Raw genomic sequence first — 144179 nt, forward strand, 5'->3', positions numbered from 1 at the left:
CATCTGGTATTGACTTCTACTATCTGTAACCTCAGGTCATCTAAAATAGAAATCACTAGCAATTCAATACCCCACTCAGGTTTGAACAATTGTTTGTTGATGGCCAAACAGGGTGTTTGTTTTTCACCAGAATTCTTTGTATTGCGATACAGCTATGTGATCCGTTGACTGTATTACATGAAGTGCCTTTGAGGAGCACCATCTATAATGCAGATCAAGTTGGCCCAAATGAGGCCTGTGTGGAACTCGCAGAGTTTTGCTACACAGAGTTCTGTGGAGTTCCCATAAACTCAGCGAGAGTCAAACTAACTGTGCGCTGGGCGGAATTTTGCTCGACCGACCATTCACACTGCACCTGGTGCCAGTAGTACATTTGTGCTGCAAAATTAGTGTGAGTTGCACCACGCTGTTGCATGCGTAGGGCCATTTAGTTTTACCTGCTTTTCTCTGTTCTGTGCATAGTTCTAGGACTCCTTTCAATCCACCTTAAATCTTTCTAATCCTACTCCTATCCCACTCATCCACCCTTCTTTTACCTAGATTATATTAGTGTGTGTCTTTGTGGATTTTGCGTTTTTGTCATTTTGTATTTTCTATGACTTTTGAATTTTTTTTGGTTTTCCTCTTACTTCCTTATTTCTTCCTTCATTATTCCTTCCTTTTGCCTATTTCTTTTTTTTGCAACCTAGCACTATAGCAGAGCATGGATGAGGCAGCGCCAGTGTGGCTGGTAACGGCACGCCTTCCGGTCATGGCTTCCCCAACGGTGCATCCCACGCCATTTTTTCAGAGGCAGAGGTGGAAAAGCTCTTTTTTATGTGCTGCCCCACCTGCCTTCCATGCTGGCAGCAGGTGGCAAGCCCAGAGTGGGTACGACCTGTGGGAGTGTCAGTGTTGCTGGTGGAAGGTGCATGCAGAGGAGGACAGGAGTGATGCGCACCCAGCTGCAGTTGATGCACTGCTGGGCCGGCATCCTTGACCAGGAGCAGGACCTGCTCAACCTGCTGGGCTTCCAGGTTGTAGGGCTCGGTGAGTAATTACTTATTTGTTGTGTTCTACAATACTAATAATTTTTTTTCACAGAGTATGCTGCTCACACTCAGAGTTAAGTTGAGCCTACATTACATTGCAAATATTATGTCATCCAATTTGAGTAAACCAGGTGCTTGGTACTACTTAATTGTACTTGTCAGCTCTTGCTTGAGCTGATTATTGAAGAAGTCATACAGACTTCTCTGTCTGTCACTTAGATAATGGTAGTAGTAATATCAGTGACCTAGTGTTCTCTGTGTCTTTCTTTACGTAGGTTGTACAGTCCCAAACAATCTCCCAGTCATGTGTAGTATGCATCTATGCAATGAAAAGGAAAACTGAGTTGGCTCATCAAAGGGAATTGAGAAGCAAAGATCATTCATTACAATGCATTAGTAGTGCCAAATGCAGATCAGGACATATTTAAGAGGGCTTAGGTTTAGGAAATTAGGAATCGATCAACTCAGTACTAGTAAAAAGGCAATCTGATTTAGAAAACTACTATGCCTGTCAAAATATTTTCTGGGAGATTAACTGTGCCACTAATCCATTTTTGTTATCTTCTTTAATTTTCAAATCAGGACCGCAGGGCAAGAAGAGGGCATCAGAGGAGGGGGTCAGGCTGAAGCTGGGGCTGCCAGAACCAGTGCCTCTGCAGGTGAAGGGATAACCGCTTCCACCACCGCCGCCACTGATGGCTCTGCTGGCCCTAGTGAGTCCTTCTGTTAATATAATTTCCCGAACATTTACCTTTCCCCATTAAGAATATTCTTTTCTTTTTTTTCAATGCTGTGACTGTTTTTTAACTCATCTTAACTCTTTTTAATGAGTGTTAATTATTGTTATCCTTGCATTAACCTTTTTTCTATATTTCATGTTTCCGGAGCTGACTTCCTCCTGCCTGTATTAGTTTGTAGCTTTCTTGTGCCTTGTTCATAAGCTTTCCCGCTCCCCTACCATATATATCTTGTGAACTGGTAGATTTTAGGTACTCATCTGTTAAGATAGCAGACCCACGCAAACTATTCTACACGTTTGTTGAGAAATCTTTCTTTTCTTGCTCATGCTCAAACAGTAAAACAAGAGAGTGGACCCTCTAATGTTGTGTTGTATGTAATATTCAGTATACCAGCAGTTTCGATGACAGTGCAGCATGGCAGGAAAGTACTATGAAGATGGTACCATTGCATTTGCCAAACAAAACGAATTGTCCTTCATTGACCAATTTATTCCACCCCTTTGTTGTGCTTCAAATGACTTTCAGTCATCCTACTTCTGCTTTACATTACAAAACATTTTTAGTCAGCTTGACTACCTGACTTTTCTAACATTGTCAGCCAACAAAATGCTCAAAGAAACATTTTACTGCTAACTGATCTGTAGTGATGTATTGCAGTTGTATTTTGTTAACAAAATAATAAGGGTAGGAGTATCTGGCATCTAAACTGTATAATGTGTTTTCAGTCACCCAGACCACGAGTGCCGGGGCCAGTGCCAGTGTGCTAGACGTGGAGGCTGTTGGAGGTGGAGAGCCCCAGCGGTGGCAGGGGCAGGTCTTGCTATGTCACATTGCCTGGTTATTGACAATTATCAGTATACTCACTGTATTTGTTAAGCCAGGCAGATCCAACCCATCATTATTCATCACCACCCTGCCCATGTCATTTTACGACCCATGACCTAACTGCAGCATGGTTCAATTCAGCACTGCAGTGTTGATGTGCAATTTGCATCTGCTTTAGTTCATACAGCATTTACAAAGTTTTCAATGCATTGCAAACCAAAAGGAAAATGAGGTGTGTTTCCATTGCGTTCTAATGCCCACTCAGTCACCTCCTACTACTTCACTCCTTTATTATTTCCTAAGTTGTGTTGCAGCCTACAAAATGTTTTTTAAAAATCAGTTCTTGTCTCAGACTCAGACTCAGAGGTGTTGCAAGAACTTAACGTTTGAGCCAGTAGTGCAGCACACATACTCAGCAGCATTTCCCAAATCAACACACCTTTCTCCATTCCACATAGTTGAGTACCCAGCCTCAAAGTCATCATCATCATCATGGTTTCCCTTTGAAGTTGACAACATCCTTCTTCTGGCTACTGAGCTGGCCCCACCCTGAGTCCTTCCATCCTCCTCCTGAGTAATATGTGTACATTTGTGTTTGTTAACTAAAGTGACTTGTTTTCTCTCTGAAGAACCAGAAAAAATGAGTGGACCACGCAGGTACAGTTTGTTAAGTTGGAAAGGGCCAATCACCTTGTGTGAAAATGACCACCCATCAGGCCCCAAACAAAGCAAATCACAAAAATCAAGATTATGAAATTAGTTAAGCATCTTGCGTCACAGTCTGCCACCACATTAATCATCAATCACTCACAATCACTTAATAACATATCAACACTTATTGGTGCAATAGTTACCTCCCCCAATCCAAGCATAGTGGTAGGTACACAATTGTATCTCATGTTTGATTAAATCTCCACATTGGAATATGGCAGTCTTGTAAATCAAATGTTCTTTGGGGGCAGAACTGCTGGGTGATGAAAAAAGGATAGGCATAGGAGGGAGGGAGGCATTGTCTCCAATGTCCTGAAGTGAATGGGGAAGCTTCTTCACTGCACACTTGTTGAACTCCAATCTGGCCATTCATGTGCCTAACAATTATGGAATTGCATAAGTCAGACACTAACATAATTTTTCACTAGCTATATCCTTTTTTATTCAAAGAAAGAAGTTTGACGATAAACAATTCAAAAGTACTACCGTGGTCTACTTAGTCACAGAAGCAGAGTACGTCCTCAAATTCTGATTGTGCACCCAGAAGTTGGTCAGCTAGCATACTTGAGTATTACAAATCATCTTCCTCCTGTGGTATTTCAGGAACAGTATATTTCTGTGGGATGTAGAGTTGGTTCATTTTGATCATGGTCAATCTCTCCATGTTTTGAGGTGAGAGACTGGTCTTTCTCACTATGACACCTGCAACAGCTGCACTGAACACACACTCATCAGACACCCTTGCTACCGGGCAAGGCATATACTTTATTGCCAGACTACTGAGTTCGGGCCATTGGCGCATCTTGCATACCAATAGACCAGTGGGTTGTGATCCACATAGCCCCCTTTTGGGTCATCTTGATACTCCTGGAGCAACCTCTGAATGTTCATTGCTGTTGCCACTTGCTCCACTTCCATTGCTTCTCCTCAGTAGTAGACCTAAGACCTGCCTTTTGAAACCAAGCCAATGCAGAGGTTGGGGGCAAATCCTTATGTTCCTGTTGTTGTGGTTGTTGCCACTGTTCTTGTTGCTGGTGTTGGCTACTGTGTGACAAGAATGCCTTTTCTGGTAGTTGAAGGCATCACACCAGAATTAAAAAAAATATGGAACCTTAATTTCCAGCCATTCTTCTTTTAGGTCCCTAGCTTGCTCAACAATCCACATCTTATATTTGGAAACATCCCCTTCGGGAAAAGGAATGAAAGTAGCCAGATTTTATTTGTACCATGGATTACATAGTGTGGCACAGAAAGACTCTTTGGACAAAATTAAGTCTATTTGCAGTCTTTTATTAACAGCCAAGCAAAGGATTAAACTGTCATCCGCGGTATGTGCCTCTGCATTTTCGTTCACACCTGCTAACCTTTCAGACACCATTTTTTAACTGGTCCTGTAGCAGATGCAATAACAGGATAGCTTGGCCCACCATTGATCTTGCTGACTTTCCATGTGAAAACTTCAAAAGGAAGTAGCATCCGTGGTAGGCATTTAACTAGGCCTTATTTGTGCGCATCCATGGTCATGCTTTTCCCAATTACTTCCCCTCCTCTTTGAATGTCATAGTGATTGATCTGTCTGTACTGCTCAAATGCATGTTGTAACATGCAATAGGTTGAGTTCTAACATGTCAGCCCCTCCTGTATGAGGGTTTTAACTGGTACTCTACTAGCACACTGAATGCTCCTCAACTGCTTCTGGGTTTAAAAAGAATGGCTGAAATGAGTGCAGATTCTGTTGTAGATGGCCAGTATGTTGCTGAGTATGCCTTCTTTTTTTAGAACATCCTACACAACCAGGTTGATGCAATGCCCCAAATACAGGACCGTAAAATAGCCATCATCTGCCATGGCCTTAACTATGTTAGTGACATTGTCTGTGACAACAAATCCTATTCTGAGATCTGTGGATTGCAGCCATTTACACACCTTGCTGTTAAGATCTTCCTAGATGTTTGCAGCTGTATGGGTTTTCTCCATGACAAACATGGCTACTGTTGCATGCCGCTGAACACCGGTAAAAGTATCCTTAGATCTGTGACCTGTTGATAGCTGTTGCCTAAACCCCACAAAATATATCTTCTTTCCAGTGATACACATGTAATCTGTTGATTGACAACAGGTCCAAATGCCTGTTTTTGAGTGGATAGTGTGAACATCATTCTGCTACAAAGGTTGCCCAACCAATTGCAGCACATTATGATGAAATACTAGAACAGGAACTCTGGCAAAATAGGTCTGCCACAATGGCTGCCATGGCTGCAGATGGCTGCCACAAATGGCTGCCACAAATGATAAAAATCCCACTACTTCCACAAAAGAAAAGGGGAGGCGGTGCAGCACTAAACTTTTAGCCAGCTTCCCATTGTACAAACCTACCATTGAGCAGTTGCAAATTGTAGGACCCCTCCTGCCTAAAACATGCCAGCAATAGTAGCCTGGGTTTTTTCTTTTCTGGGGCCACTAACGCAGGTGACTTCAGAGAAGAAGGAGAAAGTAGACTCAATGTACGTCTTGGGGCATTTACTGTATGCTATGAAGTCTCCATCTGACTCTTGTGCCATTTCAAGGTTGCTGCTTTTTTTATAAACATGTCACCCTCTTCATACTCATCACCTTCAATGCCCACTTTGATCAGAGCTGATTCCCACTCTTTGCTCCTTTACCACCACCACGTGCAGCATTTTTTAGGGGGTTCTTTCCACCAGATTGCGTAATGTTTTTTCATATATGTTGTTTGGCCTCCAGTACTTTAAACTGGCTTACCTCAAAAAACACTTGTGTGGCAAATGGAGCACATTGCAATCTTATCATCATGCTTGCTAATCATGAAAATGTCTCAAAGTGGGGAAGAGAACTTTCTTAGAGTTCCAGTGCCAATGCCTGAAGAAGAACTTGAGGTAGGTAGATGGGTCGTTAATTGCCTCTCTAAAGTCCATACTTCTACTGAGGTAGGGGTAGATGTAGGTCTCAGCTGGGGCCTCACAAACATCAACTGGCATTGATGGTGGTACCAGTGCCACATCCCTTGGAGCAGATTGGGTATGAGGGATAATGTTGGTCCCTTCTGGGCCATCTCTCATTAAAATGACTGGCTTGTCATGCTTCTCATCCCCTTCCATAATTCTAATGCTTTCAGGGACTTTTCTTTCCCCTTGCCTCTCCTGACATGTCTCAGACTCTTCCGGGGTCCAATCCATGTCCAGATCACCAAAAGGGGTGCTTGGAGAAGATGGTAGAGTACTCTTCCTTTTTCTTGTTGGCGATCTGAGAGCCAATGATTCTAAAAGAGGAGGTTCTTGTTCAGTAGGAAGCCCAACCTCCTATTCGGCTCATATTTCAGGAAGATCTATTATTGCTGGCTGTGGCTGTTGTCCACTTTGTTCAGTTTCCTGCAACGATTAGGTACTATTTTGCGAAAAAGAAAAATTTAATTTAACATCACTGCTCGCCCGCATCACCATGATTGCAGTATCTGCCTCACTGCCAGACATGGGCTTGTGCTTAGGCTAAGGTGGTGCAATTGATGCAGGAGAGCAGCTTCCAGCTTGCTCCCTGGAGGCCAATGCGGCAGCCACAAATTTCCAGAAGAAGGTTGTGATCAGCTCTCCAGTGGTGGAAAGCTGCTTCTTATCATTGTCCACTTTCTTAAAAGCCCCATGTGTTGTGTGATGACTTCACTTTGCACATGGCTTCTGTCTGGCAACACTGTGGGTGATGTCTCTTCTCTTGTGCACCTAAGCAAACAAGCAAGAAAACATTTAGTGAAACATGGCACTGTTGCAGTGTGAATTAGTACAGACAAAGACAATATAATTTATTGTGCTTGGTTACTTAAGTTATAATCCTAAATAATTACCAACAACATATCAAACAATTTTAAAGTTTAAACATAACAATAAACTTGATTTCCAATCAGGATAACAACATACGGATGTGCTCTTTGATTTATGTACAAATAATCTAAGAGTGACACCAGTGGCAGTCAGACAAGTGCTTGAGAAAATGGAATACTCTTTAAAAAATGAAGCTTGCTGTGCACCAGTGACGGGCAAGGAAGTCCAGGGGGAAATTGAATAATCCCTAAATAATTAATGATGCTGGTGTGTGCACCTACTATAGCAGGCAAGGCATCCAAGGGGAACATGAAATAATCCTTAAAAAATTAATGCTGTTGTGTGGGTGTGCGCCTATGGCAGGCACGAGGGTGAATAGATGGAGGTAAAATGTAAAAAAAAAAAGAAATTTAAAAACGTAGAATAAAAAAACAAAATAAAACATTAAAATAAAAAATACATTAATTCAAAAAATGAAATAAAAAGATCCAAAAATAAAATAAAAAAACTGAAAATGAATTTCTGGTGTACTACGGGACTACGAGAAACCCATTGGGAGGCAAAGAGGTGCAGGTGAAAAATACAAAAAATGCATGTAATATAAAAAAACTGTTAATCTTAATCATAATTACAACAACAGCAAACAAGGAGGCATGGCCACAACAAAGAGCACATGCAGGCTTATTGTAAAAGCACACTGTCTGGCTACATAAAATGACGACCAGCCACATGGTCAACCAACAAGCAAGGAGGCATGAAAAACAAAGAATACATTAAGGCCTATGGACACTAACTACACAAAATGGCCCCTGGCCACATAGCATGGAGAACAAAGTCAAATGGTGGTCTATGGCAAACACACTAACACACACTGGCCAGACAAGGTAGGCATGGTAATACTAAAGAAAACACTACTATTAATTCAGCAACGCCAAACACAAAAATTAAGTGAACTGTACAAATTTTGCAACAACACACATCCTCCAATGGCATCAAATATTACCCAATCTATACACCTTTTGCAGGAAAAATTTGAAATTAAAAAAATAACCAACATTTTTAAATCAACCCAATGCCATCCCTGTCTTAATTTATGCTTTTTCTTTTAAATTAAAACCACAAATACCACAAAAACAGTTCTTTAATGTGCTGATGACTAGTAAAGGGTCTACTGGCAGGATGTCCCATTGGTAGACTACACCACATAGTAAAATAAATGAGAATTGCAAATGTACTAAACGTGGAGAAAATGTACTGAACTGTGAAACATTTTTCCTTTACAAAATATGAAAAATGAAATGCAAAAAATAACAAGGCCGTCAACCACAATTTAAAAATCAAATACAAATACAAAAAATTACTGGTGCATGCCCTATCAGACAAACAATACCCTTACATAATAGTGTGAGAGGGCTTCCCACTCTGGTGAAGGAGGACTGGGAGATAACACCCAGGAGAGCCCCCCCAGGATGAGGTTAGCTTCATGGTAGCCCTTCACAACCAGACAGTGCTCTACAGGAAACTCACCCAAAAGAACCTAGAAGCTTGCCAGGAGGACATGAAACATTGGTGCGACCACAATGCCCCTTGATGGAGTTTCAGCCTGACCAAAAAAGTGTGGGACATGGAGCCCCGTGCTCTCCAAGTTTGCTGGTCTGGGCCCTATGAGGACAAGGAGCATGAGAGCAATGTCACCTACCTGGTGGCCCTCAAATCTCCTAGGAACCCTTTGAGCCTTCTACGTGTGAACCACCTCAAGCTCACTTTGAGGGGTCTGAGCTTACCATTCTCTTGGTAACTGACGGTGGGGTAGAAGAGGAGAGTCAACCTCTCCCTGGCCTCCTATCTTTCAAAGAGGATGATGGTCAGTAGAGGGTGCCAGCCTGCCCCCTGCACTGATTCTAAATCAACGGAGAAACTAGCACCAGTTGTTGGAACCATTTGCCTCTCTATTCTCCCTTATCCCAGGGCTCACTACATGGTGCACCCATGATATGGACACTGTGAAGAATAGAATTTGCAGGATGTCCCGCAAAGTGAAGGCTAACATTAAAGGGGAGGTCTCAAAGATGGTGGCACTTGGGGCTATTGAACACTCCAAACAGCCCTTGGTCCAGCCCAGTGTTGCCGGTCCCCAAAGCTGCCCCTCCAGGTGTCCTACCTCAACTTCGATACTATATGGACTACCGTGGGCTCAATGCAGTCACTATGACTGAGGCACACCCCACCCCCAGGGCTGATGAGCTCATAGATTGTCTTGGTTCTGAAGCACATTTGACCTAATGTACTGACAGATTGCCTTGACCAATGGGGCAAAATATAGCTCTGCATTCTTTACCCATGAAGGGCTCTTCCAATACTGGGTCATGCCTTTTGAGTTAAAGAATGCCTCTGCCCCCTTACAGAGGTTGGTAAGTCAGGTCCTAGCTGGACTGGAGAACTTCAGTGCTGCCTCCCTAGATGACATTGTGGTCTTCAGTTTTATCTTTCAGGACCACCTGAGAGAAGTGCTCCAGGTTCTGCAGAGGGCAGGCCTGACTATCAAGGCCAGTAAATGCCAGATAGGGCAGGGTTCTGTGGTCTACTTGGGCCCCCAAAGACTCTGACAGAAATGAAAAGAGAGCCTTCCTAGGCCTAACTGGATATTACAGGAGATTCAGAAAGGGGTATGGCACAGTTGTTCCCCATTGACACAATTGACTTCCAAGATACAGCCACGTCTGGTGATCTTGACAGAGGTGTGGCAGATACTTTTGATACCCAGAAGGAGACCATGTGCACAGCACCCGTCCTCAAGGCTCCTGATTTCTGCAAATAACTTGTTGTTCAGACAGACACAGCAGAGCATGGCAAAGGGGCTGCGCTCTCACAGGGAAATGATATGGGCCTAGCTCAACATGTAGCTTTCACATGTAGGAGGCTACTTCACAGGAAACAGAGGTGGAGTGTGATTGAAAGGGAAGCCTTTGCTGTGTCTTGGCACTGAAGGAGGTAAGGCCATACCTGTTTAACTGGACTCTAAATTCCAGTCTTCCTATGAAGCTGTGCTTTTCTTACTGTTGTCAGTCTTCCAAAGTAACCAATTTGTGGCACTCAGCACTTAACAAAATTCCACATTAAATCAGTAAATTTGTTTGGGACTGAAATATGGCACACAATGTTCATGTCTGGTCTATACTGGGAATCAAATAGCATGGAAGCATTTAATACTGATAGGCGAGCGTTGCCAAGCAGCATCTTTGAAAAATCTTCGAACCAGTGACTAAAATACAAATTGAGTGAACTTTCCTGGGCTGAGCCTAGTGGGCACATTCGCACACTGCATTTTGTAGTACATTTAGTAGTACTACAGTAATACTGCTAAAGTGCTTCAAAATGCTAATCATAAATATACAAATGTAAATCTCCACTTCCTTCTTTTCTATGGTGAGATCCTTGCACATGCAGGTTTACTAGTTAGTGTTAAATGTGGAAGGGACCTGAGAGAGTGGTTGAAAAATGGGACGTAATTACCACAAAATAGGTGGGATTCAAGGAGGAGTAAGAAGGGATTAATGGAGGGCTAAGAGAGGGACAAAAGCCATCCACAGTAATCCCAACAATATTCACATACTCCATTTTTAAAGTTACTTTAGCCAAAAAAGTCCCAAACGAGTAGAATATGTACTCCAACTAAGAGGTTTTGTAAGTCCAGCATAACACAGCCAACCATTGGTACTGCAATAGCCTCCTATAGAAAATGATGAAGGCAGAGACTTTACTGTAAACCCTCCAGAAATAATGTTCAATAAAATTCCATTATTTAAAATAGTTACAAATATAAGTAAATAGTACTTAATGTTAAAAAATATAATTGAACATAATGTTTATTTAAGTATAATATATGTTTACTAACCTCTTTTAATTTGAAAATAAGGTAAGAATATTTTGTATTAAAATATAGTTAATTAACTTTAAATACATTCTATACATAATTTTCAATAATTATTAATGCATAGTATAAAAATATGTTAACTTTAGGTGGGAACTTATTTTTAAACTTGAGAATTGTTTTCATTTAATGAACTACTTATTTTAGTAGTACGTTACACTTGTGAATTTGTCTCTACCCCCCTTGTTAGGGGATGGAGACTTGTAAGTCTGTACTTTTGAGTAACTTTAATTTTCATTTCTATGAATAGCCTAAAAGTAGCGAAGCTAATGGAAAGTGTAAGAGTGAAGTTACACGTGTAAATTAAGTGCTACGTATCTATATGAATATACCATGTAGGTGTTTCCTGCACTTATCTAGCAGAGACATGCCACCATAATCCCAATAAAGTAACTGATGTACAATTGACAGCTTATGGGAAATGTATCTGGCAAGTATTGCACGAGACAAGGCAACGTACAAATGAATAAAGCAAACTCTGGTATCCTAGAGAGTTTGGGCATGGATAGAGTACCAATGGTGTAGGTAGAGATAACTGTATGTCATTTCCCAGAGTAGTTGGAGTGCAACATGTGCTCATTTGATGGACCCAGGCAACATGAAAAATAGACAATGATAGAGGTTTTTTGCCTTGCGTTGACTACCCTGCAATGATTGTGAGATGTTGAGATTTTGTGGCACTCAGCTGGTGATCTATCTCAATACCTGCAGGCATTGGGGTTAGCTTGCCAGTGAGATGCTACGTGGGTTTATTCTGGCCCTCTGAATTGATATAGAAGCCAGGGTGTGGAGTGGAGTGAGTAACTTGACATGGCATGGATAGTATAAGGTAGAGCTATTGGTGAAGTGAGCTCCTGCTCCTATTCATTGAAAATATTAAAGATCAATTGTGAAGGGAAGTAGTTTCTACCCACTATCACTTTTTCATGCATGGCTACAACGTGATCTTCAGTCTGTTGCTCCTCTCTCTCCTTTTCAAGTGGTTTCCCCATCATGATTAGGAGAGGTACAGTAAAAACCTTTACCAACTCTGTGGAAATGTTATTGTGGCTGGAGCTGGCTTGTTTATGGTATTGACTTGCATGAATGTGTTGTTAGTTTGGTGAGGTGCAGCTGGTGAACTCCATTCTGGAGGGATTCTCAATGAGGTCCCACCCACTTGGCTTGACAAATCTGTATATAGTCCCTTTTTCAGATTATTTTTTTGTGACTGTTGCTGTACCAAGTTTTAGAATTCCAGTAGCAGTGTTCATTTTGGTAAACATTTCTTTCACTTTTTATCTTTATTCAGAATGTGTCAATTAATTAGAACTTCTTTGATTTGTGTGTGAATCTGTTTCAATTCCGATAAGTGGCTTGTTGTGATGTGTAACTTTAATTCAATGTTGAGTTGGATAACTTTCAGCCAGACTGGCCTTTAGTATTTCATGATTTGGGCTTACTTATATTTTGATAAGTGTGCTTCTGTATTTCCATTCTTCCCCCCTCCTCCTTGATTTTATCCCTGCCCCTCCCACTTTGTAGTAAATATTCCCCATTTTAGGATCCTTCCTCTGGAGACACTTTAATTTTCACTTGAACAGTACATTTGGATAGCAGAAATGTCCACACTTGTGGCACGTGCTGGGGGCAGGTTTAATCAAAATACACTTTCTACATGGGCCTTTCTGATTAGCAATTACACATTCTCTTAAATGACTTTGTGAGGGTCTCACTAACTGTGATCAAGCATTGAAAAATGCATAATTCATTTATCAATATACTAACAATTCCATAGCTGGGCAATAGACTTTCAGAATGCCTTCCTTAACTAGAATGTGGTCCTGATTCACCAGGGAGGGTTATAGGTCTATCCTTGCACATGGGTGCAGAAGTATAACTGTTGGCTATGCACAAAGATTTGTAGGAGATTATATAAAAAACTTTGGTAGTCATAGATGTTCATTTTTTGGAGGGGCGGTGGAGGTGGTTGGCACTATCCAAATGCAGAAGTTTAAGTGCAGTAAAATTTTGCAATTTAGAAAGGCATTGCAGCTGTGTGATTCAACTGTGTTTATTTTTATAAGGAAAGCTTTTTTCTGCAAGGAAGAGTCATTTCTCTTCACCCTCACAACATTTGGAGTGTCCCCCCCTTCTTTCGCACCCTGCAAAGAAATTTAATTCAATTTGGGACTAGGCCTGGGTGGAGTTCGCATAGTCACACGATGCAAAGCTACGTGAAGTTGGAGCTGCAGGTGATGTTTAACATCACTGTCATCGCATTCTCAACCTGGTAATCTCGCACAAACGGGACCACGCCATTTACATCGGCATGGTCATCTTGATTTTTGCTTTGTTATGGCTCTGGGTCTTACTACTATACCTTTTCAATCTCTTTAATCCTACACTTTTTACATTTATTTTCCCTAATTTTTTTTATATTCTTACCTTTTCTCTTTCTGTTTTTATATTTTATGTTTTTTTTCAAATATTTTGTGTCTGCTGCCTAATCGTACTTGTTGTTGGCGATTGCTTGGGCTGATTATTTAAAAAGTAATGCAGAGACTCCTGCTGTGTCCACTCCTGTCATTAAGATAGTGATAGTTATTAGTATTAGTGAGTTAGCACATTCTTTCACTTCTCTGTGCCTTTACTTTTTGACGCTCGTACAGTGCCAAGCAATTTCCCAGTGAAGTTACGCATGTATCCATCCATCTAAATATTAAAAAATGCATACTGAGTTGGCCTGTCAAAGGGTGTTGAGAGATTGAGAATGAGATGAGGAGTAAAAAATCATTCATCACAATTTATTAGTAATTCCAAAATGTAGTTTAGGAAATTTGGAATAGGGTTAGGAAATTTAGAATAGGATGGTCCACAATAATAGTATTTTGCAGGTGCTTTAATTTTTAAAAGTTCAATGTTACGGTGTTTCCTTTCAAAAAATATTTTTTGAGAGATTTTTATTATTAACTGTGTCACTATTCAGGGGTTGTGGCCAAGATGGAGACCGGAGTGAACGTCTGAATCCGACTCCGCTCTAGGCCCTGAATATAATCTGCATTATTAACGCCAACGCGACCCTCAAATTGAACGATATTAGGGCCCCAACAAAAGAAACCAATTAGCTACCGCTGGTGCAAAAAGCATAATAGGCAAGACAGGAGATGTAACCGCTGCAACAGAAGTGCGGCCGTCTGGGGGAGCGAGACTGCAGCGGGAGCCTGAAGGCTCCACAGTTGGGCCTATTAATAAGGGCCCGGGAAAAGGGGCATCGGACTAGACCCAGCGGTGTGGCGCGCCTCCCGTCCAGGGGTGCGTGATCGAAGTCCGAGGGGAGCCGTGGCATGGAGGTACAGACCAAAGGGGATTCCCTGACCCGATCTACGTAGCTCATACATGGAAATAGAGACTAGAGAATGAATCTAAATTCTGAGTCATAAAGAGTATAACTGAGTTGATGCTCCTCAAACCCACATCACAATATGTACCAATAAACATAATTTTGTATGTCACATAGAAATAGAACTCTTGAATGTACGGTTTAGGCTGAATATTAATCAAAATTCCAAGATAAGGATTATATCAATATGTGATTTTATTTAATTCATTTACAAAAAATTGAAGCATAAAACCTAATACAAAAGTAGACATTCACCTAACTCAATCATTCCTCATTCACACTGAGCTAAGATATCCATTAAATACAATACATAAATCTTAATAATCCTAATAACATACAGTTTAGATAACTGCAAGAATAAATACAGAAAAAGTGCATTCCAATATATATCTCTAAAAGTATTTTGATTGATAAAGATCGAACAATGTTGGTACAGCTATTTTATTCTCCAATGCAATGGGGACCAATAACGAAGTGAGGTGGTAATAATGCCATAATCACGAATCTGATACAATAGGAACCTATAGCCTACGCGCGTTTCGGTAATCCTCTATTATTGAGGCCACCTTCATCAGGGCAGTTCCCAGTGTTTTGATCCGGTACTGTTATAAGCCCAGCAGCCGAACTTCTTGTGCCAAGTTCTGGATATGTATTGCACAAATGCCTGATATCTAATACAAAAAAACATATATAGACACAGCTTACAGTCCGAGAGTCTCTAGTTATGTCTTCTTCAATTTTTTGCCTATACATTTCTATATAGAGACCCAAGATCAGTCTCTACTTGTAGTTTACGGATATTTGATGTGATGACATACATCAATAAAGAACAGACCATGCATGGATGAGACCAGTCTCAAAGAGAGGTGGTGGTGAGGAAAGATTTACTGACATGCGATTAATAGAATATTTAGTAAATGAACAAGTGTGAGTATTTGGAGCCCAAAGACTGAATCAGTTAACAGATGAAGTGAAGTATTACTTTTTAAGGAACAAAACTCCAAAGTGGTTACTCTTCTTTTTCCCAAGTTTTTTTAAAAGAAAAAGGTACACCCATGTGTTCTCTGGAATTAATACTGACCAAACATTATCTTGTATGGTAACTGTTGCAAGGGTCAGTTTTAATCTCTCATATAAATCTTCCACTTCCAGGGTTACAGAAAAAGATGTCTTCTGTTGTTAAGAGAAATTTATAGATCTAATGGAAGGAAATACTGCCATCAATAAGACGAAGGCCAAAGCAAGAATGCTGAAAAGAGGTATACTAGACTTCTGAGCCTTACAAAACTTTCGACAGGCTATAGTGAAAAAAACTTGATATGAAGAAAAAGCTTGTGATCACCTGAGTCTAGAATGTAGATTACTGGAAATGAAGTTCTGTCGCAGAATCCTCTGATTTGCCACATAGTTAATGCGTGAAGATCTTAATAAAAGGGCAGAAGCATATTGACACATAAAAAAGCTAATTAGATGTTAGTTTTTATTGGATTAACCTAAAAGAAGCTCTATACAGAATAACCTACTAAAAAAGAAATCCTAGTGCCGCAAAATAAATACAGCCAATGTATCCGATTTCCTTACCTCAGCGCTCAGTATAGTAGCGTACTTCTTCTAGTGAGACTCGCCGGCTCATGGGCTCCATTTTATCTACATAATTAGATAGAAAAAATGCGGAAGACGCTGGACTGTGCGCAACAATAGAGACGCGCACTCCGTTTATGGCCGCCATATTGGAGTTCCCAATATTTGTAGACTCAGCTAGTAAATTGGGGTGGAGCGATCTGAATTCATAATATTTCCACATCTTTTATTCAACGAATCTTACTGGCTAGATCTTAATCGGCTTGAATGATAGATATTAACTGCCGTCAATTATTAAAAAGAAATAATTGTCTCACGCCTGATTATCCCAATTTAGATTGTTCGGATAAATTTGAATACCAAGTGAGGACCAAAATGGACAATTAATGGTCCCTACCATTGAGTTGAAATGTGGCACGGAGCCACAGTGAAGTACGGGCTCCTAGAGACGCACCTCGGGGCCGCGTGGAGTGTCAGATGGCTGCAGCTGAGACGGAGTGCACCACACGGGGACGGTAGCTGCTCCTGGCGGACCCGCAGCGGGAGGAGGAACTCCTAGCCTGGAGGCACTGCATCGGGGACCGGACGGATGGCTCTCCCGGTGGAAGCAGTCCCCTCTCTGGGCCTGTTGGAGACTGGTGGCGGCTCACTGAGGAAACCGCAAACACCAAAGTAAGGAGTGCCATCAGAAGAGCTGACTGCCTGCAGCCCTCTCTCCCTCCTGCATTCAGTCAATGAGCCATGCTCTTGGTGGTGACCAGAAAGAATATTATGGCTACATGGTGTCAGTAAGGAGGACGATCGGGAGAGGGGGGTGAAGTATCATAATGCGGATAACACTTTGGCACTGCTTAATGCACTGTAACCAGCTACACGGGAAGGAGCAATCTGCTCCTAATAGAGGAAGATTTATTTGGGTGACTCATTGCGTACTAGCCATATTAAATAAACAATAAGGCCCCTTATGAGTCCTGACGGCAATAAACCACAAAACAAAGGCACGAATGACAGAATGGAGATGGGGTGCAATAAAACAGACAAACCTACTGCAAGTGTCTCCGGGTCGCAGGAGGATGATATGCCTCCCTGGCGGCGACACTAGCGGAACACTCCCAAAGATTCAATGAAATACTAAGTCCAGTACTTGACATTAAGACCACACTGGAACCTAAGATTGACGCATTGTGTTTTGATATGGGCCACATGCTAGAAGATCATAAGAAGCTGAAGGAACAAGTTGAAGCCACAGAAGCTACAGTATCCACCTTAAAACCCATGGTTTAGTACGCTACTTCCCATACTAGGGTACTACAGAAAGAGGTGACTCAGTTGAGACAGCGAGTAGAGGACCAGGAGGGAAGATCCTGCCACAACAAAACACTCGTGGCGGGTTTCCTGAAACGCGAGGAGGGTCCCAGCATAGACTTATACATCGAAGATTGGCTCTCCAAAACAGTACTTCAGGGTGAACTCTCATCTTTTTTTCTGTTGAGAGAGCCCATAGGGTCCCGCGCAGATCTCCCCCTTTGAGGTCCCCCACGTCCAGTGGTGGCCCGCCTCTTTAATTACCAGTAGAGAGATCATATACTACAGTTGGCCCGCGCAAGTGGCTCGTGAAGGGTATCAAACTCGCCGGTACATAATTACCCAGACTACACCTTAGAGGTACAACGCAGGCGAACATCTTCCCTCCTTGTCAAATGCACACTCAGAGACCATAATATTAAATATGCCCTGCAATTCCCAGCCACTCTCCGGATCATGCTTGATGGTGTCAACACCTTCTGTTCTACACCGGAAGAGGCATGGACATGGATGGAAAGTAGAGGTATAACTAGCGAGATACCAAAGACATCAGTGCATACAAAAGAGTCCCAGAGACGGGGGACCAGGGCACACGCAGGTGGTGAACAAGGATGGGTCCATCTAAGGAACAAGCAGCTAAAGAAAGAACACAGGTGATGGCAGAGGTGGAATACTGGGCGAGGTCCCCGATCATGGCAATACAGGAGCAAATAGATGATGCCAACCTTGAGATGGATGGCGAACTGCCAAATGCACTGTTGGGCGGCGGCCCGCCCGTGACTCCATAAACTTCAGATGACCTGATATAGGACCTGATATTACTATGGTTATGAACTGGGGTTTCAGGGGGGGCCCATATACATGTTGCCTCCTGTATAATCCAAGAGGTAGGGTTGATGTTCTTATCCTAAGGGCTGAGTATGAATGTTTTACAAGACTTTAAGATATGGGCATTCGATTGGTAGGCCGTGCCCCACCCCACATACACCAAAGGTGTATCCAGAGCTGAACGGTGTGAGAGAACAGGGCTGATTGCAGAGGCCCCCTCACTTTTTGCCCCCATTTCCCACTTTTTGCTGGTGTTTTCCTGACTCTAATGGTGCCCTGGGTACTGCTAACCAGTCCCAGGGACTGTGCCCTGTGTAAAATCAGTATGCAAATTAGGCTAATTATAATTGGCTAAGTCAACTTACCTGTAAGTCCTAAGTATATGGTAGGGCATGTAGGTTTAGGGATCCCAGCATAGGTGGGGCACCCATAGGTGCACTGCTGGGGTGCCCAGTGTCATTTTAAAGGCAGGCCTGCCTTGCTGGCTGCTTTTAAACTAAAGTTATAGGCAAATTCGAATTTGGAATTAAAAGTAGTTCCAAAGTCTTAAACTACCTTATTTGTACACCTCAGCAGATGGTGAGGCAGGAAGGGGGAGGGCTGCCAAACTGGTCTTCAAAGGCAGAGAAGGACATTTGGAGCAACCCAGCAACACCCTCACATCCTGAAAATCCAGACAATTAGGTCAGAGGTGATGCAGCCTGTCCAAAGAAGGTGGTTAGCACTGGGCTGTCCAGTGTAGCCATGGAGAAGGACTCATCACATGATGAAGTCCTCCTAGAATTGGGCTGGGAGACAGGACCAGATGGTAAGCTGGTGATCCCTGAGGGTGGGAGTAGACACTTTCTCCCCATTCAGGTGAATGGGATCCCTACCACTGGCCTGAGAGACACCTGCACCAGTCACACTATAGTAAGTGACCGGTTAGTGACCCCAGACATGTATGTCTCAGGAGAGACCAGGAAAGTCAGGATATCCACAAGGGAGGTCACCTCCAAACCTGTAGCCATAGTGCCCATAGAGAGGGAGGGTATCCTTGGCTGGTTTAGGGTGGTAGTCAGTGCTGACCTCCCCCTAGATTGTATCCTGGGCAATGACCTCCCAGAGGTGAGTCTGGTCTCAGATGGGGCAGTCGCCCAGGGCGCCCCCCCCAACCCAAAGTCCTGGGGAGTCAGTCTGTACAGTTAGGAGACAGGGGTCCCCAAGAAAAGGAAAGAAGAAACGGAAGGGTGGGCCACTCTTAAAGAGAGATCCAGGGAGCCAAAGGCCTTCTGCCCCAGTCGGGGGGAGCCTAGAGTTGGCACTGGTGAGGCCTCATCTGACCCCAAGGAAGTCCTGAGTAGTCAGGCAGCTGTTCAGATGCAGGATGTTGCCCCTGCACTGACAGAAGGGAGAGTGGAAGGAGGGTGTCTGCCACAGGAGGTGGTAGCCCCCCACTCTAGACAGCAAGAGGGGTGTGAGGACCCCACAGTTGCCCCTAAAACAGCTCAGCCTCCTGTCAGTGCAGAGCTTAGGGTATGGTTCTGGGTACTGACAGCTGTCAGTAGCCTCTGCTGGGTGCTAGCCTTCCTGGCAGCACTACACTTGGCCTGGTAGGCAGACCCCAGGGCCATAAGCAAAGTAGGCTGGTTGCTCAAGTGTTGGGTGTCCTCTTTGGGTAAGCTAGGTGTTGCCCTAACAAAGTTAGGGGTAGGGGAGAGAGGGCCCTCACTACCCAAGTTGGCAGAGAGAGAGGAGGAAGACCCCCCTGGAGAGAAGTTTCAGTTTGAGATGGGTCCTTTCACTTTTGAGATGAATTCACTACCCAAAGGGAGTGACCAAGGCAGGAGGATGTAAGGCAGAGTAGGCCTCTTCACCGTCTTCCTCGCCTGACAAGCCAGGAAGGCTGTCCCCGGGTTGGGCTGAGTCTCCTGGGCATGTGGGCTGGAGGGAGGCTTTTGTGAGAGAACAGGGCTGATTGCAGAGGCCCCCTCACTTTTTGCCCCCATTTTCCACGTTTTGCTGGTGTTTTCCTGACTCTGATGGTGCCCTGGGTACTGCTAACCAGTCCCAGGGACCGTGCTCTGTGTAAAATCAGTATGCAAATTAGGCTAATTATAATTGGCTAAATCAACCTACCTATAAGTCCCTAGTATATGGTAGGGCATGTAGGTTTAGGGACACCAGCACAGGTGGTGCACCCATAGGTGCACTGCTGGAGTGCCCAGTGTTATTTTAAAGGCAGGCCTTCCTTGATGGCTGCTTTTAAACTAAAGTTGTAGGCAAAGTCGACTTTGTAATTAAAAGTTCCAAAGTTTTAAACTACCTTATTTGTACATATAAGTCACCCCTAAGATGTGCCCTATGTGCCCCTAGGGCTGGGTGCCATGTAACTATAAGCAGGGACCTTATAAACTAGTTTTATAAGCCCTATTGAAGTAAAACAGCCAAATTTGTTTTTCCCTCATTGTAGTGAATGGCCTCCTTAGGCTAGAATGGGGAGACTTTATTTTAATTTTTAAAGTCCCCTAAAGTAACAGATACAAGAAGTTTGGTATCAGATTAATTGTTATAATAAATCCCACAACTTCCACTTGTTGTATTTAATATAGCTTGTTCAGGTAAAGAGTTTTAAACTTTACCTGAAATGTTGCCAACTTCAGCCCTGCAGTGTTTTTGCTGCTGTGCTCTGATTGGCCAGCCTCTGGCAGCCTGGCCAGGCTGCCTTGATGAGGTGTAAAGTAGCCTGGCTCCACACAAAGAGATGTGCCTGTGGGAGGAGATCTCATCTCAGCAGATGGTGAGGCAGGAAGGGGGAGGGCTGCCAAACTGGTCTTCAAAGGCAGAGAAGGACGTTTGGAGCAACCCAGCAACACTCTCACATCCTGCAAACCCAGACAATTAGGTGCCCCCTTGATTAGTTTAGGAGAGGGCAGGAGAGGGGTGTGTTTATGATTTTTAGCCACACCAGTGGGTGGGCTCAGCCAAATGTAACCTCCAAAAATCACTTCCAGCCATGATGGATTTTTGTGGAATGTTGCTCCCTGGGATTGATTTTTGCCACACTTCCCAGGAAGTGGTCGTCACAGGGGGAAGGACCCTGCCCCTGATTGGAAAACCAGGACCCCCCTGTTTTTCACCCAGGAGCAGGGATAAAACTGGCAGACCTGCACCCACACCTCAGTTCCCTACCAGATCCATACAAGGAAGAACTACAGAAGAAGGACTGCCCTGCTGGACCCCTGACCTGCACCTGGACACTGCACTCTCAAGGACTGCGCCAGCTGCACACTTGGGCTTCACCACAAGAAGGACTTTGCCTGGCTTCAACTGGTTCAAGGATGGACTCCCTGTTTGCTACAGGTGAAAAATTGCTAACCAGAGTCCCCTGCACCAACTCCTGAAGAAACCAACCAGCTGACCACTGTCCAGTGGGCAAAAAGGAGTTTTCGCCAGGCTCATTCTGGGAGTTGTAGTCCACACCCCCAAGGAGCATTTCAGAGCTTCTGGAACCTTGGGGTGAGCTGTGGACCCCAAAAGAACCTTAAAAGAAGATCTGGAAGAAGATCCAGAAGTTTGGAGAACTTTTGGAAAAAAGCTGCGGCAACTCTAGCGGGCTTGCCTCAACCGCAACGCGGCCTGACTTGCAGGTTCGTCCCGGTGAAGAAAATCTCCAAAAAAGAGACTAAGGGCCTGATTACAACTTTGGAGGAGGTGTTAATCCGTCCCAAATGTGACGGATATACCACCAGCCGTATTACAAGTTCCATAGGATATAATGGACTCGTAATACGGCTGGTGGTATATCCGTCACTTTACCACCACTTTTGGGACCAACCTCCTCCAAAGTTGTAATCAGGCCCTAAGTCCGAACGTAGGAAGTTGACCGGGAGCTCCCAGCCAGCGTATCTGAGGAGGGCTCCAAGGGCATCAGATCAAGATCCAGGTTTGCCCCGGTCGAAGGATTTTCACCTCGAAAAAACGACTAAGTCCAAAGGTAAAAATCTACACGAGGGCTCCCACGACACGTATCCCAGGAAGAGTTCCAGGAGGTCGGATTGGACTGGCAGGTTCGTCCCGCTGAAGAAAATCTTCAGAAAAACGACTAAGTCCTAAGGTAAACTTTTGACCGAGGCCTCCGGCGGGCTGTAGCCGAGCCAGGCTCCATCGCGGTCGGCCTTAAACTTTGCCCCGGTCGAGGTGCGACCAGATGGGCATTTTTTGTTTCTAGGCGCTAGAAAACAATAATTCTTTCAAAATTAATATCTCCGGTTCCCCTTATCCGATTTTATTTGTTTTTGTGTCTTTTTAAAGATAAAAATATCATCTATTTTTATAAATTGGTTTTGTTTTCTTAAACTGTTTCCTGTGTTTTATTTAATTACTGTTTTGTGATATTTGAATGCTTTACACTTTGGTGGTCATTACAACCTCGGCGGTCTTTTTACAAGACCGCCGAGGGACCGCGGTGCGGAAGACCGCCATTAGTGGCGGTTTGCCGCTCTGCGTACTGCGTATTATGACTGTTGGCTGCTCTCCGTCCTGTTTACGACGGAGAGCCGCCAACAGCCATACTGGCGGGTGGCGGGGAAGTGGAGGTTGCTCCACCTCCACCGCCACGCCAACAGAACACCGGCCAGCGAATCACGTCCTGTGAATCGGCGTGGTGGTGTTCTGTTGGCGGTGTGGTGTCGGCGGAGCAGCCCCCATGGCTCCCGTCCCCTCCCGGAGGATCGACGGACAAGATAAGTCGATCGTCCGTTAGGGGAGGGGGCGGGGGTGCTGTGTGTTGTGTGGGTGCATGGGGGTGTGCTTCTGTGTATGTAGAGGGGGGTGTGAGTGCGTGTATGTTTGTCTGTATGGATGTGTGCGTGTATGTCTGTATATGGGTGTGCGTGTCTGACTGAGTGTGTGGATGTAGACATGTATGTTGGTGTGTGTGCGTGTATATGTGTTGGTGGTGCCTCCGTGCGTGTCGTGTGTGTGTGAGTTATGTGATTTTGGGGGTCGGGGTGGGGAGGGGGGCCCTGCCACCTTTGGGGGGTGGCAGGGGTGGTGGTGGGTGTAGGGGAGAGAGTCGGGGTGGGGTTGGGGGTGGGAGAGACCCCTATCTGTGCCAGGGAAGGAATTCCCTGGCACTGATAGGGCTTACCGCCATGGATTTCATGCGGTTCCTACCGCTGGAAATCCACGGCGGTAAGCTGGGTCGAAATACCGGCGGCGGTATTGTGACGACCGCCGGGCTGGAGACCCAGGTCTCCAGCCCAGCGGGCGGAACGGTGAAGCGGCGGATGACCATGGCGGTAACCGCCATGGTCATAATACTCCAAAAAAGACCGCCAGCCTGTTGGTGGTCTTACCGCCGCTTTAACACCGTCTGCCAGGGTTGTAATGACCCCCTCTGTCTCCTAAGTTAAGCCTTGTCGCTCGTTGCCAAGCTACCAAGGGTTGAGCTGGGTTTAATTTACTGAGACCTAACTGGACCTAAGTGGAGGTTAGTGGCCTATTGCTAAGTGTAGGTACTTACCTGCCCTTACCAATAACCCATTTTCCAACAAACGGATGGTAATATTGTTAATTGTAAGCATCATAGTGCTAATGGCTGATTGCCAGTTCGTGCCACAGCCTGGGATGGGGAGTTCACTGCCATACCTGTGTTATAACAGAGGGGTTGTTTTCTTTGTTTTTAATAGTTATAGCTGGTTGTGCATATCAGAGTGTGTGATAGGAGGGGACTGGTGCTTTAGTGGGCGTGGGTCAGATGCAAAGGGGCCAGGGCCTTCTGATGGCATCGCCAATGCTTTACAGGGTACATGCGGACCATACTACTTTAGTGAGTTAAAGTCACAATACTTTTTTGACATGGAATATAAGGGGACTGGCGGAGTTCATTAAAAGATACATGGTATATCGGTTTTTACGACGGTGTGAAAATCATGTGGCGCTGTTCCAAGAGACACATTTCACTGCATTAGACTCGGAGAGGGTACGTAAACACTGGCGGGGCACACTGGTGGAGACCACATACTGTAGGTACGCTAGGGGGACCCTTATCTGGGTGGCACCCGGAGTGCCATTAGAGGTATTAAACACCAGAACAGACCTAGAGGGAAGGTATACAGTAATAAAAGGGAACCTAAGTGGGACACCGATATCTATAGTTTCACTATATGCCCCTAACTCTAATCAAGCTATGTTTTTACAATCACTCACCACAGCCCTACTACATAACCCAACAGTGCTGTGCTACTGGGGGGGGGGGGACTACAACAGCATCCCAGATACAGAATTGGACCGGTCATGACCTCCGGTGTCTGGCTCTCAATCTATAGCGATTACACAACATTTGCGCGAGTGGGCAACCCACAACCAACTCCACGACGCATGGAGGAGTCTGTATCCCACCACGTACAGATATTCATACTATTCAAGATTGCATGATTTACACACTAGGTTAGATCTCTTCGATTGTAATTCAGAAGCGCTGTTGAAGATTAACCATGCCAAATATCTTGGTCACGCATGGTCAGACCACTCTCCCCTGCGAATTTCGCTTAAGGTGGAGCCGAAACCCCCCAGTGTGCCCCAGTGGAGGCTGCCTGAGTCGGCCCTGCAGGATGCAGCATACAGGGACTCCATTAGAGAGCACATTAAAACTTATTTTGTGACAAACATGGGTTCAGCATCTGATGCAGGGATTAAGTGGCACGCCTTCAAAGTAGTACTCAGGGGACACGTGATTAAAACAAACTTCGGTGCCAGACTAACCTTACACAGAGAACTTCAGGAACTAGAGTCCAGAATATAACACTACGAGCAACTCTTACCCACAGATGAGACCGCGTCTTCCCCTCTAGCGAACACACACCTTGCATACAAAGGGGCCCTAGATAGACTTGGCCAATTGGACTACAAAGAAAACCAAGTGCGGAAGCGTGTGGAGGGAGATAAAGCAGGCAAACTTTTGGCCTGGCTTTTGAGCTCGGAAACCCCTCATGCCCCAATTGCCGCTATACGGAACGGTGATGGACAGTTGATAAACATGCAGGCAGATATTAATTTCACCTTTAGCATGTACTACTCCCAATTATATCCTGCTCCAGCATCAAACACTGAGGGTGACTAGTTAGGTACATTTCTAGTCGGCCTATGCATACCTTACGTGGCACCAGAGGACCGCAACACTATAGAGACTCCTCTGCAAATATCGGAAATAGAATAGGCAATCAAACACACGGCATGGGGTAAGGCTCCAAGCACACATGGGTGGCCGTTTTACCCCACGTACCAGTCATTATTCCCCACATACTATTAACAACTTGCAACACTGCATACACCAAGGGGATCCTACCTACTTCAATGCGCCAGGCGACACTGGTAGTATTACCCAAAATGGGTAGAGACCCACTAATGATGGGGTCTTATTGCCCATTATCACTACTCAACTTGGACTCTAAAATACTTGTTTGTGTACTTGCTAACAGACTGTCACCCATAATTGCAGGGCTGATCCACCGTGACCTGAATGGATTAATTCTGGACAAGAGTAAGCTTCTTGAACCTCTGGCGTTTGTTCTCACTAATGTGCTGGGTGCAAAGTGGGGGGCTGGGGCCTGGGTGGCATCGCTGTACATAGAAAAAGTATTCAACACACTGGGTGGGGACTACTTGTTGAAGGTGTTAAAAATAATGGGCATTGGTGCTAGCTTCCTTAGGTGGATAGCCCTTCTCCGTAATACACCATTAGCAAGAGTGACAACCTGATTTCCGACCCCATTGTTATTGAGCCTGGACCCCTCAGGGATGCCCCTGTTGCCACTGCTCTTTGCATTGGCGATGAAGTTCCTGGCACATGCCCTCGGAAGCGTGCACCTGAATGGGGCTTATGGGTGGGTGATAGTTGCCACATTATATCAATGTACGCGGATGACGCCCTAGTATACCTTCGCAATAACACTAGGGTGCTGCTGACACTATTACATCATTTTGGCAGGGCATCAGGCATGCAAGTAAACTGGGAGAAATCCTGTCTGTTCCCCTTCACACCCTTGTCAAAAGAACAGCGGGAACAACTGCCCCACCCCCTCTGATGTAGTCATGTGTTACCATCAAATACCTGGGGATCAGAATATACAATGCCTCCTTGGAGTTTTGGACTTCCCTCCCTCTTTCAGCAATGGACAGACTTGCCATCTCCAAGATGTTAGTGCTCCCTAGATTACAATATTACTTCTGAGCCATCCCGGTCTTACTTCCACGTAAATTATTTCCTGAAATGCGATCCCTCCTTATAACATTAATATGGGGTAAGGGAAGACAGCGGGTGTCCATAGATAAATTATACTCACCCATGTCAAGAGGAGGCCTAGGTGCACCAAGTTATGAACATTATTACTCAGCCCCCCGCTTCAATGGCCCATGAGTTGGCTGGCAGCACACAATTTACTTGAGCTGGGTGACAGCTACAGACACAGTCCCCCCACCAAGATACTGAGCTGGATTATGAAATCTGGCCCAGATGTCGCAAGAGACGATACTAATAGTCTACTGGAAACTGCCAAGAAATGCTGGAACACCTACATACTCATTAAATATCAAAAATACCCATATGCCTCTCGTTTGCTACTATGGGTCCTGCCGGGATGCACGGACAAGCATTATGAACTGACGTCGGCCGCCCCGGAGAAAGCAGGCATAACAGAGTGGGAAGACCTATTTGAGGACCAGATTTTGGTCTCATTTGACAGTATAGTCAGCAGCTAGGGAATACCACAGGGCGCTTTCCTGACATATGCTTCGCTAACACGATACATTGCGCATTAATGGAACAGCACGTACGGGGAACCACCTAAGTCTGCATTGCTACAGGTTCTCTTATCCGGGGGGGCAAGAGGTCTGGTCACAAATATATACTTGCGTTAAGTATGGACAGCGAACAGCCCCTCCCTCAGGACACACTCGGAAACTGCTTTCCAAACGTCGCTCACAAATAAACAATGGGCGCAAGCCCTCCTAGTGCGGAAGATCATCTCCACGAAAGCCTGTTACAAATTCACACAATTGAACTACCTGCACCACACTTACCTCACCCCTAAAAGGCTGGCGAGCATGTACCCGGGGATGGAAAGCACATGCCAGAGATGTCAGTCTTGTGACCCTGTCTTTCTACATATGGTGTGGACAAGTATTCCTGTGACTAAGGTCTGGGAATCCATAACTGAGCTGCTAAATAAAATCACAGGAGGGAAATTATGTCCGGAGAGGATACATTACATATTGGGGGTCACAAACCGAACCCCACAGCGAAAGTCTATCAACAAGGTTCTAGCACTGATTCTTGCAAAACGCCACCTAGCAATGTGCTGGAAATCTAGCGCAACACCATCAGTTGCGGGATGGTTATCAGACTTACGGGCAGGGATATGTGCGGAACAGCAACTATTATATATAGCTACCACACGTCCTATCCCCCTGGCCAGACCCCTAGACAGGGAAAACTCACTGGAAGAAGTCGAGGGACTAGCAAACATGCAGGGGGACCAGGCAGACATAGCACACAGGAGACCCAACATAATATGAGTTGACTCTCTTACCGCCCACGAGGTAGAGCACCGCCCCATCCATAATGCTGATTGCTTGCATCCCCTCATACACACACACCCTAGAAGTTTTTAAGTTACACATATTGGTTACATAGAATGTTCAAGGGAAGAGCATATACACAGAGCATTTGACAGCACTATAGCATCCATCAAGAAGTGCGTAATGAAGATATAAGCATAGCCAATGAGATTTACAATTTTGACAACTTAATTGCCGGAAATATTATGATGTGAAGAAATGTCTGCCTTGTATGCATATGCCGAAACTATAAGTGAATGTCGACTTTTATAATATGCACCCCCATTTTGTTACTCACGTTCTTAAAACAAATAAAGAACTATGAAGAAAAAAAACTGTATCACTAATCTTTTTTTATTTATTTTTCTATCTTATTTACATCATTCAGCATTCAGAGGCAAGAAGAGAGCTGATTAGGCGGACGAGGGAGCTGGAGGTGCCTCCTCCACAAATGCTGGTACAGATGGCTCTCCTGGCCCCAGTAAGCTCTCCTATTGGTAATATTAATATTTATTGCCCCAAGTTTTACAGTTCCACATTCAGAATAAATGTGTTCCTTTTTATTGTGCCTGTCTCTTTTTTATTTCCAACTCCTCTTCAATTATCTGTTTCCTAAATTCTTTTTATCCCTGCACTATCCTATCCAATTTACTTATTTTCTATATTTCAACTTTCTGTATTTTACTTCAAATTATCTGTACTAGTTTGTCTGTACTAGCTTCCTTTCTTCTGCTTTGTCAGTAAACCTTTTCTCTCCCCTTATATATCTTGTGGACTGGTGGTATTCTAAGGCTCAGAGAACCCATGTACTCTACTGTGAAGAATCAAGACTGCATGTCTAAGTAAATTATTCTACGCATGTTTGTTGCGAATGCTTTCTTTTTCTTGCTCGAGCTCGATCAATAAAAAAAGAGTTTTTGGATATGATCATGTAATTGTAGGACCCTCCAATGTTGTGTATATATTATATTATTATAGTATACCAGCAGCTGATGACCATGCAAAATGGTTAGAAGTATGAGGAGGCCTGCCCATTTGCATTTGCCAACCAAGACCATATGTCTTTCATTGGCCAATTCTTGCACCATTTTATTGCTCTTCAAAAACTCAGATTCATCAAGAGCTCTGCCCCTCCATTACAAAAAGATTTAGGGGGTCATTACGACAGGCTGGCGGTACGGAGACCCGTATTATGACCGCGGCGGTAGCGCCGTGGTTGCACCGCCAGGGCCGGTGGTTTCCCGCCGTTTTAGACCCGGCGGGGATTATCCGCCAGGGCAGCGCTGCAAGCAGCGCTGCCCTGGGGATTATGACTTCCCTACCGCCAGCCTGTTTCAGGCGGTTTGCACCGCCAGGAAGAGGCTGGCAGTAAGGGGAGTCCTGGGGCCCCCTAACAGGGCCCCGTGCAGCTTTTCACTGTCTGCATAGCAGACAGTGAAAAGTGCGACGGGTGCAACTGCACCCGTCGCACGGCCGCAACACCGCCAGCTCCATTAGGAGCCGGCTCCTATGTTGCGGCCGCATCCCCGCTTGGCCGACAGGCGTAAACTAGGTTTGCGCCCGCCGGCCCAGCGGGGATGTTGTAGTGGGGACTGCGGGAGTGCGGCTGCACGGCGGTTACTGCTTGGCTGCCGGCGTTAGCCACCCGCCAATGTTGTAATGACCCCCTTAGTTTGGTTTGGGTTTTCAAAAATTGCCAACCAACAAAATGGCCACCAAATATTTTGAGATAAGATAAGCCTGTAACTGAATTGTAGGGATGTATTGAGGCTGTATTTTTTTTCCATAAAGAACAATAGGGGAGGCTTATCGGGTGTTTAAAATGTGTAGTGTTTTTTTTCTGGCCACACGGACTAGCAGTGCTGGCACCAGCAGTGCTAGCACAGACACGGCAGCAGTTGAAGGGGGAGTCTCTGCAGCGGCAGTGGTGGGTGGTGGTAAGTCATATTGCTTGCTTACTGACAATTAGTAATATACTCACTGAAAGGGTGTACTGGACTGTTGTTGTTGACACAGCAGAAACAGTGGGAGTTAAGTATTAATAGCCTCTTCTATTTGCAACTCAGCAGACAAATGTTCACAATTAACTTTAACTATGATGGGTTTATGGAAAGTTGAAAGAAGGATAGAAGGACAAAGGATAGGTGAAATATATGAATGTAAAGATGTGTAGGAGAAAATGGTGCATAGTAACCATATAGGTAGGTGGTAGGATGAATGGATGGGTGTGAAAGGATGAATGAAACAATATACATGTGAAAGGGTACCTGCCCAGGTGGGTGAAAGGGTGTGGGTAAAAGGATGTCGGCCTGGATGGGTGAAAGGAATACCCGAGTGGGTTGAATCTTGGATGGGTGAATGGGTGAAAGGATGCATGGGTGGGTATTGGGTAAATGGATGTTGGTGAAAGGTTTCTTGAGAGCCATGTTTGGAATATGGATGGTTTTCAATGGTAAAAGACTGGATGAGAGAATTTAAGCTTAAGTCGTGTGTATCATATCCAAGGGTGAAGAATAAGGATACTAGAAAAGCAATGCAATGATGAATGAATAAATGCTTCAAATTAAGAGACAAGGGAGCTCTTATGAATAGGTCCGTTCTTCTCAGCTATTTTACTTGCTTGGAATGGTTTTATCAAAACATTGATTCAAAAGGCTGGGGTGGTATTTCTGACTTTTCCCTTGACTCACTGTATTTTTTCAAGTGCTGGAGATAATAATATGTATCCCGTCATCATTAATCATCAGCTCCTTCCCTACCTATGGCATTTTCACCAGTGCTACCCAGGATCACCTAATAGATGCATGGTTTAATTCTCCAGAATCAGCACTGCAATGTTGGTTGTGCAATGTGCGCCTGCTTAAGTTAATTTAATGTGTCATTTATGTTCAATGTTTTCAATGCATGGCAAAGCAAAACAAGGAGTGTTTCCATTCCCTCCCAGTGCCCACTCACTCAGTCACTTCCTAGTACTTCACTCGTTTAATATTTCTTAAGTTCTGTACCAAAACAAAAACGTTGTAATATCCATTATTTGCTTGCACCACATTTTTCTAGTCAAGTGCTGTATTTCATTATATCTTCCATAACAGATTTACGTCTGTTCAAAGTTTTCCCTTTCAACATTTGCCAACCACACACAACAGTGACTCACACTACTACCCAAACCTTAGGCACATGATGATGATGAATTGATCAATAAAGCACCAACTCTACTTACCCAGCCGAATACCCTTTAACTTACTCTGCAGTAGACTAAGTCAGGATTCCTTTCCTTACTGCAAAGCAAATGTATTTTTTTGGAAAAAAGTAATTATCATTTCAAAGTGTAGTGAAGGACAGTGATGAGGAGGGTTCACGGAGTACAGTGGGACTAAGTAAGTGACGTGACTTTTGGGGATCGGATAGTCTGTGTGACAAACATGCCAATACAATCTATATATCATATTCATTAATTTGATTCCTTTCACTGTACTGCAGTACATCGCTTTTCCCACTGTTTACCTAGGGCATACACGATGTCTGAATAATTGATTTTATTATATTACGTAGCGTGTATCATTCTTAGTATTCATCTGCCCTAAGGTCAGTGTAAAATTGAAAGGCATTTTGGAGAAGAGCAGGGCCATTGGAATAAGATAATTGTCTATTACAACTGCCCCACCTTCTGACAGTAACGAGTACGACTAGGGCCGTGGGTACCAGCTGAGCTAACATGCCTCCATTAATTTGGCATACCAGGAGAGAGAAGAATACTTGTACTCCACAGTGCATAATGGCTGTGACTCTAATCACATCAAAATCAAATGGCCTGAGATAACCAGCAAATGGTACTATGCCACCACTACATGATTTTAACACTCAAACAAGTGTTACACAGTAAACACAGTAAACACAGTAAACACAGAGCATTGTTTACAATTCTCTTTTTCTTTCTTGATATAGCTATTCTAGCTGGTCCACCATCACAGAAGGAAATAGTAGCTGAGCTGCGGCAACAGAAGCTGGAGCCCATCAGGGCTGAATGCCGGCAGCTGGTAGTCCTGGAAGAGGAGGAGGGGGAGATAGCAGCAGCTGTTGTCAATGTCCAGTTCCCCCAGCCAGCTCCCAACTCCTCCAGTCTCTCAACACCCACGGGACAGTTCTCTGGCAGCCACCCACTGCCATTCTATCATTGCTGCCCGCCTTAGACACCAGTTTTCAATGCTGCATCCTTAGAAGGCAGCACAAATGGAAGCCAGGCAGGCACGCATGGGGGAGCTCCTCAAATTATTCCTGGCCTGCTGTTAATGCCCTCTTCTGCCCCTTTTTAAACATTTGTTTTGGTGGGTGGGACTTGTTCTGAGTAGAGAGGGCGTGAACGGGTTTTTTGGGACTGGGTTCGGGTCAGTTGAACTTTTTTTTTCTTTTCTTCATGGACAATACAGTTGTTTTGGGATTTTGGTTGAGCAAAGGGACATTTGTTTGAGGAGAAGGGTTGACCAGTTGCCAGAGGAAGGGGTGGGTTTATACTTTGTATTCTTCTTGTTAGGGTGAATACACATGTATATAATGTTATTTATGCCTCAAAGGTGTTTGTTTTACTTCACACTGCTGCATTTGAGGCCAGCATGTTTTTAAAATCTGCTGATAGTGTATAACAATAAGTTATGTGTTTAGGTGCCTTTGTCCTACTAATCCCCTTGTCTCTGCATGTACTCTGCAACTATATTTGACCCATAAGGGGGGGGGGGGGAGATTTGCCATTGGCTATTACACTGCTTAAGGCTAAAAGTACAACAATGCTCCATAGTTCTCTTATCTGAATAGCTGAAGCGAGGACTGCATGGTTTCACAAGGTGCCATGGTGTTTGTAGTAGTAGTAGTAGTAGCATGCCTAGCACACTAGGGGTGAAGGCATGAGAAGTAAGGTCCCACTCCCACCTAGATTAACTCAAATCAAGATCCTGCACACTGAGTTGGTGTTGCTTTGACCACATCCACCCCAAGTGTGTGCTCAATTAATGGTGTAAATTATTAAGTCACACCTCAATAAATCACACAGCCCGGAGGAAGAGTGTTAGGGATTTGATGAAAGGATGGGAAAGAGGATTTAGGGAAGGGTGTGAAAAAAGATGAACACTAGACAAACACTATATTTATCTGGGCAATGATCAGCGGCCTGTTGTGGGAGGAATAGAAATAAATGAGTATGACACAGTTAACTTAAATGGATTGCAAAAATTATGTCAGCCCCAGAGAGACCCACGTTATTTTAATATATATCTAAATGTTCTGTCACCTAGGTTTGCAAATTTGTGAATATAAATAATGTTGTACTGAAGCTAACTCACAGAGTTCTAAAACAATATATTAAAAGAAAAATTACACTAGTGTGTATTGCCAAATTGGGTGGTGCATCTGCATTCTTTGTGGATTGCTTGTCAGTCTTGAGTGCCTGCCTGGTTGAAGCAGTCCAACAAGGTAAGCATGAGTATTATGGTGCTTTTGCCTTTAGTGTAGGAGAAGAGGAGGCCTGTGGATTGTAAAAGTAAACAGAAATTATTAATTTGTACTATCAAGAAGGGTAGAATGGAAGGTAAGCGTCATGAGGAGTATTGTACCAACAAGACTCAGAGGAGGCAGAGCAAGAGCATAGTCCTTTGCAATCATTTTTGACCATGGTTAACCTCTTGATGTTTTGAGGTGAGAGACTGGTCCTTCTCACTGTGCCAACTGCACCAGTTGCACTGAACACACGTTCAGCAGACACCCAGGCTGCAGAGCAAGCTAGATACTTTGTTGCCAGCCTGCTGAGCACTGGCCATTGGCGTCTCTTCCCATACCAATACACCAATGGGTTTTGATCCAGGTAGACCTTCATTGGGTCATCCAGGTAGATCTGGACCATCCTCTCAATAGACAGTGGTGCTCCACATTGACTGACCACTTTTGCCTTTGCCTCTGCAGTGGACGTAAGGCCTGTCTTTAGAAACCAATAAAATGCTAATTTTGGGGCTGCTGCACCTGTTGTTGTTGCTGGTGCGACTGCACTGTCTGCAGGCTCTATGGAAGTTGTAGGCTCCACCCAAAACTTCTGAGTTGCCCTCTAATTCCAAGCCATTATTTTTCTAGGTTGCTGGCATGCTCGGCAATCCACAAACTGTAGGTTGAATCATCCCCATCTGAAAAAGGAATAAAAGTGGCCCGTAATTGTTTGTACCATGGGTTAAGAACTGTGGAACAGATGTAATGTTTGGATGACACAATCTTTCATTACAGCCTTGTATTGATAAATAAACAAAGGATTAAGCTCTCCACCAACTCCTGCACTTCTGTTTTTTTCACCCACACCTGCATATGTTATATGCACCTCCATTAGCTCTTTCTGCCGCATCTGCATCATTGGAATCATTGCTGACTTCCCATATGAAAATTTCAAAAGAAAGCACCATCTCTGTCAGGCATTTGACCAGGCCCCATTGGTTCATCTCAATGATCATGCCTTTCACAGTTGCATCCCATCTTTATATGACATATACATTGTTCAGTCTGTATTGCTCAAACCGACATTGCAACATGTAATAGGTTGAATTCCAACATTCTGGCACCTCCTGTATAAGTGATTTAATTGGCATTTTATTATCATGATGGATAATCCTCAATAGATTCCAGGATTTAAAAGAATGGCCGAAATGAGTGCAGATTCTTCTGCATGTGGACAATAAGTTGCTAACTCAGGATTCTTTTTCGAGAAAGGCCTGCACAATGATCCCGATGCAGTGTGCCAAACACAGGACCCTGAAATAGCCACCATCTAACATGGTCTTAACAATATTACTGCCATGGTCTGTGGCAAAACATCCAATGTTAAGCCCTCTTGGGTGCAGCCATTCAAAGATCTTGTTGTTAAATTCATCCAAGAGATTTGGAGCTGTATAGGATTCGCCCATGGCAAACATAGCTACTGTTGCATGCTTCCGAGCACCATTACAAATTTCAGCAGTGTCAACGCCTGTAGACAACCTTTCTATAATGCCAACAAAAGAGATCCAGTGTGCAGTGATGCACATGTAATCAGTAGCTTGGCAACTGGTCCACATGTCTGTTATCAGGTGGATTGTGTGGACAGCACTCTGCTGCAAAGCTTGTCCAACCATTTCCAGCAAATTGTGATGTAGTGCTGGAACTGCAACTCTAGCAAGTTAGGTTCAACTCGTGACCTTCTATTTCAGGCACAAAAGAAAAAGGGAAGAGGTCCAGCACTAACATTTTGGCTAGCTTCTGTTTGTAGAAACATGCCTTCGGCTGGTTGCGTTCATACTGCCCCTCGTGCCTAAACACGCCAGATTTAGTAGCCTAGATTTTCTTCACTGGTGTCACTAATGCAGGCAACTTCCTGAAAGCAGAAGGTGGTGGTAGGCTTAACGTGCATTTCAGTGGGGCAGCCACTGTATGTTCTTGCCTTGCTGTCTGAACCTGACTCTGAGTCTTCTTGTGCCATTGCAATGTTGTTGATGTGGAGGACAATACTACTGCACTGCTGGGGACAGGGCTGATTTGTGTGACAGAAATGTTACCCTCTTCTTCACCTTCACCTTCAGCTTCCACCATGATCGGATCAGATTACCTCCTCTTACCACCGTGACCAACACCACTTGCAGGTTTTTGGCTGCTAAGGTGTGAATCCCAGAGTATTTCGTGTGTTTTCTCAAAAGGATTGTTTGGCTTCCGGTAGCATAGTTTATACCAAGCTTACCCCGACTAACACTTGCTCGGCAAATGGAGCATATAGCAATGTTCGGCTCTTTTTCACTAACCATGAAGAAGCCATAAACTGGGGAGGTCAAGTTTCTAACACTGGTGCCACAGTCAATGTCGGAATAAGTGGCAGTAGGTGGGTGTTTTCATTACATTTGCCTCTCTGCAGTGCCTAATTCTACTGAGATGGCTGTGGATGTACTTCTAACCCGGGCCTTGTTGTAAATATAGAAGCTGGAGGTGGTGGTGGTGGTATCTGTGCTACATCCCTCAGAGCAGGTGGGGAAGATGGGGTAAGGTAGGACTCCACTGGAGCTGAGCTAACATCCATGATGACAGGCTCGTCCTCAGACTCATCATCCTCTTCTTCTTCATCCATAAGCCTTATACTTTCAGGAAACTTCATTGTCGCTCCATGCCTCTCCTGGCATGTCCCAGACAGAGGTGGCATCCAAGTGGAGTCTTGATCATCAGAAGGGGAGCTTGAAAAAGGAGGAGATCTGAAAGACAGCAAATCTTGTGAAAGAGGGGGTTCTTCAACTTCCTCAGCATGAAGCTCAATATTCTCCTGATGTGCTCCTACTTCAGGAGGAACTATTAGAGCTGACTGTGGCTGTTATTGTCCACTGAGCTGAGTTTCTGCCAACAATAGGGTACTACTTTGAGAAACAGATAAGTCCAATTCAACATCACTGCTTGTCGGCATTGCTATGATTAGAGAGGCTGCTTCTGTGCCAGACATGGACTTGGGCCTAATTTGGAGTGGGGTGACTGATGCGGGAGTGCTGCTCCGAGCTTGCTCCCCAGAGGCCGGCTCGCAGGCACATGTTTTTGCATGAAAAAAGTCTGCAGCAACATACCAGTGATGGGGAGCTCCTTCTTATCACTGGCCACTTTCTTGGTAGCACCTTTTTTTGGGGCTATTTTGAAGCTGTCAGTTGGCAGTAGCACTTAGCTTCAGAAGCTGAAGAGATGTCCATGTCATGAGTGTGGTCACAGGCCTTCTGTTTGGCAGTACTGTGGATGATGTAATTTTCTCTTTGTGCACCTAAAATCAAACATGCTAGAAGAACATTAGTGAAACGTGGCATTGTTGCAGTTGAATTAGTAGTAGAAACAATATCATCTAGTGGCTACTTTAATTAAAAATAATTAACAAAACTGTGTATCTATTTATAAACCACACCAACACTAGCTTTCATAATCATGTACACAACATACAGAATGTAACTGTTAGCTTTATGTGCATCAAGTTGGCATGTGGCACTGGTGACAAGTGGAATAATCCTTGAAAAATGTTGTGCAGCTCTGCGGCTATGGCAGTCATGGGGCTGATGGTAAAAATGGGAAAAAATAAATAAAAATAATAAGACAATGACATTTATTTTTTGTTAAATATCTAACATTAAAAAATAAAATAATAAAAAGGTTAATTATTAAATATCATTATTAAATGAAATTAAATAAAGTTTGTGAAACAAATTATTTACAAAAAAATACAATAGGTGATGTATTCTGGTAAGGGAACTGCCATGAAAAAAAACGGGGATTTGCAGGCAAGGAGTGGGGTAGGTAAAAAAACGCAAAACACTGTTCATACACTACGTTTAGTAATGAGCATTGACCTACTAGTCCTCATGCATCACACACAAAATGGCCACGACCACATGGTCAAACAACAACAACCAGCATGGAGTCATGGCCACCACAACAAAGAAGAACACATGCAGGCCCACTGACTACCTACACAAAATGGCCACCAGCCACATGGTAAACAACAACAACCAGCAAGGAGGCATGGCTACCACAGCCTAGAAGAACACATGCAGGCCCATTGGCGGCCTACAGAATGGCTGCCAGCCAAATGGTCAAACAACAACAACCAGCAAAGAGGCATGGCCACTACTACAAAGAAGAACATATGCAGGCCCACTGGCTGCCTACACAAAATGACTGCCAGCCACATGGTCCAGTTAAAACCATCAAGGAGGCATGGCCACAACAAAGAACACCTGCAGGCCTAAAAGCACACTGGCTGCCTACACAAAATGGCCATCAGCCACATGGTGAAACAGCAACAACCAGCAAGGAAGCATTGCTACAATAAATAATACATATAGGCCCAAAAGCACACTGGCTGCCTACACAAAAATATCCACCAGACACATGGTCAAACAACAAGCAGGATGAATAGAAGAAAACAGAAAAACACATATTGGACTATAATTGACTATACAAAAAGGGCCCCTGGCCAAATGACATGGGGAACAGATGGTGGCCTATGACAAACACTCTCACACTGTAGCCAGATAAAGGAGGCATTGATACAGGAGAAAAAACAGCATTAAGTCAGCAATTCCAAAAGAAAATTAAATGGCCTAAAAAAGTACAATTTACAGCAACAAAACACAAATACAAAGGCATAAAATATATTACCCCCACCGCACACTGTTTGCAGAAAACAAAATGAAATCTGGTCAAAATATATTTTGTAATTATTTAATCCAATGCTATCCATGGTCTAAATGATTTTTCAGTTCAACAGACACCAGAGACAGATATTTCATAATGAACGTATGACTAGTACTAGCCTAGGCTTACAGCTGGAAGGCCTATTCCAGTAGCAGGCTAGGCCACATAACAAAGTGAATTAAATGAATATTGAAATTTACAAAACATGGAGGAAATGTACTGAAAAAGTGAAACATTTTTCCTTTAACCCCTTCTGTGCCGCGGACGTAGTGGTTACGTCCTGCGGCACAGTGCTGCTGTGCCGAGGACGTAACCACTACGTCCTCGGCACACAGCCCAGAGGGAGCGCTCTCGCTCCCTCTGTGGGGTTCCCCCCCACCCCCCCAAGTCAGGGATGGAAGGGGAAGCCCTTCCCCTCCCACCCCCGACCCCCCCCAGCCCCCCCTGTGACGTCAGCGCGCGAGCGCGCGCTGATTAGTCACAGGGTCTCCCCCATCGCGCTGGAAGCAGAGCTTCCAGCGCGATTGAAAAAGAAATGCTTTTGCATTTCTTTTTCAATCCCATGGGGGAGGCCCCGAGAGGCTTCAAAGGGAAGGAAATGTATTTCCTTCCCTTTGAAGTCTCTCACAGGTTTCAAAAGCTGGATTGCTTGCAATCCGGCTTTTGAAACCCCACTAGACACCAGGGATTTTTTTTTTTTTCTTGAAATTGGCAAAAGGGAGCGACCCCTTGGGCAAGGGTCGCTCCCAGGGGGGCATTTTTTTAGGAAGGCCTTTTCTGCCCCCCCTGGGGGCAGATTGGCCTATTATTAGGCCGATCTGCCCCCAGGGGGGGCAGAAACCTCTAGGCACCAGGGACCATTTTTTTTTTTTTTTTTTTGGTGATGAATTCTTTTTTTTTAGGTGGGGAGCGATCCCTTAGGCAAGGGTCGCTCCCCTACGGGGCAATATATATTTAGGCCATTTCTGCCACCCTTGGGGGCAGATTGGCCTATTTTGATAAGGCCAATCTGCCCCCAAGGGGGGCAGAAACCATTAGACACCAGGGAGTTTGTTTTTGCGCGCGAATGTCACGCAACAAAGCGACCCCTTTGGCAAGGGTCGCTCCCAGGGGGGGCAATTTTTTGGGAAGGCCTTTTCTGCCCCCCCTGGGGGCAGATCGGCCTATTATTAGGCCGATCTGCCCCCAGGGGGGGAAGAAACCTCTAGGCGCCAGGGCAATTTTTTTTTTTGTGTTTTTTTTTTTTGTTCTTTTTTTTTTTTTAGAGATGGGGAGCGACCCATCAGGCAAGGGTTGCTCCCCTGGGGGGCAAATTGTATTTAGACCATTTCTTCCCCCCCTGGGGGCAGATTGGCCGATTTTAGGTCAATCTGCCCCCAAGGGGGCAGAAACCACTAGGCACCGGGGATTTGTTTTTTGGCGCCAATGTCACGCAGGGGTAGCGACCCCGTAGGCAAGGGTCGCTCCCGGGGGGGGGGGGTGGGGGGGCAAATTTATTTTAGGCCATTTCTGCCCCCCCGGGGGACAGATCGGCCTATTATTAGGCCGAACTGCCCCCGGGGGGGGGGCAGAACACTCTAGGCGCCAGGGCAATTTTTTTTTTGTGTTTTTTTTTTTTGTTGTTTCTTTTTTTAGAGATGGGGAGCGACCCATCAGGCAAAGGTCGCTCCCTTGGGGGGGCAAATTGTATTTAGACCATTTCTGCACCCCTGGGGGCAGATTGGCCAATTTTAGGTCAATCTGCCCCCAAGGGGGCAGAAACCACAAGGCACCGGGGATTTGTTTTTTGGCGCCAATGTCACGCAGGGGGAGCGACCCCGTAGGCAAGGGTCGCTCCCGGGGGGGGGGTGTGGGGGTTGGGGGGGGGCAAATTTATTTTAGGCCATTTCTGCCCCCCCGGGGGACAGATCGGCCTATTATTAGGCCGAACTGCCCCCGGGGGGGGGGGCAGAACACTCTAGGCGCCAGGGCAATTTTTTTTTTTGTGTTTTTTTTTTTTGTTGTTTCTTTTTTTAGAGATGGGGAGCGACCCATCAGGCAAGGGTCGCTCCCCTGGGGGGGCAAATTGTATTTAGACCATTTCTGCCCCCCTGGGGGCAGATTGGCCAATTTTGGGTCAATCTGCCCCCAAGGGGGCAGAAACCACAAGGCACCGGGGATTTGTTTTTTGGCGCCAATGTCACGCAGGGGGAGCGACCCCGTAGGCAAGGGTCGCTCCCGGGGGGGGGGTGGAGGTTGGGGGGGGCAAATTTATTTTAGGCCATTTCTGCCCCCCCGGGGGACAGATCGGCCTATTATTAGGCCGAACTGCCCCCATGGGGGGGGCAGAACACTCTAGGCGCCAGGGCAATTTTTTTTTTGTGTTTTTTTTTTTTGTTGTTTCTTTTTTTAGAGATGGGGAGCGACCCATCAGGCAAGGGTCGCTCCCCTGGGGGGGCAAATTGTATTTAGACCATTTCTGCCCCCCTGGGGGCAGATTGGCCAATTTTAGGTCAATCTGCCCCCAAGGGGGCAGAAACCACTAGGCACCGGGGATTTGTTTTTTGGCGCCAATGTCACGCAGGGGGAGCGACCCCGTAGGCAAGGGTCGCTCCCGGGGGGGCGGTGGGGGTTGGGGGGCAAATTTATTTTAGGCCATTTCTGCCCCCCCGGGGGACAGATCAGCCTATTTTTAGGCCGAACTGCCCCCGGGGGGGGGGCAGAACACTCTAGGCGCCAGGGCAATTTTTTTTTTGTGTTTTTTTTTTGTTGTTTCTTTTTTTAGAGATGGGGAGCGACCCATCAGGCAAGGGTCGCTCCCCTGGGGGGGGCAAATTGTATTTAGACCATTTCTGCCCCCCTGGGGGCAGATTGGCCAATTTTAGGTCAATCTTCCCCCTAGGGGGCAGAAACCACTAGGCACCGGGGATTTGTTTTTTGGCGCCAATGTCACGCAGGGGGAGCGACCCCGTATGCAAGGGTCGCTCCCGGGGGGGGGGTGGAGGTTGGGGGGGCAAATTTATTTTAGGCCATTTCTGCCCCCCCGGGGGACAGATCGGCCTATTATTAGGCCGAACTGCCCCCGGGGGGGGGGCAGAACACTCTAGGCGCCAGGGCAATTTTTTATTTGTGTTTTTTTTTTTTTTTTGTTTCTTTTTTTAGAGATGGGGAGCGACCCATCAGGCAAGGGTCGCTCCCCTGGGGGGGGGCAAATTGTATTTAGACCATTTCTGCCCCCCTGGGGGCAGATTGGCCAATTTTAAGTCAATCTGCCCCCAAGGGGGCAGAAACTACTAGGCACCGGGGATTTGTTTTTTGGCGCCAATGTCACGCAGGGGGAGCGACCCCGTAGGCAAGGGTCGCTCCCGGGGGGGGGTGGGGGTTGGGGGGGCAAATTTATTTTAGGCCATTTCTGCCCCCCCGGGGGACAGATCGGCCTATTATTAGGCCGAACTGCCCCCGGGGGGGGGCAGAACACTCTAGGCGCCAGGGCAATTTTTTTTTTGTGTTTTTTTTTTTGTTGTTTCTTTTTTTAGAGATGGGGAGCGACCCATCAGGCAAGGGTCGCTCCCCTGGGGGGGGCAAATTGTATTTAGACCATTTCTGCCCCCCTGGGGGCAGATTGGCCAATTTTAGGTCAATCTTCCCCCTAGGGGGCAGAAACCACTAGGCACCGGGGATTTGTTTTTTGGCGCCAATGTCACGCAGGGGGAGCGACCCCGTAGGCAAGGGTCGCTCCCGGGGGGGGGTGGAGGTTGGGGGGGCAAATTTATTTTAGGCCATTTCTGCCCCCCCGGGGGACAGATCGGCCTATTATTAGGCCGAACTGCCCCCGGGGGGGGGCAGAACACTCTAGGCGCCAGGGCAATTTTTTTTTTGTGTTTTTTTTTTTTGTTGTTTCTTTTTTTAGAGATGGGGAGCGACCCATCAGGCAAGGGTCGCTCCCCTGGGGGGGCAAATTGTATTTAGACCATTTCTGCCCCCCTGGGGGCAGATTGGCCAATTTTAGGTCAATCTGCCCCCAAGGGGGCAGAAACCACTAGGCACCGGGGATTTGTTTTTTAGCGCCAATGTCACGCAGGGGGAGCGACCCCGTAGGCAAGGGTTGCTCCCGGGGGGGGGGGTGGGGGGTCAAATTTATTTTAGGCCATTTCTGCCCCCCGGGGGACAGATCGGCCTATTATTAGGCCGAACTGCCCCCCGGGGGGGGCAGAACACTCTAGGCACCAGGGCAATTTTTTTTTTGTGTGTTTTTTTTTTTGTTGTTTCTTTTTTTAGAGATGGGGAGCGACCCATCAGGCAAGGGTCGCTCCCCTGGGGGGGCAAATTGTATTTAGACCATTTCTGCCCCCCTGGGGGCAGATTGGCCAATTTTAGGTCAATCTGCCCCCAAGGGGGCAGAAACCACTAGGCACCGGGGATTTGTTTTTTGGCGCCAATGTCACGCAGGGGGAGCGACCCCGTAGGCAAGGGTCGCTCCCGGGGGGGGGATGGGGGTTGGGGGGGCAAATTTATTTTAGGCCATTTCTGCCCCCCCGGGGGACAGATCGGCCTATTATTAGGCCGAACTGCCCCCGGGGGGGGGGGCAGAACACTCTAGGCACCAGGGCAATTTTTTTTTTGTGTTTTTTTTTTTTTGTTGTTTCTTTTTTTAGAGATGGGGAGCGACCCATCAGGCAAGGGTCGCTCCCCTGGGGGGGCAAATTGTATTTAGACCATTTCTGCCCCCCTGGGGGCAGATTGGCAAGCTTTAGGTCAATCTGCCCCCAAGGGGGCAGAAACCACTAGGCACCGGGGATTTGTTTTTTGGCGCCAATGTCACGCAGGGGGAGCGACCCCGTAGGCAAGGGTCGCTCCCGGGGGGGAGGTGGGGGTTGGGGGGGCAAATTTATTTTAGGCCATTTCTGCCCCCCCGGGGGACAGATCGGCCTATTATTAGGCCGAACTGCCCCCGGGGGGGGGGGGGCAGAAACCTCTAGGCGCCAGGGGAATTTTTCTTTTTTTTTTTCTTTGTTTTTTTTTTTTAGAGATGGGGAGCGACCCATCAGGCAAAAGTCGCTCCCCTGGGGGACAAATTGTATTTAGGCCATTTCTGCCCCCCTTGGGGGCAGATTGGCTGAGTTTAGGTCAACCTGCCCCCAAGGGGGCAGAAACCACTAGGCACCGGGGATTTGTTTTTTGGTGCCAATGTCACGCAGGGGGAGCGACCCCGTAGGCAAGGGTCGCTCCCGGCGGGGGAGGGTGGGGGTTGGGGGGGCAAATTTATTTTAGGGCATTTCTGCCCCCCCCCCCCTGGGGCCGGCTGAGCTACAGGCCAAACACCACAGGTAGGCACCTTGCAAAAAACACCTCTGTTTTCTGTGAAAAAATATGTTGTGTCCACGTTGTGTTTTGGGCCATTTCCTTTTGTGGGCGCTAGGCCTACCCACAGAAGTGATGTACCATTTTTATCGAGAGACTTAGGGGAACGCTGGGTGGAAGGAAATTTGTGGCTCCTCTCAGATTCCAGAACTTTCTGTCACCGAAATGAGAGGAAAAAGTGTTTTTTGGGCCAAATTTTGATGTTTGCAAAGGATTCTGGGTAACATAACCTGGTCAGAGCCCCGCAAGTCACCCCATCTTGGATTCCCCTGGGTTTCTAGTTTTCAAAAATGCACTGGTTTGGTAGGTTTCCTCAGGTGTCGGCTGAGCTACAGGCCAAAATCCACAGGTAGGCACTGCTTTTTATAAAAAAATGTGATGTGTCCACGTTGTGTTTTGGGCCCTTTCCTTTCGTGGGCGCTAGTCCTACCCACACAAGTGAGGTATCATTTTTATCGGGAGACTTGGGGGAACGCTGGGTAGAAGGAAATTTGTGGCTCCTCTCAGATTCCAGAACTTTCTGCCATAGAAATGTGAGTAACATGTGTATTTTTAGCCAAATTTTGAGGTTTGCAAAGGATTCTGGGTAACAGAACCTGGTCCGAGCCCCGCAAGTCACCCCTCCTTGGATTCCCCTAGGTCTCTAGTTTTCAGAAATGCACAGGTTTGGTAGGTTTCCCTAGGTGCCGGCTGAGCTAGAGGCCAAAATCTACAGGTAGGCACTTCGCAAAAAACACCTCTGTTTTTTTCCAAAATTTAGGATGTGTCCACGTTGCGCTTTGGGGTGTTTCCTGTCGCCGGCGCTAGGCCTACCCACGCAAGTGAGGTATCATTTTTATCGGGAGACTTGGGGGAACGCTGGGTAGAAGGAAATTTGTCGCTCCTCTCAGATTCCAGAACTTTCTGCCACAGAAATGTGAGTAACATGTGTATTTTTAGCCAAATTTTGAGGTTTGCAAAGGATTCTGGGTAACAGAACCTGGTCCGAGCCCCGCAAGTCACCCCTCCTTGGATTCCCCTAGGTCTCTAGTTTTCAGAAATGCACAGGTTTGGTAGGTTTCCCTAGGTGCCGGCTGAGCTAGAGGCCAAAATCTACAGGTAGGCACTTTGCAAAAAACACCTCTGTTTTTTTCCAAAATTTAGGATGTGTCCACGTTGCGCTTTGGGGTGTTTCCTGTCGCCGGCGCTAGGCCTACCCACGCAAGTGAGGTATCATTTTTATCGGGAGACTTGGGGGAACGCTGGGTGGAAGGAAATTTGTAGCTCCTCTCAGATTCCAGAACTTTCTGCCACAGAAATGTGAGGGACATGTGTTTTTTTAGCCAAATTTTGAGGTTTGCAAAGGATTCTGGGTAACAGAACCTGGTCCGAGCCACACAAGTCACCCCTCCTTGGATTCCCCTAGGTCTCTAGTTTTCAGAAATGTACAGGTTTGGTAGGTTTCCCTAGGTGGCGGCTGAGCTAGAGGCCAAAATCTCCAGGTAGTCACTTTGCTAAAAACAGCTCTGTTTTCTGTGATGTGTCCACGTTGTGTTTTGGGGCATATCCTGTCGCGGGCGCTAGGCCTACCCACACAAGTGAGGTATCATTTTTATCGGGAGACGTGGGGGAACGCTGGGTGGAAGGAAATTTGTGGCTCCTCTCAGATTCCAGAACTTTCTGCCACAGAAATGTGAGGAACATGTGTTTTTTTAGCCAAATTTTGAGGTTTGCAAAGGATTCTGGGTAACAGAACCTGGTCCGAGCCCCACAAGTCACCCCTCCTTGGATTCCCCTAGGTCTCTAGTTTTCAGAAATGCACAGGTTTGGTAGGTTTCCCTAGGTGGCGGCTGAGCTAGAGGCCAAAATCTATAGGTAGTCACTTTGCTAAAAACAGCTCTGTTTTCTGTGATATGTCCACGTTGTGTTTTGGGGCATATCCTGTCGCGGGCGCTAGGCCTACCCACACAAGTGAGGTATAATTTTTATCGGGAGACGTGGGGGAACGCTGGGTGGAAGGAAATTTGTGGCTCCTCTCAGATTCCAGAACTTTCTGCCACAGAAATGTGAGGAACATGTGTTTTTTTAGCCAAATTTTGAGGTTTGCAAAGGATTCTGGGTAACAGAACCTGGTCCGAGCCCCGCAAGTCACCCCTCCTTGGATTCCCCTAGGTCTCTAGTTTTCAGAAATGCACAGGTTTGGTAGGTTTCCCTAGGTGGCGGCTGAGCTAGTGGCCAAAATCTACAGGTAGTCACTTTGCTAAAAACAGCTCTGTTTTCTGTGATATGTCCACGTTGTGTTTTGGGGCATATGCTGTCGCGGGCGCTAGGCCTACCCACACAAGTGAGGTATCATTTTTATCGGGAGACGTGGGGGAACGCTGGGTGGAAGGAAATTTGTGGCTCCTCTCAGATTCCAGAACTTTCTGCCACAGAAATGTGAGGAACATGTGTTTTTTTAGCCAAATTTTGAGATTTGCAAAGGATTCTGGGTAACAGAACCTGGTCCGAGCCCCGCAAGTCACCCCTCCTTGGATTCCCCTAGGTCTCTAGTTTTCAGAAATGCACAGGTTTGGTAGGTTTCCCTAGGTGGCGGCTGAGCTAGAGGCCAAAATCTACAGGTAGTCACTTTGCTAAAAACAGCTCTGTTTTCTGTGATATGTCCACGTTGTGTTTTGGGGCATATCCTGTCGCGGGCGCTAGGCCTACCCACACAAGTGAGGTATCATTTTTATCGGGAGACATGGGGGAACGCTGGGTGGAAGGAAATTTGTGTCTCCTCTCAGATTCCAGAACTTTCTGCCACAGAAATGTGAGGAACATGTGTTTTTTTAGCCAAATTTTGAGGTTTGCAAAGGATTCTGGGTAACAGAACCTGGTCCGAGCCCCACAAGTCACCCCTCCTTGGATTCCCCTAGGTCTCTAGTTTTCAGAAATGCACAGGTTTGGTAGGTTTCCCTAGGTGGCGGCTGAGCTAGAGGCCAAAATCTATAGGTAGTCACTTTGCTAAAAACAGCTCTGTTTTCTGTGATATGTCCACGTTGTGTTTTGGGGCATATCCTGTCGCGGGCGCTAGGCCTACCCACACAAGTGAGGTATCATTTTTATCGGGAGACGTGGGGGAACGCTGGGTGGAAGGAAATTTGTGGCTCCTCTCAGATTCCAGAACTTTCTGCCACAGAAATGTGAGGAACATGTGTTTTTTTAGCCAAATTTTGAGATTTGCAAAGGATTCTGGGTAACAGAACCTGGTCCGAGCCCCGCAAGTCACCCCTCCTTGGATTCCCCTAGGTCTCTAGTTTTCAGAAATGCACAGGTTTGGTAGGTTTCCCTAGGTGGCGGCTGAGCTAGAGGCCAAAATCTACAGGTAGTCACTTTGCTAAAAACAGCTCTGTTTTCTGTGATATGTCCACGTTGTGTTTTGGGGCATATCCTGTCGCGGGCGCTAGGCCTACCCACACAAGTGAGGTATCATTTTTATCGGGAGACATGGGGGAACACTGGGTGGAAGGAAATTTGTGGCTCCTCTCAGATTCCAGAACTTTCTGCCACAGAAATGTGAGGAACATGTGTTTTTTTAGCCAAATTTTGAGGTTTGCAAAGGATTCTGGGTAACAGAACCTGGTCCGAGCCCCGCAAGTCACCCCTCCTTGGATTCCCCTAGGTCTCTAGTTTTCAGAAATGCACAGGTTTGGTAGGTTTCCCTAGGTGGCGGCTGAGCTAGAGGCCAAAATCTACAGGTAGTCACTTTGCTAAAAACAGCTCTGTTTTCTGTGATATGTCCACGTTGTGTTTTGGGGCATATCCTGTCGCGGGCGCTAGGCCTACCCACACAAGTGAGGTATCATTTTTATCGGGAGACGTGGGGGAACGCTGGGTGGAAGGAAATTTGTGGCTCCTCTCAGATTCCAGAACTTTCTGCCACAGAAATGTGAGGAACATGTGTTTTTTTAGCGAAATTTTGAGGTTTGCAAAGGATTCTGGGTAACAGAACCTGGTCCGAGCCCCGCAAGTCACCCCTCCTTGGATTCCCCTAGGTCTCTAGTTTTCAGAAATGCACAGGTTTGGTAGGTTTCCCTAGGTGGCGGCTGAGCTAGAGGCCAAAATCTACAGGTAGTCACTTTGCTAAAAACAGCTCTGTTTTCTGTGATATGTCCACGTTGTGTTTTGGGGCATATCCTGTCGCGGGCGCTAGGCCTACCCACACAAGTGAGGTATCATTTTTATCGGGAGACGTGGGGGAACGCTGGGTGGAAGGAAATTTGTGGCTCCTCTCAGATTCCAGAACTTTCTGCCACAGAAATGTGAGGAACATGTGTTTTTTTAGCCAAATTTTGAGGTTTGCAAAGGATTCTGGGTAACAGAACCTGGTCCGAGCCCAGCAAGTCACCCCTCCTTGGATTCCCCTAGGTCTCTAGTTTTCAGAAATGCACAGGTTTGGTAGGTTTCCCTAGGTGGCGGCTGAGCTAGAGGCCAAAATCTACAGGTAGTCACTTTGCTAAAAACAGCTCTGTTTTCTGTGATATGTCCACATTGTGTTTTGGGGCATATCCTGTCGCGGGCGCTAGGCCTACCCACACAAGTGAGGTATCATTTTTATCGGGAGACGTGGGGGAACGCTGGGTGGAAGGAAATTTGTGGCTCCTCTCAGATTGCAGAACTTTCTGCCACAGAAATGTGAGGAACATGTGTTTTTTTAGCCAAATTTTGAGATTTGCAAAGGATTCTGGGTAACAGAACCTGGTCCGAGCCCCGCAAGTCACCCCTCCTTGGATTCCCCTAGGTCTCTAGTTTTCAGAAATGCACAGGTTTGGTAGGTTTCCCTAGGTGGCGGCTGAGCTAGAGGCCAAAATCTACAGGTAGTCACTTTGCTAAAAACAGCTCTGTTTTCTGTGATATGTCCACGTTGTGTTTTGGGGCATATCCTGTCGCGGGCGCTAGGCCTACCCACACAAGTGAGGTATCATTTTTATCGGGAGACATGGGGGAACGCTGGGTGGAAGGAAATTTGTGGCTCCTCTCAGATTCCAGAACTTTCTGCCACAGAAATGTGAGGAACATGTGTTTTTTTAGCCAAATTTTGAGGTTTGCAAAGGATTCTGGGTAACAGAACCTGGTCCGAGCCCCGCAAGTCACCCCTCCTTGGATTCCCCTAGGTCTCTAGTTTTCAGAAATGCACAGGTTTGGTAGGTTTCCCTAGGTGGCAGCTGAGCTAGAGGCCAAAATCTACAGGTAGTCACTTTGCTAAAAACAGCTCTGTTTTCTGTGATATGTCCACGTTGTGTTTTGGGGCATATCCTGTCGCGGGCGCTAGGCCTACCCACACAAGTGAGGTATCATTTTTATCGGGAGACGTGGGGGAACGCTGGGTGGAAGGAAATTTGTGGCTCCTCTCAGATTCCAGAACTTTCTCGTGCATGCCCTTTATCAAACAAACAAGTTCTACAACTCCCTTGTGCAAGTGTTTTTGAACCTACTTGTGAAATCTCAACTACAACAAAGTCCTTCAATCCAATGATACATCCAGGACACAAAAAATGCGATAATTCCAGCTCAAAATCCAAGTGAAAAGTGACCACGAGATGGAAAAAGCACTGGAAGGAGCCTGCTAGACAGGAACAGGAAGTTGCTTCACGGTGCAAGGATGCCTGTGTTGGTGCTAGGCAGCCAATAGTGCACCAGCACAAGGAAAGGACTGTATAATGTTAAATACAGCATATTCCTGCCCTTTCCCTTTCACACAGCGTGGTGCAGCAAGGTGGCTTGCTGCACCGAGCTGTGTGAAAGTTGGATAAATCTGCTCCTCACTTGTTTGTGGGGATTCGCAAGTTTTAATGCAAATCACACCTTTCTCACATTTTCAATGAGATTTACTCCAGCATACTATTAAACTTACATTCACAAATGCTAGGTCATTTTTGTGGATACCTAGAATTCCTTAAACATACTTTTACAGTCAAAATTGACTTTGTGAATTGTGCTCACAATAGTTTAGTTGCAGTCCAGACAGGTGACAATGGTTTCTGCACTTATTAAGTTACCTGTGTCTTTGATCCTATGTTTTGCATGTTGCCCACGATGCTCAATGACTCACAATGATTCAATGAGAATAACAGCTGGTCTCTTGTGAGTATTCTGTTATGCACTTACCACCTCCGAAGGCAATTGGCGAGGCGTTTGATTGTAGTCTATTAAGTTTGTCATATTTCAATTACGAACAAGAGGAGTGATATTTAAGTCACCAAATAAACTCTTCTGCTGTCAGTGGAGACATTCATCAGTCTGTCATACATAAACAGGGGGCTAACACTGGTTCACTGCAAGATAATATTATTTGGTTGTTTCACAGGTGGTTAATCATATTTTACCATTGGGAGCATATAATGTTCTTACAAAATGTGGTTAATTACCATAAGAATATAATGGGGAGTTACAGAATAAACATTGAAAATATTAAAATCAAATGTGGCCTATTCCTTCCTTCCTACCTCCTTCCCTCCCTACCTCCCTCTCCCAATTAAATCTCTTTATCAACCTGATTTGACTCCGTTTTTGCATCAATCAAAAGCCCAAGCTGTGCCTTCAAACCCAAGCCCTACTAGGCTATTCAAATCTCCTAATGATTTAATATGCTTCTCATGTAAGCATAAATTCCATTGTTGTTTCTCTTTAATCACTTGGAATCTGTTCGAACTCCATGACATCAGTAATTTCCAGCAGTTCATATCAGTCGACATCCAGTCCAGCACAGAATTAGGTTTGTGGTGAATTACATATATACACATTTCAGAGTAGCGGTAACCACTCTGTAGTTATAGTTAGGATTTCCAGAGATAGGAACTTCTAAGATTTTTGAAGTCATTTTATTTCCTAATAAAGCATAGCAGACAGTGAAATACGCGACGGGTGCAGTAGCACCCGTCGCACCTTCCCACTCCGCCGGCTCGATTACGAGCCGGCTTCGTGGTGGGAAGGTCGTTTTCCCCTGGGCTGGCGGGCGGCCTTTCGGCGGCCGCCCGCCAGCCCAGGGGAAAAGTCAAAATACCCGCCGCGGTCTTGCGACCGCGGTACGGTATTTTGATGGCGGGACTTTGGCGGGCGGCCTCCGCCGCCCGCCAAGGTCCGAATGAGGGCCAAAATGTGTTGAAAGCGACATAGCAGTCTTTTACCTTTAGTAAACACATCCATAAACCAATGACAATCTGCCTTATAATGCGCATTTAACGTGGTATACCGCAAACTCACCACGGTATACTGCAGCACAATCTATAACTAAGCATTTTAAAAATTATAAATTTAAAACGATTTACACTATTCACACATATTACTAAAATTACCATTTACAACACATACTATATTTTGTTGCTAAATTACGTCTACTTATTTTAATACACTTTCCCGCTACATCGGTTATAACTACGACACTCTTCTGTATGCCATTTTTGCATGCAGTTTCTGAGTGTGTCTGTGAGGGAGTGCATGAGTCTGCGAGAGCGTCTGTGAGTGGGTGTGTGAGCCTGAGTGTGACTTTGAGTGGGTGCATGAATGTCTGAGAGGATCTGTGAATGGGTGCGTGAATGTCTGAAAGGGTCTGTGAGTGGGTGCGTGAATGTCTGACTGGGTCTGTGACTGTATGCATGAGTGTCTGAGTGCATATGTGAGTGGGTGTCTGTTTGGGTGTGTCAGTACCTGTGTGAGTGAGTGACTCAGCCCCAAAGGAACCTCACCTGCCCTTTTATCCAACATATGTCCACAGTTTTGTGCAAAATAACTACCCAAGTGAAGTTCTTTCTGTCTCCTTGGGTAAATGTCCAGTACGTATCCTACACTATAGCTGCTTAATGGAGCACAAGAAACCTTGTGTGCGTTTTGGCAATATGATCGTTCCTGATGTGTCTTTATCCAGAAATATGTGATAACATGAATCCTCCTATAGTGAGGCCAACAAGACTATAAAGGCATAAATCGCCACCAACCCTGAGTCCTTCGTGTTATCTATATGACGTAAGTGCTTCTTTGTTTTGTGGAGATGTCCTCATATTCATTGGATTTAAGAATGTGCCACTGTCTTTCCTGTTATCTATATTACGTATGTGCTTCTTTGTTTTGTGGAGATGTCCTCATACTCCTCGGATTTAGGAATGTGACACCATTATCAGCGGGAAGCACACTGGGAGTCTTTTGGTAAACAGTTCATCACCCTGACAAAAGGCATACTTATAGCAATTTAAAAGGAGAACCACTGACTTTGCTCTCACCAAGAGAGGACAAGAAAGGACCCACATACAGATTGCGCACCAATAGATCAATGATGCATTCACGTACATGAAGGATTTCAGAATGTTTTCCAATATGGAATTGCTGAAAAAACACAACCATCCCCCGGAGAGCGGGAAAAAACTAATGGGGGAGAAGGCCACATAATCCCCCCTCCACAGGCCAAATTTTGCCCCCGGCCCCACCACTCGGGGTCTGGCCATATCAGTTGGGTTCCCTGGTCACCCAGTGTGCACCATGGGGACTGCAGGGGGAGCCCTTAAGGTCCCCGTGGTCTCAGCCAGTCACTCACCTCCTGCGGGAGCCGGCATTGCTATTTGCCACATCTAACACTATTGCACTCAGGAAGCTGCTAAACATGCTGCTCCCTGTGTGCAAGAGCAATTGTTTCATCTCTTTCCCTGCCCGCATGTCTGCAGGAAGGGAAAGAGATTAAACCTCTGCCTCTAGTGGGCAGGAGGAGCACTTTGAGAACTCTCGCCCGCTGGAACTGGAGTGTTTGCTCTGACTGCGTTGTCAAAATGTCCGCCAAGTCAGAGCAAACAGCTATGTCCTGGGGGTGGGCACCCTCAGACATACAGGAGGGGCCCTGGGGGTGGCAGCCCAGGACCATTATTTGCTCCAGGAGTAGGGCATTCCAGCACTTACAATTTGCACGAGGAAGGTGGTGGTCCCCGGGGCCGGGGGTCCATGACGTATCCCCTCCATATTTTATTTAGCAGCCTCAGGGAGGTGGGCTACCTGGGGGGTCTTCAGGACCCCCTATTATATATATACAGTATTTTGCCCGAGGAGGTGGTGGTTCCAGGGGTGCAGGGAGCTGTGCGACTCACTGCATAATATATACTTTAAGCCCTGGGGAGGAGACGGTCCTCTGGGAATAAATAAGCCCTTGGAAGGGGGCCCAGTGCACCCCCTCTATTTGACCTACTAGCACGGCATGCCCCGTCACCTGGCTCAACTGCGAGACCAAACTCGTTTTGATTTTTTTCAAATTTTGCTGCAAATTCACACATTTCGTAAATTTGTGGCAAAATGTTTTTCAAAAATGCTTTTTCCCTTGGCTAGAGGTTTGGGGTATGTTCGCCCTGCCCCCTTTTCTTTTTTTTTGTTTTTTGTGGGACTCGTCTGATGCCGAGTCCCAAGATGGCTGCCAAAGCTTCCTGGCTGAAGTGCTAATCAGAGCTCTGCATTTCCCTGCACAAGCTTGTTACTCTTGCTGCGGAGGAGCCACGGTGCTATATATACAAATTAGAATTTCCTTAAATTTCTCAACAACTACTGAAGGGATTTACACCCAATACCAAAAAACACAATCTGTGAAACAAAATCTACATTTCTGCCAAATTTGGTGTGATTCTGTCCAGATTTTCGGGCTGTGGTAGTGTTCAAAACACCTATGGGAATTATCATGACAAACAAACTTTTTTTTTACCCCAACTTTTTCTCAGCCCCCCGCTTGACAGATGATCCTGAAACTTTTCATGCACAACAAGAATTACTGGCACACTTTTCATGGTAAATGTCGTGAGGTTCTGTCAAATCAGTCACAAAACACTTTTCCTATGGAACCATGGTCCTAACTCTAACTACATACTGGTGACTGCCACACACACACACATATATTTATATATATATATATATATATATATATATATATATATATAGATATTACTTAAAAAACCAAAGGTTACAGGAACGTTATAGTTAGGCCCTCGCCATTGCACAGTTTTTTAAACAAATATTTTACTGCAAATATTACACTGACAATATCAAAAATGTTTTCAAAGATGTCATTAACGCTGTCATTTGTGGGGTAATTAGCACTGCATGGTGGGGGTGCGAGATTTAGTTACCTTAAGGCACGAGTTATAGTTACTTGAGGTAACTCTAACTATAACTGGTGAATCTGGTGAATTTCTATGGTTTTGTACATTTAAAAGGTGAGCCTAACTATAACGTCCCTACAATTTTTGTTTTTTTAAGTGAATTTCTATGTTTTATCAAATTCTATTTCATAACAATAACGTCCCTGGAACCTTTGTTTTTTTCAGGGAAATTCTATAAAAATATTTTTTAAAAATATTAAAAAACGTATCGTAATTTTCATTGCTGTATGTTAATCAAACCACCAATGTGCACGGCCTTCAACCATGTGTGTCAGCGGTTGGCCACAGGGCCTCAGGCCAACCTCATATAAGCACTTAACCTTGCACAATGCACAGCCTTTGCCAGTGTACAGCGGAGGTTGCCCATAAGACCTGGCCTTCAGCCAGACCCTGCAACCAACTCCCCTAACCACATAATCCCATGTTGTGCACGGCCCTTTGACCGTGCATGGCAGGAGTTGGTCGCAGCCACCCTAGGTGTGAGAATAGGTGGGAGAGGGTGTATCTGGGGGTGAGATTGCATACATCAGTGTGTTAGTAGGTGCGTCAGTGTGTGTGCGTTTCTGTGCGTGGGTGCATGAGGGTGTCAGTGGGTTTGTGAGTGGGTGTGTGAGAGTCTGAGTGGGTCTGTGAGTGGGTGAATAACAGTCTAAGTTGGTCTGTGAGTGGTTGCATGATGGTCTGACTGGGGCTGTGAGTGTGTGCACGAGGGTCTGAGTGGAGCTGTGAGTGGGTCCGTCAGTGTCTGAGTGGGTGTGCGAGTAGGAGAAAAAGATTGAAAGCAAGAGGGAAAGAGTGAAAGGGAGAGAGTTTTCTTAGGATTTGATGTATGATGAGATATTTCTGCACAATTTGAAAAGAAAAATGTAAATGTCATTTTAAACAGTAATATCACCTTTTCAGTATGAGCCTTGAATATTTGCATTTCTAAAAAAATAATAACGGATGGCAATGACTCCAACTGGCCATGAGCCCTCAATGCTCAGTGTGAAGGTCTTGAGCTAATCATTTTTTAATATATATATGTTTAACCCCTTCATGGGCTATCTGGGACTATGGGGGAGTCCTCAAAGCTCCGAATCAGCCTCAGCAGATTTTTGTAACTTTTATAATCTTCCCATTACGGGCTATACAGGACTTCGGGGGAAGCCATAAGGCAACGGATTTCTTTCTGGGCTTTATTATTTCAGGGAGTTCTTCTCATGAAGGAATGCTTATACTCCTATGGATGTGGGCCATCTTGTAGTCGGAAGGAAAAGTCTCGTTTTGTAATTATGTTCAGCATGAATGGAGATGAACTCATATATAAGGACTGTGAACGAGGAAAGCACGGCCTGGCGTACTGTAAATTCCCAGCAAGTAACCGAGCAACACGTTGCCTAGTTAGATGCTGTAAACAGGTGCTTGCCATTGAGCTCATAGACTTCATTTAGGGGCTGCACCTGCGACCCTTATGCTGCAGCTTGCCATCCCTAGCAGGTAACTTGAAACCCCTCTTATTAAAATGAAGAGAGATTTTGTTGAACTTTCTTGTTACCTTCATCACCCTGCAATTTAAAGAAACCCAGCAACATTATGCGGTAATTTTTAATTCACACTAAGACAGTGGAAGACGAAAGTTTACAATTTTTGCATTTTACTGGTGTGTCTAGTCCAGTTTCATTCTCAGGAGACTGCACCGCCGTAAATCAGAGGCCTCACAACCGTGGATCCTGAATCGTACTAATGAAGCCACACTCTCGTGAGGGAACACATACCCAACTAGTGAATTGAAACTTGCTGTTTCCCCAACTTAACTCAAAGCATTGGCGCTCTTTCGCAAACTGCAACGTATAATTAAGAGAGCGTGAGTCCGAAGAACCAAGGGCCATATTTATACTTTTAGATGCAAAACTGCGCCGACTTTTATTTGCACCATGCGGGCGTCAAATTTAAAATTTGACGCACGGCAGCGCAAACCACAGGTGTGAGTAATTTTCTTTTACTCAAACCAATGCGCCACGTCGTAATGAAAAACGACGTTAACGCAGCGAAAATTACTGTGAGCCGGCTTACCACGTCGCAAACACAGCAAGATGTGCTAAGGAGAGCCAAAATGGATCCCAGATGCTTGCACAGACCCCAGGAAGATGACAACAGACCAGGAACCTGCCAGGCCGACCCTCACAAGCCTCAGGACAAGGAGAAGAAGAAAAGAAAGTGTCGCTTCAGTGCAGAGGAGCAGGAAATTCTGGTGAAAGAGGTGACTGAACACCAGCGCCAACTGTTTGTCACCTCAAAGTTGCCAATTAGTATGAGAGAGGCAATATGGCAACAAATTGTTGACAAGATCACCAGTGTTGCAGAAGTAAGGAGAACAGTCATTGAGTGCAAGAAACGTTGGCATGGCTGCAAGCGCAGGACCAAGGAAAAGATGGCTAGGAACAGGAAGGCAGCACTGCAGACTGGAGGTGGGAGTCCAGCACCGCAGGAGGCCCTGGACCACATGGAGGAGATGGTGGCAGCCGTCATCCATGAGGAGATCGTCACAGGGATTCAAGGACAGGACATCGCAGACTACCAGGAAACAACACACATGCATGGTGTTGGACTTGGCCCTTTTAAAGGGTCATTCCCCGGACTTTTTGCTTTTTGCCTCCTTATTTTTCTGACCTTTGTTGGCTGACTCTGAGCACTTTTTCACTTTTTCACTGCTAACCAGTGCTAAAGTGCATGCGCTCTCTCTTACAAATTTGGTATGATTGGATTATACCTGATTGTCATATTTAATTTACCTACAAGTCCCTTGTAAAGTGGTATCCCTATACACAGGGCCTGTAAATTAAATGCTACTAGTAGGCCTGCAGCGCTGCTTGCGCCTCCCACTGAAGTAGACTGTCAAACCTATCTAAGGCCTGCTAGTGCAGAGCCTGTGTGCGCAGTTTACTGCCACAGGGACCTGGCATCTAAATTTACTTGCCAGGTCCAGAACTCCCCTTTTTCTACATATAAGTCACCCCTAAGGTACGTCCTAGCTAGCCCTTGGGGCAGGGTGCCATGTATGTAGAAGGAATGACGTGCCATGTTGCGTGGACTGTCCTGGTAGTGTCAAAAAGCCTAACTTGGTGTCTCACTGCTGTGAGTGCTACCTCCTCATAGGATTGCATTGGAAATGCCCTGCCTCAGGTGTAAGGGATATTATCTGATTTATGAGGGGTAGCGTAGGCATGTTTGGTATGGTTGAGATAGTGGTGAGAAATGCTGCTTACTGGTGTAGGTGTATTTTTTTATTACTATCACAGAAATGCCACTTCAAGAAAGTGCGCATTTATCTGTGCTTATAACTTTGTGTTTTGCAGCTTGTCTCCAATCAACGTCTGGGCAGAATGTCAGTTGCAGCCTGAACACAGGGAGGGTGGAGGTGACACATAGGTGCATCTACATATTGTAAAGCCTTCCTGGGCTGAGAGAAGGGAGAGGCGGGGCACACCTGCATTTGTAAAGGCTGTGCCCTGGCCTCACACAATAGGGTCATTAACCCCCCACTGATGTTTGGAGCCTGTGCTGAAAGGAGAGAGGGGGCACTCCCAGAACCAGTTGTAACTGGCTGGAACCTCCTCTCCCTACCATTGTAAAACACACTGTAACCCTAGTATAAGTACAGGGGAATTTCCCCTACAATTTGAACATTCTTGGACCTTGAACCTGGACACAGAACGCTGACGAATGGACTCACAAGGAAACCACCTTGGACTGCTGCTGCTGTGCTGATCTGTGACCTGCCTGGTCACTTGAAGTAACTGCCACCATCTGCAATCCTTGTGCTGGCCTGTAGCTGGGCCCACCAGCCCTGTGCTTCTTTGTGTCCTGTCTGCTCCCAGGGGCAGGGTGCTGTGGCCCCTGACCCCTGAACCGATCTCTGCAGACTCTGGCTAAGCGCTTGGAAAGAGCACTCTCTTTTACTGCAGAAAAAGATCACCGCCGCAGCCCGGGCTTTAGCTTTGCCCGAGCGCTTTGAAAAGCGCATTATCTCTGCCAAAGCTCATTGCCGCAGCCCGGGTTTATCACAGGGCCGTCGCGCATCCCTAAAAGCGCCCTTAGTTGATTTCTGGACCACAAATCACCGCTGCGACCCGGGCGCCGTATGTTGTCTTGAGCGCGAGGATCGCGCTGTTGTTAGTGCCCCCGGGCATCCAGGAAGAAGGACAGGAGCGAGCGCGCTCCAAACAGTGCCCGCAGAGCGAAGCGCGCTTCTTAAACGTGCCCCTGGGGCACTTGCACGCAGCATCCTCGGTGCCGGCCTCTCACTCCAGCCCCAGTCAGACTGGGAAGCGGCTCGCACACCAAATCGGGTGCGGCCGCTGGCAGAAGCAGGAGGACAGCCTCATCGGAGGCTTCTGCTTCCTTTTACCTCCATTCTTGGGCAGCCGCACCATGGACAAGGGCGTCTGCCTAGCCCTAAGCAGGACAAGGGGAGAAAAGGGACTTCCCTTTTTCCCTGGTCACTGCGCTAGCGGCGCGATCGCCCCTTACTGCCATAATCTATGATGCCTTCGCCCCCCCCCCCCTTCGGAGAGGGCCATTAGAGGCCCAGGTGGCCCCCCAAGAATCATGGGTCCCCGGAGGGGCCCAATCTTTTCATAGTAGAGGGGGTGCAGACCGCCCCTCTCTACCAGGAACCCTCAGAGGCCCCCGTTTTGCGCATGGGAGCGCCGGGGGCCCTAGTGCTCGTCTTTTGGGCACGAGGAGTGCCTCCTCTTCAGAAACAGGTACTCTCTTGGCCTACATGTGTTACCAGTGTTCTGGTTACGGGCATTAGGGATGTGTAGTTTACTGTTCCTACATATATGTGCTAATGTTCCTTTTATGGGTATATCTAGCTGATATGTATTTGTATGACTTGTGATATATTCTCGGATGTTCCTTTTATGGGTATTTAGGAATTGTTCATGACAAGTGCATACATCTTTTGCTATAATTCCTGACTACTGCTTATGTTGCAGAATCCTGAGTACTTACGTGTGATAATGTGACAACTGCATATTCTTGCAGAGTATTAGTAACTTGTGTAACATTCTGACAACTGCTAAGGTAGCAGGGTATTACTCACGTGTAATGTTGGTCTAATTATGTTTTGTGCAATACAGATTATTTTTACATAGCTCAGTGTTGTGTTTATTTTGTGGTGTACATTTGGCGTCACGTGTGTTGTGTGTGTTGTGCAAACGCTTTACACATTGCCTCTGGGATAGGCCTGACTGCTCGTGCCAAGCTACCAAGGGGGTGAGCAGGGGTTATCTTGGACGTGTAACTCCCTAGCCCTGACTAGAGTGGGTAGGTTCTGCCTGGCTGAGGTGCATACCCTAGCCAACCAGAAACCCCATTTCTAACACAGGGTAAGTCGCATGGGGAATTAAAATGCACACATGTTAACTGTAAGCAGGGGGGGTGGACATAACTACTACACAATGCATTTAAGTCATGATATTCAGGGAGTGGCATGGGTAAAGGGGCATGGCACGGGCATGGGCTGTACAGAGGAAACCTGGGGCACAGTACTACACTACACCAACAACTTTTGCATGGGGGTATGCTGCCATGCCAAGGATGTTGGAAAGGTAAAGCCAGGTCAGGAGGGTAGATTACAACGTAAAACTGGCAGCCCGTCACACGTCACCCAGTATTCTCCCTACGAGAACTACCTCTGGCCATATCTGCAAGTGGAATTTAACATTGACAACAGTTGCCACTACAACCTCTGCTGTGTGTGCAGGTCAAGTAGCTAATGGCAGTAATGTCCCCATGGACCAAACACACCCAAATTAGAGGGTTCAGGATGACAACGTTAACAATCCCCTGAAATCAATACAAATGTTCCAAACCTGTCAAATGTAGTTGTCCATAGTTGCTACAAACACCAGCCATTGTCATAAACATTAGGAGGTACACAGCACTAATGTCATACCCATGCTGCATATGTCAGACTCCACCCCATGGCTGGGTTACAATAGCTCCAATGACGCCATGCAACATCCCAAAGGTCATACTGCTCAGACAACAGCATTGAGGGGGAGGCCATATGTAATTGGTTACAGAAATACACCCGCACAGTCAGAGGAACACTGCAGGGACCATCAGTGCAATCCAATGTAGCACACATTTCCCAACATCAGCAGTACACATTACCCATGTTGACATCCGTATCGTGCCATACCAATGCTATACATAATGTAAGCTAGATTACAGCAACATATAGGTGGATGTGAAATATCAGAGACTGGTGCAGTTGCAGAATGTTAAGTGTGGTGCTAATGCCATCAGAACACCCACAGCCAGTGAAAGGCCTCACCATGAGAATGGGAGTAGACGGATGGTTGAGTAGGACAAGAAGGTGGCAAATCACAATTTGGCCACACCCAACACCTAGAGGATGTGATGCTGATAAGTCCACAAACTGACCACAATACATGTGAAATGCAGGTGGGCCATAGGCCTGGGAGAATGCTAATATGAAAGACAGGAACAATGAACAGGAACCCAGATCACAATGTGAAAATAATGGGAAGGCAGGCACGTCACATTACAAATCCCACAACACAAACACACTAATTGTACCATATCTCATTGCAGAGGACGATGGCTCTCCTGCGGATATGCCTGTCCAGCACTACCCTGATGACATGGATGACGAGCTGACAAACATCAGCCAGCAGACCCTCCAAGATGTCCTTGGAAACCTCCAGACTCCACCCTCAGTCACAAGGAGGAGCACAGAACTAGCAGCCATCACAGAGGACCCACCCACCACCCCAATTGTACAACCTGCCAGCTCCAACACAGCTGAGAACTCTGACCACTGCCACCGGCTTTGAGAGAACTGCAGTTGGAGTACAGCGGGAGCTGGCCAAGGAGGTGCGGGTGGGGATGCAAAATATGGCAGCCAGCCTAGAGGGGGTGCGTTCATGCATGATGTCAACTGAAGAACAGGCAGCAGCCATGCAAGGGCGACAACAATCTTGCAGGAACTTGAAAAAAGGTTGAAGGAAATCAGTACAGCTGTAATAGAGTTGACCCAACACCTACATCAACAATCCTGTCAACGCGTGCACAAATGCAATATTGAACCCCTCAGGGCAGCCCTGGCTGCCTACCACAGTGATGTGGCTGCTATTCTTAAGAACCAGCAGCTCCTCCTTGCTGCAGTGCTGCCCTTAATAGCCCCGCAGTTGGCAGTTACCGGGATGTCTGACTCCACGTCTTCAAACACTGAGGTGTGTGTTTCCCCTTAACAACCACCACTACCAAGGGCAGAGGAGACAACACACACATCAGAAGATGAAGATGTGGAACAGATCACCTTCACCCATAAGAGTACCCGGTAGCACTAGTCCCTGCCACATGGCCACCTATTGCCAAGGTATTCTGCTTTGTAACATGCCAGCATTGCAACAACTGTACTCATCACTGATCTTCAGTCCACTGTTTATCTTGTCACCCTGCCCTGTGATTGTCTCTCACTAACTCATTGGCAAATGCGGTCCCTCTGCACTGTCTGACACTTCACCCCAGCATGTCCAATGACATGTCCTTTTGAACTTGTGTAGGATCACAATGGAAGGTGTCACACTAATGGACTCACAATCATGGACAATGTACATATAGCACTACAGCGCTTTAAAATAAATAGCACTTTCACAACAACTTTGTCTCTGTGTAATGCCTCACATCAACCGTGAGTTAGATCAGTGAAGTTTACCTCAGGTCAATGAATATTGATTGTCAATACACCTGACCTGAACGAATGTTGGCTGATAACTATGGTCTGGATTGTACCATCATCTGCCCTTCCTGAGGGTTATTTGAGAGGAAAATATAAACTATACACCATAATGCTGTTTTGCACAGAATAAAGCTTCCTCAAGGGATGGCTAAGCCAGAAAATATTGCCTTCAAATCTTTCTTCAAGACAAAACTTATGTATGTGACATTTGACCCACATTGTACCTAACACACACCATACTGCATGAGGGGATGTGTATGAGTTGACATACAAATATGTCACCGGGCTGAAAATTGTAACAAATGATAGGTGTGAGTTATGTATACCATACTACATGAGAGCATACTACCACTCACCTTATAAGGATTCGCTTGGACATCAGGCTGTAGGCAGACTTAACACAGTGTCCTCAATACCAAATCTGGTAGCAAAGTATGTGACATTGAAAACATACATCTAAAATTAACCACACTTTGGGAACCATAGTAACCATGAGTGGTGGGTTCAATGGATGGCAGAATCTTAGCAAAGTAGCTTTGATGTAGCTGCCAATGTAACAGCTCAGTTGGGATTTGGATGCAGCATGGGACACAAAAGCTAACACAAAAGAGACACTGTTCACTCATGCCAAGACCCTGATCTCCAAGCATGTGACACATACTGTAAAGGGTTACCTAAATATTAATTAAACAGTAAAAAACAGAAGCTAAAACCAGGGGAAACACCTTACCTAACCTAACCTATTCTAACTACACATTACCCACAACTGGCCCTAACTAACCTAAGCTTAACTTACTTAGCACATTTAACGAAATGATCTAAACATCAACCCTCCACCCCCCTTATAAGACGGGACACATGGAGGACAACATATACAAAACTAAACACATACTATCTTATACTAAACAAATATATCTTTTTTTTGTTATTTTTTTTTCTTTTTTGTTTTTAAAACAGCAAAACCCCAACATCATCAACACACATAATAAAAAACAGATATAAAAAGTATCATACCCCACCCCCCACCCACTATTACTAACTAAACTACAGCCTATACTAACCTAACACTAAGCCCCCTAAACCCACTAATTAAAAGAACCAGGAAAGAGGAGGGAGGGGAAGGAATCATGGCAGAGGGTATATTGTCTACAAGTTGGCACTCCTCAGGGTCTTTTTGATGGCACACACCCTCCGATTTACTTGTGCCAGCTCCTGCTGCAGCCTGGTCATTTTCCGCAACATACGGTCCAAGTTCTGTTGCATCTGTTGAAAAGCTGCTGGGTCTATGACTGAAGCAGGGGTGGTCTGGGTGCCAGTGGAGGAAGTATGTGCCCTTGTCGGTGCCATGTCTGTAGGAGGAGGTGCAGGTGGTGCTGTGACAGGTCCTGGAGCAGTGGAGGTTGACGGTCCAGCAAAGGTGCCTGCTAATGTTGGTGCCACCTGGGTGGTAGTGGTGGTGCCGGTGGTGGTGGCTGTGATGGACCCGGAAGGGCCCCCTTGGGCAAATGCCTCTGCACTCCGGAGGCTCTTTCATGTCGATAACGCCTTGCCATGTTGCGGAACCCCGACTCCACATCCAGAATTTGGCGGTAACGCATTGCCCTGCGCAGAAACTCCCAAATCTGGATGGGATTCATATTGGCAGCTGTTAAAAGAAAAAGAAAAAAAACCTTAGGTACTTCATTGTGTGATATGGCTCCAAAAGTAAATCAGACAATACATCTAGGGGCATATTTATACTCCGTTTGCGCCGGAATTGCGTCGTTTTTTTTAACGCAATTCCGACGCAAAACTAACTCCATATTTATACTTTGGCGTTAGACGCGTCTAGCGCCAAAGTCCATGGAGTTAGCGTCATTTTTTTGCGTGGACACCTACTTTGCGTTAATTATATGCAAGGTAGGCGTTCCCGTCTAAAAAATCGACTCCGAGGCATGTGCGTCGGATTTATACTCCCGGGCAAAATTCACGCCCGGGAGTGGACGGGTCAAAAAAAATGACGCACAGCGGCTTTTGTGCCGTTTTTTAGCGCCTGCAAAAGGCAGGCGTTAAGGGACCTGTGGGCTCTGAAGGAGCCCAGAGGTGCCCTCCCATGCCCCCAGGGACACCCCCTGTCACCCTTGCCCACCCCAGGAGGACACCCAAGGCTGGAGGGACCCTTCCCAGGGACATTAAGGTAAGTTCAGGTAAGTGTTTTTTTTAAAAAAAATGGTGGCATAGGGGGGCCTGATTTGTGCCCCCCTACATGCCACTATGCCCAATGACCATGCCCAGGGGACAGAAGTCCCCTGGGCATGGCCATTGGGCAAGGGGGCATGACTCCTGTCTTTGCTAAGACAGGAGTCATTTCTATGGGGGTTGGGAGTGAAAAAAAATTGCGCAAATCGGGTTGAGGCGAAAAAATTGCCTCAACCTGACTTGCCCCATTTCTTGACGCCCAAGCCCCATATCCCCCTACGCCGGCGCTGCCTGGTGTACGTCGTTTTTTTTAACGCACACCAGACGGCACCGGCGGCTAACGCCGGCTAACGTCATTCGATAAATACGGCGCCCGCATGGCGCTTCAGAATGGCGTTAGCCGGCGCTAATTTTTTTAACGCAAAACTGCATTAGTGCAGTTTTGCGTCAAAAAGTATAAATATGGGCCCTCATGTACCAGAAACAGCCCATATCATCATACAGATCACTGATTGTTCCTGAGGAAGTACATGCCAATGCAGCCTACACATGTCCTATCAAACAGCATATCAATACTCTAAAAGATGGGTAACAACTTGAATGACTTATGCATCATTGTTCAGCCATTTGTCAGGTAAAAAAATGCTGCAAGTCCTCCACCACTGACAGGCCAACTAATTACTATGTTCTTGTGTCAAACAAGGGCCACAAGATCTGCGACTTGTAAATGGAATTGGCAGGATAGAATGCAGTTGCTAATCATGAGTGGGTGTCCTAGGTTTGGACAAGTGACTTACAGATTTGCATGTCGGTGTACTAAACTTGGATCATCAGTCCGAGGTACACTTTTCACAACCCTAGGCCTGTGCCAGAGGGGGTGGGGCAGGCAACAAATACTTTCAAACAACAAGGACACCCAGAAAGCTTTTGACAGCTGTACATGGGTTTGGGCAGCCCACCACAGGTAAGGAGGAAGTCCAACTAGGATACACCCAAACCTTGGACAATCCCATCCACACTTATGTTTGGAAATTCAGACCATTGTCAACATCAATTCCTACTAGTAACACATGACTAACAACAAGCAGATAGATGCAGGCACACATCTGGCCATGAGCTGCATGCACACCTAAGCCATTGTACTCCAGTGCCTCATACTTGTAGCACAACATGTGGAGCTACAGGCTGCTAGCAAGTCAAACCTACAGCCAAACATGGTTATTAGTGAATAGGGAAGCTGAAGTCTGTGGGTAAGACTTTGGCATCCCTATTCTGTGAGAATCAGGGTCTGACTTGCTGACTAAATCACAAATATGGTTGTCTGCTACATTTTCTGATTTTAAGTTTTATCCACAAAACTCATCCCTATTCACATGGCCGTGCCTACAGGACTGACCTACAATCCCAAATTATGTCAATATGCTAATGATTGGCCAACTCAAAGATGGGGAAAAAAATGATACTCACTCAAGGAACATATCCGATCATTGACCAGCGCATCACACCTTGCTATGTGTCCAAGACACAGGAGTATATCACACATCATCAGCAAACACAACACAGAACAGTAATATCAACACTTACTTGAGATGTCAGGGTCTGCAAATCGAGCCACCTCCTGGATAGTGTAGGGTGCAGGTCCACCTGTAAGGCATGAAGGGAGAAATGTGCTCAATGTCTGTGCACTGTACAACACTTCCAAATACAATTACTATGTGTAATATTAACTCAGAAAGTCAAGACTCTCAGACATGATGATGCTGCATCCTACATACCGCTGCAAACATGTACAGATCCGGGGACTCCAGTGAGTGATACATACATATCTGAACACATACAGTGGCCCTAACTATCATGTGGTGGCAAACATGCTCCATCATTAGTTAGTAGACTAATTCATGGAGTGTATTCCTCTCATCATGTGTATCCATGAGAGACATGCCAAGCCACTTTCCTGGAGGACTGCAATACCAGTCACCCAGCTATTGTGACTAAGACCAATTTAAAACACACAGGTACTATGTACAGAGGGCCAGGGACAGTTGTTAGCGCTCCGTTTATGTCATTTTCTTCATTTTCTGTGCCACAGCTATGGTAAGTTGCACCAACCAATGAGATATGAACCTGTGTGCATACCTTTTAGCATCCATCCCTAATTTAAATGTGGCACTACAAAGTCCTAATATCAGTCTAAGATGTTACCTGAGGTCAGCTATAACTTGCTACGTATGTGTCACAATCCAGTTCAGACATGTATTTGAAAACATTGAGGAACACAAAATTTATTGTAAAAATCTGGATTTAAAACATGTGTTTCCTGATACACTCACTGACCATGCATGAAGCATATGTTAGAGCCACATTTGTATCATCAATTGACGTGAAGGCAGCATTAATTTACAGGCTTCTGTTGTGTTTTGTAAGTTAGTCTAGCTGTTGCATCAACAAATGACGGTAATGTGTAGGAATTATTGTATATCTCACAGGCAACTGTGGCCCATATTATACTTTTGTTTGCGCCGCATTTGTGAGACTTTTTGAGGCAAAAACAGCGCTAACTTACAAAATACAATTGTATTTTGTAAGTTTGCGCCGCTTTTGCTTTAAAAAATGACGCAAATGCGGTGCTAATAAAGTAGAAATATGGGCCTGTATGTTTAACTTGCATTCCACATATTCAAAAACATTGCCTGCAGCATATGAACAAATTAGCTACTGTCACTACAGAGCATTTAAATGTGCACATTACTCTGATTTGTACTCACCAACAGGGCCACCAATCACAATCCCCAGGTGGTCCAGCAGGTCTTGCTCCCAGGCAACCAGGTCAGTCCAACGGTCTTTCAGCTGGTGGTCGTTGCACGGTGTGTTGTAGATTCGCTGCAGATGGTACAGGACCTTTGCCCACCGGAGCCTCCTTGTCTCTGTGTGATAGCCCTGTATCACACGGCCACCTGCTTCAATCATTAACAGTAGGAAGTGGCACACCAGCCAAATAAAGACACCCAGCTCCTCCTCTCCCATCCTGCCAAGACGAGGCCTACTGAACATGCTTGCACCAAAAAAAGGGAATAAAGGGGTACAGAGGAGAATGGAGGAAAAGTAGGACAGGGAAATGCAAAAAAATTAACAGAACACAGTCAAACTATCCCCAAACTAACACTACCCACAAAAGACTCCTAACAGTACAAAGACAGATGTAGACACTATGAATGACCAAAAAAATACTAACACAGGATACCACAGACACTTAGGAAACACAAAAAGACAATTTGAAGACCACAGTGGAGATAAATTCACAAAATGCACAGAGAGACAAGTCCAAACACAGCCACACAGTGAGGAATTATCACAGACTGCAAAGTGAAAGTGAAAGTAAACCCACTGTACCAATTCTGTAAACAGGATATCCTATTACATCACTTCCTGTCTCAAATGCGGTGCGTTTTTAATCTTATGCATCAAAATATTATAACGCTTACAGTCTGTGCGTCATTTTTTTTTTACGCACATGCTTAGAAATAACCCTGCATCCATATTTTAAAATATGTTTCATACTTAACCAATTTCAGGGGGTACAGTGTGGGAATTACTGCTCAGGGCCAATGGATGTTTCATGGCAATGAGGGTTATATTTTGACACATGTGCGTCATTTCTTGATGCATGTTTGTCTTTTTTGACGCGTATGCCTCAACATTTCTGTCTTTGACTGGGTTTGGGTCATTTCTCGTTTGTAATAGTACATGACAGGTGTGACAATACAGAGATAGGCTGATTGCACCAACATTGTGCATTCCGGTGTATGGGCACATGTGGCAGATCATACTACTGCGGACCATGATCCTCTACTTGTTGTACAGGATTTGCACTCTTCACTGACGCAATAGATGGCCAAACGTGTGGAATACAATTAGGAATTAGCCATTTTGGGCGTGTTTTGCGTCAAGAGAGGATAGCAAGGCGACGCAACTCAATACAGTAACTCTATGCCTATGGTCAATGTCTGTGATTTGGCTCTTACTATTATAGTTGTCCCACTGTGTGAACATCACAAGACACATTTTTGCAAATCTGCTTGTATGCATGTGGAGTCAATGTGTCCAACCATCAGATGCTATTCAGTGTGAAAATGAGAGAGTAAATGTGTTTATCATATACGTAGCAACAACTGCTGGGTGCAGTTCTTTGTTTTTTTGGAACATAAGCACCACCAATGACAAAGCATGCACAAGATAGATAGCAGACGGTTGATCATGGCAATGTTCCAAAACTAAGCCATCACATGTCCTGGAATGTTGGATACTGCTTCCTAGGCACTTGTTTGTTTACTCCCCATGAGTCAGGCATGGGATAATGCTATGTGGGTACGGTGTTTGTGACACCGAGTCCCAAATACAATCCACAAATGTCACGTCACATCACAGTTGGAGTCATATAAATGAGCCATGTCTCTCCTGTGGCAGTGGAGGACCAGCAGACAAAGCAGCACGTGTTCACATATTTCCAGTGGTAAAATGCACAAAGGTGTCCGGTTCAAGTGTGTGTGGGGCAATGTTTAGCCTGTATCATTATTGAGGTCCATGTTGTCACAGTTACGTGCAGGTCTAGTCATGCGTCTGTGGATCCATTTCCTGCATCTACAAAGTATCCTTCACAGCTGAATTGAAGGAAAGCCAATGAGGAATTGAGAAGACACATGGGGATAGTCCAGCTATGGCACTGCAGACGTGTTATGAGACTGACAACAGGGCAACCTTGGTGTGCTGAAAAAGTTAATGGATCAGGAATTTAAAACCGGCAGGTTTCCTCACAACATTTGTACACAGGTTGGCCTCTAAAATTCCCACTGCATCCGGGAACATCGGTGCCTCTGTGCTGATTAATCTCACAGCTATTCACCACGCAAGACCCATCAATATGTGGGGGGCAATGTGAATCAGAGTGTGGACTGTCAGGGTCCTAACATGTGTTGACATTTCCTGCACATTATCTGACGTTGTTGGTTGTGCTGGAGGCACCATACCCAGTCCATGCATACAGCCATGGTACACTGTCACTATTTGTCACTCATGCATACATGAAACCCAGACAAGGGATGGGCCATGATTAGGCTATTTGGAGACAGGTTCCACCCCAAGGTACGATAAGTAAACTGATTATGCTATACAATGTATTTGAGTATGCATTGTAGACCCACCTGACACAATACCCCAGGAGGAAAGTGAGGGCTGGGAAAGCAACTATGATAAAAATGTAGCCACAGAGGACCTTTGTGGTAACACAAAGACAAGAACCAGTCAGGCTAACAGGATGCAGGGTCAATCAGGATCAATAAATGTAATAAGGCAAATACACAGTGAGCAGACTGAGACTGCTCAAAGGTGGAACAACACTATGGAAAATGTAAACTGTGTTTGTCCTGTGTGTTGGAACGTAACACAATAACCCAAGGGCTGTGTTACACAAGTGATTTATACGGAAATGCATAGCAGTGTTATACATAAAATGGCAGCTTCTGTGCTGTTCCAGGCAGCTGCAAGGGCAGTGCATGTTCAAACGGCTGGTCTGCATGGAGGTGCTCACTGGTGTGTCACAAGTCCTGAAGATGAGAATCAAGTTCAAAGGGCCAACAGTACTTTTCACATGGGAAGCAATGTACAGCCGATTACAGATCCTACAAACTACAAGGCAGTGAATTATTTAACTAGACGTCCATGCAGACAAAAGTACAATGACTATGGCATACCATACTAAAGAGGGAAGCACACTGGATTCACATTGTGAGTCTGGGTGTGTGTAGAGGAGGGATTATCTGGGTACACATATTCCCTTTCCAGGGACCTCTGAAAAAGGGTGGAGTGAGACAGGGAACATGGGGGTGGCAGGACTTAGGACCTGGGCTGCCATGTGCAGGGGATGTCTTGTGAGCAATGCTAGTCATACCTGGGGCACTTTTGCTATCAATTTGCTGTTTATATGGAAATCTTGTCACACATACTCCTTGCAAAGATAGCTGATGTAACCCTTACTGCTATCAAGGGTCTGGTCATGCCTTCTTGTCACCAATGCAATAGCACATCCACTGCCTCATGTATGAGGCATTCTTTTCCCTTATTGACTGATGGTGGCTTAGTTGTGTGCCATATGCTGCGATGAACCATGTTGCCAACATGTATGTGTGAAATAGCTGTGGTCCTCTGCTATTGCCCTTCAAATGTGAAATGTACAGGATATATGTAATTTACAGTGTGTGTGAATTTGGCTGTACATTCAAATGCATCAAAAATGATGTGGATTTTTCTTTATCCTTGTCAACACCAGAGCAGTACGCCCTCTATTTGCGACAAAAATGCAAAAACCCAGCACTCTCAAAACAACGTAATTTATGCATTGTGCTGATATGTTGTGGTTTAACCTTTTGCATTGCAGAGTTCAATCCTGAAAACTTATTTTTAATATGCTTACAAATACTGTTCCTTTGCAATGTATTGCTGCAGGTTTTCAGAGTGTGTTAGGGTGTGGTCCCTTTCCAGGGCCTTCCAGAGACTTTCCCTGCAACATGCCTGGGCGTGGTTCTGGGCTGGGCCAAGACTCTATAAAATAGAGCCAGCCCAACTCCCAGTGCTCACTATTCAGAGGTCCCGGTGCAGATCAGCAGTTTCTTCCTGAGCTCCTGTCCCGGTGGCCTATTTGGATCTTCCAGTCTTCTGCCCTTCATCCTTCATTGGTGATCATTGTTCCAGGCGGTAAGACGGTGGTTGGACTATCCCGACACCGTTATTTAGAATTTTCATATTCTTGGTTTAATTCTTAAATGAGTAACAGATTACTTGCGCAGAACCATTTCTTGACATTTATAAGGTAGTTTACAAATAGGCAAGATGCGCGATTTGTTTCATAAAGGTCTGACTTTGTTATTCATTGCGTGCTACCATTTCTTGACATTGGCATGGTGGTTTAAGAATCGGCAAGTCGCGCAATTTGTTTTATGGTGTTTAAACATTGTTGTCCATTGCGCGCTACTATTTCTTGACATTTACATGATATTTTACGAATTGGCAAGACGCGCAACTCGTTTCATGAGGATTTAACTTTGTTGTTTATTGCGCACTACCATTTCTTGACATTTACTTGGTGGCTTAAGAATCGGCAAAAGAAGCGCGATTCGTTTCATTGTACTTTGATCTTGTTATTTATTGTGAGCTGTTATTTCTTGACATTTACATCGTGTTTTACGAATCGGCAAGACGGCCAATTCGATTAATGATGATTTGACTTTAATATTCATTGTGTGCTACCATTTCTTGGTATTTTACATGGTGACACTTGAATCGGCAAGACGCACGATTCTCTCCTCGAGTTTAATTCATGTTGCTTATTGTATGCCACTATTCTAAGATATTTATTATATAATATTCGAGTTGAGAAGTTATGTGATTTGTTTCCTGAATCCATATTGTGTTATTCATGGTGCACAATGCTTTTATGGTGTTTACTATATATATATATATATATGTATATATATATATATATATATGCAATATGCGCAGTTTGTTTTGAAACATTTTAAGAGTACACAGAAGGCCAGAGTTTGTAGATGCAATATTGTATGGTCCTAGTATACATTCTCAAAACAGGATTTATATGACTGGTTTAAAATTTAGTCAGAATGTTTTTCTGATTCTCATGTAAAGGAAAGTATTTGAATAAGAAAGTTTTCATTTAATTCATCTTGATTCCCCTATAGGTATCCGGCCATCTTGAAACTTAGTCATTTTAAACTGAACTCTTAGATTGTTCATGTTTTCAGAGTGACTAGGCTTAGAATCATAGGGGGTCATTCCGACCCTGGCGGCCGGCGGTATGTTGGCGGTGTTCGGCCAGCAATTCTGACCGTGGTGGAAAAACCACGGTCAGACCGCCGGCCCCTCCACTTTCCCGCCAGGCTTCTGCCTGGCGGGCATAATCCCCAGGGCAGCGGTGCAAGCACCGCTGCCCTAGGGATTATGAGTCCCCGACCGCCAGCCTGTCTGTGGCGGTAAACACCGCCATTGAAAGGCTGGCGGTAAGGAGACTGGGGGTGCCCCTGGGGGCCCCTGCACTGCCCATGCACTTGGCATGGGCAGTGCAGGGGCCCCCAGGCATAGCCCCAACGCGCATTTCACTGCCCGAATTTCAGGCAGTGAAATGCGCGACGGGTGCTACTGCACCCGCTGCACATCAACATTGCCGCCGGCTCTATTACGAGCCGGCGGCAATGTTGATGTGCCATTTTCTCTGGGCCAGCGGACAGTAACGCTGTTACCGTCCGCCGGCCATGCGGAAATGTCGGAATAGGGAGGCATGAATACCGCCAGCAATGGCGGTATTCTGTCTCCCCCAGCCTCGGCGGTCTGGAGAACAGACCGCCGAGGTCGGAATGACCCCCATAGTCTAGTATTGATTTCAGGAGATATAATTTTCTTATTGTGTGTTCTAAGAGGAGAGCAGATATTGTGTAGTATTTAGCAAGATCATCATAGGCGAATATGTACAGGTTTCAGTGCTAAAAGTGCCCTTATTTGTATTCATAAAGGGAAAGGAAGTGACAGTTGTATGGTTATAGAAAGATATTTTTTTCCAATAAAGATTTTGTATTGATTCAATAAAGTATTAATTGCATTTTTCTTACTACAGGTCTCCTTCCCAGCTGTTCCCTTCCTAATCCCCTCTTCCCCTCTTGAACTCTCTCAGTCTCTGTGATTTATCTATCAGAGTCTTTGAGCTGTTCAGTGGTGGACGTGTTGGGAACGTGCACAGACCCTGAGGATCTGGTGACTCTGACAATCCATATCTGTATTTCTGCAATGCTCCATGAGGCTACACTCTGATTCTGATAGTTAGGGATAATGTTATGCGACAATGATTATCCAGACAATGATATAGTGAATAGAATAGGTGTTTACTGACATATGGTAAGACAGTGGTGATGGATGAGTATAGTTAAAAGAAATTTTTGACAATATGTTGTCTCCGACGCAATCCTGCAACTGTGTTTGGATGGTCCCCCTCATGTTGATGGACAGCATCCTCCTCTTCCTCCTCTCCAGGAATTTGTGAGTCGGGTTCATATAGGGGAATGTTCCTTCTTACACAAATGTTGTGCAGGATGGCACAGGTCAAAATGATTTTGCACACCATTTCAGGTGAGTTTAGGAGGCTGCCTCCAGTGATGTCGAGGCACCTGAATCTTGACTTCAGGATGCCAAAGGTCCTCTCAACTATGATGCGTGTCCTCCGATCTGCCTCATTATAGGCATGCTCTGCTGCAGTGCTTCGGTTTGCAAATGGGGTCATCATCCATGGCTTGATCCCATACCCCTGATCAGCTGAAAGAGAAAATGAGTGAGAACATGTTGATGTAGCTTGCACCATGATTATCACTTTGCAGGGCATTTGTTCTCTTGAGTTGTCGGTGACTCATCTGTGTTTGTGTTATTGTGTGGAATCCTAGGCTTCTAGGATGTACAATCAGAATTGGGTTGTTTCCTTATCTGAACATGTGTTTGGCTGATTGACTGGACGTCAGCAGTATTTTTGTAGAGTTGCAGTACATTGTGTACTCCCTTGCATTATTACATGTGAAAGAGGTGTCCCTGTGTCTTAACTGGGGGAGAGATGATAATTCCATACACAGAATCAATTCCACAGTGGTGGTAACACGGTTACATCTATATACCCTGGACATCCCATCCAATTTCACATATGCAATAGAATTATTTACACATCAGTGAGACCCTTAGATTTGGCAAGGTGACAATGGACAACACATCTCCGTATGTTGCCAGCGCTGACGTGTTGGGAATTGACTATGCACAAATTTCACATGTGTGATAAAGTTTTAGCAAACCTATTTCTCTGCCCTTGCCAAGTCGACTCAGGTTGTAATGTGTACCTATACATCTGAACATGTGCTAGTTCAGCTGGCTAACTTGGTTGTGAGGTTGCCATTTTGAGTGTCAGAAGGTCCGCATGTCTGTACATCTGTTGTGTGTGTGTGAAATTGTCTCAATGCGTATGTGTAGGAATGTGCTTTTAAATATTGTCACATCAATATGTGTTCTTTGCACAGTCCACTTGCTTCTTGATAGTGGGCAATGTGAGAGCAGGAGTGATGTGAGATATTGGTACAGCCTCAATGATTCCATGTCACCTTCATTGTAGTCATCATCATGCTATGTGTGTCATGGTATTTGACTGGCAGCATAACACATTACACACTCCTTACACAGTACGTATTGGTTGGAAGGGTGTTTGATTGAGTGTTATTGATGTGCTATTGAAAGATTAATCTTCCAGTACTGCCAGTTGAGGCCATGTCATTGTCATTGTGTTGTTTTAAATTGTTCCCTTGTGCCTGTGGAGTGACATCTGTTGTTATTTGGTACTGCCATTTGTCCATAGGTCTATATCCAAATGGGTCAGGATATCATACTTACCAACAAGTAGGCCACTTCCATATCGTCCATCCTGGAAGTGTTGATTGATGGTGCTGTGACGGAAGATGAATGAATCATGTGGACTCCCAAGATACTTTGCCACGAGGGTGGTGATCAAACCCCGGTGATCGACAATGGCCTGCACATTGATGGAGTGTGTGTGCTTCCTGTTGCGGTATAGATGCTCGGTTGCAGCAGGTGGCACAAGGCGTACATGTGTGCAGTCAATGGCACCAAGCACGTGTGGGAAGCCATTAATTTGGTAACCCCTATTTTGTCTCCTGCTGCTTCTGCTGTGTGTTGGGGAGGATGATGTGGTGGGTGTGAGGGAGATGATGGCATCCAATACCTCGGGTAGGAAGGCGGAGAATGAGGGCTGTGAGATCCCGGCAACCAGGGCACCAGTGGTTTGAAAGGAGCCACTTGCAATCATGTGGAGTACAGATTGCAGCTTGGTTTCTGGTGGAATGGTACTGGTGTCTGCAAGCTGGGTGCCAAATGTGGCTCAATGTTGTGCAGCAGCTGCTGAATGGCTTGACAGTTGAGCCTGTACCTCTGGATGATGTCTTGTTGCCTGAGTCCCAGAAGGGTTGTCCTGGTGCGGAATATCCAATGCTGCCTTCTGCGTTGCCTTTGGGGTCCCTGCTGGTGTTGTGAAAGCTGCTATTGTTGGTCCTGTGCTCTGCGTCTGTGTGCATACTAGATGAAAAGCACCTCCATGTCTTCCTTTTCGAGCTCTGCAGTTGCTTCTGTGTGTTTTCATTAAGTACAGGTGTGTTTGCCCCATTTTAACGCCTGCCCTGACCCAGGCGTTATTTTTTTACGCAAATCGGGCTGTGCGTCATCTTCCACCTCCGGGCCGTGCCGGATTTTTGCAATAGTGGATAAATAAGGCGCATGCATGTTTAAGTAATTTTTTGGATGGGAATGCCTACCTTGCATGTCATTAACGCAAGGTGGTTTCATGCATCCAGAAAATGACGCACAGTGGAATTCTGGCGTTCGCGTGTATCAAAGTTGAAATATGGTGCACGTTTTGCGCCAAAGGTGCATCACAATTCGGCGTAAACAGAGTATAAATATGCTCCCACGTACCATGAGCAGCAAAATATTTAGTTTTAGTAAACTCTGAAAGGCTGCGATAAAAAAAAGAAATATCTGTTGAAAATCAGGTATTAAGAAAAGTAAGGCTCATCTAAACACTGTGTCAGTATGAACTACCGCACTGCTTGTGTGATTTTTAGTACATGGAAAAACATTCACCGGTGCAGAACTAAACTCTCAGGCTCTAATATCGAGGAGACCGCTTCACAACAACCAATACCCACTGGCGTAACAAAGGTCCCCGCTGCCCCTGCGGAGAGCTGCTGACTAGGTGTGGGAGGGGGTCCTCCATGTTCTGGGGGGGCGGGGGTGCTTACGTTTGGTTACACCACTGCCAATATCATGTTTCATCCTCAGAATCTAGTTTTGATAGTACTAAAATCAGTCCTCTTAGCCGGAATATATCATCTGTTGTTAATTTTGTTGATTTAGACTTACTTGCAACTGGTTATATGGAAAATGACATATATATTGAGACCAAGCATTGGTTATGACAGCTTATGAAGTATTTAGGAGTTATGACTTCTTTAATTTAAAATGTCGAAATTTTTTCAAGATCTCTTTACTGCAAGAAAAGGAAGCAGAGTTATCAAAAAAGGGGAATGTAGCTTATCACCAACTCAACTGACTGTATTAAAAAGAAGGGAAGCAGATGTTAACAGGCTTAGTTTAGCTTTAGGTTCAATGAAGGGTTTTTAATCAAATTCATACATGAAAAAAGGACAATCAATTTGGATGCATGTAGGGGCACGGTACAACATTGGAGTAGTTAAAAGACAAAAATAAGAAAGAATCCCAAAAACAAGCAAAGCTAGCATAACATTCGGCAATACAGTTATTGCACAAGGCTTTAAAACCACTTTAGGATGAAACATGGTGTGCTCACAGTAAGTACTTAAAAATGTTTCTAAAATTACTAGACGTTTCTAGGCAACAGGATGGTTGACTTCCATTTGGACATACAAGTTGCGATGTCAAGTGTAGGTAAAATATCAAATAACAATGCCTCAGCCATAATACAACAAAGAATTACAGACAGCTCTGCAGGGGGTATAAGTATGCCCATAGGTCCAGGCTCGGATCAGGAAGGGTGATAAGATGGGGACAAAAGGAGAGTTAGCTTTCTAGCTTGAGAATAATTCATTTTGAACCTTTAATAGATTACTAGAAAAATGCTTAGTAAACCATGGACTAAGCCTACAATTTTTTTAGAAAAAGGTGGTCATCTCCCTCCACCAAAAATCTGTCTCCTGGCGCCCAGCTGCCAATTACAAGGTGGGATGAATGCAAGAATACCGCCAATCAGATGGTAGGATATCGTTCGCCACCTTGCCTATCACCCGCCAAGAGCACACATCTAAAAATTCTCTATTACGCAAAACGACAAAAAAAAAATTGTCCATTTTACAATCTCATATGAACAAAAACCCCAGTTCTCAGTAGGATTTTTTTTTCTCAAAATCAACTTGGTTCTCTCCTGTCTTTGCCAATTCACACCTTTGGAAGAAGTTTTGTGTGTCAAGATGCCTTTTCACAATTATCTGCTCGTCTATGGTACTGCGTTGTATTGTTTAGTATTTGCTTTTTCTTTCTTATAGGGGGAGAAGGACTCTCAGTTCTATTCGGGGGAAAATTCCGATTCGGTGCAAACAGTTAGGTGCTAACAACACACTTGAAGACTATGACCGAACATCTTTTGACACACAAAATTTTACTCAAATCGGGCACACAAAGTCCATGAAAACGAAGCTTGCAAGCATCAGAATTATATAAAAAAATGTATAGTTAACAATTTCTTCCCCATTCTGAACCCCAAACCTCAGAATGGAAGACTAATTGTGCACCTGATCAGTAGCGTAACGAAACTTGAGAGCCGCCCCCCCAAGCCCCCACCCCGGAAAGTACGTGGAGGGGCCACCCTCCGAACTCACTCAGGAGCTCACAGGCAAAGGTACTGTGTTGAGAGGGGCTCCCTCGAGTTCGGGGGCCCTCCAGCACTGCAGGGCCTTTGTTACGCCACTGCACCTGATAATTATTGTATCTCCCCGTATATTAAATGATGGGGTTGGAACTAGCTTAAATATTGCCCTCAATCAGCAAAGACAACCTAGGTGTCAACTTAACAATTGATTCGTGCAGTTCATTACTTATTTCACGAAATCTGCTGTTTAGTATACTCCTTAATATTTTATTGGAGCATTTGAGACAACATGGTAACTTTTTTTTTTTTTTTTAATGGTTCCTCAAGCTTTCTATGAAAATGTTATTTCACTATAAAGGTATCACTATAAAGATAACTCGATCTAAAGGTTACACCAATCAGTGGCAAAGCCAATAGTTCTGGCCTTTAATATTAGAGCTACTGGCATTGTCAATGCTTCTTTGCTTTAGTGGTAAAAGGGCAACATCTATATATTTCAAAAAGGACGAAAGAAAGAACCTGAGTGCTATAGCTTGGCTGCTGGAAGAAATTAAGTACAGTAGCAGCCATGGCTGTATTCCCAGATGATTACAGAAATGGAAGACTTTGCACTCATGGAACCTATCATAGGATACATTGTTTTTGTTGGTGCCCCTGTGGACATATTTGGACGGCTCATTTCCCCCATCATTCCACTTGTCTGTCTACCAGAGTATTGAAGGCAGTTGTCTTCAGTACAGATTTAAACTCTTATTAGAAGTATTTTTCTCCAGAATTGTGATATCAGTTTCCAATAGTGATCTGCTGAAGAGAAGCCTGGTTGCCTTTTGGAACACATCCTATACATCTTAAGGATGTAGACGTTTTAGAAATTGGATTATTGGTAAGGGCTGGCAAGTACGTACACTTAGCAATAGGCCACTAACCTCCACCTAGGTCCAGTTGGGTCTCAATAAATTAAACTAAGATCAACCCTTGGTAGCTGTGCAATGAGCGACTAGGCTTAACTTAGGAAACAAGTGTGTAAAGCATTTAAAAATCACGATAGAGTAAATAAGTAAAACATAATAAAAATCCAACACCAATTTATAAAAATAGATTATATTTTTAGGTTTAAAATGACACCAAAATGATTCAATTGGATAGGGGAACAGGAGATATACATTTTTACAGAATTAATGTTTTATAGCGCATAGAAGCAACTAGCGCTCAAAGGGTTAAAAAAAAGGTCACACTGGACAGTAACAAAGTCCAGAGTTCAGGCCACCCATGATGGAACTCTGTTACACTTACTTTCAGAAGTGTTTCTTAATTCAGGAAAGTGGTCCACAGCATTAGCCAAGGGTTCAGAGGCTCTGGTTTGCCTCTTGGGGTCTGGGATTACAAGACCCACAATGCACCTCTTCTTCTTATGGTGTTGCTTCAAATATCTCCAAACTTCTGGATCTTCTTCCAGAGGTCCTTTTTGGGTTCTTGAAGTGTCCACAACTTGAGCCAAGGTTTCAGAAGCTCCTTGGGAATTGGGACTATAATTCCCAGAATACACCTGGTCAGAATCCTGAAATGGTCCACTGGACACTGGTCAGCTGAGCCCTGCTTGCAGGACTTGATGCATGGGACTCTAGACAGCTCCTTTGTGCCTGTAGCAAACAGGGAGTCCTTTCCTGAAGCAGTAGAAGACAGGCAAAGTCCTTTTAGTGGTGAAGCCTAAGTGTGCAACTGGTACAGTCCTTCAGAGTGCAGTGTCCATGTGCAGGTCAGGAGTCCAGCAGGGTAGTCCTTCTTCGTCTTTGTCTTGTTCCTTGTAGGGATCTGAGGTGTGGGTGCAGTGCTGCCATATTTATCCTTGCTCCTGGGGTGGAAAGAAGGGAGGCCTAACTGTCCAATCACAGGCAGACTCCTTCCCCCTTTGATGGCCACTTTGTGGGAAGTGTGGCAAAAATCAAGCCCAGGGAGCAACATTCTTCAAAAATCCATCATGGCTGAAACAGATTTCTGGAGGTTAGATCTGGCTGAGCCCATCCATTGGCGTGGCTAAAAATCTTAAACATACCCCTCTCCTGCACTCTCCTAGTCTAATCAAGAGGGAACCTAATTGTTTGGGGTTGCAGGAATTGGGGAAGGTCCTGAGCTACTCCAAATGTCCTTCCCTGCCTTTGAAGACCAGTTTGGGTGCTACCCCCACCCCCGGTCCTGTTCCACCATCTGCGAAAGCAGATCTCCTTCCCCCAGGCACATCATTTGTGTTTAGCCCAGGCCACTTCACACCTCATCAAGGCAGCCTGGCCAGGCTTCCAGAGGCTGGCCAATCAGAGAAGGGCACTACAGAGCTGACGTTGGCAACTTTCAGGTAGAGTTTCAAAACTCTATACCTGAACTAGTTATATTAAATCCAACAATGGCAAGTTGTGTGATTTATTATAACAATTAATTTGATACCAAACCCAAGGTATCTGTCTCTTATAGGGACTTTGCTAATTAAAATAAAGTCTCCTCATTTTAGCCCATGGAGGTAATTCACTACAGTGAGGGAAAAATTGAGCCCTCACCAGGGCTTATAAAACTTATTTTATAAGGTCCCTGCTTATAGTTACATGGCACCCCAACCCTAGGGGCACTTAGGGCACACCTTAGGGTGACATATGTCAAAATATGGTAGCTTCAGACTTATGAAGTACTTTTAATTACAAATTCGAATTTGCATATAACTTTTACTTAAAAGCACCCAGCAAGGCAGGCCTGCCTTTAAAATGACACTGGGCACCTCAGCAGTGCACCTCTGGGTGCACCACCTATGCTAGGGTCCCTAAGCCTACATGCCCTACCATGTACTAGAGACTTATAGGGAGATTGACATAGCCAATTACAATTAGCCTAATTTGCATACTCATTTTACACAGAGCACAGGCCCTGGGACTGGTTAGCAGTACCCAGGGCACCCTCAGAGTCAGGAAAACACTAGCGAAAAATGAAAAAGTGGGGCAGAAAGTTAGGGGGCCGCTTCAATCAGCCCTGTTTTCTCACAAAATGATTCTCTGAAATCGAAACCTTTTTCCTAGAAGAGGGTTTACAACTGATTCTTTAGAACTGGCTAATTGTTTAGGCTAGCTCCTATCAAAATGCCCTCCTCAGACAATAGTATACAGAAGGTCCTAAGAACGAGGAAGTTATTACCATCTTGTAAGAATCCCAGTAGTTCTAATGGACATATCATGTGGACAAGAAAGCATAGTTCGGTGAACCCTCTTGCAGCTAGGAAAGGGGGACTGTCTCCAATCCTGGAGTATGGGAGAAACTGCTAATCCTGCCTAATAGTGCACAAACTTGCCAGCTTCAAATCAGCTTCTTTAGCCGCGCTTTGTTTTTTTGGCAAGATGTAAAAGGATATTGGGAGTGAGGAGAATATTACATTTATAAATGACTCCATAACTCTTAGATACCTGCTATGGGACCTTTCTAATTAGCTGGAAAGGAAACTGAAGTTTCAACAGCAATACATAGAAGTCATTTCACAGGCTTCAATAATGAGAGATGTGGATAGAAGTTATTTATCATATGTATTCAAATCTTTTTTTGTTTGTCAAATAAGATTTACAGAATATTGCGTGAAGCGTATTCCATATTCTAATCCCTATTCTAGTAGTTTAAATCAATAAAAGTAAATCATTCTAGTCAGAAAAATAGCAAACAAAGTCTTACAGGGAGTCTAATCAGTGACACTAACAGTATGCATAAAGAATATGTAACAGATTCTGATAGAGAATAGTCTAAGCAGACAACAAAGTCTGTCTCACAGTCATACGCTCTGAATGCTAACAGTGAGAGTGAATTGGCATTATCTGTTCTTTCCCTGGAACACTTTTTATAATCAAATTGCAATGAGAATAAGTTATTACAAATGTTGCTATTCAGTCAGCTAATCAGCAGGTGAGAAACCCGTGAGACAAAAACAGTTTCCATCAAGGTGGTAAGTTCTAACAAAGACAGCTTGAATATAACGTACGATACAAATAGTAAAACATTTGCTCAGAATGTTACACTAAGGAATTTATACATCCATCTTGGTCTCTGAAAGAAAGGAAACTCATTTAAGTTTTAAAGTATATTTATATTATTGCATCTCCTCTCACACACATTTTTACACTAGAAGCCTATTTATAAAGAAGCAAGTTTCAGGTTAGTTTTGCAAGTTTGGAGATTCCAGGAATATAATAATATAGCTTTCTTTGTTAGTATAGGATGTTTGTGTCATATAAAGGCTATGCAAAAGTCATGATAGAAACAATTTTTCTGCGTTAAAACTGGAATTTGTCAACGTTAGCAAATCAAGCAAATGCAGGTCATACAGAGTTTATAAAGGAAAGTGCATGTTTAAAATGCAGCTTTTGGCTAGCCCTAGACTTCACTCATAGTAGTTATTAATTAAATGGATTTTAATTTTAACCCTTTTTGCTGGTAGGACTTTCCCTCCCTCCCCCATTGCTGAGCCAGTTTTTGGCTATTTAAGGTAATTCACACTTAGGCCTCCATGGCTTTTTGTGCACGTAAAGCTCCAAAATTGTGCCCCCTTTTTCCAGCATGCTGGAGATTCTAAAGGTGCCCAGGGTTTGTGGATTCCCTTAAAGGGGACTGAGAAAATAGGCAAAATATAGCAACATTTTGAGATTTTTTAGAAAAGTTGAGAAAAAGTGATTCAGATAAAAGTGTCTGGTGTTTCCCTAAAAATGGCATCCATGAACGGTTTACTGTACTAAAGTCACCATCCTCCCAGCTTTCAGGAACATGCAAAGCTGAATTTAAAAAAACGAATGTTTAACCGCTGTTGTACATGTTTTTTCTAAGAGGTAGCCTGTTTTTCCTATTTTTGTTCTCTCAACCTACTTCGAGTTTGTGGTGGAAGCCAGTGAGAAACACATAGGTGTTCCTGAAAAGCTTAAGATTTCTGAAAAGTAGACAAAATTCCAAATTGATCAAGGGGACATATGTGTAGATGCCCCAAGGTTTTCCTGAGGAAAATAACTGTTGAATAAAGGAAATATTGAAAATGAGTAGGAAAAAATGGGCATTTGTTGCAACATTTTCACTTGTAACTTTCTATCACGGTGGCAGATTTACAAAAGAAATATACCGTTATGTCTACTAGACCCTCTGGTTGTGGTTATATATAAAGTTTGTAGGTTCTCGCAGAACCCAAGGTGCCCAGAGCAAACAACTGAGCTGCATCATACAATGGTTTTTCATTGAGTACCAGGTATAGACCAATTCTTATACCAAAATAGGCAAAGTGAAAAATGGGTGTCAGGGAAACTTATGTAATTCTGAATAGGGCACAGAACATAGAGTTTGGGAGTGTTGAAGCAGATATGATAATTAGAAATTATTAATGAATATGTTTTGATTAACAAAAAGTTCATAGAGAAATTAATCAAAGAGAAAGTAATGTGCATGTTTGAAAATGTGCCCACGGAGCATGCCAGCCACTTATACTCAAGTTGTACTAAAATGATTAAAAATGCTTAAAATAATGAAAATGTGTACTAATAATATAGTAATGTGCCATAATGAGATGTATAACCTATGTTTTGCATTATATCGTAGAGTTAACTTAGCCAAAGTTGTGGCCTAGTCTTGCCAGGCCTCATGCAGAAGTTGAATTTTTAGAGCATGCTTGAGAGAAGTTAAAATGCTAAACTGACCCTGAACCACTCAATGTTAAAGTTTGCTTAGCTAGAATTTGCTGCAATGCACCGACGGACAGGAGATGATGGAACAAAAAATGTTACAATTTGGTGTAAGGCAGACAAGATGTACTTTCCCAGGACTCAAACAATGGAGACACTGACTGAAGATGAAGATGCAACATTTTCGATACCTGAAGATCCGGATGATGAAGACATTGTACAGTGAACCAATCAATGAACTGAGAACGACGAAATACTAGAACTCATAGATTTGTAGAATCGAAAGTATTGGGTAGCGTCACACATGGAGATTAATTGACCAATTAGGAATTAAGGGGATGGACTGGAAAACTCTAATAAAAAGTAATGACAAGGGGCTAAAACTTCAGATGCAAGGGGAGAATTGATGACGTCAAGAAATGCAGTTCAAGATTCTGTCATTGGGCTCCTGCTCTTTAGAGCCTGATGCTTTGCTGATCGATTGATGACCTGAAGACGAAGACTGACTTTGTTGCTGGTCCATCCATGAAAAGGTAGCTATGACAATGTGACTGATTAACTTTTGTGCACTTTCCTCTAGGTACCAACTGCGCTGTTTTATAATTTTTCTCTTAGCTAGATGTTTTCCAAATTCATGTTTTATAAATTGTTTTTCGCATGAAGTCCCAACATGCTGATGCTAATCTGGGTTAGGTAGGATTCTTTGGGTGATGTTGACAGTGACAAATGATTGACAAACTGATTTCTGAACTCTGCTATTAATGATGATACATTCATCTTTGTTGGCTTATGCTGAAGCTTTTTAGCACATGTTTTCTCAAGTTCTGATTAGATTGTGTTATTGGTTTGTGCTAATAAACTAATTCTGAGCTGATTGAATAAAGTTTGATTTAACCTTATGCACTAGAATTGTAACTAAAAGGGAAATAAAAATGACTAAACGTATATTGAGTTGTGGTTATTCACGAAATGTTGATATAATTGTTTAATAGTTAATGATTCTCTTAATGTTTATTGATGAGTTATATTGAATATTGATAACATTGGTCACTATATGGCTAGGATACTCCATGCGATCCAAAAGGTTCATCGGCCTATACGTGTCCCCTTGTAAGTTTACTTACTAAAGACCAGGCGCGCTAGCAGGAGCAGTGGTTATTTCTACATCTCTGAATTTGTGGTAAAACCTACTAGCATATGAATTGGAGGTATTTTTTCAAATGTCATCTTCCTTATTCACTGGATTCCATTTGAACGTCACAAATGCAACAAAACCCATTGGTAACAACAAATGTTCTACTATCCTATGCTCCTACAAGTCTCCCAATAAAAATGGTACCTCACCTGTGTTGGTAGGCCTAGTACCAGCAACAAGAAACACAACATGGATGCATCACATTTTTCCACCGAAAACTGACCCTCTTTTTCCAATCTGGGTAGATCTAGATTCTGGACCCTAGCTCAGCCGGCACCTAGTGAAACCTAGCCAACTTGTACATTTCTGAAAACAAGATACCTAGGGGTATACAGGGTGAGCTGACTTGTGTGACTCTAACCACATTTTTTTACCCAGAATCCCCTGCAAACCACAAAGATTGACTAACAAAGCACTGTTTCCTCACACTTCTGTGATGGAAAGTACTGAAATTTGCCGGCATTCCTATAAGTCTTGCGATAAAAATGGTACCTCACTTGTGTGAGTAGAAATTGTGCCTACAACAGAAAATGGTCCAAAACGCAACATGGATGCAGCACATTCTTCCACCAAAAACTGACCCTCTTTTTCTAATGTGGGTAACTCTAAGTTTTGGACCCTAGCTCAGCCATCACCTAGGGAAACCTAGCCAACCTGTACATTTTTAAAAAACAGACACCTAGGGGAATCCAGGATGGCATGACTTGCATGGATCCCATTACGTTTTTTTTTACTCACAATGCACTGCAAACCTCCAACTTTGCTGAAAATCAAATATTATCCTTACATTTTTGTGATGGAAACTTCTGGAATCTGCAAGAATCCAGAAAATTCCTACCACCCAGCATTGCCCTACCTGCAGATAATACTACCGAACAATAGACGGAGTCAAGTTAGAATTTTCTTTAATAAAACAAGTTGGAGAGACGATGATGCCCTAAACCCCCAATGACTTTCCCGAAATCTCGGAGCTTGCGAATGGAGGAAATGGAGGTGTGAGGATGTTTTCGGCGTTTCTTGTGACGGTATGAGGAAGTTAGGGTTTTGCGCTTGCACAGCTTATGCCGCAGATCAATTGTGAAGTTTGTGAGGATTTTAGGGGGTTACGAACTCTAATCAAAAGTTTAGAGGAGTGATACTCCAAAGTGTGAGAGTAGGGAAGTCGTCGAACTTCATATGAGTGTAGCGCTTTGTGCAGGAAAAATTGTCCACGTGGTTGTTGATGTTGAGATGGGCCCTGCGAGGTCGAGACTCCGGAGTAAGTTGAAAAGTGTATGAGACACTTGATTGATGTTGTAATTTGTTCGGTTTAATAGGTTGACCGGGCGTGGTCAACAAGTCAGTACGAATGTTGAGGAATAAAAGAAAATTTTCGACTTTGAGATTAGACGAATTCTAAGGTGCACTAGAATAGTTCATTGATCAGTTGAGAGTAAAGTTTGCGGGTCAAATTTTGCTTGCGAAAGTGGGAAACCGAGAAAGATGGAATAACTGCTGAGGCTAGTGAAAAATCCCTAAGGTTTCTGTAGCAATTGTATTACCTTTCCTAAAGTAAACCGACAGATTTGTTTTCTTCTTTTTGATTAGTGCTCGCGATATATCGCAGAAATTAGTTTTGAGTGAAGCTGAATAAAGGAGGACAAGCCGCGAGACTTTGTCAGCCTCAGTTTGTGAGTGTGACGTCACTAGGAGCCGCGCTGGGATAGGTTGGTTGGTGAGAAGGGTCGTGCACGGATTGGACGCAGTCCATGAAGCGCAATTGGTAGGGAAAGGCAAAGCGAAGAGTATTCTGGGAATTAAAGTCACTTATTGATTACATTTTGAGAAAATAAAAGACGGAAAGATGACATTTTTCTAAGCTTTTTAGAGTGCCTTGAGGGGAGATGTATATATTAAAGCAAATGTAGGAGAAGAAACACCGCCTGAGGGTACACCAGCTTACATCGTAATTGAAGAAAAGGGTGTCGCACCATGTCTATGGTTAAAACAATGGTGTAAATTAACAGAAAAGCATGGAAGTGTAGCGTTTCCCATCCATGGGACGTTTAACCTAAGAATCTTGGAGAATCTAAGATTTGCGCTATATGACATGAAAATACCTCCAAGACCAGCACAGTTTGAAGCATTAGCAATTTGGGAACAAATGGCTAGAAGGCAACTACAAAAGAAATTTGAGACAAGAGTGAGAAAAGTAGAAAAGACACTAGCGGATGCTAGATGGGATAGTGCTCAAAAGGTTTGGAGAGCAGATATATTGCAGGGAGTTAAATTGTTTCCAGCAATTACTGATGAAGCAGAGATGGAAGGAAAGAAAGCTACCCATAAAACAAACAGAGTCAGTCCAGAGATAGAGAAAACAAGAGAAACTCGAAAAGATCAGACGAATCAGACGATGAGGGGTTCATTCTGCAATTGCTAAATGACCGTCCACCACCATATGTGGAAAACGAAAATGTCCCAAGCACTAGTACTGCCCCTCCAGAACCAATACAGGGTACTGTAGCTCCGAATTTGAGAATATTGCAGAGGCAAAGTAGTCCCGATATGCCTTTTACACCAGAAATACCACAAGTTCAGAGAATATATCCTGACATGACTAAACTGAAACCTGTTAATGATTATCAGCCACAGGTTCAAAGGAGCTATTATGATGAGCATAATTTGGAAATGACTTCTAATTTAATGGTGCAGGGAGGACATAATTACCAAAGACCGACATTGATTCAAACCAAACCAACACAAATTGTGGTGCCTCAAAAGCAGATGCAAGAAATGCCAAAGTATATTCAAACAGCAGAGACACAGTTAGACATGCCAGCAATGATGAACCATAATGTGGGAATTAACATGCCACAGAATTCGGGTAACAAACAGAATCCGGATGCAATATCTTTGCCTATCACTGTATGTCCGCCAGTACCATTACATATGCAAGCAAAACCAAATGTATGCAATCAGGGTGTAATGACGCAGAATGAGACAGGAAGGAGATACATAAAAAATATCCAAGAAACGACCCCCGTAGGAACACTGTCAAATAGATCTGGGTCTTTGTTGGAATTTAGTCCAATTCCAATTTGTGTTCCGTCAACTGTGGTAAGGTCAAGTCCACCACTAATAGTACTGCTAACTTCAAAGACAGAAATGTTACAGAAACCCTTCAGTAGCAGTAGACGTAGATGCCACATTAATGGGACTAAACGCACAACAGTTAACACAATGGTTGAACAGTCTGAATTCCCCACAGAGTACACCCAGGGGGAAAGGAGAAAAATATTTGAATCAAATAAGATTGGGCATGGAAGCAGGTGAACTAGTAGAAGGAACGATGGGTCTGAACAGGTTAGAATCATACACAGAAGAAGAGCTGAGATACATTTGCCCTAGAATTACAAGAGAAGTAAGCAGCATACATAGGAGGTTACAAGAAATTGCAGACAGACACAAAATAAACATAAATAAAACCAAGCACTTGAGCAGAAGTTACAGGTTAGACTTTGAGACAAAAGATTTTGAACACATGAGGTCTGCAGGAATGAAAACACACCTTAAAGAGATACTGCAAAGCGCGCAGGTTTGGAGATGTTTAGACAAGTGGGAGAGCAGGTGGGTTAAGAAAAAGGATAAGAAAAAAGAAAGTACCCCAGACCGGAATGATAAAGTACAACAGAATGATGATCTTATAACCATGTTGCCAATGAGAGAAACAGCAGGGGGAAAACTTATCCATGTACCATGGCACAGGTGTGATATTCAATCCTTTACGGATGATTACCCTAAGTTAAGAGAGAAACCGATCGAATGGTATCAACAAACAGACAATATCGAAAAATATAGATTGGCAGAAAATTGACAGAACAGAACAGGAGGTTAAGGAGTCGATACATGCGTACTATAAGAGATTGTTGAAAGCATTTAAAAATTACAGTGGCACGGAAACGATTGAGGCAAAGGACATGCTCCATTTTGTGTTCAGATTTGTGGAAGGATTGAGACCCGAAATTAGCCAAATGATTAAAATGCATTTGATTTGTTGGCAGTCAAAATTGATTGATGGAGTGTTGAACTATGCAAAATATTGCAGTGATGAGATTGAGACAAAGCTGAAAAGGTTGAAAGAAAAAGTGATGGTGATGCAGATTAGAGCAACTGAGACAGGTTTGCAAGGTTTCCAACAACAGTTGCCGCAGCAGCAACAGCAGGGAAATGCTATGTTTCAGCCACAGATGACAGGCCGAGGAGGTTTTGTGAATAATGGTTCTGATTTAAATACTGTCGCGATTCCTAATGGTATACAGGCAATGAAGAAAGTGATGCCATGTCACACGTGCGGAATCGTCGGACATTGGAAACGGGAGTGCCCAATGTTGGTGCAGGAAGGTGTAGGTCAGCAAAACTATGATGTCAATACATTTCAGAATATGAGAGGACCGAAATTGAGAGGTCCAAATCCAAATTTCCAAAATAATGTAAATCAGATGCAGGGTCTGCAACCTATACAACAAAAGCAGGTGCACATGCCCTGTGTACAAATGCCACAAGCACAGCCAATGCAACAGCAGTTTCCTATGGTACCTAATCAGCAAATGCAAGTACCCTTAGCACCAATGAATCAGCAACAAGTAATGCTTCCTCAACAGGTTACAGGTCAAGGAATGAATCAAAGTAACACAGTACACCAATTCCCGTTACACAGTGAGAATGGAATAAACAATGAATGGGAGAGTTAAAGTTCAGATGAGGAGGGAAATTGTATGCTTGCAGCATCTTTGGAAGTTGATCAAAAGGGACCATATGTGGAAGGAAGAGTTATGGGCCACAGCGTTTCATTTTTGGTTGACACAGGAGCTACACGCTCTACAGTTAGAAGCATCGAAGTACCAAATTTGCCACTTTCAGGGAGAACAGTTCAAGTAGTGGGAGTAGCAAATAGGTATCTCACAAACCCAATTACAGATCCAGTTCAAGTCAAAATTGGTAACTTTCAAGGGTTACATAAATTTGTGGTGTGTGACTCAAGTCCGATATCCCTATTAGGGAGAGATTTATTATGCAAATTAGGATGCTCGATTATGTGTTCAAATAATGGAATTAAAATTCAGACAAACAGTGATGAGGAAGACGAGGACAGTTTAGAAGAAGAAGAAATAGAAACTGTTGATGAAGAGTATCCCCTGATTACTCTTTATCCTATGCTCACTGAAGCAGATATTCCAGCTGATTTACAAGAAACTGTTGAAAAGGAAGTGTGGGATATGACAGGGAAAGAAGTAGGATTGGTCAAAGGAGCAGAACCAGTGAAAGTGACTGTAAAACCCAATGTAAATTTTCCTCAGACTCCACAATACCATATGTCACAAGACACTCTCATGAAAGTCGCCCAACTCATTGATGAATTTGTGAAACAGGGAGTACTGAAAGAAGTACTAAGTAGTCCGTGTAATTCACCAATCATGGGACTAATAAAACCAAGTGGAAAGGTCCGAATTGTTCAAGATTTAAGAAAAATAAATGACATAATAGTCAAATGTTGTCCCGTAGTACCAAATCCAGCTGTGATAATGTTTCAAATTCCCTGTGATGCAGAGTGGTTCTCAGTCATCAATTTATCACAAGCATTCTTTTCTGTGCCTCTTCATGAGGACAGCCAATTTCTCTTTTGCTTCAAATTCCTGGACAGAGTATACAGTTGGTGTCGAATTCCTCAAGGGTTTTCAGAGTCACCATCAATTTTCAATCAGATTCTAAAGAAAAATCTGGAATCATTGGAATTACCATTTGAATCAACCTTAGTACAGTATATTGACGATTTACTGATTGCATCCAAAACAGAAAATGACTGTACAGTTGACACTATTGCCCTACTGAATCATTTGGGAAGGAATGGACACAAAGTGTCTCCTTCGAAATTGCAATTCTGCCAAAAGAAAGTGAAATATTTGGGTCACCAAATAGAAAAAGGGTCGAGAAAAATAATGAAAGAAAGAATAACGAGTGTACTTCAAATGAGTCCACCCAAAACAAGAAAAGAGGTGAGAAAGTTTTGGGGAATGGTAGGCTACTGTCGCCAATGGATTCCCAATATCTCAACTCTAGCCAAACCTTTACTGAAACTGACCCAGAAAGATGCGCAGGATGAAATAATGTTGAAAAGAGATGAAATGGATACCTCTATTGAATTAAAGGAATGCATGTGCAGAGCTCCAGCTTTAGGTATGCCTGATTACACAAAGCCTTTCACATTGTTTTGTCATGAACGTGATGCATGCTCCTTGTCTGTCTTGACTCAAGCCCATGGTGGTGTAAACAGACCAGTAGCATATTTTTCAGCTACTTTGGATACAGTTGCAGCAGCCTTACCAGGATGCTTGCGTGCTGTAGCAGCAGTTGGTAGAAGCTTAAATCAGAGTGAAGGAATAATGATGGGACATCCTTTAACAGTTATGGTCCCTCACTCAGTCGAAATACTTTTGACACGTTCCCGAACACAGCACATGACTGGTGCTAGGCTTACAAGGTATGAGACAGTAATTTTGGGATCACCAAATGTGCAATTAAAAAGGTGCACTACATTGAATCCAGCAACTTTGTTTCCCAGTGAAAATGTTGAAATTGAAAACGCTGGTGATATTGACCATGACTGTCTTCAAGTGACTGAATTTTGTACTAACCCAAGACCTGATATCAAAGATACTCGTTTGGAAGAAAATGATCAGATTGTTTTTGTTGATGGTTCATTTTTGAGAGATGCACTAGGAATATTGAAAGCAGGATATGCTGTATGTACAATAACTGGTGTTCTAGAAGCATCTTGGCTTCAAGGAATTTATTCTGCACAAGTAGCGGAACTAGTAGCCCTTACTAGAACTTGCCAACTTTCCGCATTAATGAAAGTCACCATTTACACTGACAGTCAGTACGGATTTGGAATAGTGCATGATTTTGGACAATTGTGGTCACAAAGAGGCTTTATGACCTCTTCAGGATCACCAGTGAAAAATGGTGAAAGAATAAGAGAATTTTTACATGCTATCCAGTTATCAGGAGAAGTAACAGTGGTAAAATGCAGTGCACACTCGAAATCACAAGACTTTGTTTCTTTGGGAAATGGATATGCAGATCAAGTTGCAAGGTTTTGCGCATTGAACTGTATATTGCTCAGAGACGAATGGAAATTGATAAATGAGCCAGAACTTGAACCAAATGAAGCCTTTGCTCTAAAAGTTGTAGACACAATAGAAGAATTGAAATTCCTACAAAATAATGTTAGTAAGGATGAAAAACTCTCATGGAGTAAATTACAATGCGTAAAAAAACCAGATGATTTATGGGTTTCAAGTGAAGGGAGATTAGATTTGCCAGACAGCCTTTTGTCACAAATAGCTAGGCTGTATCATGGACAAGCACACATTGGAAGAGATGCCATGATTAGATTATTCAAAATTGATTGGTTCAACCCCAAATTTCGCCAAGTCGCTGAATCAGTTTGCCATCGTTCATCATTTGCCAACAAAGGAACGCAGGGAAGGGAACCGTAGTAAATTTGAGCCACATTGGAAGAGCAGGTGGGCCATTCAGCAGGATGCAAATGGATTTCATTGAGAAGCCTATGCATGCAGGCTTGAAATATGTGTTGGTGATTGTGTGTATTTTTAGACACTGGATTGAAGCATACCCTACACACAGAAATGAGAGTCTCACAGTTGCAAAACTACTCTTGAGAGAACTAGTACCACGTTTCGGATTCCCGATCTCTTTAGAATCAGATGGGGGAAGTCACTTCAATAACGAAGTAATCAAATTACTGTGTGCAGCATTGAACATTGAACAAAAATTGCATTGTAGCTACCGCCCTGAAGCATCAGGACTAGTGGAGCAAATGAATGGCACACTAAAATCAAGAATGGCAAAAAATATGCGCATCCACAAACTTGAAATGGCCTGACGCGTTGCCTTTGGTGTTAAAGTCAATGAGAAACACACCTGATAGAAAAACCGGACTATCACCGCACGAAATTCTCATGGGCAGAGCCATGAGACTTCCAGCAGTTCCTGCAAATGCTCTTGTAAATATTACAGATGATGTGGTATTGGACTACTGCAAAGGTCTGGCTGATGTGGTCCGCTCTTTTTCTCACCAGGTAGAGGCAACCACCTTGCCACAGATTCAAGGTCCTGGACACACCCTGAAAGCAGGTGACTGGGTAGTGGTAAAGAAGCACGTGAGAAAATCGTGTTTGGAACCCCGTTGGAAAGGACCTTTTCAAGTGATTCTGACAACTACCACCGCTGTGAAGTGTGCGGGAGCTCCCATCTGGATTCACGCCAGTCACACGAAAAGGGTGACGTGTCCCACAGAAGAGGAAATTGAGGCACTGAAATTACCAACAGCTAACAGGGAAGTACCAGGCACTGAAACGGAACGAAGAGAGCCTGAAAGTGAACAAGAAGAAATCGAGACAGAAGAAATATTCTCTGAGAAAGACGCATTTGATCCTTTTGAGGACAACAGAGAAGAAGCCTCAGGAAGTGACGAAGATCCTGGAGGTGACAAAGATCCTATCACAGGTGAAGAAGCAGGAGAGCCTAATAAGAGGAGGGCTTTCCCAGAGGCAGACGATACAGGAAAAGAAGGAGAAAATCTGATTGACCTCCTAGGGGAGGAGACAAGACAGAGCAGAGTGAAATTGTTCCAATTCTTCCAGAACCGGTTGCAGGTCCATCAGATGAAAACAACACGAAATGGAGACAAAGCATATCAAAGACCAAAGAAGCATTAAACGAAAACAAATGGCCAAAATTGAAGGAGAAAAGAAAGGAAGTGTCTATCATAACCACATCGAATGAAGAAAAAGACTCAGCCAAAGAACAAGACATAAGCGAAAGGGAATCGAAAGGAGATGCAAAATTGAAAAGGAAAAGAATAGCGAGCAGAAGATATTCTGGCCCAGAGTGGGCGTACACAGCCCCTAACGATTGGTCAGACGAATTTCTATCTCTTAATCTTGAAAACGAAGAAGCAGAACGACACTTTGGTACTTGAAAAGTGAAATTTCATGACTTTTGAACCGAATAAGACATTGATAACCTGATTGACTTTTGAACCGAATAAGACGTTGATAACCTGATTGACCTTTGAAACCGATTTTGAGACAAAGCTGCTAAACCGATAAGAGACTAAGCTGCTAAAGAAAACCGTGTGTACTTTGACCTCGTTCATCCTTTACATATATATATCTGCAAATCTGATTTGATAAAGTGTCTTCAACTTTCTGATTCTATATAGATCATGACAGACAATACTACACAAGGACATAAAATGAAATATTGTAAATATATGTGTGTAGTTCTAATAACTGCATGTGTACTAATAATTATGGCAATAATTCTTGGAATGCATGGAGGGAATGAAAGAGACGCGAATGGTCCTTCTACTTTTAAAACTACTACTGAATTAACATCTTTGAAGAAACTCGAAGAAGATGAAAAATATTTACACGACAATAAAGAACTCTCATCCAACGTTTTCTATCACTTGCTGAATGAGTATGTTGAGACAATGGACACGAAAGATTGTTAAGTATGTACACAAATACCTACCTCAGTAAAAGAAGGGGTGACATATCATAGCATGCCTCTTACATATTGAATAACATGCAGTTTGTTACTAACCAGATTTTATGTCCAGGAGTATATTCAATACTTCTATTCCAATCATTATGTCGTATTTTCATATGGCCCCATAATTGAGTACTTGAGTAAAGTAGCAAGGGATTATTATATAAAATTAGTTAGGGGTTTCTTTAAACCATTATCACCTTTTTCCACAGTTCACACACATAAAGAAAACCTTACATGCTTGCTTTCACCCGTAGAGAAAAGCTTTTTAGATCACACTGAAGATAGAAGGAAAATGGTAAAGGAAAAATTAGAAAAAGAATTTCATAAAAGGACATCTGTAGATAACTATGCTTTTGCCGCAATAAAGACAGAAGGGAAACTGGCTTTAGACGCAATACATATAGGGAAGCTTTGTATATATAGACCTAAATCATACTATGACACAATCTTTGTAGGAACGAGCGAATGTAAACACGTGTTTTTATTCCGGAGTAAATGGACGTTCATGTTAAATGGCCTAGATCCAGCTACTCCAGGAGTATACTATGTTTGTGGACTCAATGTCTATTATCGTCTTCCAAAAGGATGGTATAGGAGATGTTATTTGGGAATAGTATTTCCAAAGATTTATGAACTAGATGACTTAAAGAAATTCCCAAAGCTGTCTGAATTACATCGTATTCAGAAAAGGGAGACAGCTTCTGGTGTGGTAGGAGACATATTTGGAGCAATAATTCCTTCGTAGGAGTTATATTGAATTCAATCAAAATACGAAAGTTGTCTACTATTGTGGATAACATGCTGACAAATTTTTCAGGAGCAATGATCCTGATGGATTCTGAACTTGCTGCAGAAAGACTATGACTCTTCAAAATCGGCTTGCTTTAGACATTCTTTTAGCAAAGAATGGTGGTGTTTGCAAAATGCTTAGTGCACGTCACTGTTGTTCATATAGACCAGACAACAGTAGACAAATTAGAAATATGCTTGCAAATTGGACTAACGATAGTACAGATTTGAAAGAATTGAAAGAACCAGGAGTATGGCAAAAAGTTGGAAAAGGATTTGCTTCCGTGGGAAATTGGCTCAGCAACATTTGGAACGGAATATTACTGAAAATAGTAAAAGGGATATTAATAATATTAATTTGCTTAATAGGTATTTCGGGAATATGGAAAGCTATTAAAATACTGAAATCAAGAAACAAGAGAAGAATTGAAAAGAAAGAACAAAAGGAAATGGTAAAATTATACAGGGAAAAATCAAAGGGAGTAAAAAGGAAGAGGGAGATGACTGAAATGCAAGATTACTAAAACAGAATTTTAATGAAATAAAATTTGTGGTGGAAGATTTAATGTGATGACATAATTAGTCATCAGAGGAGGGATTGATGAAGCAGTTTGCCATTGTTGCGTCATTTGCCAACAAAGGAACGCAGGGAAGGGAACCGTAGTAAATTTGAGCCACATTGGAAGAGCAGGTGGGCCATTCAGCAGGATGCAAATGGATTTCATTGAGAAGCCTATGCATGCAGGCTTGAAATATGTGTTGGTGATTGTGTGTATTTTTAGTCACTGGATTGAAGCATACCCTACACGCAGAAATGAGAGTCTCACAGTTGCAAAACTACTCTTGAGAGAACTAGTACCACGTTTCGGATTCCCGATCTCTTTAGAATCAGATGGGGGAAGTCACTTCAATAACAAAGTAATCAAATTACTGTGTGCAGCACTGAACATTGAACAAAAATTGCATTGTAGCTACCGCCCTGTGGCATCAGGACTAGTGGAGCAAATGAATGGCACACTGAAATCAAGAATGGCAAAAAATATGCGCATCCACAAACTTGAAATGGCCTGACGCGTTGCCTTTGCTGTTAATGTCAATGAGAAACACACCTGATAGAAAAACCGGACTATCACCGCACGAAATTCTCATGGGCAGAGCCATGAGACTTCCAGCAGTTCCTGCAAATGCTCTTGTAAATATTACAGATGATGTGGTATTGGACTACTGCAAAGGTCTGGCTGATGTGGTCCGCTCTTTTTCTCACCAGGTAGAGGCAACCACCTTGCCACAGATCCAAGGTCCAGGACACACCCTGAAAGCAGGTGACTGGGTAGTGGTAAAGAAGCACGTGAGAAAATCGTGTTTGGAACCCCGTTGGAAAGGACCTTTTCAAGTGATTCTGACAACTACCACCGCTGTGAAGTGTGCGGGAGCTCCCAACTGGATTCACACCAGTCACATGAAAAGGGTGACGTTTCCCACAGAAGAGGAAATTGAGGCACTGAAATTACCAACAGCCAACAGGGAAGTACCAGGCACTGAAACGGAACGAAGAGAGCCTGAAAGTGAACAAGAAGAAATCAAGACAGAAGAAATATTCTCTAAGAAAGACGCAGTCGATCCTTTTGAGGACAACAGAGAAGAAGCCTCAGGAAATGACGAAGATCCTGGAGGTGACAAAGATCCTATCACAGGTGAAGAAGCAGGAGAGCCTAATAAGAGGAGGGCTTTCCCAGAGGCAGACGATACAGGAAAAGAAGGAGAAAATCTGATTGACCTCCTAGGGGAAGGAGACAAGACAGAGCAGAGTGAAATTGTTCCAATTCTTCCAGAACCGGTTGCAGGTCCATCAGGTGAAAACAACGCGAAATGGAGACAAAGCATATCAAATACCAAAGAAGCATTAAATGAAAACAAATGGCCAAAATTGAAGGAGAAAAGAAAGGAAGTGTCTATCATAACCACATCGAATGAAGAAAAAGACTCAGCCAAAGAACAAGACATAAGCGAAAGGGAATCGAAAGGAGATGCAAAATTGAAAAGGAAAAGAATAGCGAGCAGAAGATATTCTGGCCCAGAGTGGGCGTACACAGCCACTAACGATTGGTCAGACGAATTTCTATCTCTTAGTCTTGAAAACGAAGAAGCAGAACAACACTTCGGTACTTGAAAAGTGAAATTTCATGACTTTTGAACCGAATAAGACATTGATAACCTAATTGACTTTTGAACCGAATAACACGTTGATAACCTGATTGACCTTTGAAACCGATTTTGAGACAAAGCTGCTAAACCGATAAGAGACTAAGCTGCTAAAGAAAACCGTGTGTACTTTGACCTTGTTCATCCTTTACATATATATATCTGCAAATCTGATTTGATAAAGTGTCTTCAACTTTCTGATTCTATACAGTATAGATCATGACAGACAATACTACACAAGGACATAAAATGAAATATTGTAAATATATGTGTATAGTTCTAATAACTGCATGTGTACTAATAATTATGGCAATAATTCTTGGAATGCCTGGAGGGAATGAAAGAGATGCGAATGGTCCTTCTACTTTTAAAACTACTACTGAATTAACTCCTTTGAAGAAACTCGAAGAAGATGAAAAATATTTACACGACAAGAAAGAACTCTCATCCAACGTTTTCTATCACTTGCTGAATGAGTATGTTGAGACAATGGACACGAAAGATTGTTAAGTATGTACACAAATACCTACCTCAGTAATAGAAGGGGTGACAAATTTTTCAGGAGCAATGATCCTGATGGATACTGAACTTGCTGCAGAAAGAGCTATGACTCTTCAAAATCGGCTTGCTTTAGACATTCTTTTAGCAAAGAATGGTGGCGTTTGCAAAATGCTTAGTGCACGTCACTGTTGTTCATATAGACCAGACAACAGTAGACAAATTAGAAATATGCTTGCAAATTTGACTAACGATAGTACAGATTTGAAAGAATTAAAAGAACCAGGAGTATGGCAAAAAGTTGGAAAAGGATTTGCTTCCATGGGAAATTGGCTCAGCAACATTTGGAACAGAATATTACTGAAAATAGTAAAAGGGATATTAATAATATTAATTTGCTTAATAGGTATTTGGGGAATATGGAAAGCTATTCAAATACTGAAATCAAGAAACAAGTGAAGAATTGAAAAGAAAGAACAAAAGGAAATGGTAAAATTATACAGGGAAAAATCAAAGGGAGTAAAAAGGAAGAGGGAGATGACTGAAATGCAAGATTACTAAAACAGAATTTTAATGAAATAATATTTGTGGTGGAAGATTTAATGTGATGACATAATTAGTCATCAGAGGAGGGATTGATGAAGCAGTTTGCCATTGTTGCGTCATTTGCCAGCAAAGGAACGCAGGGAAGGGAACTGTAGTAAATTTGAGCCACATTGGAAGAGCAGGTGGGCCATTCAGCAGGATGCAAATGGATTTCATTGAGAAGCCTATGCATGCAGGCTTGAAATATGTGTTGGTGATTGTGTGTATTTTTAGTCACTGGATTGAAGCATACCCTACACGCAGAAATGAGAGTCTCACAGTTGCAAAACTACTCTTGAGAGAACTAGTACCACGTTTCGGATTCCCGATCTCTTTAGAATCAGATAGGGGAAGTCACTGCAATAACAAAGTAATCAAATTACTGTGTGCAACATTGAACATTGAACAAAAGTTGCATTGTACCTACCGCCGTGTGGCATCAGGACTAGAGGAGCAAATGAATGGCACACTGAAATCAAGAATGACAAAAAATATGCGCATCCACAAACTTGAAATGGCCTGACGCGTTGCCTTTGGTGTTAATGTCAATCAGAAACACACCTGATAGAAAAACCGGACTATCACCGCAGGAAATTCTCATGGGCAGAGCCATGAGACTTCCAGCAGTTCCTGCAAATGCTCTTGTAAATATTACAGATGATGTGGTATTGGACTACTGCAAAGGTGTGGCTGATGTGGTCCGCTCTTTTTCTCACCAGGTAGAGGCAACCACCTTGCCACAGATCCAAGGTCCGGGACACACCCTGAAAGCAGGTGACTGGGTAATGGTAAAGAAGCACGTGAGAAAATCGTGTTTGGAACCCCGTTGGAAAGGACCTTTTCAAGTGATTCTGACAACTACCACCGCTGTGAAGTGTGCGGGAGCTCCCAACTGGATTCACGCCAGTCACATGAAAAGGGGGACGTTTCCCACAGAAGAGGAAATTGAGGCACTGAAATTACCAACAGCCAACAGGGAAGTACCAGGCACTGAAACCTCGTTCATCCTTTACATATATACATCTGCAAATCTGATTTGATAAAGTGTCTTCAACTTTCTGATTCTATATAGATCATGACAGACAATACTACACAAGGACATAAAATGAAATATTGTAAATATATGTGTATAGTTCTAATAACTGCATGTGTACTAATAATTATGGCAATAATTCTTGGAATGCATGGAGGCAATGAAAGAGACGCAAATGGTCCTTCTACTTTTAAAAATACTACTGAATTAACTCCTTTGAAGAAACTCGAAGAAGATGAAAAATATTTACACGACAAGAAAGAACTCTCATCCAACGTTTTCTATCACTTGCTGAATGAGTATGTTGAGACAATGGACACGAAAGATTGTTAAGTATGTACACAAATACCTACCTCAGTAATAGAAGGGGTGACATATCATAGCATGCCTCTTACATATGGAATAACATGCAGTTTGTTACTAACCAGATTTTATGGCCAGGAGTATATTCACTACTTCTATTCCAATCATGATGTCGTATTTTCATATGTCCCCATAATTGAGTACTTGAGTAAAGTAGCAAGGGATTATTATATAAAATTAGTTAGGGGTTTCTTTGAACCATTATCACCTTTTTCCACAGTTCACACACATAAAGAAAACCTTACATGCTTGCTTTCACCAGTAGATAAAAGCTTTTTAGATCACACTGAAGATAGAAGGAAAATGGTAAAGGAAAAATTAGAAAAAGAATTTCATAAAAGGACATCTGTAGATAACTATGCTTTTGCCGCAATAAAGACAGAAGGGAAACTGGCTTTAGACGCAATACATATAGGGAAGCTTTGTATATATAGACCTAAATCATACCATGACACAATCTTTGTAGGAACGAGCAAATGTAAACACGTGTTTTTATTCCAGAGTAAATGGACGTACATGTTAAATGGCCAAGATCCAGCTACTCCAGGAGTATACTGTTTGTGGACTCAATGTCTATTATCGTCTTCCAAAAGGATGGTATGGGAGATGTTATTTGGGAATAGTATTTCCAAAGATTTATCAACTAGACGACTTAAAGAAATTCCCAAAGCTGTCTGAATTACTTCGTATTCAGAAAAGGGAGACAGCTTCTGGTGTCGTAGGAGACATATTTGGAGCAATAATTCTTTCAGTAAGAGTTATATTGAATTCAATCAAAATACGAAAGTTGTCGACTATTGTGGATAACATGCTGACAAATTTTTCAGGAGCAATGATCCTGATGGATACTGAACTTGCTGCAGAAAGAGCTATGACTCTTCAAAATTGGCTTGCTTTAGACATTCTTTTAGCAAAGAATGGTGGCGTTTGCAAAATGCTTAGTGCACGTCACTGTTGTTCATATATACCAGACAACAGTAGACAAATTAGAAATATGCTTGCAAATTTGACAGACGATAGTACAGATTTGAAAGAATTGAAAGAAGCAGGAGTATGGGAAAAAGTTGGAAAAGGATTTGCTTCCGTGGGAAATTGGCTCAGCAACATTTGGAACGGAATATTACTGAAAATAGTAAAAGGGATATTAATAATATTAATTTGCTTAATAGGTATTTGGGGAATATGGAAAGCTATTGAAATACTGAAATCAAGAAACAAGAGAAGAACAAAAGGAAATGGTAAAATTACACAGGGAAAAATCAAAGGGAGTAAAAAGGAAGAGGGAGATGACTGAAATGCAAGATTACTAAAACAGAATTTTAATGAAATAAAATTTGTGGTGGAAGATTTAATGTGATGACGTAATTAGTCATCAGAGGAGGGATTGATGAAGCAGAAAAAGAAAGACTAACAAACATTCATATATCATGAAACAAAATCGTATAAGACAATGTGATATTAGCAAAGAAAAATAATGTATGTAGAAAATGTGCCCATGAAGTAGGTCACCATTATTATAAACGAGCTTAATTAATCATGAAGAATCGACAATGTAGTAATCCGTCATAATTACAGATGTATTTTATGATTTTCTCGTTGAAACTGTTAAATGCTTAGCTTAAATTTAGCAGAGGCTTTGGCCTAGTTGCCTGGCCTCAATTTTAACTGCATAGTTTTCACTTGTATAACAAAGACGTGTTTAAACTTTAAAAGCTGTATTTTTCCAGTAGAATGACTAATACACTTATCTCAAGGTTTCGTGCTAGGCAAGTTTCATCCCCTTTGAAGCAAGGTCAGTTTCTGCAGGTGCAGACAATAAAGACACTGATGCCGAATTAATTGGCAACTTTGTTGCTACTTGTGTTCCAAAACTCCAAGGACACCTTATGCGTAGGTGAACATTAAGAGAAGTACACTATTCATTGGTTAAAGAGAAACCACCCCATGGACCCTCCAAAGGAAGACCCTGAAGAATTTGGAAAGTTTCTTATTTAATCCCACCGGACAGAGAGAAGTCAGCCACTTTCTTTGATGCCATTTTGAAGCCAGATTCGAGAAGCCATTTTGATGACCCTTTGATGCTTTTTCTCTATCCCAGAGGGAAAGAGACTTTAAAGAATTCTCACCCTAGAGACTTTAACTTAAACTTCACTTTGCCTTGCCCATTCCATAACTTTTGTTGCCCCATTTTCCTTGCTCCTGCAAGGAAAACTTGACTTAAACTTTGCCCCTTGAATTCTGCCCCATGCTGATCGAACCGGTACCTGAAGGACGAAGACTTATCTTGAATGCTGATTGTATTTGGTAATTATGAAAGGATAAATGTATTATGCATTGTATTTTCCTTCTTAGGTACCAACTGCTTATTTTTGACAGAGCCCAAGCTAGAAGTTTTCTAAATTTGTGTTGACTAAATTCATTTTGCATGAAGCCCCACATGCCAATGCTAATCAGAGGTTAGTTGAGGTATTCATTTGATGCACCATGCTGAATTGAAATCTTGCTATGTTGACCGATGTATGCAATTAGTCAAATTCAGTTACTCTTATTAGTGATTTGCATTGCTATAACTGAGTGCATTATAATCCAAATTTTGTGTAGATTGAGTTTCTTCCGTCGTTATGGACAGCTAGTAATGTTCGTATACGTATACCATTTGATTTTGAGACTTACTTATATTGTGTTAGCTTTGATAATATAGGGAAATAAGCTCATTAACTTTTAATAAACAGGTGTGGTTATTCATGACTGAAAGGTCATGATGTGTCAAATTACTGATTACTATTGATTCTGAATTTGCTGATTGATTACTAATCGAGTATTGGTTATTGATTATAAATGATTATTAATTATTGATTTGAGGGATCCGACTATTCTTGGATGAGGAGAACTCAACCCGGTCAAAAGGTTCACCGACCTCCGGCGTGTCCAAGTATAAGTAATTTATAAGGACTGGACGCGCTATCACCAGTGCGGGGACTGCTGGCAGCCGTCCGATGCACACGAGCACTGTGACATGGGGAGGCTCCCAGCCGTCCCAAGCATGCAAGGGGTTAATTACATTTCTAGCAACTTACCCCATCTGATGGTTGAGAACCATCATACATTTCATTCACAAATTTATTTGTCAGAGTTCATTTTAATCTTTTTCAGTCCTCTTTTCCGTTTTCTTTTTCTTTTAATTTATTATATTCTTCATTCACTCTATCATGCAATTCTAAATCTTTCCTCATTCTTTTATTCATGTCTCTCGCTCTCTTCGTTATCCATATCATTTTTATTGCTAATGTAGAATGGAATCACACTATTACTATTGATACAGGAACTGATATTGTTTTTAGAATTCCTCCTATTCTCTTAAGCCAACTAGCTACTGAGGAAAACCCCTTTGCAAAGCTTTGAACTATATCTGTGGTTTCTGAAGGTTCAAGATTTAGATCAGAAACATTTTTGCATACTCCACTATCTTTCTACTCTCGATAGGAATATACGTACAACAATTTTCACTTTTCAGCAGCTTGAAAATGGCACCTTTCTCAGCAAGCAGGATATCTACGGCATGGTAGTTCTCCAAAACCATCGATCTAACTGTCACAAACTCAGTGTTTTCTACCAATAGAGCTCCAAATGTACTAGTTGCTAATCTATCAACTACTGTTGAACATTTTCTAATTTTCTCATCACTCAAGACCACTCCTACCTCAGGTATAACTGTTCAAGATAGCAAACTGTCTGACAATACTGGGCTTCCATCCAACAAAACCTAAACATTGTACTCATCTATCCTACATCCTGCTCTGATCCAACCCTGTTTCAATGTGATGGATGCATCTTCCTGCATTCTTCCCACTTCATTCTAAGTATCAGCCACTCTCATCTTCATTGAAAAGACAGTGCATCCTGGATTATCATTTGTAAATGACCTGTTAAATGTACAGGCCCTAATTGCACAATAATGTGCCACTTCATCAACATACCTGTTGCAATCTGTGACACAACTACTGTCACTTCTGTATGCTGCATATTTCATGACAGCAACTCAGTGGGGAGTTGTAGAGCTTCCAATACGTTTTTTTCCATGTTCCCCATATATAATGGGCAAACCAGATGAGGTCATGAAAACTTGCTGTGACTGCTATTGACCAAAATCATGGACAACACCAATTCTGTATTGATTATCTGTAATTATAGTCACTCTCAATTGTGCTGTCAAGCCGCAAGCTCTGGTAAGAGCAATTACATTTGCAACTCATGCTAAAGAAATTCCTTGAAGGCATAAAGCTTCTATTATTTCTTGAATTGTGCAGACTGTGTGAGCTGCTCTCCAAGAGCCTTCCATTGTTCTCAAGCATGAGCCATCCACAAATGGAACATAATCTGGAATTATTAAAAGGTAATTTTGTATGTCTGGTCTGAGTTTGGTGCATACGTCTGTGATATCAAGGCAATCATGTTCAAAACAATCAGATTCATCTCTTTCAGGGATCGATAACAATGTGCTCGGATTCAGTGCTTGACATCTTCTCAGCGCAACATCTCTTCCTGCCAGGATATATTGTTTATAACTAGTTAGTCTTGAGTTAGTAAGGTACTGAGTTTTTGTTCTTGTAAGCAATACCTCTTCTGAGTGAGGGACCATGACTGTTAAAGGATATTCCATCACAATGCTTTTGCATTGTCCAAGACTAACAGTCACAGAAAAATATGCCACAGGCTTTTTGGTGTCTCCATGCATTGAGTCAGTACTTAGAGAGTGCAGCCCTCCCTCTCACTGCAAAACAGTATGAAATCTTTTGAGTAATCTGGCTTTCCCAGTGCTGGGGCACAACAGAGACATTCTCGCAGCTTTAGGAACACCTTCATGCATTTGTTGTCCCATGGAATCATATCTAGTACATCTTTGTGTGTCAACCTCAGTAAAGGGTTTGACACCAAGGAAAAGGTGGGCATCCACTGTCTACAGTAGCCAACAATTCCCCAAAATATCCTGACTTTTCTTTGTGTTTTAGGAGGACTCATTCTCAGAATAGCTGTGACTCTCTCTCTTGAAACCTTTCTCGTTCCCTTTTCAATGATGTATCCCAAGTATTAGACTTATTTTTGGCAATTTTGTAATTTGTTTGGAGACACTAAGGGGGTTATTGTAACTTTGGAGGAGGAGTTAATCCGTCCCAAAAGTGATGGAAAAGTGACGGATTTACCACCAGCCGTATTACGAGTCCATTATATCCTATGGAACTCGTAATACGGCTGGTGGTATATCCGTCACTTTACCGTCACTTTTGGGACGGATTAACACTCCTCCAAAGTTAGAATAACCCCCTTTATGTCCATTCTCTGCCAAATGATTCAACAATGCAATGGTGTCAACTTTGCAAGATTCTTATGTCTCTGATGCAACAAGTAAATCGTAAATATATTGCACTAAGAGTGAACATTGGGGCATGATCAATGTTTCCAGATTCCTTTTCAAGATCTGATTAAAATTGAGAGGTTCTTAGTGTACACTTGTGGGAGACAGCACCATGATAATACTTTCTCTCAGAACACAGAACAGAACAAGCACTGACTCTCTTTGTGCAATGGAATCGAGAAGTAAGCTTCACAGAAATCAATCACAGTAAACCATTCAGCTGTACTTGGAATTTGATAAAGTATGGTGGCTAGATTCGGTACCACAGGACAACATAGGATTACAATATCATTAAACTTCCTCAAATCATATACAATTCTAAATTTGCTATTTGATTTTCACAATCCCATGATTGGTGAGTTGCCTGGACTCCCAATTACTTCCCTCAGAATGCTCTTTTTTACCATATCATTAAATAAGAGTGTTCTTCCATTTATCACGTCAGGTGTCATGTGATAATGTGGTGTTCTAGGGAAAGCTGCATTCGGTTTTATGTTTACTCTGACTGGTTCAACTCCTTTGATTAATCCAATGTCCTTTCTTGTGAAATCCCACACTTGTGGAGCTATTGTCCCTTTTAAATCTGCAGGCAGGCAAATATATTTTCATCAACATTGGGTAGATCTCTACTGTCTTTTGTTGGTCAATTTTAAAATCCACATCCTCATCATGAGTTTGATACTCAACTCCTTGTGGAAAGCAATAGATGATGAAACCTAGAAGGTTAACAGGACTTGCATCACACACCACAAACTGATGATTTTCTTCAAATTATCCTATTTTTACAGGAATGACTTTTGAAATTGGGTTAGTAATCTGTCTATTTGCAACTCTCACAACTTGGATCTCTTTTCCTGAGAGAGGTAGGTGTGGTACTTCTTCTGTGCTTACAGTGGAATGGGTAACTCCTGTGTGGTTCACAAATGACACTTGCTTGCAGTTTACTTCACCTTTCACAAATGGTCCTCTCTGGTCTACCTCTAAGACTGTGCCAAGCACACAATCTTCCTCCCTCTCAGATACCGTCATTGTGATGTGCCTGAATCTAACATCTCAATGTTATCAAACATAGAAAACTGCTGGACTGTATTTTGATTTTGAACCTGCATTACATTTCGATTCATTTGCAGCTGCTGAGTTTGATTTAATCTTGAATTGTTTTCATTGGACTGGGCCATGGGTGCTTGAGGCATGGCTACCGATTGAATTTAGTTTTGTAATGATACGTACACCTGTTGCATAAGAACATTTGCCATCTGCATTTGGTTTACTCACTGCACCTGGTTATTGACAGTTCTATCTGGACTGAGACTACATTCGCACTTCCAATGCCCCCACCCTTTACACAAGTGACAGGGTCTCATCTTCTTCAGCGTCGCAACATCAACACTTGGTTTTCGAATCAACCGGAGTACCTCTTCCTTGAGACATCATCATTCATACTTGTACATCATGCATTCCTGTTTGAAAACCACCTTTTGCATTTCATCTACATCTTGAACTTCTCCACAATTTCAAACAAATGACTGATTCAGAAAACCTTGTTTTGCAAACTTTGTCTGAGCCAGCATAAACCTCTCCTTAATCTTATGCAGTTTCATTTCTTGTTCATCACTGGAATTCTGTGCATACTTCAAAATCTCATCCGAAGTCTTTGGACCTGATTTAAGTCTTGGCAAAGGGATATCCCGTCCACTGTATTACAATCCCATTCTATCCTATTGGGTTCATAATACGGCAGATGAGATATCCGTCACATTTGTGACAGAGTATTCCCTCAGCCAAGAATTAAATCAGACGCTTTGTCTGCCAACAAATCACATTCTGTTGTATGTTCTTACAAATCTCAGGTCTCAACCCAAGCACAAACTGTGCAATGAAAAATCCTATATCACAACCTCCAAGATTTCGTGATTTCACGTCTTGCAAAAAAATCACGAAATTGGCACTTTTGTAAAATGCCTCCTATGCCACAGCATGTCCCATGGCCGTGAGACCCAAAACTTGATAAAAATGAATGCCCACTGGGTCCACTGACCACGGGGCACCCAGGGGGCATTTGTTTTTATCAGGTTCTGGGCCTGCTGCCCACGGGGCATGTGGTTGGCTCTAATCATTTAACACAATAAATGCATCATGGGCCCACAATATGCTATGTGGGTGGCGGGGCCAAAATTTGATAAAAATGAATGCCCCCTGGGCCCACCACCTACGGGGCACCCGGGGCATTTGTTTTTATGACTTTCCCGCCTGCTGCCCACTGGACACACGGAGGGCCCAAGGGGAATTTATTTTTTCAAATGATTAGGAACTGCTGCCCACAGGCATGCGGCGGGCTCACGGTGCAATATATTTTTCTAAATGATTAGGGCACATGCAGCATGCGGCTGGCCATAGGGGCATTCATTTTTTTTTAAAATAGCTAAGCAAATTGCTGCAAAAATTACAAAAAATGTGCATAAATCTGCTGCAAAAGTTACATTTTTCTGCCGCAAAATTTGCTAACGCATGCTGCAGTATCCTGGTGAGTCTCCCATATGAGTCAGATCAAGATGCAGCTATCCTGTATGCTGTTGAAATGCTTTCATTAACCTTTCATAAAATTGATGCGCAGTTGTCTTAACTTCCTGCTGCATTCGACTCAGTTTCCAATAGTTTAAATCCTCAGGTATAACTCTGCTTTTCAAAAATGTTATTGCCTCATTATACTTAGACATTACTACAGGCAAAGTCAAATTTGTGACAGGATCTCTCGCTGGTTGTGCATCTGGCCATTGATAAGAAATTTTACATTCTGCCTCTTAGGAAGTTTGAACAACAATATTGAAAAACATAATTAAGCCTACCCAGAACACTTTTGAAATCTTAACAAATCTATCAACTTGTATATACCACTGCATTGAACTTTCTCTCAAATTTGGAAATTTGTTCGTAAATGATGCAAGGTCTTCCTTACTCCAAGGAACATCTGCATACCCTCCACCTTTCATTTCCCTTAAAGAATAGGCTGTAGTTGTCTCTTTCTTTTTCAATCATGCAATTTGTTTTCTTTTCACTGAAGGCTCTTCTGCCTGTTTCTTTTTTCATGTTTTTGCCACCATTTGCGTTCAAATTTGTCAAATACACTCAATTTGCATATACATCTCATTCATTCAGTGAGATCAATTCACATTTCTGAAGAACACATGTATCAATTGATTAATCATCTAGTTGCACCCTAAAACCTCCCTGCAATGGCACACTTTTGGAAATACCAACCTCATATTTGCTTGCCAATTCAGTTAATTTGTCATGAACAGTTTAAGCCTTCCTCATAATTTCTTTACACAAGTAAACCAATTCCTTCTCTTGATATCAGCTGATATGATCAAGATTCAAACGTCTTCCAATAATTTATTCTAATTCTTTTCTATTTTGGCCCAAATAAAGGACTCTCCTTTTCAGGAGCTGAGCTGGTATCTGAACTTAAACAAGTCTCGGTCTTTCTGCATGCTCAACTTTCTTACAATTTTTGACAGCTTCTTCAAACCTAGGAGGAAATAAGCCTCTTTCTAAATTAGATTCACCTGACGCTGTTTGTGTTGTGAAGACAAAACGTATTTCTTGTCCTATTGCTTGGATGGTCTATGGAGGTGTCTATACCACAATCTGTGAGTTATGTGATGTTGGGATAAACCCATTTACTAGAACACCTCCAGTTGTTTCCTGCACCACTGTAACTGGTGAATGAACAGCCAGATCAGGCAGTGCCTATGTTGTAATTATTTCAATAACCTTAGCTGGCGTCGTAACTATACGAATTGGAGAATCTGTTTGTGTAACCATATGGGCTGTACTCATTGGTTCTGGAGCATTTGCAACTGCTTGCTGAGTTACAGGTTGCAAATTACCAGGCTGTGCAATAATCAGTTGAGTCAGTAGGGGTTACATATGTGCAGGCTCTACTACTTGCATTGTAGTCGTAACTTGTGGAATGCTTGGAGCCATTGTCACGTTATTTATCAATTGAGCTCCTTCCTTTGGCACAGGACCCATGCATGATGGTGAATGTGTAGTGAATTGTTGATCTAATGTGCCATCACCTGAATCAGTATCTGAATCAAATTTTATTTCATCTTTTACTTTTTTGTCTCCTTTAATCTTTTTTCTTACAGGTTTTTCAGATTCTTTAATCTTTGTGTTTTCTTCTTTTGTAAGTACGGGATATAATCCAGCACCTTCTACTACACTCTTTCTCCTTCTCTGTTCTTGGTCATCTGCATAATTTCTCATTGCTTTGTTTGTTTGTTTTTGAACTTGTTCCCTGGCCATAATTCAAGCTTTTTTCTCCCATGCAATAAGTGCCTTGAATTGTGTAGGTCTAGGAGGTGTGATACTTCACATAATCTGCCTATGATTCCTAAACCAATAGTCCTCCATTTAGGAAAAACTCAGTACCCCTTCTTTTTCAGTGATTTTGTGCCACTGACGAAGCCAAACACATGAATGTAACCCTTCTTCAGCCATCATATGATATGGTGGCGTTCCCTTAGGATGTGCTAATTCACCCTCTCTAACTGGAACCATTAAATCACCTCTCATTAGATTCCCTAAGACTTTAAAAAATGTCATGATTATAAATATGAAATAATGACCACGGCGGAAACCGCTCAGACAGACAGCCTCTTTAGCACACCGACCGCCAGGGTGAAATCAACAGGCACCATGGCGATAACCGCCTACAGCCAGGTGGAAGACAATGTTCCGCCCACTGTATTATGAGACACCAATCTGCCACCTTTTCCGGGGCGGTACCAACTATATCAAAAGCCTGGCAGAACTACTGCACAGAAGGGAAACAACACCTCTGGAGACTCTACGAAGAACCACGCCGCCATGGAGCCTGAGTTGCATGTGTTTCCCATGCTCTTCTACGTTCTGCTCCACTACGAACACCAACTCCGGCGAAGATGACCAAGGTGAGTACTGCCGTCTAGCACACAGGGGAGGGGGGAGGAAAAAGAGAGTGACACACACACACACACGCTACACCCCCACTCCCAACACCATACACACAACCAGATGCAATAACATTACATATTCACCCAGTACCCCTCAGGAATAATGCAAGGACAAAATGAATTGATCAAAGAGAGTGTAATAATATAAAATAGTACAAATATGTGAATCCAAATCAACAAGTAGATAAATATTTACAAATGTAGGGACATTGCCCAGTCCTCAATGTCCGTGGGCCACAGGTCCACATCACATAGTCCAAGGCCCTACCTCACTACTGCAACAACACGGAGAGAACACTGCAGGGGCATCAGGTCGAAAATAGTCAGGGACCTCAGGGGGACAGTCTCTCAAGTGGGTGACTTGCCCACTGGCTCTGGAGGGGGCAACATGCCCTGTGCTTGATCCTGGGGAGTGCAAGGCCACAGTTTCTCAAGTGGGTGAATTGTCCACTGGCTCTGGCGAGGGTAACATGCCCTGTGCTTGGTCCTGGGGAGTGCAAGGTCTCTCACCTGGGTGTCAGACCCACAGGATTTGCAGGGACCAGGCCGCACAACATCCCATGGACGCAGGACTACACACTGTCCTCCGGCAGTGATGGCTGCTCAGTGGTGGCAGTGGTGGTGCTGCTGGTGGAGCTGGCAGTGATGGGGGAGGTTCCAGCCCATCCCCTGCAGCCACTGACGGCTGCCCACTGGGGCTGCTGCTGCTGGCAGTGGTGCTGGTGGTGGTGCTGGCAGTGGTGGGGGAGGCTCCAGCCCATCCCCTGCAGCCTCGGACGGCTGCACCACCATGGTTGGTGGTGGGGGCTCCGACTGAGTCCCTGCACCCGGCCCCGGGTCTTTACTGCCTGCTGTTGCAGGCCCCTTTCCCCTCCTTCCTGCAGCAGGGGCTGCCTCCTTGTCCCTCCATCCTGCAGGGGGGGCCTGACTTCTTGCCCTTCCTTCCTGCAGCTGTGGCTGCCTCCTTGCCCTTCCGTCCTGCAGCTGCGGCTGCCTCCTTGCCCTTTCTTCCTGCTACTGGGGCTGACTCTTTGCCCTTCCTTGACGCACTTGGGGCTCACACCCTGTCCGTCTGGCTGGATGGTGGCCGGGATCCTTTCCCACCTGGATTAGTTGGGACACTACTGTGCCCGTGGACTGGGTGGCTGAGGTGCTTGCCTGGGTTTTGACTGCCCTGGCCTGACATGAGGGACGGGGGTGGGGAAGAGGTCAGTGGTGGAGAGGAAAAGCTTCTTAGGCACATTGGGGCAGGAAGAGGGAGACGGTTTGGAGTGGAGAAAGAGGGAGTGGTTGTAGAAGGTGTCTGTCTGCTGTGTTTGGGTGCAGGTGCATGGGCTGGATGCTGTTGTGAGGTGGATGGCTGTTAGGTGTCTGAGTGCTTGTATTTGTGTACTTTGGGAGGACGGGGCACAGACACAGTGGGAGAGGACACAGGGGACGTGTGCATGGATGTGGGGGTTGTGACTGCCAGTGAGGGGCGTGTACTGATAGGTGTGCTGGTGATGGTGGTAGTGGATAAGGATGTAGTGCATGCAGGTGTGAGTGGAGACGCAACTGGTAGGGAGGTGGACGAGGAGGAGGAGGGGGCCACAGTGGAGGCAGTGGATGTTGGTATGTTTGCTTCTGGATGGTGTTTGTGTGAGTGCCTGTGGGATGAAGTGTGGTGCTTGTGTTTGCCACGTCCACTCTTGTGGGTTGTCCTGGGTGCATGTTCATCTGACTGTATGCTTGGGATAGGTTGGCATTGAGGGGAATGAGATTGGGAAGAGGAAGTTGGAGGAGATGCTGGAAACAGGAACAATGTCTGCCATCAGAGAGGAGGCCGGAGCCTGGTTTGATCTCTGTTGGGCCGCCAAGCCAGTGTGAATGCCCTCTAGGAATGCATTTGTCTGTTGCATTTGGGCTGCCAGCCCCTGGATGGCATTCACAATAGTTGACTGCCCAACAGAGATGGATCACAGGAGGTCAATAGCCTCCTCACTCAGGGCAGCAGGGCTAACTAGGGCAGGGGCTGAGGTGCCTGGGGCGAGGGAGATGCCCACCCTCCTGGGTGAGCAGGTACGGGAAACTCTCTGAGGGGCTGCTGGGAGGGCTGTGCTGGTATGGGGTGGCGGCTGTACCTGTAACTGGGGTGGTCACAGAAGTGTCCGCCACTACCAGGGAGCTCCCATCGGAGGAGGTATCTGTGTCTGAACTGTCCCCTCATGTCTCAGTCGTGGTTCTCCCCTCGCCCTCTGTCCCACTGGTGCCCTCACCGTTGGTGATTCGGCCTTCTGGATCCTGTGGGATGCAGCTCCCTCCATCACCGGTGCACCTGCTCCTCTGCGAGATTATGCCAATGCACATAAGGACAGGGTGACAAAACAAAACGGGGGGGAAGAGACAAAGAATACACTTGGTCAATGGCACCAACAACTCCACCGTTGGCGGACACAACAGACTCACACACAGGGAACAGCCCTACGCACTAGGCAATGCATTACCAGTCACACTGCTAGTCACCAGCCCATGGATAGGGACACCTAACGCCAATTGCAGCATACCTGAGACCCACAGACCCCTGCCCAGTAGTGGATGCCTACTAGCTTGGTTGGAGTACTTTCACATCAGAACCCTGCCCAACATGGGACCTGCCCTGCAATGCCAGGCCTGGGCTAGGGGCACCCACAGGGCCCCCACCCCCACCCCCACCCGGATACCACCCCACCAGGCGCAAGTTGTATATTAGGGCACTATACTCACCCCCTTGTGGCTGCTGTGATGCCTCCAAGCGCCCATCTAGCTCCAGATGGCCACCACCAGTATGCGGGCCATCAGGGGGGTCAGGGTTCGATGGGCACCCCTTCCTTGTTGGGAGGCCATCCCTAGATGGGCCTCCGCCGTCTTCCGTGCCCTGTGTCTTCCTCAGGTCCTCCCACCGTTTCCGACAGTGGGTGCTCCGCCTGCCGTAGACCCCCATGGTCCGCACGTCCTTGGCGATGGCACGCCATATACCCTTCTTTTGATGGGCACTGACCTGCAGGGAAATAGACACAGGGAAAGGCATTAGGAATTGCATTGAACTCTAGTGGTTGAAATGTTGAGATAATGACCAGCTGCTCAATATTTTACCCCATAGTTTGCAACCGCTGTGGATAAATAGGAGATGGACACATCCCCCGTGTAGAGACCCGTGGTGGACTTGACAACAATGGAGGACAGGCACATTATCCTCACCTATAGACTTGACAGGGCCACAATCACAGAGCTGTGTGCCCAATTGGAGCCTGACCTAATCTCTGCTATCCATCACCCCACCGGGATCCCCCCTCTTGTGCAAGTGCTATCAGTGCTCCATTTCCTGGCAACTGGATCCTTCCAAGTGACAGTGGGCTTGGCAGCAGGAATGTCTCAGCCAATGTTCTCAATAGTGCTGACCAGAGTGTTGTCTGCCCTGAGTAAACACATGTGCAGCTATATCGTTTTCCCCCAGGTGTAGGATTTGGCCACAGTGAAAGCTGATTTCTATGCAATGGGACATATCCCCAACATTATTGGGGCCATTGATCAAACACATATTGCATTTGTACTGCCCTCCGGCGAAATGAACAGGTGTTCAGAAATCGAAAGAGCTTTCACTCCATGAATGTGCAGATGGTGTGCCTGGCGGACCAGTACATCTCCCACCTCAATGCAAAGTATCCTGGATCTGTGCATGATGCTTTTATCCTGAGGAATAGCAGCATCCCAAAAGTGATGGCTGAACTACAGAGGCACAAGGTGTGGCTAATAGGTGATCCCTGGTTCTCACCCAGCATATGTTGGTGTATGGGTATGGTGTGCGCCCTAAGGGTTAGTGTGTGGCTAACAGTTGTCCCTCAATATTTGCAGGTGACTCTGGTTACCCCAACCTCTCATGGCTACTGACCCCTGTGAGCAATCTCAGGACAAGGGCAGAGGAACATTACAATGAGGCACATGGGCGAACAAGAAGTATTATAAAGAGGACCTTTGGCCTCCTGAAGGCTAGGATTAGTTGCCTCCATCTAACAGGTGGAGCCCTATGCTACTCACCCAAGAAGGTCTGCCAGGTCACTGTGGCATGCTGTATGTTGCACAAACTTGCCTTGCGTCGCCAGGTGCCTTTTCTGCAGGAGGAGGAGGCTGGAGATGGCCGTGTGGCAGCAGTGGACCCTGTGGACAGTGAAAATGAGGAGGCAGAGGATGAGGATGAGGACAACAGAAGTGCAATTATTCGTCAATACTTCCAATGACACACAGGTAAGACAGTGTAACTTCACATTTATTTGACAGTTTTGTGTTTGACATAGTCACTGCCAGGCTGTGATTTCCCACTTCTATGGCCACTCACTGTACCCTTTGGCAACTCTTTTTGCAGATGTTGGTGCCCCACTATCGCTCCTGGTGTGTTCACTGCAGCCAACTACAGGTCTTTCCTATGTATACATTACTGTACAGTTGAACTGCAATGTTTAAACCTTGTTAAACGAATACATACTTAAATCATTTGACATACCCCATACTTGTATTTTTTCAAAGGGTCTGTATTTAAGTGCTAAACAGTAGAGGGGGAAGTGCAATGGGCTGGCGTTATTATGGAGGAAAGTCCAGGATAGAGTCCAGTCTATTTGTATCACAGGTGCATTGTGCAAGGGGACATAGGAAGGGGACCAATGGCAGTTCAAGGTGGACTGGGTGACAGAGTGTGACACATACTGACAATCAGGAGAGTCTTATTACCTTGTGGGGGTCTTGGCAATAGTCTCTGTCTTCTGCCTGGATCGCAGGGAACATTTGCAGGGTGGTTCTCCTTATGCAGGGGGCGGGGTGCTGGTGGCATGTTGTTCCTGTGGCGGGGCCTCCTGCCAACTAGCAGAGGTGGAGGGCTGTTCGGCGGTTTGGCTAGTGTCAGGGGCCCGGTGGTGTGCCACTGCCTCCCTCATACTGTTGGCCATGTCTGCCAGCACCCCTGCAATGGAGACCAGGGTGGTGTTGATGTGCTTCAAGTACTCCCTGATCCCCAGGTACTGTCCCTCCTGCAGCCACTTGTTCTCCTGCAACTTGTCCAGTATCTGGCCCAGCATATCCTGGGAATGTTGGTATGCTCCCAGGATCGCGGTGAGTGCCTCCTGGAGAGTCGGTTCCCTGGGCCTGTCCTTCCCCGTCGCACAGCAGTCCTCTCAGCTTCCCTGTTGTCCTGTGCCTTTGTCCCCTGAACCGTGTGCCCATTTCCACTGACCCCAGGTCCATTTCGTGGCAAGTGGGTCTTTTCAGATGACAGTGGCCATAGCATCTGGGATGTCCCAGCCTATGTTCTCAAACGTGTTGTCCAGAGTGTTGTCTGCCCTGCTGAAACACATGCGCAGCTACATCGTTTACCCTCAGGTGGAGGATTTGCCTACAGTGAAAAGTGACTTCTATGCCCTGGGACATATCCCCAACATCATTGGTGCCATTGATGGGACACATGTGGCCTTGGTACCCCCCACAGGAGTGAACAGGTGTACAGAAACCGGAAGAGCTACCATTCGATGAATGTGCAGATGGAGTGTTTGGCAAACCAGTACATCTCCCATGTGAATGCCAAGTTTCCTGGCTCAGTGCATGACGCTTACATTCTGAGGAATAGCAGCATCCCTCATGTGATAGGGCAACTCCAGAGGCACCGTGTGTGGCTATTAGGTGAGGACATGGACCCTATACAGTGTGACTAGGTGTCTGGGTATATCCCTAAGAGTTAGTGTGTGTCTAACAGATTTCCCTCGACATTTGCAGGTGACTCTGGTTACCCCAACCTGTCATTGCTACTGACCCCAGTGAGGAATCTCAGGACAAGTGCAGAGGAACGCTACAATGAGGCCCATGGGAGAACTAGGAGGGTTATAGAGAGGACCTTCGGCCTCCTGAAGGCCAGGTTCAGGTGCCTCCATCTGACAGGTGGTTCCCTATTCTACTCACCAAAGAAGGTGTGCCAGATCATTGTGGCCTGCTGTATGCTTCACAACTTGGCTTTGTGACGACAGGTGCCTTTTCTGCAGAAGGATGGTCCAGATGGAGGTCTTGTGGCAGCTGTGGAGCCTGCGGACAGTGAAGACGAGGAAGCAGAAGAAGAGGATATCGACAACAGAGACACAGTGATTCATCAATACTTCCAGTGGGACACAGGTAAGAAGACATCACTGCCTGCTACATCTGATACCCTTGTTCTACCTCTCATCTGTCTGTCACTTTCACCCAGTGTATGGACCTGATTTGTCACTTTCCCTTTCAATTTCACAGATGTGGGTCCCAATGTGTGACATTTGCTTTGTTTCCTCATGGACTAGAGCTGTGTGACATAGGTACTTTGACAATACAATGGATATAGCAGTTTTCCACAGTTATTGCAAATACACATTTTCAAAAGCACAGACTGACTCCAGATAGTTTTGTGATTTAAGGGTGTTTATTTCTGTGCAAATAAGTGGAGGGTGTTGTAAAATGGGCAGGGTTGATGGTGGAGGAATGTCCATGGCAGAGTCCAGTCTATTTGTTTCACAGGTGTATTGTCCAAAGGGGCATAGGAAGTGGAGCTAGACCAGTTTAAGGATGGACAGTGTGACAAAGTTGGACAGAAGGATGGCATTCAGAGGGGTCTCATTTCCTGGTGGGGGCCTTGGCATTGTTCTCTGTCTTGTTCCTGGATCTCAGGGACCGTTTGTGGGGTGGTTCTCCATCTGCATGGGGTGGGGTGCTGGTATCGTGGTACTGTGGCGGTGCCTCCTGTCCACTAGCGCCGGCAGAGGTGGTGGGCTGTTCATCATCCAGGCTAGTAGCAGGGGCCCCTTGTTGTGCCACAGTGTCCCTCCTGGTGTTGGCAAGGTCCTTCAGCACCCCTACAATGGTGACCAGGGTGGTGTTTATGGACTTGAGTTCCTCCCTGATCCCCAGATAGTGTTCCTCCTGCAGCCGCTGGATCTCCTGAAAGTTGGCCAGTACTGTTGCCATCGTCTCCTGGGAATGATGGTACACTCCCATGATGCTGAAGAGTGCCTCGTGGAGAGTGGGTTCCCTGGGCCTGTTCTACTCCTGTTGCACAGCTGTCCTCCCAGTTCCCCTGTTTTCCTGTACCTCTGTCCCCTGAAACTTGTGCCCACTGCCACTGCCCCCAGGTCCCTGATTTTCTTGGGGTGGTGGGTTTGCCTAGGTTCCCTGTAGTGGTGGACACACTGCTGCTTGACGTGTCCTGGGGACAGAGGGATGGGCCCGCTGGGTGGGTGCTGTGCTGGTGTTTCCTGAGGGGGGAGGCTCTGTGGTGGCATGTGCCAGTGTCAGGGGAAACCGACTGTCCCGAGGTCCCAGATGGGCCGGGCTGGTCATCTTGATCCAGTTGGATAGAGCTGTTGTCATCACTGTGGGCCTCTTCTGTGGGGGGAGTGGACATGTCTAGAACCTCCTGTCCAGTGACATTGGGTTGGGGTCCTACAGGGGTGTAAAGGCATGATTATTGCATCTGTGTGTGCCATTGTGTGCAAAGGGTGAGTGACCCTGTACTCCAGTGCTTGCATTCTTGTCTAGGACCTTGTGTGATAATTGGTTTGGGGTCTGTGTGGGTATCTGTTGTGGACATGCTTTGGTGATCGGTGTTCATTCTTTGGTGTTGCATGCAGGGCTTGGTGTTGGGACGGGTGGGATGTGATAGTGGGACATTTGTGAGGTGTTGGAGTGATGGGGGTGAGGGTGGGGGTGTGTGATAGCATGCAGGTAGGGTAGGGGATGTAATAGTTAAGAGTTGACTTACCAGAGTCCATTCCTCCTGCTACTCCTGCGAGGCCCTCAGGATGCAGTATAGCCAAGACTTGCTCCTCCCATGTTGTTAGTTGTGGGGGTGGAGGTGGGGGTCCGCTGCCAGTCCTCTGTACTGCAATCTGGTGTCTGGAGACCACGGAACGCACCTTCCCCCGTAGGTCGTTCCACCTCTTCCTGATGTCATCCCGTGTTCTTAGATGCTGTCCCACTGCGTTGACCCTGTCGACGATTCTGCGCCATAGCTCCATCTTCCTAGCAATGGAGGTGTGCTGCACCTGTGATCTGAATAGCTGTGGCTTTACCCGGACGATTTTCTCAACCATGACCCTGAGCTCCTCCTCAGAGAACCTTGGGTGTCTTTGAGGTGCCATGATGTGGTGTGGGTGATGTGTGAGGTGGTGTCGGTTGTGATGTGTGAGGGGATATGTTTGTGTGTGTTGTCTGAGGTGAGTGGATGGTGTGTGAGTGATGGTGTTGTGTGCCTGTGGATGCTAGTGTTGTTTCTGGTGGTGTCTCTCTCTGGCCTTCTTTCTCAATTCTGGTATTAAGGGTTTGTGGGTGATGTGAGTGTGTGTTTTATATTGGATTGGGTGTGTGGGAGTGGTGTGTGTATGTGTATCAGGTGTGTGTATTTCGGTTTGTCCAATGTGGTTGTGTTTTGTAAATGTGTGTGTATTTTGAGCGCAGCGGTGTGTACCGCCAATGGAATACCGCAGTTGAAAAACCGCTGCATGGATTCATGGGTCTTGATAGTGTGGGCGGATTCCTGTTGGCGTGACGGTGGAGGTTTTGTTATCGCCAGTTTATCACTGACCTTTGGTGTGGCAGACTTGTGTGGGTGTCTGGATTTTGGCGGATTCCGAGCTGTGGGTCGTAATAGCTGTAGCAGACTTCCGCCGCCGCATCGGTGTGTTGGCGTTCTTCTGCACGGCGGTACGAGGGATTTACCACCAAGGTTGTAATGAGGGCCATGGAGTACTATTTAATAAATAAAACAAGACTAAAACAAACATCTAATCAGTAGAATGGAACATATGCAATTTTAAAGATGTCAGTGAAAATAGAGCCACAAAGAACAAAGAGTAAACCGTGGATATCTTGTTGTGCTGAATCAGGACAAAGTCACAAGCTCAGGCCAATTTTGATGGAATGTGGGCTGGCTACAGGGACCCACTTAAGCCTGCTGAACAAAAGTACCTTAAATCCTGCTTGTGGAGCTCCAGGTGGTCCTGAATCTAGGATGCATGACTCAGCCAAGGCAATGGGTCAGTTCCAATGAGCTGTGAGGCTGTGAGGCTGTGATGCAAGGTCCTACATGAGGATCCTATTGACGAGAGCTTGGGAGAGAAAATGCATCATTGACGATGCATTGCGCAGTAGAGGGGAAGGTTCTGAAGACTTGTTAGGCCATCGAAAAGAGGTTTGTGCTGCAAGAGCCTGCATCATTAAAGCTTCACACATAAGCAGTTCAGATGTGGTATGTGTGATCAATGTGGAGTCCTTTTGCTGAGAGGATCCTCACAGCAGAGGCGATGCATCGGTTTTGCTTGTTTTTTCACCACACAGCTGAGAAGATGAGTAGGTTCTGCTGGATCCACAGATGGGCTGACAGAGAGCCTTCAGGCCCACTTCAAGGACTTGGGTGGTAGCACAGGCAGGGTAGGAATCACAGATGGCAGAGCCCAGGTCCTGGGTTCAAAGTTGTTGGAGCATTCTGTTCCTGAGGGTGTAGTCAGGAGGCCAGTCAACTAGGCCTTGAAGTCACCCTGGGGTCCCGGATTCAACAATGCAGGTCCAGTCCTTCTCACTCACCAAAGATTGCACTAGCCAGCAGGTCAGAACAGCAGAGCATCAATCATTCAGAGTGGCAGTCCAGCAGAGTGGCAGTTCATTCAGCAGCACAGTAGTCCTTATTCCTGGCAAAGTATCCACAGGTCCAGAAGTGTACTAAATAGTTGGTGTCTGGGGACCAATATTTCTACTTGGGCCTTCCTCTGAAGTTGGAGAAGCTGCTAGAGGTTTGAAGTCTACAAGCCTTCTACCTTCCCTGTCTTGGCTCAGGACTAACTACAGGAGTTTATGCAGCCCTTTGTCTGAAGGTAGAAAAAAACAGATTCAAGTATAAATAGGGCTGTGTCCAACTCCTCTTTCCCATCCTGCCAGCGATGGCCCATCCAAGCACCCCTGAACTTTCCATTGTTTGTGGCTGTCTAGGAGGAATACACAAAGCCCAGCCGCCAGCAACACCTGGCTACAGGCACTATATCGCTGATGCAGGAAAATGCCAACTTTCTAAAGGTGGTATTTTCAAAAGTGTATTTAAAATTTAATTTCACCAGGAGTGAGAATGTTTCATTATAAATCTAAAGACATCAAACATTAAATGATTACTTCTTCCCATTTAGAAACTATCCCACATTAAGGGGGTTATTACAACTTTGGAGGAGGTGTTAATCTGTCCCAAATGTGACGGATATACCACCAGCCGTATTACGAGTTCCATAGGATATAATGGACTACTAATACGGCTGGTGGTATATCCATCACTTTATCTCCTCCAAAGTTGTAATAACCCCCTAAATGTAACAAGGTAGCTCCAATAGTATCTTATGGACCTTCCAGTAGTGAAAAACTAACATGAAAATCTGTTAGGAACAGGACATGTAAAACTAAACAGTATGTGTCCACATTTTTAAATATACTGCACCCTACCCTCTAGCTGTCCATCCTGGGCCTACAAAGTTGTGACTTACTTGTATTATAAAGGAATGTTTAGGCCTGGTAAAGGGTTTGTCTTCGAACTGGCAGTTTAAAGCTACACACACAGTCAGCAAGGGCAGACCTGAGGCATGTTTAATGTGCTACTTAAGTGGGTGGCACAATCAGTGCTCAGTCTCACTAGTAGCATTCATTTTAAAGGACATGGACACAGGTAGTGGCACTTTAGTAGGCACATACAAGTAAATTGGATGATGCCAATTGAGTACAACTCAGTTCTGTCACATTTTAAGGAGAAAGCACAAACACCTTACCACTGGTTAGCAGTGGTAAAGTGTTCAAAGTCCTAAAGCCAGCAACAATGGTCAGCTAAACAAGAGGGTTGAAGGCAAATAATTAGGGAGAAAATGATGCCAGTGTTGTCAGATGTAACAACCACATTGACAGTCAATATAATGTCAGCACCACTGGAATTATGCTGTTCGGTGGCTGCTGCTTTTGTTTTGCATAATTATGTATCTGCCACATTTGTCACATAAGTCATCATCTGCTACATAATCTTGTGATTCTAACAAAAATGTGTTTCTAGCTCAACACATACAAAAGTACTAAAACGTGGCAGCATCTGGGCACGCAGAGTGGAGGTCCCTTTGAAAACGTTAAGTAGTCATATTTTGGTAGCTATTTCTGTATTTAGTTGTTAATCTGCTACACTTTTGCCCAGACAGTATTTTCATAAGTATGAATTACAAAGTAATTTAGAAATAATATTAAAATAGTTGCGGAATCATGCTGCATAACTTCGCTTTTCTTGCCACATAATTTAGTAAACGCTGCTGCATAATTTGGTGCTCCCTGCCACATAATTTCAGTGGCCCTGCATATTCCCAACATAAATATATGTGACTTCGAATAAATGTATACTTTTCCTTACTATGACAACCTTCACACGTACATCAATATCCAAGTGGGTCAGCACTACTGGAGTCATCCACTAGATCCCCAGCAAAGCCATGTTTGCATGCACATCATGCCCTAGATGACTCCCTGATGTTACATCATACCTCTCCATACCCCTATCACCCATTGGAAGTGCATGAACAAAACACATCAGGCCTCCACAGTTACAACTGCTGTTCAGTCCATGTCCTTTGTACATTACATGACGGACAACACACTGTACAGTGCAGCCACTATAGACATCATAACTGATTTACCCACTACAAGTTAAACACCCATACACGTGACATCTGATGTGTACAATACAAGTCTGGGGTATAGCCATGTGAGTAGACTGACCTAATCATAGAGCTAAGTGCATCTACAATGGCCCATATTGCACATATTGCACCATTCTCTATCACTGAGTGCAGTGTCACAACTGATGTACTTCAGGAACACACATATTACATCAAGGTCCACATACAATACCACCACACATGTAGTTATGCTAGTTGGACTTCACTACATGTTAACACCACCCTCACACACTTCATTCCAGATTTGTAAATACCTGTACTAGAGTCCAGAAAACACCACACATATCAGACTGTAAATAGCATTATGCACACATGGACCAACACCACTGCCTGTGCACTGACAACACATCCCACTACTACTTAGGGCAGCCTCGAGAGAAAATACAATGTTTGAATCACATCAACATCCCACAAGTCATGCAATACCCAATCCTGTCCTAATCTGCCACTTCAGCTAGGCCAAGGGTAGCAAACATTGTCCCAGTCCATCAGATGTGCCCCCAAGTAACCATTGAGATATGATGTAGGCCGTAACTAAGCTATGTTGCACTGTAATTGCTAGGGCATTGGCATACATGGCATATACATAACATATTGGCAATGAAGAGGTCTCCTAGGCACTTACCACCTCTAGTACCATCCAATTGGGTTCAAGGTCACATCCCCACAAGTCTAGCACTTAGAAATGCATGATGTTTGCAAACAGACCTAATCAATTGTACAAGTATCACTAGCCTACTTTAGTAAACTTCACAGACCCTATAGTCAGCAGATGACCAATATATGGGTGTACACCTATCAATACATTATTCCAGTCCTACACAGGCCACAGCTGTGGTGGAAATGTATTGGCTGCCTCACATGGAGTCAATGCCATTACCAGTACTTGATGTATATAGTCCCTGTGATAAAACAAGAGTCACAAAGTTGCATATACAGGTACGCTACACAGATCAGAGTGGACTGACGCCTTAGAGCTACAAATGCAGATGGATGGAGCAGGTCAAACTCAATGATTAGGTTGCTACACAAGCTCACAGCCATTGTATAGGCAGAATTGAGTCACATATGTGCCAGTGTCATTAGACTATCTCCACAATACAGGCATGGAGATGTCTTGATGTGGGAAATGTACATCCACTAACAGTAAACCAGGAACACACATCTACAACTTTGACTCAGCTTGGGTGGTTACTGACCATTCACACATACATGTTGCATTGACTACATTGTCACATAAGCTGCAGTGAGACACCTAATCCCACAAAACCCAGGCAAAGTTTCAGGATACAGTCAGTACTCACTCCTTTGTGGCTGCTGTACTGCCCTCAAATGCCCATCCACCTCAGGGTAGGCCACTGCCAAAATGCAGGGCATTAGGGGGCTCAGGGTCCGACAGGCACACCGACCTCATAGGGAGGACATCCCCAGGTGAGCCTCTGCGGTCTTCCGGGTCCAACAACCCAGGTCCTCCCACCGCTTGCGACAATAGGTGCTCCACCAGCTCTAGTCCCCCAGGGTCTGCACTTGCTTGTGACGGCACAACAGATCCCTTTCTTCTGATGAGCACTTACCTGCATGGGTGACACAGACAAAAGGAGAAAATCATGGACACTGGCATCATACCAACAGCAGTGGACTATATACATCTGACTCACCAAATGCCCACACATACCCATCCTCTTGGCTCACACACTTTCATTTTGTGCCCTCTGCATGCATGTACTCCCTTACCGGTACACTTACCACATTCACCGTCACACACATCCCTATCACACATGACTATGGCGTTGGGATCACCTGCTCCTCTGGTGCCCCATACAGCTGTCCAAACAGGAGTAGAACCCCTTCCACAAGCTCCTCTAGCTCTTCTGGGTGAAGGCTGGGACCCTATCACCTGCAGGACATGGCTTGATGGCTCCCAGAGACAGTACACAGCAGCTCAGGTTGTGGAGGTCTTGCTAGCAACAGTGTCACGAGTCAAGTGAGCAAGGCTGCAGAAAATGGTAGTCACAGCCGCCACGTACAGAACCGTCACCGTCGGCGGTCATCGCCATTGGCCCCAGTCCGCCGTAGGCAACAATGTTAACCAATGACAAGTTGCACGGCGGTTGCGACTGACTACCGCCGTGACCACATATGCCGGCGAACTTAGGTCACTTCTAACTTCCAGTGCAGCAAGACAGGCAGATGCCATTTTGTGCACATATCATGCTTTGATGTGCCAAAATAAGTGTGCCATACACATATTCTGCCAAATCACGGATTAGGCCTATATTGTGCCATCATGGTAGTTCAAAGACATGTGACATGCATTACACAGTGATGTTATGTGGCAGGATAGCTGATGATGGGCATGTTTAGATACTCGGAGGCACACAGGCGGTGGCACTAAATTGGGTTTTCCCATTACTATTTAATTGATCAGTGCAGGACAGCTCAGTTTGCTATATACGGTACATTACACATGTGATATGTGTCCCATATGACTTACATGTTCAGCAATGTGCTGCAAGGATGGTATCCAAGCTGCTTCAGTATACCCATAATAGTATGTGTCAGCATTGCATCACATGTCCTACAGTGTGAGGTGTGTACAATTATGACATGTTCTGCTAACATATGTCAAGTGCATTTCTCAATGTACATTCTCTCTATACCTAGATATCCTGGCATGAGGAGATTAAGACAACCACCAGTGTACCGTCCACTAGTTGACCTTGCAACCCTGGAGGCCAGGCATATTATCCAGCCCTACTGAATGAATCGTCAGACTATCATGGATCTATGTACACAGTTGGAGACAGATCTCTTGGCAGCAATAAGCAATCCCTATTGCATCCCTCCCACAGTACAAGTCCTGTCGGTGATACACTTTCTTGCCTCAGGCTCCTTTCAGAATACAGTGGGCTTGACAGTGGGGATGTCACAGCCCATGTTCAGTCTTGTGTTGAAGGATGTACTGTGTGCGTTGTTGAAACACCTGGACAGCTACATCAGGTTCCCCCGTTGTGTGGATTTGGCATATATGAAGGCAGACTTTTATGATATGGGACACATCCCTCATGTGATTAGGGCTATTGATGGTTCCCAAATAGCCCTGGTCCCTCCCAGTGACAATGAACAGGTGTATAGGAACAGGAAGAACTACCACTCCATCAATATTCAGGTGGTGTGTCTGGGAGACCAGTACATCTCACAGGTCACAGTCAAGTTTCCAGGATCTGTGCATGACTCCTACATTTCGAGGAACAGCAATGTGCCACACTTGATGGCACGACTACACACAGAGAGGGCCTGACTCCTTGGTATGTATGCGAATGAAAGTGTTTCACTATTATGGCACCTGTCTTCACAATCTTCCCTGTCACTGTACCTGTATCTTCACTGGTCCTAGATTTTTTTTAACACAGGTGACTCTGGCTAGCCTAACCTTCCCTGGCTGTTAACACCAGTGAGGTACCCTGCCACGGATGGGGAACTCAGTTTCAATGACGCCCATGGGAGGACGAGGCGTGTGATCAAAAGAACATTTGTCCTCCTGAAGGGCAGATTCAGGTTCCTGGACCTATCTGGAGGGGACTTCCTCTACTCGCCCCAAAAGGTATGCCAGATAATAGTAGCCTGCTGCATGCTCCACAATCTAGCCCTGAGATGTCAGATATCATTGCTAACTGATGAGGGTGAGGCAGCTGGACCAGTGGCTGGTAATGCTGACATGGAAAGGGATGAGGAGGCAGTGGAGGAAGGTGCAGCTGGCTTTAGGATTGAGCTCATTAATCAGTACTTCCATTGACATATAGGTATAGTGAGGGTGGGTTTTCAAGTCTTGTATATCCACATGAAGTGCTGACAATATTCTTCCTGAGTTGACTCATCAGTTGGGGTGTCATCTGGTCCTATCCTTATGTGTGTTGGGGGAGCTGACTGATTGAATGTAAGGTGTGCAGTAAAAGGGTCTCAACTCGTGTCATTCCACCCACAGACTGTGGTATTGAAATATATGCCTCTGCTACCTATGGCTTGAGGAATTCATAGTCATCAGCCAGTGCTAAATGAATGGAGGGTTGTACATGTTAGACGGCAGCTTAAGTGATGAATGAAGAATATCCTGTGTCTTGGGATGTATAGGTAATCCCTGCTTTGTAGGTATTCTACACTGGGCATGACATCTATGAGCTGCATGTGTGCTTTGTTTGGCTCCAAGCTCCATTTTGCAGGTTGGAATACTGACTTTAAACTTGTGTGGTCCTGGATTTGTGACTCTCTGACATCTGTCCTTGGACGTGTCTGTTGTACTGTCTTCTGCTGAGGATGCCACCTTCTGCTGTCCTCTACACTACCTGTTGGATGTAGGGGAGAATGTCCAGAGCACATTTTGCAATCATGACTTTTGTTGATGTTTCAATGACAACCCATATTCAGTAGCTGTGTTCCATCTGTGTTTATTGTGCATATAATGAATAGGGAGTACAAAATGATGGTGCACACATTGTCCAACAGCTGATGAGTGAGGTCATGGTAGATGGAATTATCAGAGAGGCGGTAGTACAGCAGTTAATTGCACAGGTCCATTTTCCATGTGTCAGTGGGAGGATGGAATTATGTCATTGAACTGTCAACAGGGGGTCTCAGTGTCACACAAGGGAGACAAATCAGGTGAGGTTAACTTCTTGGAAGTGGGTTGGGTCTAACATCTGCTCCAGCCGGATATCTGGATGGATGACCACATTTGTGTGTGGGGGGGTCCCTCTGCAACAGAGGGAGGGGTGTCTAAGGGCTGGGGTTCCCCTGGCAGGGCCTCCATTCTACAAACTGCCCCTGATGTAGATTGCTCTGATGTTATGCTGCTGGGGGAAGGGGCCTGCTAGTCCATGGTGGAAACACGCAGGGTGGTGTAGATAGTCCACAGCATCCCTACTATGGAGGCCATGGTGGCATTGTGTGCCTGCCACTGCTGGATTACCTCCTGGTGCTATTCCCTCTGCAGCCATTAGTCTTTCCCCAACATTGTGATGATCTGGCCCCTCTTGTCCTGGGATTGTTGGTAAACTTCCAGGACATGAGAGATGGTTTCCTGGTCAGTGGGGTCCCTTGTGGGCCCCACTTTTTGGCCCACAGCTACCCTCCCATGCCCCCTGTCCCCATGTGCCTGTGCCCCTAGCACGGTATGCCCACTCCCAGTCTTTGCAGGAGCTTCATTTTCTGGGGTGTGAGGAGTTGACTCAGGTCCCAGTACTGTGGGGCACACAATAGTTTGAACAGTCCTTGGGATACAGGTTTGGGGGTGAAGGGTTGCCTGTGATGTAGTAGCCACAGGGTTGGGGGGATAGATGTGGGCAGGGTGAGGCAGGGAGTCGTAGACTGACCAGGTGTCCCAGATGGACCAGTTAGGTCACCTGTGTCCTGATATCCAGGTGTGTTTGATTTACTGGGGCCTTTATCCTGAGGAGGACTGACAGTCTCTGGTATCCTCTCCATGGTGGCACTGGCAGGAGTACCTGTGGATGGAGTGAGAGAGGGAGTTGAATGTTAAACATGTGTTTGGTTATCTCTTTATCATATACGTACAGTGGCTTGACATGGTTCCCAGCAGTGACAATAATAGATGCTGCACAGCATAACATTGGTGGTAGTTAGTGGTCTGTGACATGTGTACCATACCCCGTATTGGTTGGTGTCTTTCAGGTTTAGTAACTTTGGCTCTGTGGATGGGTTCTCGTCCTGTCTGATAGTTCACATGACTGTTCTGCACTGTTAGCTAGTGACTATTCAGGCTTGCCAGTTGTGAGAGGTAATGGCTGAACATTGCAGCATGGTGTCCCAGTGGGAGAAGGGTATGTGTGTATAAAAGGTTAATTATCCTGCCTGTTTATGTTGTGCATGGAGTCTGCCATCTTACATTCCATAGCATGGTGGGTCAATTTTTGGGTTGTGAATCCTAATTAATGGACAATTGGATTAGTCACAGTGCTGTAGCTGTGTGCAGCCTTGTTTGGCATTGTGTTGTGCCATTTCATTGCTGTCATTGCCATGTAGTGGTCCTCAGTCGTAACATCTAGTTGGTATACTTAGTACAATAGTTATAAATGCAAGGGATGTGATATGATGTGCATATTCCAGGTATTCACATAGATGAACTAGTGCATTGTGGGAGTCGTACTGATAGTAGTCAATGCCATTTCTGCCTTTGCCAAGGGCTGTGTGCGCATTTGGGCTGGGTGGAGGTGTGGCATGCTGAGAGGGGCAATAGGTGAATAGGTGAGAGGTGTAGTGAGACATACAGTGAATTGGGGAGGATTTGGGTTTTGAGGAGGCATGCAGGACATGACAATTGTGTGACATGGAAGTTGTGGGTACTTACCAGATTCCAGTCCCCCAGGTATTCCAGCCAGGCCCTCAGGATGTAGAATGTCCAAGACCTTCTCCTCCCAAGATGTGAACGTGGGAAGGAGGTGGGGGCCCACCCTCAGTCTTGTGCCCGTGATCTGGTGTTGTTTTGCTAAGGAAAGCACCTTCCCCCATAGGTCGTTCCACCTCTTCCTGATGTCCTCCCTTGTGCGTGGATGGTTGCTTACTGAGTTGACCCTGTCAACTATGCTCCCCCACAACTCTATTTTCCTTGCAATCAAGGTTTGCTGAGCGTGCTCCAAACAGTTGTGGCTCTACCCTGAAGATTTCATCCACCATGACCCTCAACTCTTCATCTGTGAACCGTGGATGCTTTTTTGGGGACATGGTAGTGGTTGTGTAGAGGATGGGGGTGTTGTGTGTATAAAGGTGCAGTGTAGGGTGATTGATGGTGTGTGGGTGGTGTGTGGTGAGTGATGGACCCTTGTGGTGTGTGTATGTGCTTGTTATGTGTGTTTTGTGCTGGTAGTGCAGTTGTGCGGTGTGTGCTGCTTGAGATGTGAATATGTGCCTATGGTGGGATTGTGGTATATAAGTGTATTTGCCTGCTCTCGGTGTATGTGAACATCAAATTTGTGGGTTGTGTGGGGGTGTGTTATATAGTGCCGTGAGTAGGCGTGTCTGGTGTGTGTTTGTGTGTCAGATGTGGGTTATTCAAACTGTCCAATGTGGTGGTGTGTTCTGACAGTAGTGGGTTCTGAGTGGGTGGTTTGCATCGCTGTAGTGATTTGTGGTTTGTAATATGATGGGTGGAATTTTGTTGTGCTGACGGCGCTGGTGGTGGAACTGCCTCTTTCCCGCCCTCATGTCTCCTGGCGGTGTTGGATTTATGGCTGTTTTTTGGCGGCCTTCACAGTGTGAGTCATAATACGGCAGTCGCATTACCGCCAACATGGCGGTCTTTTGGCAGCCACCAGCGAGGTGATCTTCCAAAAAGACCACCAAACTCGTAATGAGGCCCTAGGTCTTAAATGCTTTAAGGTTTTTTAATCTGTCTTCCCATACCTGTGTATAACATGTGTGCCCATGAACTGAAGCCTTGTAGATTGTCCTATTAGCATTAAGGGTGCCAATTCCAATGGATAACAGTTTCCAGCACCCAACATTTAGCGTTTCTCGTTGTCAAGCTTCCCCCACATATTTTCTTTTAGTTGTGTAAGTAATTTGAAATATGAATATCAGGCATTTCTTGAGCTTTCAAAAGTTTTGTGGGATGGAATTTCTTTTTGTGTTGAAATATTCAAAAATAAAGAAATGTGGCTAAAATGTTTAATAGTCTTAGGTCATCTCTAGCATATGCTGCATACAGTTCTGCATAGTTTTATCAAGTTGTATTGCAGACATTGATTTCTGACATTTGTACAACTACACCAAGAATCAATAATGTTTAGCACTTCCAGATTTTAATAAATGATTATTCAGGGCCCGCAAGTATCAAATAGTACTCTTATGAATAAAGTTTGAGTTCTCTATGTTCCCTGCCATAGATCAAGTATCATGAAAATGGGCATTTTGGGCCTCATTACAACCTTGGCGGAAGGCCACCGCTGCCCGCCAAGGTTTAACCGCTGTGCGGCCGCCAATGCGGCTGCACTCCCGCCGGCCCCATTTTGACATCCCCGCTGGGTTGGCCGCAACATGGGAGCCGGCTACTAATAGAGCCGTCAGTGTTGTGGCCGTGCGACGGGTGCAGCTGACCCCTTCGCGCTTTTCACTGTCTGCTGTGCAGTGGGGCTGCGCCTGGGGGCCCCTGCACTGCCCATGCTAAGTGCATGGGCAGTGCAGGGGCCACCCAGGCCCCGTGACTTCCCTTCCCGCCAGCCTCTCCATGGCGGTCTCTACAGCCCTGGACAGGCTGGCGGGAAGGGGACTCGTAATCCCTGGTGGATTAAAACCACTGGGACAACCATGGCGGTAAACCGCCAGTCCCAGCGGTGCGCCGCGGTCCTAATCCACAAGATTGTACCGCCAGCCTGTTGGCGGTACAATCTCCAAAACAGCCCTCGCGGTCTTTGAACTCCAGGGTGTAATGAGGCCCTTTATATCCGTATTTACAGACTGTTGCATAGACAGTTTAATACAACATTATTGCCTGGTTTCCTGCTGTTCAAATTTCTGGTGTTACTGCAGCATGATCTCACTCATGGTTGTAATGTTGACATTGAACAGAAAAAGTGATAGGAGGACACAGCCCTCGTGAATCACATTTGCAGCCATGTAGAATCATTAACTTCTTCCTGTATTCCACATTTTGTAACTGTTGTATTTTTATTATAAAATGTCTACAAAGCTGCTAATATGGCCAACAATTTCCTTTTCTATCAAAATGACCATATGCATCTTGTGTTCTCTTTCCAGCCTAATACAACTTTATTGTCTGTTTTTGCTATGTCTGGACTTAACCCCTTTACTGCCAGGCCTTTTGCCCCTCAGGTGCCAGGCCTTTTTTTGGCTATTTCGAGCAGTTCGCGCTTAGGCCCTCATAGCCTTTTGTCCATAGAAGCTACCCATGCCAAATTTGTGTCCTTTTTTTCCAACATCCTAGGGATTCTAAAGGTTCCCAGAGTTGTGGGTTCCCCTGGAGGAGACCAAAAAATTGCCAAAATACAGCTACAATTTCGTTTTTTTTTCTCCAAAAAAATGGGGAAAAAAGGGCTGCAGAGGAAGGCTTGTGTGTTTTTTTTCCCTGAAAATGTCATCAACAAAGTGTTTGAGGTGTTAAATCAGCATCTTCCCAGCTTTCAGGAACAAGTAGACTTGAATCAGAAAAACACATTTTTCAACACAATTTTGGCATTTTACTGGGACATACCCGATTTTTACTATTTTTTGTGCTTTTAGCCTCCTCCCAGTTAGTGACAGAAGTGGATGTAAAACTAATGCTGGACCCCAGAGAGCTAACCATTTCTTAAAAGTAGACAAAATTCTGAATTCAGCAAGGGGTGATTTGTGTAGATTCTACAAGGTTGTCCTACCGAAAATAACACCTGAAATAAAACAAATATTGAAAGTGAGGTAAAAAAACCAGCAATTTTTCTCCACGTTTTACTCTGTAACTTTTTCCTGCAATGTGAAATTTTCAAAAGCAATATACCGTTATGTCTGCTGGACTCTTCTGGTTGCAGGGATATATAGAACTTGTAGAGAACCCTAAGTACCCACAGCCAATATAGGAGCTGCACCTTGCAAAGGGTTTTCATTGGATACTGGGTATGCAGCAATTCATTTGGTGAAATATAAAGAGTGAAAAATAGGTAACAAGGAAACATTTGTATTTCCAAATGAGCACGAGATAAAGTGTTGAGGAGCAGTGGTTATTTACACATCTCTGAATTCCGGGTTCCCCATATTAGCATGTGAATTACAGGGCATTTCTCAAATAGACGTCTTTTTTATACATTGTCTTAAATTTTGGAAGAAAGAAATGTAGAGAAAGACAAGGGGCAATAATACTTTTTCTTCTATTCTGTATTCCCCCAAGTCTCCTGATAAAAATGGTACTTCACTTGTGTGGGTAGGCCTAGTGCCACAACAGGAACCGCAACATGGACATATCACATTTTTACTTTGAATTCTGACGTGTTTTTTGCAAAGTGCCTAGCTGTGGATTTTGGCGTCTAGCTCAGCCGGCACCTAGAGAAACCTACCAAACCTGTACATTTTTGAAAACTAGACACCAAGGGGAATCCAGGATGGGGTGACTCACCAGGTACTGTCACCCAGAATCCTTTGCAAACCTCAAAATTTTGCAAAAAAAAACATTTTTTCCTCACATTTCGGTGACAGAAAGTTCTGGAATCTTAGAGGAGCCACAAATTGGCTTCCACCCAGCAGTCCCCAAGTCTCCTGATAAAAATGGTACCTCACCTGTGTGGGTAGGCGTAGTGCCTGTGACAGGAAACGCCCCAAAACGCAACATGGACGCATCAAATATTTACATTGACAACTGATGTGTTTTTTGGAAAGTGCCTAGCTGTGGATTTTGGTCTCCAGCTCAGCCAGCACCCTGGAAAACCTACCAAACCTGTGCATTTTTTAAATCTAGATACGTAGGGGGACCCAGCATGTGCTAGCACCACAAACCTTCCACCCAGCATTCCCCCAAGTCTCCTGATAAAAATGGTACCTCACTTGTGTGGGTAGGGCTAGTGCCCGCAACAGGGAATGCCCCAAAACACTATGTGGACACATCAAAATTATCAAACACATCAAAATGATCAAATACAAAACTACCTGTTCTTGTGGGGGGGCACCTGCATTTTTGGTCATCGGCTCAGCAGCCATATAGGGAAATCTACCAAACCCTAACATTTCTGAAAACTAGACACTTGAGAGAATTCAAGAAGGTGTGACTTGCGTGGATCCTCCAGTGTTTTCTTACCCAGAATCCTCAGCAAACCTGTGATATAACTAAAAAATCAAATTTTTCCCACATTTCTGTGTGGGATTACCGCTTAGGGACAAATTTCCTACCACCCAACATTCCTGTCAGTCTCCCGGTAAAAATTATACCTCAGTTGTGTAGGTGGGCCAAGTGCCTGTGACAGGGAAGAGCCAAAGACATGTAAAAAATGAGGGTGAACCAAAACAGTTCCAAAAGGGCAGTTTTAAAAAAAAAAGTTTTTAGGCTGACAAGTGGGCTAGAAGTTTTATCAGTATAAATGCGAGAATGCAGAGTGGTAGGAATTTTGGATTTTTGCAGATTCCGGAAGGTTCCATCACAAAAATGTGGGAAAAATGTGTGATTTCAAGCAAAGTTGGATGTTTGCAGGGCATTGTGGGTAAGAAAATGGTGTGGGTACATGTGAAGCACACCACCCTGGACTCACCAAGATGCTTACTCTTCAGATGTGTCTAGGTCTTGTAGTTTTTCTAGATGGCAGAGTCCCAAAGTCCAAAAAGTGCAGCCCTCGCCATTCCAAGTGGGATGATTTTGAGAGTTAGATGGCCCAAATGTAAAGCCAAAACCCAAAATAATCAAATGTCCTCTTGCATGCCGTGGGATAAGTTGTTTTAATGTGCAGGGGGGAGAGCTGAAAGACTGTCAGTTGGGATGGGGGCATAACCATGCCCATACTGGTTGGTAGAATACCAGCCAACTATTTTTTTTTTTATTCCATGGCATCTAGTAGGCTTTCTGCCCCCCGGGTAGTAGATCGGGGGTAATTTCGTAATTTCTCCATGTGGCCACCGGTGGACAGAACAACTTTCTCCCCATTTATTTGGAGTGGCTGTATGGCCATACCTTAAACCCTCTTTATTGGAAAAAAAACTTCTTTGGTCTCTAATGGAGCAGATGGGCCTTACAAACATAAGCCGACCTGCCCCCAAGGGGGTCTGAAATGGCCAACAGTAATGTCCCCCCATGGGGAGCGACCCTTGCCCATGGGGCTACCCCTCCAAACAAAACTCACACACACATACCAATCCCTGGTGCCTAAGTGGTTTCTGCGCCCCTGGGGGCAGATCGTTCTAATAGAAATAGGCCGATCTGCCCCAAAGCGAGGCAAAAATGTCCTAAAATAAATGTGCCCCCCAGGGGAGCAACCCTTGCCCAAGGGGTTGCTCCCCATCAGTAAAAATTTTAAAAATCCTTGGTGCCTAGGGGTTTCTGACCCCCTTGGGGCAGATTGGCCTAATTAAAGTAGGCCAATTTGTCCCTGAGGGTGGGCACAAATGGCCTAAAATAAATTTGGCCCCCTTGCCTAAGGGAATGCTCCCCTTGCTTGAAATTGGCACAAAAATATAAATCCCTGGTGCCTAGTGGTTTTTGCCCCACTTGGGAGCAGATCGTTCTAACTAAAATAGGGTGATTTGCCCCTGAGGGGACAGAAATGGATTAAAATAAAGTTGCCCCCCAGGGGAGCAACCCTTGCTTAAGGGGTCGCTCCCCTTGCGTGAAATTTGCACAAAAATAAAAATCCCTGGTGCGTAGTGGTTTCTGCCCTGCTTGGGGGCAGATCGGCCTACTTAAAATAGGCCAGTCTGTCCCCAAAGGGGGCAGAAATAGCTTAAAATAAATTTGTCCCCCCCAGGGGAGTGACCTTCACCCTTCCATCCCTGATGGGGGTTGTAGGTGGGAAGCCCAGGAGGGGAAACCTAGCACACTCCTGTGGGCCTGGAGCAGCACAAACTGGTCTCGTTCTTGGCACACGGCAACCGTGGCCGAGGACGAGACCAGTTCATACTGGGCACCCGAGGGGTTAATGGATGGACCTTTTCATGACTGGTGTCAACATTCTGAAATACCATTAACCCTAACTTGAGAATCTGAACACAACACAAACCTTTAAAGAAATGTTTGGAAATTAAACAATTCAAACTTCCTTAATCAGAATAAAAAAGAGCAGGGCTCAGGAGCAAAAAATATCGGACAAAGTAGTAACCTATTCTACTTAATTGGACTCTGACATCCTCTTACTGTTGTCAGTCTTCCAAAGTGACCACATTGTGGCACTTAGCACTTTACAAAACGCCTCATTAAATCAGTAAATTTGCTGTGGATTGAAAAAGTGAAACAGTTTTCAGGTCTGGTCCAAATTGTTCATCAAATAGTATGGAGACATCCACTACTAAATGATGAGGGTTGCCAAGCAGGACCTTTAAAAAATCTTTGAACCAGTGACTGAAATGCAAATTGGGTGGACTTTCCTGGGCTGAGCCTAATGGGGCCTTTTCACAAACTGCATTTTGTAGTACATTTAGTAGTGCTACAATAAGACTACTAAAGTACTGTGTGGAAGGGACCAGAGGGAGTGGTTGAAAAATGGGGCATACGTACTACAAAATAGGTGGTATTTAAGAAGGAGTAACAAGAGATTAAGGGAGAGTTTAGGAAGGTGACAGGCACCCATTAACAGAAGAGTAAGCCCAATGCTGTTCACAATAGCCAACAACACTACACACAACAGCAATAAATGTCCTCTAGCAGAGAGCTTTTGAAAGTCCAGCATTACACATAGCCAATCACCATACTGCAGCACCTAGAAAATAATGAAGGCAGAGACTTAAATGTAAACCCCTTGGAAATAATTTGGAAATAATTTGAAATTAAATTCAGTTTTTCAAAATAGTTACAAATAAAAATAAATATAATTTAATGTTAAAAATGTGAATTGTACATACATTTCTATTCATATTTCACTAACCACATACATTTTAAAACATGTAACAATGTAGTGTATAAAAATACAATTAAATCACTTTAAATTAATTCTAGACATTACTTTTAATAGTTATTAATGTATATTATGAAAAATAAGCTTACTTTATGTGGGAATTTATTTTTAAACTTGAAAAATAATGTAATTTAATTTACTACTTTTATAGTAGTATGTTACACTCGGGCATTTGTCTCTACTCTCTTTTTTAGGGGATGTAGACTTGTAAGTCTGTACTTTTGAGCTTTTGAGTAACTTCACATTTCATTTGTAGTTGCCCACAAGTGTAACTTACCTCTGTGAACAGCCCGTACGTAGAAGTGACATGCCACTATAATCCCAAGAAAATAACTGATGTGCAATTGACAGTTTACAGAAAAGTAACTTGCCATGTATTGCACCAGACAATGCAGAGTATAAATTAATGGAGCGTACCCAGATATCTCAGATAGTTTGTATATGGATGGAATACCAATGGTGCAGGTAGAGATAATGGTGTGCTATCTTTCCCATAGTTGGAGTTCAACATATCTTCATTTGATGGGAAATGCTGTGGTATTGTGGCACTCAGTTGGTGGTGCATCTCAATTGGTGCAAACACTGGGATATGCCTAGGCATATACGTTTACAATCAAAACTATTTTTCTGTGCCATCTGTCTCTCTTGCCACATAGAAGCCCTCGGAGTCAACCCAAGCTCTCTTCACCTGAAAGGAGGGGTTCTTTCTAGCTAGAATCACGAATCCATGGTAGCAACTCGTTTAACCAGCATGTGCTAGCACCACATACCTACCTTTCTACAGATACCTACAGGTAGTTCCAAGTTGGTGCATCTCATGGAGAAGCACCCAGTCTGAGGTGTTACAATGGCCATAGTGTGTGACCTCCCCACCACCCGGGATTTTATAACCCAGCCAATTTACATTCAATGACTAGACCGTCAGAGACTCAATGGGAGGTGGCTTCATTGACAATATAGGAGAAAATCCCAAGGAGGTCCCATCTGTGGCTGATCACCATCTACCTGGGTGTGTGTAGTGTTGTTGCCTTGTGAGCTCATGTCTTGTCATGCCGCACCAAAAACATAGTAAGCAAATGAACCCCAACTGTGCCCCTCACCTCACTTTTCCCTGATATGGGTTTTGAACTACCCACCACCTCAATTCAAGAAATACCTATGGCCCACCCTCCTGCACAATTACCATGTTAAACAATCCCAGTTTTCAATAGAGAGTGCAAGCCTCCGTACTCCCTTAACACTCTCACAGAACTGAAACACCAGTAAAGCAAGATATTAAATGGTGCTGCTCAGTCATTCATGTCAAAGGGCCCCTCACAGGCACTCTGTCGAGGAGCCAATGGATCATCTCCAATGTCTGTGTCAGATTAGGAGGACTCCCGCCCCTGCAGGACTTCTAACCTTTCCCCATCTGCATCTGGATTGCCATCTACCAGACTGGTCTCTCCTTCGAGTCTTTTCAAATGCTGTACCTCTTTAGGGAAAGACACACCATCAGCTCACCATAGCGGGTACTCCTCCCGCCATTCCCAAGTGCTGTCCAGGTGGTCAAACAGGAAGGCCTTACCTTGGAAAAGCACTTCAGCATGGCCGGGTACAACATCAAGTACCAAAGATTCAGACCCTGCAGCCTCTGCTTCACTAGATCGAAAATCTTCATTAGTCGGTGCACTAGTCTCTACACTAGTTTGGTGAAGTCGGGAAAGATAGGAATTTTTGTGGATTCATATTTCACTTCCCCCGGGCTCCTGACCATAGAAAATACCAAATATCTGACCCTACAGTCAGCAGGCAAGCAATCACGGGCTTTGGGGCAGCCTAGTTTCCTAACCAGGGCCCTTTGCGGACTTTCAACAAGGAAACACTAGGAAGCCTGGTCCACAGAAAAAAAGGATTTCAGCCACTGTTTGAGAAACTGTTTAGGTCTGGGGTCCTCTGCACCCTCCAAAACCCCAGGAAATACAAGGTATTTTATCATGAGTGCCCCTCTGCATCCTTGAACTGTGCCACCAATTCTCAGGAGGAGGCTTTCATGTCCACCTGGATACGGTCCTACAGCATTGCGATTCTCATCTTAGCCATCAACACCCTCCCTGTCTTTTCCTCAGGAGTTGTCAGAGCAGAGATACATCATCTCCAACCTTCCCAATTTTTGTCTCCAGGGCACGGCTGGAAGATTCTATGGCCTTCAGAATGGTCTCCATTCCAAGATGAGAGACCGTCCACTTTGCGCCCATTTTCTTCTGCAAGTTTGTCCGATGCAGTGTTTGAGGCATCAATTTGGCAAATCCATCCAGTTAGCCCTCTTGGGGCCTGACAAGAACAATGGGCCCACCATTCTACTAAACCAAGTATGGGTGGGTGGCAAGAGCAGCCAATGACACCAGAGAGGCGCTATCCCTCTGGCTACCAGTGGGACTCTTTTGTGCCATTAAACTGGAATCACCCTTGATATGCCTCCCGGTGGGCCCCTCCCACAAAGCACAATCAGGGCAGCCTCCCCCTCTGAGAGGTGAGTTGCCTAGGCAAGGATCTCCCTCAGGCCCTCCTGTCAATTCTCGGCCACCCTTATCCTCAGCAGGCTCCAGCCAGAAGGGTGGAATCACTGCTGCTGCATCAGGGGCCTTCATTGCATCTCAAGTCACTCCGTTCAGACACACTCGATCCAGCTTGTCTTTGGCACCATTTTTAGCCCTTGCTGCACAGGAGCATTCACAACCTGTTCCCAGAGGGCTACTTGTCATCCCCAGGGTCGCATGGGGGCTCCACACATGCAGGGAGGCCGGATCGGCAACTACAGCACTTGGATTATGCAGGATAGCTGGTGCAGGCACAGGAGTGCTACACGATAGCAGCCATATTGCCCTGCCAGACCACGCATCCCCCTTTTAGTTCACTTTTTATCTTTATTCAGACTGTGTTGATCAGAACTTCTTTGGTTTGTGTGGGAATCTGTCAGAGTTTCAATAGCTTGTTGTGGCAAGTGACTTACATTCAATGTTGAGTTGAATAACTTCAGCCAGATTGGACTTTAGCATTTCTTGATTTAGGTTTGACTTATATTTTTAGGAGTGTGCTAATGTATTTGCATTACTTTCCTTGATTTTCTCCTTGTCCCTGCCACTTTGTGGTAAATATTCGCCATTTCAGGATCTTTCCCCTGGAGACACTCACATTTCAGTACTTTTGGTGTGCAGAACTTTTCGCACTTGTGGCATGGCCTGGAGGCAGGCTTCTACTGAATTTACATGTCAGAATGAGTCTTTCTGGTTTCCTCTTACACATTCAGTGACATGACTTTGCAAATGGGTTGCACGAAATTTGATTAAGCATTTAAAATGCATATTTAGTATATCGGTATACCAACAAATCCATAGGTGGGCAACAGATTTGCTTTCAGCATCTGCGCGTACAGAATTCCTTCCTTAAATAGAGGGTGGTCCTGATTCACTATGAATGGCTATAGTTTTACCATTGCTCATAGGTGCCGATGTATACATTTTAGCTATTCACTAATTATTCTAGGAGATTATATACAACCCTGCGCTAGTCATAGAAGGCCCTTTTTTGAAGGGGTGATCCTAATTGGTATTACCAAAATACAGGATTATAGATACTGTAAAAAGATGCAATTGGGAAAGGCATTGCAGGAGTGCAATTCCACACTTAGGGCTCATTATGGGTTTGGCAGTCAGACGAGCCAACCACCAAAGTTGCAGGGATGAGTCTTCCGTCAACCCGGTTGCCTCACCCCAAGTCATATTACAATGTTCCCATCAGGGTAGCGGGAATATCATATTATGGCGTTCCCACTGGTCATCATGGCAGGAACAGTGTTATGCTATTGGTCTTGGCTCCCAGGCCAATACCAAACCACAATAGCACCCACAGAATATGCAGTGTCTGAAAAGCAGACAGTGCGTATTCTAAGGGTTCAGGGGTCCCCCTCCTTTCCACTAGCCTTGTCATGTAGGTTAAACTGCCATGAATAGGCTGGCGGAAAGAGGAATCGTGACCAGCACAGCAACACTGAACTCAGTGCAGCTGTGGATGACTACGAGTCTAACCACAGTCAGCCATCGGGAACCATGTTCCTAGTTGGGACATCCTTCCCCTGAAAGTCTGACTGCAAGGGTTGTAATGTGGTGGTCGGACTGTCCGGAGTGCGGCGGTCTGACTGCCGCACTAGGCTTGTGATCTCAAGACTGCCACCCTCGTAATGAGGATCTTCTTTTTTTCTTAATGAGGAAAATACATTTATGCATGGGAGAAACCATTCCTCTGCACCCTTATAACCTTTAAAGTGTTCCACCCCCTTCCCACCATGAAAAGGTATTTAATTCAGTTTGTGGCTTGTTTAATTCTCCACAAATTTTCAGGATGGTAAAGGGTCACCAGGAGAGTTGTAATTGCTCAAAAACTCACTTTTTTGTGGAGATTCACAAGTTTTAATGCAAATCACACCTTCCCCACATTTTCAAAGACAATCACCCAACCATAATATTAAACTAACATTAATAATAAAACTGTCTCATTTTTTTGTAGATACTTAACATTCCCTAAAAGTACATTTATGATCTAGCCCATAACAGTCTAGTTGCAAGTGTCAAGCATTGCTGTATTTAATATGACACCTGTGCCTCTCATCTTTTGTTTGGCGTGTGGCCCACAATGCTCAATGACTCACAACAATTCAATAGGAATAAAAGTTATTCTCTTGTGACTATTCTGTTGTGCAGCACCGAAGACAAGTTAGAAGGTATTTTAATATAGTCTATTAAATTTTGTCATATTTAAATTACACACAAGAGAAGGGATATTTGAGTAACCAATTAAACACTTCAGCTGTCAGTGGAGAAAATCATCAGCATGTTATACACAAACAGAGGGCTAACACTGGTTTAATACAAGATGATGTTCTCTGATCATTTCACAGATGGTTAATCAAATTTTACCAATGGGAGCATATAATGTACTTATGGTATGTGGTTAATTACAGCAAGTATACAATGGAGAGTTACAAAACAAACATAGGAAATAAAATCAAATGTGGTCCATATCTATCTAACTCTTCTCTTCCTTCCTCCTGCCCTCCCTCCTTTCCTCACTTCCTTTCTTACCTCCTCCTTTCGTTCCTCCCTTCTTCCCTCCCAAGCTTCCCTTACTTCTGCTTCTCATAACCCTCTATTTGCCCATTGAATCTCTTTAGCAAACCTGATTTCAACTCGTATCCTACATCACGTAAAAGCTCGAGTGGCGCCTCATAACCCAGGTCCTGCTAAGCTATTAAAGTCTCTGAATGAAATAATGTTTTTCATGTAAGCGTTTGGTGAAATAAGCTCTCGACCCTGCTTGTTCAGCTGGTGCTTGGATAATTTCATTTGTTTATTTCCTTGTAACCAATTGGAATCTGCTCTAACTCCATAACCTCAGTAATTTTCAAGAATTCATATTGGTCTACAAGCAGTCCATCACAGCGTTAGCCATGCAAGGAACACAAAGTGTGCTTTTCTTGTGCTTCCTAGCAATTTGTTACTGAGTGGTGGTCGTGCCCAGGAACCGATTATAACATGCCATTCTACCATTCACAGTGTTCTCTCTATGGACATGATTTGGCATGGCATAACTATTATTGTAAATAAATAATACGTTTTACATTGTTTAACTGATATAATATTAAAGGGTATAAGCCGTGCATAGAGAAGGCACAAGTTATAGTTAATGTTGTGTGGCTACTGAGTTGAATACATTGTGTATGAAAGTACACAATTACAAATTTGAAAGTGTTGTATATATTATAAAGTAAAGGTATTTAAGGTATATAAATTTATATAAGTATATGAGTGGTAGTCGCCATTAGGTAGTTATAGTTAGGACCTAGTTTCTATAGAAAAAGCTGTTTTTTGCTTGCCTATATCTTTGGAACCGCTAGACAAATCTTCACGAAAAAAATAAAAATAAATTGACAGTCACGTGAGCTGCTGTCTGGAAAGTTATGGAGTGATCAGTGAAACGGGGGTTTGAGATAAAAGGGAGTGAAATTTAGAGTGTTTCCAATGTTAATTCCCATTGCAAAAATTAAACAGCATTAGTGCCAAAACCATTGGATAGAATTACACCAAATTTGGCAGAAAGGTAGCTCTTGGTCCAGAAAGAGCCCTTTTTGTGTATTTGGTGTAAAACTGTTCAGTAGTTTTGGAGAAATTAAGTAAAACCAACATTTGTATATTTAGGGATTCACAACCTCTCCCGATCCCGTGCTGGGATCCGATTGGCTGACAAAACTTCAACAAGGAAGTGCTGTCAGCCATGTTGAGACTCAGCTTCAGCCAAGTCTCTCCAACAATGTGAAAAATAAAGAAAAGGGGCCAGGGTTTAGACACCCTGGCCCCTTAGCTTTCGCGGTGGGATCCCAGAGGGACCTCAGCAGGGCTAAAAAGCATTTTTAAAAATTTTCACCAAAAATCGTGGTAGAACCACAAATCCGGTGAAAGTTTAAAAAAAATGAAGTGCAGGCTCCAGCGCTTCAGTTTTTTCAATGCCTCAAGTGGTACTAGTCCTGAGGGCAATGTTCATATATATTACCCACACATAGCCCTAGGGACAACCACCTCCCATGGGCTTTATTTAAATTATGTGTGGGAGGCCATCGGCCTCCCTCACAGACCCAGAGACCTCCACCTCCCCAAGGAAATGAATTAAATATGTGCAGGGTCATGCAACCCCCGTGCCTGGGGACCACCACTCTTGGGGCAAAATAGTTTTAATATGTGGGAGAGGCCTGATGACCGGGGCTCTCATGCCCGTCTGCAGCCCTGGGGACCACCACCTCCCTGGGGTAATTAAAGAAGAAGGTGCAGGTGTCCCACAGCTCACTGCAGCCTGGGGATCACCACCTCCCTGAGGCAAATACTAAATAATGTAAAATGGGTCTGTTTCGGATCCCCAAGCCCCACGGACCATTACCTCCCTGGGATATCTCCACATTGGAAGGGGGGTACCGTGGCCCCCCTCTAGAAACCACTGATGGCCATGCGACCACCATCCACCAGGGTCAGCTCCTTCTATGTCGCATGGTGGCCACCCCAGGACATAGCTGTTTGCTGTGGCTTGGCTGCAACTTTGAAGCTGCAGGCAAGCCACAGCAAACACTCCGGTTTCTGACAGCGGGAGCTGACATGCAGCTCCCGCTATCAGAAAGCTGACCTTTCATCTCTCCCTCAAGTAACTACAACTCGTGCCCTAAAAAAACTATAACTCGCACCCCCGCCATGCATTGATAATTAACCTGCAGATTACGGCACTCATGATATATTTGATAACATCACTGATATCAACGTAATATTTGCAATAACATTTTTGGTGAAAAAACGGTGCATGTTGGGGGCGCAAGTTATAGTTACCTTAGGGCATGAGTTACAGTTACTTGAGGTAACTCTCTCTATAACTGGTGAATATCTATGGTTTTGTAAGTTTAAAATGTGAGCCTAGCTATAACGTCCCTGTAACCTTTGTTATTTTAAGTGAATACATATATATATATACATATAATATAAATAAAGAATTGGTCTGAGAATAAATTCCGTCACACTACTTGTTCCAAATGTTTCTTTTTTGTCTTCGATATATGATATCGCAGCAAAAGCGAACAGCCAACATGTGTTTTGAGACACAGTCTCTTCTTTAAGGTTTGTTTAATTATGTGGATCCTCCAAAGTGATACAATGTAGTCAGTACGATGATCACTTTTGTGCTGCACCTTGAAAGTCTAATACGATATTATGGCAACACGTGGCTTAGTTCAATACGGGCATCAAACTGAAGTGACAGAATCATTGGTCACATGGTTTGAAAAAAATTATGCGGTGTACATGGGAAATACGTTGTGTTTAGACCTTGAGTGCAAGAAACAATTTCACACTTTACTTGCACAAAATCGTAGAAATTCAGCAGTTATAGTTATGAGTTTTTTAAGTAACTATAACTCATGCCCTGCTATTTACCCCACATATTACTCCACTAATGACATCTTTGCTAATATCATTGATACTATCAATGTAACAATTGTAGTAAAACTATTGAGAGGAAAACCGTGTACTTTACTAGATGCAGCCACCCCCATGCTTCACACACCCTTTGGCCATGCAAGGTGGGGGTATGGTGTATGAGGTTTTTTCCCCATTGGGCTTCGGATCCGCAGGAGATCTGGGAATGATCCCCGTCCCTAGATATCTATATTTCTTTTTCCTTTAATTACTTCAAGACTATTAAACAGGTTTTCCCAATCACAAAACGCACGCTTTCTAGACCAAGATCTAGGCTTCTTCCAAGTTTGTTGCAATTCCATTCAGCGGTTTGAGCTGTAGTTGTGTCTAAAATTCCCATGGGAAGTTTCCATGGAAAAAACACATTTTGGGACCCCCGTATTTCTCAGCCCTCTACTTGGTAAATCACCCAAAACTTTCCACACAGAGAATGAACTACATATATATACATATATATAGAATATCAGGGATGGCCCTCATTATTTACATCACTCATTAAAGCATCATTATTAATTTACATTAAAAGTTTAGAGTTTTTGGTCAGCGCATTCATTTGTATACATAAAAAGTGTTGTTGCACATTGTCCATAAGGCATCCAGTACTTCTTTAAAGCTACACGAAGCAATTCAATGTAACAGGACCTCTAGCTCATTGTATTCATGCATGTGTTATCACAGGTGTGCATGTAATTCTTCATCATTGTTCAGTTCATGTGGGGTTTTCATGGGTAGTCTGATGATGAAGCCGGATTCTAGTCTCCGTAGCTTTAATTCTCTGTCCCCACCCCTCTCATCTTTTATTATACTGGCAATTCTGTAATATCTCATTGTTTTCCAATCACTTTCTGGAAGCTGCAATTAGTGTTTAGCTATTGTGTAGCTTTCACATTCTTATTTTATACTACTCAAATATGTTCCAATATTCGTTTTTTTCAAGTTACAGATGGTGCTCACAACATATTTCGTGCCACATTGGCATTATATCACATAGATAACATAATTCGTATTGCAGGTTATCCTTTGGTTGATCATAATTTTCTGTCCTGTATGATCCAGAATTGTTTTTTTTTTCTCCAATATGTCATGCCTTGCCTTTGTTGCATTTTATGAATCCCCAACTCTCTTTGTTCAACTTCCTCTTTTGTGTGGGCATCACAACGTGGGTTTTTTGCTAGTTTATCTTTGAAAGAAGGAATATTTTTGTATGTTTGCCTTGGGGTCGGACCTACTTTTCCTTGAATGTCTGGATCTTTACTGATCATGTTCCAGTATTTCTTAAAGATTTTATAAATCAAATGGTTTTCTTTACTGTATGAAAGGATAATGCATATTGGTTGATCTTTCAATGGTTTTTGCTCATTCTTAGTACTTTGTGCCAGAACCTGATTTCGGTTTGCAAAGACTGACCGTTTCATTCTTTGATTAATGTATCTCTGTCGGTACCCTCTCTTTTTAGATGTCTGTTCTGTTATTTTGAACTGCGAAATCATGGCCT

The sequence above is a fragment of the Pleurodeles waltl genome, chromosome 11 (genome assembly GCF_031143425.1).
Source record: "Pleurodeles waltl isolate 20211129_DDA chromosome 11, aPleWal1.hap1.20221129, whole genome shotgun sequence".
NCBI classification, from domain to species: Eukaryota; Metazoa; Chordata; class Amphibia; order Caudata; family Salamandridae; genus Pleurodeles; species Pleurodeles waltl.